We start from the raw sequence: 143,640 nt of genomic DNA, 5'->3' as shown, positions 1-143,640 counted from the left end.
GGAGGGAGGCTTCATAAACAGACATTTCTATATGGTTTTCAGAGGCACAGAGGTATTTGGAGGTTTAGAATATTAAAGCAAAAGAACAGAAGGCTGAGATGATGGAGGGTGTCTTGGGAGGGCATGCTGCCTGCCTCATTCTGACTTCTGCAGCCTCCACCATCCCTGAGCTGCCAAGGTCAAGCCCCAGGGCTGGGACACTGACCTCTGCCTGTGGCTTCCAGGCCTTAGGTTGGTGCTGTGTGCCTATGGGTGCATGGTGTGTTCTGGGACATGCAGGCTAATGAATTTCATGGGTGCTTTGGGCGACCATGAAACAGGACACAAATTACAACCATCTTCCAACAGCCACATACACATGTCCCAGGACACTCCTTGGGGCTCATTAGGATTTCCCAGTCCACATGGGTTTGCTTCCCATTGATGTATGGCATTGTCTTATAGAAATGCAAATAGAAAGGAAGCATGCAGAATAAAAATTGATGACACCAGCCTTGGCTGTGGCTCAGTGGGTTGAGCGCCAGCCTGCAAACTGAAAGGTTGCTGGTTCAATTCCCTGTCAGGGCACAGGCTGAGTTGCAGGCCAGGTCCCCAGTTGGGGGTGTGAGAGAGGCAACTGATGGATGTATCTCTCACACATGGATGTTTCTTTCCCTTTTTCTTCCTCCCTTCCCTTCCCTTTAGAAATAAATAAATAAAATCTTTAAAAAGATTGATGGCACTGATGTAAGTGACAATGACTAAGGTGCGGTTTTAGATGTTCTTTAGAGTATCCTTGGATCATCATATCCGTTGGTTACCATAGTTTAGTGGTTAAGAACTAAACAGCCGAGGTTTGAATCTTGGCACTCCACTTAACTAGCTGGGTAATCTCGGGCAAGATTTATAGCCTTTTTCGAACTCGGTTTTCTCATCTGTAAAATAGGGATAATATTTTCCTATCTTATAAGTTTACTGTGAGCATTGCTTGATTTAATACATTTAATATATTTAAACATATAAAGTACTGAGAACAGCAACTGGGGTAGAGTGGGTGGCAGGCAGGCGTCAGTTGTTTTCATGAAAAATTACCCATCTTTTTAGCCCAGAACCTTCCAAGTTTCTGGGCACCTCAGTCCCCGGGAGACTAGGAGCAGTCACGTATCCAACCGCTCAACCAGGCACGAAGACTCCAGGCAGGTACAACCTGGCTTTCTCGCGTCCCTTGCAGGGTCCCGGGGCTGCCCGCCACTTACCTTCACAGCGCCCCCTGGCGGCCGCTGTTGGCCCCAGCAGCGAGCAGTAAATCTCCTCCAGTCTCTCCAGGTGTCCCACCCGGCTCGAGCTGGGCTCGCTAGCCATCTGTTCCACGGCTGCCACCACGGCGTGGAAGTAGCGCTCCAGGGCGCGACGGGGGCTGGCCTGTCCGGGAGGGGTGTAGAGCCTGGGTCCCAGCCCAGCATCCACCTACCCCAGCTCCGACGCCAAGTCCTCAGGTGCGTGGGCAGTCCCACGTGGCACCTCCCCTCTTCCCAGGAGGCTGGACACAGCTTCCCTGCCAAGGCTTCTGCGAGCCACATCCAGGGCGCTGCTCCTGCCCCACCACAGCTGTTACCAGAAGTTGCCTGAGGCTGCGGGTCTACTCTGCCTCTCCACCCAGGTGTGGGGAGACACCTGGTGCCCGGTAATGTGGGGAACCCAGACGGGCAGGATGGCCGCCGGCGCCCACCCTGCTTGAAGCGTCACCAAGCACCTGGATCAACGTTCTCTCCCCACCAGGATGTAAAGTCCAGGAAGATAGTGGTTTTGTCTGTTTTATCTATAGCTGCATCCCCAGCACCTACAACATCTCCTTGGCACATAGTAGGTGCTCCATGAATATTTGTTGACCATTTCCTAAACTTCTGTCATTTTTATACTGCCTTGACATAACACCTGTACTATTATTTACTCATTATTTTTCTTTAAATCAGCTCATTTTTTGGTTCAAAATTTTTTCAAAAGGAAATTTCACATAGCTACTCTAAATAAAAAGGTTAGTGCCCCGTGTCACAAACAGAAAATAGCTAATGATCACAAGCACTGTTACTCAGTCCTGCCGCGGGCTATGGCCGGCCAAGGCTTTAGAGCTCAAAGCTTGCTTTCCATTTTTTTTTAAATGGAAATGGTAAGTGTTAAAGATATTGAGGTAAAGCACGAAGCTGAGCTTTTCTCCTTAGTGGAAACAGTTTCGAAAGAGTTTCCCGTGGTGCCATTCCATGCTCTTTGGCAGCATGTCCTTTTGCCCCCAGGGGTGCGGATCCGACACCCTGAGAAGAACTGCCCTCGGTCATGCTCTCTGGCTGTCTTCCCTCACCCCGCTCACCACCAACGAGTCCTCTCACAACCACAGTTGCAGGGTCCAAACAAATCACACCGGCAGGCACGACAGCACTGCCTCTTGTCTCTCTTCTGTGCGCAGGGTCTGCTGAGCTCCGTCTCAGCTTCCTGGGCTGAGGCCCAGTGTGTCGTTCAGACCAGCTAGGGCTCTGACAGATACTTACTGATCCATCAACTGGATGAACAAAAGCATTCAGAGGGATATGGAATCAGAGTTGGAAGGGGCCACGGGGACTATCGCATCTTATTTCTTCATTTTATAAATTAATTATAAATAAATGGATGAAATATTTATTGATCGAGCACCCACCGGGTGCCGGGCACTGTTCTAGGTGCTAGGGTGCAGCAGTGAACAAAACAGACAAAAAGTCCTTATGAGGCTTGTATTATAGTATCGGGGTGGGGGGGCAGTGAGGGAGATAATAAGCAAGACAAGCAAAATTTACAGTATGATAAACAACAGGGAATGCTGAAGGGAATATAAAGCAGGCAAGGAGGGAGTGAAATTTGGGGAGGGGCTGAAATTTTAGGTAGAGTGATCAAGGAAGCCTCACCAGAAGATGACCTTTGAGTAAACGGGCAAGTGAGCAGAGAGAAAGAGGGAGAGTATAGGGGATGGGTAACTGATGGAGGGGGAGGCGGGGCAGGCACGAGGGCCTCGTAGGCCACTATAACGTCTTTGGCTTTGACTCTGAGTGAGATGGTGTGATACACGGCAGGGCGGCCTCCCAGCACTGAGGCACCCGTCAGCCTGGCTGCTGGGAGCCTGACAGCGGGCAGCTCTCAGCTGAGTCTCTCCCCAAGTCGCGCTCAGCTGAAGAAAGCCACCTCTCCAAGGCCATGCCCCTTTCCTGAGGACAGTCCATGCAATTACTAGTGGGTGTGGACCTGTACGCCCCATCTCAGGACAGCGCTGAAAGGCCAGCGCAGCTCTCGAGCTCCCTTTAGAATCGGTTGGGGGCGAGCTCTTCCTGGAGCTCAGTGAATGAAGAAATGAGGAAAAGGGACAATTAGACCTTGAGCAAGTGTGGCTGATTCGCAGTCCTGCTGCAGACCCACTGCAAGCTGACTCTCAAAGCTTTGTCTTCAGACTTCCGCCCTGGCCTCTTTCCTATGCCCTTCCCGAAATCCCTGTCTTCAAGGCGTTGCAGAGAGCCCTCCCTTAGTTCTCATTCCCTGACCCCTCATGGGGCAGGCAGCCCTGGTTGAAGACACCCTTCTCTAGCACCCAGAACATATACAGAGGGTCAGAGAGACAGGTTGTCCCATGCTGACTTCCCAGTCTCCAGACCTTGTCTGCTGGTTCGCTGGACACAGGGGGAGACAAATCAATGCCACACCTGGGCCTCAGACCAGGTCCTCGGCAAACAGAACAGGAACTGGTGGTCAGATAAGGCCTACCCATCAGACTGTGACTGGCCAAACCACCTCTCCCAGGTCCCACTTGTCCTCTTGCCAGCAGGTATGACTGGGAATGGTGTCCTTTAAGAGGCAGAATTCCAGGTAAGGGGGCAGAGATATCAGGGGGCAGGGAGTGGTGGTCAACATGTGCTGGAGAGCCCCAGACCAGGCTGATGTCTGGGAGCACCAGCTCCGGTGTGGGAGGGACAATTGCCAGGGAACCATTAAGGACACCTTAACCTCTAAGCTTCTGAGGGTCTCTAGCTTGAGATCAATTATGCATTCCTCGAGTCTCTCCCTGCTCTTCTTCCTCCCCTCCCCCTCAATTCTCTATGTACAACAATGGAGGCTCAGAGCACTGGACTCTAGATAACCTACAGTTATGTAGGGGGCGAGGTGCCTAACGTTTACTGTGCCTAAAAAATTTCAGCTTTTCTACAAAGCATTGAAGGAAGAGCTAACCCCTATCCTTCACAGACTATTCGAAAAAATCCAAACTGATGGAAGACTCCCAAACTCTTTTTATGAAGCCAACATCATCCTAATCCCAAAACCAGATAAAGACACAACGAAGAAAGAAAACTTCAGGCCAATATCGCTGATGAACATAGACACTAAAACTCTCAACAAAATATTAGCAAACCGCATCCAGCAATACATTAAAAAGATCATCCACCATGACCAAGTGGGATTCATCCCAGGGATGCAAGGATGGTACAATATTCGCAAATCAATAAACATAATACATCACATCAACAACAGCAAAGACAAAAATCACATGATCATATCAATAGATGCGGAAAAAGCATTCGATAAGATACAGCACCCATTTCTGATAAAAACACTCAGCAAAGTGGGAATAAAGGGAGCATTCCTCAACATAATAAAGGCCATATATGAGAGACCTACAGCCAACATCACACTCAATGGACAAAAACTTAGAGCTTTCCCACTAAGATCATGAACAAGACAAGGATGCCCTCTCTCACCACTCCTATTCAACATAGTATTGGAAGTCCTAGCCACCGCAATCAGACAAGAAAAAGCAATAAAAGGCATCCAAATTGGAAAGGAGGAAATGAAACTGTCACTGTTTGCAGACAACATGATAGTGTACATGGAAAACCCTATAGACTCCACCAAAAAACTACTCGACCTAATAAATGAATTTGGCAAAACAGATGGATACAGAGTCAATACCCAGAAATCAAAGGCATTCCTGTACACCAGCAACGAAACTGCAGAAACAGAAATCAGGAAAAAAATCCCATTCGATATAGCAACAAGAAAAATAAAGTACCTAGGAATAAACCTAACCAAGGAGGTAAAAGACCTGTACTCAGAAAACTACACAACACTGAAGAAAGAAATTAAGGAAGACACAAACAAATGGAAGCATGTACCATGTTCATGGATTGGAAGAATTAACATCATCAAAATGGCCATACTACCCAAAGCAATTTATAGATTCAATGCAATCCCTATTAGAGTACCCATGACATATTTCACAGATATAGAACAAACATTTCAGAAATTCATATGGAACCATAAACGACCCCGAATAGCTGCAGCAATTTTGAGAAAGAAGAACAAAGCAGGAGGGATCACAATACCTGATATCAAACTGTATTACAAGGCCACGGTAATCAAAACAGCCTGGTACTGGCATAAAAACAGGCACATAGACCAATGGAACAGAACAGAGAGCCCAGAAATAAACTCAAGTCTATACGGTCAATCAATATTTGACAAAGGAGGCAGGAGCATAAAATGGAGCAAAAACAGCCTCTTCAACAGAAGGTGTTGGGAGATCTGGACAGCTACGTGCAAAAAAATTAAACTTGATCACCAACTTACGCCATACACGAAAATAAACTCAAGATGGATAAAAGACTTAAATATAAGTTGTAACACCATAAAAGTCCTTGAGGAAAACATTGGCAGGAAAATCTCAGACATTCCACGCAGCAACATCCTCACAGACACATCCCCTAAAGCAAGGGACATAAAGGAAAGAATAAACAAATGGGACCTCATCAAAATAAAAAGCTTCTGCATGGCTAAAGAAAACAGCACCAAATTACAAAGAGAACCAACAGTATGGGAAAACATATTTGCCAATGATACCTCAGACAAGGGCCTGATCTCCAAAATATATAAAGAACTCACACGACTCCACTCCAGGAAGACAAACAACCCAATTAAAAAATGGGCCAAGGACTTGAACAGACACTTCTCCAAGGAAGACATACAGAGGGCCCAGAGACATATGAAAAGATGCTCAGCCTCACTAGCCATCAGAGAGATGCAAATTAAAACCACAATGAGGTATCATCTCACACCAGTCAGAGTGGCCAACATAAATCCACAAACAAATGTTGGAGAGGATGCGGAGAAAAGGGAACCCTAGTGCACTGTTGATGGGAATGCAGACTGGTGAGGCCACTGTGGAAAACAGTATGGAATTTCCTCAGAAAACTAAAAATGGAACTGCCCTTTGACCCAGCAATTCCGCTGCTGGGATTATACCCTAAGAACACTGAAACACCAATCCAAAAGAACCTGTGCACCCCAATGTTCATAGCAGCACAATTTACAATAGTCAAGTACTGGAAGCAACCGAAGTGCCCATCAGCAAACGAGTGGATCCAAAAACTATGGTATATTTACACAATGGAATTCTACGCAGCAGAGAGAAAGAAGGAGCTTATACCCTTTGCAACAGCATGGATGAAACTGGAGAGCATTATGCTAAGTGAAATAAGCCAGGCGGTGAGGGACAAATACCATATGATCTCACCTTTAACTGGAACATAATCAATAGAAGAAAAAAGCAAACAAAATATAACCAGAGACATTGAAGTTAAGAACAATCTAACAATAGCCAGGGCGGGGGCGGGGGGGGGTGGGGACAGTGGGAAGAGGGGATTACAGGAACTACTATAAAGGACACATGGACAAAACCAAGGGGGAGGGTGGAGGTGGGGGAGGGAGGTGGGTTCACCTGGGGTGGGGTGGAGGGATGGGGAGAAAAGGCATACAACTGTAATTGAATAACAATAAAAATTAAAAAAAAATTCTAATAAATACTAATGAAAAGAAAATTTCAGCTTTTGCTTTCAGCATTTTTTCCCTTGCAAAATAGTGTATGCAACAAACCTGCTAATTCCAGCCCTGAACACCACTTCGTTCCTGACACCCTCAAACCCATCCTAGCCTCATTCCTAAGCCTACTCCTGAACCCTAGCTGCATCCAAGCCAGAGACGCAGCTAGCTTTGGCATTGTCCTTTCCCCATATCACTGAGAAACAAAAATTGATGTTCTTACATGTTTGACTTTTGTGTCAAAATGGCGCCTTCACCATGGCCGGCTTGGTGACCCAGAAATGCCACCAGGGCCACGGGAGGTGTGGGGTGTGGGGCAGCTGGGTCAGCAGACAGACTCTGGTCAGGACAGCTCCTCCCCTCCCCACCTTTCTGGGAGCCAAGGCCAGCTGCAGGAGAGGGGACCCTAGCCCACATAGGGGACCTAGATGCTTATGCTAGAACCAAGATAGGGCTTAGGTATGAGTTAGTGTGTGTGTGTGTGGGGGGGGTGATTCTTCCACAATGTGGCTGTGGGCTGTGACCTCCCTAAAGGAGGTGTCAGAGAAGGATGGATGTCAAGGTTGGTGGGGTGAGGGGGGTGAGTCAGAACCCTCAACAGGTCCAACTAGGTAGGCACCCACAAAGGAGCAGTATTCTCAAGGTGATATGGTACTTTTGAATGGTACTTTTAGAGAAAAGAAATGATATCAATGAAATCAACACAGTTTACGGAGAGACCAGAGAAGGAAGAGCAGCACATCTGATGCGTTTTGATGGGCAAAGCCGGGTCTGAGGCATGGGCTGGCCAACGGACTGGCGCCCATGTGCGGGGGCAGAACAAGCAGGAAATAGCTGACCCCTCACAACTACCCTCCCTCTGGCACCTGCCTCCTCTCACAGCGGCAGTGCCTCAGCCCTGAGTCACAGCAGCTCGGAAGCTGAGCCATTGTCCAGTCCGGCCTTCCCAAAGGACAGACACCTTTCCCCCCAAAGAGATCATCCCTGACTGTGCTGCACTCGCTGCCCCAGGCTGCATCCTCTCCCACCCGGGGAACCCAGCCCGGCACGCAAGCAACCCTTGGCCAGAGGATCTCCAGCCTCCTGGAGTCTTGGCTGTGGAGGGGGGCCCAGACTGAACCCAAGAGAAAGCCAGGAAATGAATGGGTAGGTGTTGGAAGCAAGCTAAATACCCACCGTAGGAACAGGCAACTAGCTGCCGCATAACTGCGCTTTCACAAGAGGGGGTATTGTGCGACCGTTACACGCACGTATTTTCTAAGGAAAATATTTTCTTACAGCAATTTCCATAACATGGGAAAATAAAGATTATATATGCACACACACATGAAGTATATAAAGCTGCACACAGAGTTTGATGTCTCAGTTTGTTAAAAAAAAAAAAAAAGGAGCAGTGGGAGAGTGAGGCTGGGAGGCGAGTGAACGTCAGCTTGAAGTCAGATCTGGGTTCGAATTCTGCCTCGGTCATTTTGCATGTGTGACCCGAGTAGGTTATCAACTCCTCTGTCCCTCAGCTTTGAAAATTATATCCATTTCACAACGTTGTGGTGGGAATTCTAGAAGAGGATACATGGAAAGCACCTAACACAGAGCCTGAACACAACAGGCTCTCAACAAACAGTAGCTACTATGACTACCACTGTCGTTACTGCTGAGGAAATATGCCGGAACATTAATTGCTAATATGTCTGAGCAGAGGGGTATAAGTAATTTTAACTTTCTGCAAATGATCTGCATTTTTCAGGTTTCCCTTAGTGTTGTGTATTAATTTCGGATTTATGAAAAAAGGTAATGTGGCAACAGGAGAAGAGGGAAGACGAGCAGAGCAAGCACCTGGTGTGGGCACGCAGGGCCCTGGACAGGAACCTGAGGGCTGGGGCAGGGCCATTACCTTCAGCTTCCTTTGCAGAGCTTCTGCGCGGCAGGTCTCCCCCAGGGCCGCTTGCAGCGTGTGGGAGACCACAAGGCGCATGCAGGCCTCGGGCGTCTGCTGGATCTGTGCAGCCTCGATCTCCAGCAGCAGCGCACTGCACACGGAGGGAGACACCAGCTCAGGATCCACGAAGAGGAGCACTCTGAGAACAGAGGTAGAAGGGAGGGTGCTGATGAGAATGACTACTGGGGGAAGAGCCCCTGGAGGGGTACCCCCAGAATCTTGTGTCCCCCTCAGGTTATTCAACTCCTCCAAAAACAGGAGCCTTAAATTCAAAGTCTATGGTGGAGAGACAATAAGGAGTGGTGGGGACTGTGGCAATAAGAGCATGCTTAGCCCTTCTGCCTCTCACAGAAGGTAGAAGGTCCCTCTAGCCTCTCACATCTAGGTAAGTTCCATCCTCAGTTCTGCTTCCCCCTTAGGCGTCATGGCCCATTGACTGCATCACCCTCTAGGAGGAGCCCTAAGCCCTTGCTGCTGAAACTGGAGCTCTGGACTCTGAGCAGCCCATCTTCTCTCATCGCCCCTATCACACCAGGGAAACAACTGCACCCAGCTGTGTCCTCCCAGCCTCTCCAATGCTGTTCCTGCAGATCCCTTCGCCTCCCTGCACCCTCTGTGGACACAGAGCTGCAAGCTAAACCTTTCAGCACAGGTACCTGTCAGGGAGAAAGCTATGCACCCCAATGCCATTGGTCCCACTCCCCAGCACAAACAGCGAACATTGCCTCAATCTTATCTAAAGGGCCAGGCACACACCGACGAAAGCCGATTTTGTAGTGTGGTTGTGGCCTGAACCCTCTCCACTACAGGTGCTCTGGAGCTGCCTCAGGCTGCCTGGCTAGTTGATGCTGCATCACGGCCAAGGAAGGATGGAGGTGAAACAACAGATCTCCAGGGCGGCCGGTGGTCCTGTCCACCCTCTGCATGTGAGCGGGATCGTCTGCATCCAGCCCACGAAGGAAGGCCTTCTCCTATTTTCTGCACTCTCCAGAGGACAGGCACCTTGAAAAGGCACTCCCCTGCTGGACAAATGTCATGAATGGGGAGGTCTGCAGAGGCTCCTCTCAATCCAGCCTCCTCTTTCGTCTTCCTGTCAGTGAGCAGTCCCCCAGGCCCAACATGTGGAGGGGCCACTCACCTCTCCTGGTAGGGATACAGTTCACTCCTCAAGTTCTGCTCGGCAATGACCAGTCTTTGGTACAGCGTCCCTGCAAAGCAGACTGCTTCAGCAAGGCAGCTCTGAGTCCCTGAGCCCCAGGCCCCACCTTCCCACAAAAGGTGCTGGGGTGTTTGAGCTTCCCAGAACCCTGGAGACAAATGCAAGACCTTGGGTGGGGCTGGAGTGGCAGCTCCTACCTGGAACAGCTGTCTCAGTTTTCAGCCGTATGGCGCAGTCCAGGGCAATTGTGCAGTAGGGGGAGGGCAGGGTCAGTAACTGCATGCAAAGGGTATAGGTCCTCTGGTAGAGCTCCTCTGGGATGCCTGTGGCCTGGAGGAGAGGGAGCAGTTGGGGTGCTTGGACCCCAGGGTCTCCAAGAGTCCCTGGAGGGGTGGGACAGCTGGAAGGTGGGACAGCTGGAATGTGGGGCCTGAAAGCAGGACATGGGCTCGTGACTCTCCCAAATCTACACCTTCTGCCTCTTCTCAGACATCGCAGCTTTGACACCCCACTCAAACTTCCCAGAGGGGAAATTCATCCTATTGTGTTCATCTGGCAGGTCATCTTGCTGTGTGGGGCCGGCACTCTCCCACCGCCTCCCCACCTTCATCTCCTGTCTGCTAGGGAAAGGGCACAGCTAGGGTGAAGGAGCCAGCTTGGCGCAGGCAATCCAAGAGTTCTTCTAGGCTGGTACCCGGCCAAGAGTGGGTGCTCCCTGAGGGGAGAAGACAGTGTCCAGCCCAGTCACTCGTCATAGTTGCCAGGATCTCCCACCCCTCAGCCCCAGCTCACCTTAGTGAGCACATACATTAGAGTGTGCAGCAAGGGAATGACGACTTGCCGGGCGTCCTCGCTTTCTGCCTGGAAAACATTTATTGGCCTGGGGGTTGAGATGGGCTCACTACATCCTAGCAGGAGGCAGTGTGGGGGGAGTAGGAGGATGCACTGGAGATGTGGTGGAAAAGGGCCACAGTCAGCCCTGGTCGAAAAGAGTGCTGTGGGGGAGGGGTGCAGGGAACTCCATGAGGAGGGGAGGCACTGACCGGGTCAGGAGCTGGCAGCAAAGCAGCAAGAAAGTCCCCAACTTGGAGGCTCCCTTGAGCGCAGCGTTTCCCAAGCTGCCACACACGGAGCTTTGGGTGGTGTGGAGGATAACTTCAATGGTGCAAGGAGAATTTTGAACATCTGAATAGTTATGCATTTATGTTTATAGGTGCTTTCTGCTTCTGCCAAGTGGTGTGGTTTTCCATTGATGGTCTTGTTCTGGTTTCTTTTTGAAATATGTTAACTCATGTTCAACAAGGGGAGTCAATGTAAAGAAAATATTGCTTATAGGAAAGTACAGGGGGGAGACGACAGCGTGACAGACGCCACGCTGATGAGACTGAGTCCCCAGCGGGCTGACATCTCTTCCTCTCACCCCCGTCGGCCTCCCAGGGGGTGAGAAACCCACCTTTTCCAGTTCTCTGAGCAGAATGCGGACCAGCGCGGGACTCTTCCCCGGGTCTCTGTCGACCTTCTTGTGCAGGGACCACCTCCACATGCCTGAGCCAGGAGAAAGGGGTGCCCCGCACAGCCGGGCGGGCCGGCAGCTCTTAGAAAGGAGACCCTTCTGAGCAGAACCCCGAATCCTAAACCCCAGACTGTGATTCTGACCAGCCACCAGGCTGACTCCTTAGCCAAACACTTGGCTCCAGGTGTGCAAGGGTGGGCTTCTCCCACAGAGAGGAGCTCTGATCGGCTGCCCTTGGGGGTAGGCGATTTGCGAGGCGGAAAGGAGGGCAGGAGGGACAACGGTGGGGAGGGGTGTGTGCGAGTGGCTTACGGCGCAGCAGTGTTTACAGGTCAGCGCCTGGAGCTCCGCTTCTGGAAGTCAAATGGTCCCGGAGGGCCTAGGGGAGTTTTATTTGCAAGGGGAGTTTTATTTGCAAGGAGACTTGGGGCAGGTGGGTAGGAAGGCTGCAGACCCTAAGGCGCTGTGCCACTGTCGCTGGCAGGGTGAGCAGGAGGCAGAGAAGTCTGCTGAGTTCTTCAGGTTACGGGGCTTTCCAGCAGAACGAGGGTTCCGCTGGAAGCCCCTCACTCTGTGAGCTCCGCCCAACCCTTTGTTGAGAATGTGTGGAAAGAGCAGGCTGGGGAAGGGTAGGGGAGCAGAGGGGCGATGCCCACTGGCTCTTACCTTGGTTACTCTGTAGGGCGGGGGCCTGGGCTCTCAGCTGCCGGAGCACAGCCTGCACGCTCCGCTGGAGGTCCAGCTCCGCGGCTGCGCAACAGGGCAGGGCGCGCTTTGGGTCCTGGAGCTTTGGAGCTCTGCCTCCCCGGTCTGACCCTGGCCCCACCTCCGCTCTCCCTGAAGATGTCTTTAGTCCCTCCTAAGGGCCTCAAGAGGTACCCCAAAGTAATGAACTTAGACCTGGCAGCCAGCATATGGGCCAGGGCTGGAATACAGCCTTTCGAACAGCATTTCTGTTTTTTGTAAAATCAACATTTGCCAAAGTGCGGTGTGTGTACCACCGGTGGTACATGGGACATTTAAGGCGCTACACACAGGGTCCTAATATTTGAATAATGATGCTCTCATTTTAATGTGTATTAGAATATACATGTATATTCTAATATATGTATAACTAATTAGATTATATCTAATATATATTAGATATAATATTAGATTATATCTAATGCATATATTAGATATAATCTTTTATATATATATATATATATATATATATAGTTCTTCAACATATGCATGAAGTTAAAATTAAAGTCAGTTTAAAGAAACATATCAGGTAGTACCAGAAAACGACAAAGACTCTCTCTCCCTGACCAAAGTTTACTCGGGCCCCTCAGAGCTCTCTTCTCCCCTAAGCCCTGACCTTGGCCCCTGTCCTGTCCTTGGCCTGCCTAGCACAATTTCAGCAAGAATCCTGCTGTCCGTTTGTAGAGAATCCCCCACTTGATATCTGATCAAGTTCTGCATCTTCCACCTTTGATGTCTAAGTCCTTGGCCTGCTTCTCGCGAGAATCCCGTCAGGTCAGTGTAGGAAGAATCCCCCGCCCTTGGCATTTCGTCTTAGCCCCTTCCTGTCCACAGACCCTCGCACCCTGTTCGTTGGCTGTAAATCCCAGCCATCTTTGCCTTATTCAGAGTCGAGCTGATGTTTCTCCCCTATTGCAATAGTCTTGACTAAAGTCTTCCTTAGTGTTTTATCAAGTGTCAGAATAATGTTTTTCTTTAACAGCAGTTCGTGGGCCTGGCAAACCTGGGAAGGGGGTACAAGAATCAGTCACTGGCGTTTGGAAAGCGTGCGGACGCGCTTCTCTGACCTCCTGCTGCAAGGAGTCTAACAGACCGGGGTGGCGGGGTGTGTGTGTTTGGGGCGGGGGTTGGGGGGCTCTTTGTGCGGACTCCCGCGCTTTGTGCTCAGGCCGTGTGTGCCGCCAACACCCAGAGCGGCAGGGATTCTCACGCTGGCCCCTCCTGGGAGATGCAAACCTCTCTGAGGGCTGACTGGGCCCAGCGATCCCTCGACTGCCCTGCTGAGCCTTTGCCTGTCAGTCTAAGCCGTTTCCACCCAAGCCTTCTTCCCTTTCTCCTTCTCTCACGTCAGATTTGCATCCCGGTCTGACAGCTCCCCCCCTCCCCCCCCAGCTCCCTCTCCGTCTTCTGTCTCACAGCTGTTCCCTACCTACATCCTCACGGGTCTAATCCTGGCTGGGTGTCTGCTTCTTGGAGGATCCGGCTAGCACAGGAAAGATAGGAGACACTCCCTGCCCCATAAATTCCCCTTTATCATCGATGCCAACCCAGAGTTTGTCTCTATAGGCAAGCGTGCTTTCACTGGTTGTCAGACAATAAAAACCACACACCCCAGGGGTTCCCCTTTTGCCTTAGCTGTCAGGAAACTTGCAGCCAAACTAGGTCCCAGCCTCAAAAATCAGCTCATCTCAAGTGATGGGGAACTCTCTTCTTTGTTCCTCTTTGTGTTCCTGCTTAATGTCCTAATTCACACATACATTAATTGCCTCGGACACTTGGATGCCTTGAAAGCATATAAGATAGAGATTACAAATTTAAACAATCAGCAGTTTGCCATCCAGGAATCAAAACATGTTTAGAACCAGCACCCCGTGCCCTGCGCTCACAGACAGGCTCCTCACGGCTCTGGCACTGGCTTGTGCAAAGTTTGCCAGGGCCTCCTGGCCACTCAGAAAGCCCCACTTTCTTCCTGCCTGATTGGCCCCCAGACCACGTCAAGGCCTGATCCTAAGTCTCCGTCAGGCTGAGAGCAGGCAGTGAGTGGGCAGTCTCTTACAGCCCATGTTTGCCCACCTGGCCACTTTGCTGGCAGGGTAGCATCTCCCAAACTGGCAAGGAAATCATTTAGCCTGGCGCGAGGCTGGCCGCAAGCTGTCCTTCATTTACCCTCCTCCGCCTTGCATGAAGATTCGATGCAGGGTGGGTTATTAAAAATTGGTGTTAATTCTTCCTTCTTTCCGTCCTTCTCCCCCCTCCCTCACCACTCCCTTCTCTCTCTCCTTCTCCCTGCCCCACCCCACCCCATGGACTGAGCACTGCGATAAGTGTGATTTCCTCCCTGTCCCCTCACTAGAAGGGCAGAGAAGCCTTTGTCTTTGAGCTTTAGTTTCCCCTGCTTTACAAAAGGAGTTAAGTTTTTATGTTTCGGAGAAAAATAGAGAAGTTGCCGGTAGCCCCGGGAGATAGCCCCAAATAAACTTTGTTTTCAAAAGTCTGGACAGCTGGACCAAACTCTTAGGTTTTGATCCACATCTGCCTTGCAGACGTGTTTCGTTTGGGCTTATAGAATGTAACAACAACAACAAAAGAATTAGCTGCCAACATTTAGAAATAAGGAAAGTTTACATTGAAGTTGGGGTTTTGGCATCTCTTCAAAGTCTGCTGACACTGGGCATGCACCAGTCTCACACTCGGCAATGGCAGGCTGGGGCTGCTGCCCCCTATGTGCGTGGGGCACCGGGTCTCCAGTTCTTCTGAGTTTCACTCTCCCCCTTTCACTCATTTGCATCCTCTCCCCAAGCCTCCGAGTTCCATTCCCCGGCCATGTGACTGAGAGCACCAAGCCAGATTGTCTTCGGGGAAAGGAGAGGAAGCCTGTAGCCTTCGGTTAAAGAGGAACATAGCAACCCAAGAGTGTGAGGTTGATTCCCCAAGGACTGTGGGGACCCAGCGAATGAGGAAGGCCTGGGCAAGCTGGGACCTAGCGTACTGATGGTGGCAAAGATCTCTGATGAGGGCAGCAAAGCACTAAACTCTGTACCCTTGAATGGCCCTGCTATCGTCTCCTGGGCCACCTTTGCCAGAGCACAGCGGTGTCCCCAAAGGAACCCCCTCTCTTCCTATGGACCATGCAAGCCTGTTGTGGGGCCTGCAGCCACAGTGGGATGAAGAACACAGACACTCCCCACCGTCCAGACTTCGTAAGCCCTGGTCTTTCCACAGGAGCCCAAATTTGGAGGGAGGCATCTCAAGTAAATGACGCTGGAACTCATACTCATCATGGAAAGTGAGAGCTTGAAGCTGGATTAGGTTTGATTAAGTAGAAGCTCAGTGGGACCTCCTGGACCTCCCTGCCTACCAGAGGGGAGACTGTCGGAGTCTCCCCTGGTGCGCAGACAGCTCCACCTCAGCATCCCAGATGCGCATGGGAATCGTGGGCTCAGCACCCAGACGCACCAGCAGCCAGAGTAGCGGAGCTCATGGTCCTCTTCCCTCCCATGCCTGATGCCCCCGACTGCCATGTGAAATAGAGGCTCAAATTATTCTACAAATGTTTGCAATCTTGCCTATGTTTGCAGGATGGCAAAATAACAATAGCTTTGGTGCGCTTGAAACATTGCTCTTTTGCATTCCTCAGAATAAATATCTTACTTTTCAGGGCCCCTCTTCATAACTCTATGATGAGAGAACCCCAATGGCCAAAGGAAGGTGGGAAAGTTTAAACCAATGGCAATAGGGGAAGGCAGCCCAGTTGTAATGGGAAAACTACCCTCCAGAGCTCCAGGTCAAGTATCATAATTTTGGGACATTTATTTCATTCACTGGAATGTGGGGGTCCTTTGTCATATCTTCGGGGGTAGCCATCAGCAGTATCAACTGGCCGGCAGCCTTCCCTGTACATTCTAGTCTTGGTGAGACTGTGACCCAGGTGGCTTGGCTTGTCCTGGCCTCAGAGTGGGCACGGGACCAAGGCCGCCAGCAGGCTCTCTCTCCCTGCAGGTGCACCCGATGCAGGTGCCTGGGAGGGAAGTACACCTGGAGTGCTCTCTGGGGTCACTGTCTCCCTCTCCCGGTCCTGGTGGCAAGTCTGCCCTGTTCCTTGCACTTTCTGGTACCTGTGCTTCAGCTGTTTCTTCAATGCTTGGCTGCTTTTAAAAAATTGAATTAGCCACATATGTTTCTACAGCCTGGATCTAAAGAACCTTCATTGGTACACCTCTCTTCCTAAAACACAGCACAGCATGTGTTTTTCGTTATGATTAAAGAGGGTACAAAGTTAGGTGGTTTAGATTTTCACCGGGCTGACCCCACCACTACCCTCCTGTCGCAACCCCCTTCTGGTGTAAGAGCAGCCAGAGTATTGTGACACTGGGGTTCACTGGGCTTGCCTGACGCAGCTGGGTCCTCTCCCCGGGCGCAGCTCCCTGGCTGTGAGTGGGTGTGGAGAGTGTGTTTGTCTTAGGGATGAGGACAACCTAGTAGCCGTGACTGCCGTGCGGTATCTCCTCACCTTCCCCAGGACAGGGATCTGCAAGGGCATTGGAGTCTGTGCCTGGTGGCCCGAGGGGTGCTCTCACTTGCTGGGTGACCACTGATTAGTACACACATTAGGGGGACGGTCCCCTCTCCTTGTTGTCTCAGGCTGGTATGAGGAAGAGGATCTGGGATTTGGATTCCGCCAGATCTGGGCTCCAGTCCTGCCTGTGTCAATTACTAGCTATGTGGCTTTGAGCAAGTTATTTAACCTCTCTGAGCCTCAGTTTCCCCTTCAGTAAAATAAGGAAAATCATACTGATATTCCTACCTCACAGAGTCCTTCTGTAGTTGGCAGGAGGCAACCCACAGTGAAATCACTGAGAGCAGGAGCTGCCTTGCTGGGTTCCAGTCCCGATCTAACCTAACCATGCAACACCTACGTGGCTTTGGGATCAACATCTGTCCTCTCCGAGTCTCACTTTCCCCTTCCGTAAAAGCAGTGTAGGGATAATGTCTATCTTTATAATGACTAGCTGAGTTAACATTTGTCAAGTGCTGTTATGACTACGTGATATATTATAGGCTCTGTAGAGGTTTTTGTTAAATGCAAGTCTTTGGTAATAACTCTTGGCTATTATTGGCATTATTGCCAATGTCCAGCTCAGTGACGTGCAAACAGCTGGGACTCATGCAAGTGTGTGGATGTCCGTCTCTCAAGGTGTCCTCATGAGTGGGCTGCTGAGTGGGATCTCACAGCCTGGCTGGGTGGAGGTGGTCCTGCCATCCCTGGGGGCGTTCTCAACTGCAAGAGGGTCTCTCCCGATGCAGCTGGGCACACTGACCCCCTCTCTCCCCTCCCCCGACCATACTGACCTGAGGCCTCCATGGGAGCCAGGGGGTACGTGAGGAGGATGTGGCTGTCTCCGGTGGCAGGATGGAAAGTAAAGTGGTTTGTTTGTTTTTTCTTGCACAGAGGTGGTTCTGCAAAATAAGAGGCATTTGTGTAAATGGTAGGAAGGTGCAGAAAGTATATTTGGGGAATGGAGAGGCTCTCAGGGGACCTACGCTGCTGGCCCCCTGGAGGGAAGTCTGGACTTGTTTCAGAAGCACTTCTGTGGCTCTTGCTACATTGCAGACACTCTTCTAAGCATGTAAATACTCTTAACTTTTTAATATTAATATCAACCCTATAAGATAGGTACTATTTTTTTCCCATCTACAGGTGGGGAAATTAAAGCACAGAGAGCTTAAATAACTCTCCAAAGTCAAACAGCTAGTAAGTAAAGGAAAGAGCCCTTGAACTCGGACCGTCTGGCTGTAGAGCGCATGCCCTCCATCATGACCCCAGCAGGAGGGGCTCCCCAAGTCTGCTTCCCAGAGCCACAAACTCCACAGCTGAGAAGCAGGGGGACTCTGAATGAGTTCGAGAGCTTGTTCTTGGAAGAAAAAACGTTTTTTGAATAAATAAACACATACACCTGGAAAAGCTAATTTAGAGAGAGAACAAAGAGACAGTTTTAGGAGTGACAAATACCACATCTATACCTATACCTATACTTACATCTACGGCAAAAGAGAAAATCTGAACGCTGCATATCATACAGTTTCCTAGGGAAATAAAAATAACTCAAATGTCTCTAAAAGAGTTTTAAAAAACTGCTTATTTTAGTAGCCATTGAAGAAATAGAAAAAGGCGTCAGAGAACCAGCTCTTAAAAAGTGCTCTCTGGCTCAGACAGCTCCTCTGACGAGTTTTCTCAAACCTGCAAAGGAAGAAAACTTCTGTGTTATTTAAACAGCCCCAAAGCATAGAGAAAGAATAAAGAGTCTTTGGGAAAAAAGCCAGCTTGTCCTTGACACCAAAATTTAATAAAAATAGTTTTGAAAGTAGATGAAACACTTCACACCCATTGGGATAGCTATTTTAAAAAGAAAAACAACAGAAAGTAACAAGCGTTGGCAAGAATGTGCAGAAATCGGAGCCCTGGTACATTGGTGGCGGGCTGTGAATCGGAGCCCCTGCTGCGGGAGCCAGTCTGGCAGCCCCTCAAGAAGTTACGCACAGAAGCGTGCTATGACCCAGCAACTTCACTTCCAGGTAAATGCCCCAAAGAATTGAAAATGGGGACTCCAACAGATACCTGCACACCACCTTCCATAGCAGCATTATTCAAAATAGCAGAAAGATGGAAACACTACAAATATCCATCAACAGAAGAATGAACAAAATGTGAAATATTATTCAGCCTTAAAAAGAATGAAATTTTGATAACATGCCACAATGTGAATTAACCTTGAAAACAGAAAAAAAAAATACCATTCAACACTAATCAAAAGAAAGCTGAATTGGTTACAGGTGAGTAAGAGCCAAAGTAGATTTCAGAGCCAGGACAATTACCAGAAATAAAGAGAGAAATTGCTTGATGGTGGGAGGGTCACTTAATGAAGAAGACATAACCGTTCTAAACTGGTAGGAACCTCACAACAGGGATTCAAAATACATGAAGGAAAAAACCGAATAAAACTAGAGGCTGATTTTCACAGTATTCTCTTCATAATTGATAGAATAAGCAGATGGAAAATCAGCAAGGATATAGAAAAACTGAATAATTCCATCAGCCAACTGAATTTAACTGGCCTTTATGAAACCCTACACATAATAATAGCAGAATATAAATTCTTTTTAAGTTCATCCAGATAGACCATACCCTGGGTCATAAAACAAACCTTAGCAAGTTTAAAATAATTGAAATTAAGCAAAATAGCCTTGCTGATTATAATGAAATTAAACTTGAAATCGGTACCATAAAGATAACTAGAAAATCTTCAAATACTTCGATACTGAACAAAACATTTTGAAATGACCCACGAGCCCAGAATATGAAAGAGGAGGAAACACTTCCCAACCCATTTTATGAATCCAGCATTATCCTGATACCAAAACCAGACGAAGATGGTACAAAAAAGGACCAATGAAAAAATTCTCACCAAAACATTAGCGAAACAAGCTCAAAAAACCATAAGAAGAATAACGCACGACAACCTGGTGGGGTTTTCCCAGGGATGCAGGGCTGGTTCAGTACTTGAAAGCCAACCTATGTAATCCACCGTACTGGGGGCTGAAAGAGGAAAACCATGTGACCCTATCATCGAGACAGTAAAAGCATCTGACAATTTTTAACATTCATTCAAGAGAAGAACTTACAGCAAATTAGGAATATAAGGGAACTTAATTAATCTGATAAAGGGTGTCTACTCCCCCACCTCCCCGCCCCACACAGCTAGCCTGTGCGGCAGTGAGAGGCCGAATGTTTCCCTCGAAGGTTAGGAAGAGGCCAGGCTGCCCGCCCTCACCACTCCCGTTCAATGATCCAACACAACATTGGAATAAATGTCAACATGTGTCAGTCATATTTATATATGCCGTTTACAGCAACTCCAAAAGGAAAGAAAGAAATACTCAGGGAAAAATCAAAGAATTGATATCTGCACTGTAGTGGGTCCTCCAAATCGCGGATATAGTGGGTGGCTCCATTTATTTACTTGATTCTTTCATCAGCCTTTTATGACTCAGCAACTTTATTTATAGAGTTCATGTACTTCCAGTAAAAATACCAGCAGTAATTTTTTTGTAGATACAGATAAGCAAATTACAAAAATTTTAAGGTAAACAGTTTTGAAAAACAAAACATTTGAAGATTCATCTCCCTATTTGAAGAATTACTATGAAGTTTTTAGTGAAGAACTAGAACAGACCAATGGAACAAAACAGAGTGTCCCAAAATAGACACATATAGATATGGCCAATTGATTTTTGACAAAGTTGCAAAGATAATACAATGGAGGAAGGATTGTCTTTTCAACAAGTGGTATTGGAACAACTGACGAAAGAGAGAGAGAGAGAGAGAGAGAGAGAGAGAGAGAGAGAGAATATCTTAACTTAAACCCCACACCTGAAACCAAAATGAACTTAAAATGTATCATAGATCTGAATGTAAAATGTAGAACCATAAACTTGAAGAAGAAAACAGGAAAAGTATTTGTGATGTTGGGTTAAGGAAAGAGTTCTTAGATATCATACTAAAAACATGATTTATAAAGAAAAAGTTGATAAATTGGACTTTACCAAAATTAAAAACTTTGGCTTTGGGAAAAATACCTTTAAGAAAATAAAAAGACGAAGTACAGACTTAAAAATATATATTTTCAAATCACATATCTGACAAAGAACTTGTATCCAGAATACATTTTAAAAACTCTCAAAATTCAATAGTAAGAAAACAAACAATACCCCCAAATGGAAAATTTTTTAAACAGATAGTTCATCAAAAAAGATATGTGGATGGCAAAGAGACACCAGAAAAAAACGCATGTTAATAGCCGGTACGGAAGTGCAGATTAAAACCACGAGATGCCACCATATATTTATTAGAATAACTAAAATTGAAAAGTGGCCCTGACTGGTGTGGCTCAGTGAATTGAGCACCGTCCTGAGGACCAAAATGTTGCTGGTTCAATTCCCTATGGGCTCATGACTGAGTTTGAGCCAGGTTCCCAGTGGGGGGAGTGCCAGAGGCAACTGATCGATATTTCTCTCCCTCTCTTTCTCCTTCCCTTCCAGTCTTGCTAAAAAATAAGTGGACAGAAAATACAAAGTGTTGGAGAGGATGTGGAAGAACTGGAACTCTCATGCATTACTGGTGGATATGTAAAACGACAGTCATTCTGGAAAAGTTTGGCAACTTCTCCTAAAGTTAAACATCACTTACAATCAGATCCTGCAATCCCACTCTTAACTCTTTCCTCTAGAGAAATGAAAACTCACGTTCCCACCAAGTCCTGTTCCCGGATATGTATAGCAGCTCTACTGATGGTTGTCCCACACTGGGAACAACCCAGGGTCTTCGATGGGTGAGTGGATGAGCGAACTCTGACATGTCCACACAGTGGAGTGCTTGGCCACACAGAGAGATGAACTACGGACGCACGCAATGCCGTGTGACTCTCAAAGGCATTGTGCTGAGTTAAAAAAGCCAGACTTAAAAGGTAACCCGCTGCATGCTTCCATTTATCTGGCATTCTCTAGAAAAGGAAAAATTATAGGATCAGAAAATAGATCAGTGGTTGTAAGGGGTTGGGGTTGACTACAGAGGGGCCGGAGGGAACTTTGGGAGTGATGGAACAGCTCTGTATCCTGAGTGCGGTGCAGTCTGTCTATACATGTGTTAAAACTCATAGAACTGTGTGGCAGAAATAGTCAGAGGAGCTGGGAAATGGCAACATGGTGTGGCCAGACCACCACACAGGGTGCACCGGCAGGGGCAACAGGGCACATCTGGGTCCTGATCCCAACTCCAGTGGTGGCAGGAGGCCAAGAGAACCTTCCCAAGTGTGACCCCGATGTTGGGTTCCAGGTCCCCCTCTATTAGCTGTGTGGTTGTGAAGAATGATCTTCTGCTCCAACCCCTCTGCCTCCCTGGTCCAAGCCGCCATCATCTCTTACCAGACTGTGGTAGTGTCCCCACTGCGTCTCCCAGCTTCCACTCTCCCCTCTGCATCCTGGTCCCTGACTAAAGCCCTCCAATGGCTTCTCTTGGATCCAGCAGTAAACTCCACACTCCTCAGCCCGCCTACATCTTGCCTGACTAGGCACATCTCTCTAGCCTCATCTCATCTGCCTCTCCCCCTGGCTCTCCAGGGTCTCATCTCACGGCTCTTTGTGCTGCTTCAACTTGCCAAGCTCAGTCCCACCTCAGAGACTTTGCACGCTCGGCCTGGGACCTTTCCCCCAGCCCCCCCACAGCTGGCCTCCTCTCAATAGTCAGGTCTTACTTTAAATGTCACTCTTTTAGAGAGGACTTTCCTGACTAAGCTTTCTCAAATAGCTGCCCCAGTTATGCTCTCGCACACTCTTAAAATTATTCATAGCATGTATCACATCAGAAATTTTCCTGTATAATGATTAGTGTTCTGGGTTACTCACAAACATGAGCTCCACAAACACTGGGTCCTGTTGTGTCTTATTCACTGCAGCATGTCCAGCACCTAAGGCAGTACTGGCAACCAGTAGGCAACAAACATATATTTTAGAGAAATACGAGGTCTGTCTGGGAAAAGTGCAGACATTGTTAATATAACGAGAATGGTTTGTGTGACGTTGATGTGACCTGGCAGCCAGGGAGAGTGGACTGGAATGCACATGCATGAACAATGACGACTTCACTGTACTAGTCAGTGGGGGAGGTAGACGCTGTTGAGTGAGCATGTGTACTGTGTGGCCGTTGCATTCTAAATGATTGAGCAAGTAGAGCAATGAATATGCATCAAATTTTGTCTTAAGCTTGAGCATTCCTCCATGGAAATTAGTTGGATGGTTCAGAAGGCCACAGCTGTGGGCAGCTGGTGATCAGCAGCAGCATCATGACGACGCGCCCGCTCTTACATCACGTCTTGTGCAGGGCGTTTGTGGCGAAACATCAAATCACCCAGGTGACTCAGCCCTGCTACAGCCCACATTTGGCATCCTGCATCTTCTGGCTTTTCCCAAAACTAAAATCACCTTTGAAAGGGATTTCAGACTGTCGATGATATTTAGGAAAATACGACGGGGTAGCTGATGGCAATTGGAGAACTGTGTGAGGTCCCAAGGTGCCTACTTTGAAGGGGACTGAGGAGTCACTGTCCTATGTACAATGTGTCTTGTGTCTTGCGTCTTCTTCAATAAATGTCTCTATTTTTCATATTACATGGCTGGTTACCTTCTGGACAGACCTTGTGCGTGATGAATGAATGAAGATGAAGTGTCTTGCCAAAAATCACATGGCCAATGAATGATGAAACCAGGGCTAGAGCTCAGCATGGGGTGTGCAATCGCAGCCACTTCTCTTGCCTTCTGCACCCCTTCCCCCTCTCCCCCCAAACCTTTCTGATCACCCTCTCTCCTGGTAAAATAAAATGAACACTCAGGTGAACTTCTGTCCAGATAGAATCAGCTAATAATGAATACCAAGCAGCCTTGAAGGAAAAGGAATCACAATGATATAGATTGAAAGGGGAGTGTATGTCTCAGGACTTACTGTATAAATTTGGGGGTGTCTGGGCTGATTTTCCACTGAAAGTAAAATTTTAAGAAGCTTAAACAATCACTGTCAGAAATCCTCCTTATTCATTCTTCCAGTCGTTCTGTCACTCATTCATTCATCAAACACTTATTCAGTGTTTATGTACGTGTGTGCAGCAGCATCTGGGGATGCTTCGTATAGCCCCTTTGCTCCTCTGTGGGGGCCCTCTGTCTATTTCCTGTCCTTTGGGGCTGCTGATCACACCAGTGTGGGGGAGAGCTCTCAGGGGACAAGCTTCAGAGAGTCAGGAAATGGAAAAAAGTAGAACCTAGGCTATTCTCAAAATGCATCAACATCTCACTTGTCTTTACTCCAGGATGACATGAGTTTCTTACAGACTAAAACTTGCCCATTTAAGCACCCACACTGCCTCTGTGAGTGAACCTCATTGGAGCTGATGGCATGTACTACACTGTAACACGATGAAGAACTCGGGGGCTGTGTGGCTCTGACTTTCTGACTTCTCAGGTACGATTCCTGTCTCAGCTGCACCTTGTACATCACTGTGAATGGGGGCTGCTATCCAGCCCACCATTTCCTGGCCTTTTGGTAATTTTCCCAGCCAGGAAGAATGAGGTTTAATAATTCATCTGTCCAAAGAAGCGCTTGCTGTAATTTGTCTACTCAGGGGGGATGATTCTTTCTATTTGCACACCCCCCTCTGTCTTGGCCACAGCCCCATCCGAGCTGTCTCTCTTTTTCCACCCAGCTGCTCATTTGCGGAGGGCTGGGAAGCCAGAGAAGCTCATGGGATTGTCTTGTATGAAACAAAGCCTGAGAAACTGATCTAGGCAAAGAGCATGAAACCCCCATCTGCAGACCTGGAACATTTGTTTGGGCGGCTCAGAGGCTCTCTGTTCTCTTCCTAGTTCCTGGCAGTGGTTTCAGTGACTGAGGTTGCTGAGTAAATCGAACAGCATCTATGGAGCACCGTCCACGTGGCAGAAATTGTGCGGGGCCTGAGTGAACAGATAAATAAGACACAGTCCTTGCCCTTAGGCGGTGGGGGTCTACCAGCTTGTGACTTCTTTTTTTTTAATCCTTACCCAAGCATATGTTCATTGATTTTAGAGAGAGAGGAAAGGGAGGAGAGAGAGAGAGAGAAAGAGAAAGAGAGATGTGAGAGAGAAAACATCTGTTGCCTCCTGTATGTGCCCTGAGCAGGGACGGAACCTGTAACCTAGGTGTGTACCCTGACCAGGGATTGAACCCTCAACCTTTTGGTGTATGGGACGATGCACTGGCCAGGGCAGCCTGTGACTTCTTAATGGCTGCAGTCGCACTCCCAGCCCACGACAAACACATCGACACTCTCACAGAGCAGATGTCCACAGCACGCTGATAACATACCCATTTCACGGAGATGCGCCCGCCTAGTCTAGTGTTAAAACTCACTTTCACACTGAAAGCCATGCCCACGGTAAACATCTAAAGGGATTAAGTGGCCGCACAGTGAAAAGCAAGTGTCCTTCTCCCCTGTCCTCTGGTCTGTCAGCTCCCCTCCCCAGAAGGAGCCACAGTGTTAAAAAATTTTAATCCGTAGCAAACATTTAAAAGTCATACTTCACACAATAATCAACCCTTGACAGGGTGGCTCAGTTGTTTGGAGTGTTGTCCTGTACACCGAAAGTCTGCAGGTTCAATTCCTGGTCAGGGCACATACCTAGGCTGTGGGTTTGATCCCCGGTTGGGGCGCATACAGGAGGCAGCAGATAGATGTTTCCCTCTCGCATTGATGTCTCTCCCTCTCTCTCTCCCTTCCTCTCCTTCTAAAATCAATAAATATATCTTTGGACGAGGATTTAAAAAAAATCAAGATTTCCATATTTTACTTAAAAGAGGTGGAGTTTCGGGTAACACCGGGCCCACAATTCATGTGGCAACCATCAGGGGGCGCTGAACTGCTGCTGCACCTGCAGAAGGGCCATGTGCCTGTACAAGGGCCTGTTGAAGGACTCTGTTATGTTCACTGCTGTGTCCTCATCACCTCACGTTGACACCACATAGTAGGTTCTCGATAAATAGCCTTGAATGAACAACTATCAGGCACTCACATGAAGACAAGACAGTGTCACTGTCCCCACGCTACTCTCAGGCTAGGGAGCAGAAACAAGTCTGCCGGGCATGGCTGGGAGGACAAGTGGCATAGGAAACGGAGATTATGTTGATGTTCAGAGTACTTGCAAAGAAGACACAGCGAAGGGGACACAGACATAGCAGCAAGGACAGTATGCTCGGCCACACTCACATAGCAGGCACCTCTGCCAGCTGTGTTTGGGGATCTGTCTCAGGCCCTATCTGGGACAACAGCACGTCAGGGCTCAGCTCACATGTTCCCCCAGTTGCAGCAAGAACGTGACATCGCAGGAAAGAAGTGCAGCTGCCTCTGCCTCCAGTCAGGACGACTCCAGCACCCCGCTCAGGCAGCGGGGAAAGCAGCCACGGGGTGAATCTCAACAACCTGGGAGAAGCCCCATGGTCAGTGCACTGTGGCCTCTCTCCCTACACTGCCCACAGCATTCATTCATTGTTCCATTTGTTCAACAGCTCTCAAGCCTCCCTGTGTGATGGACACTGTCCGACAGGTCTGACAGACGCAAGATAGGGAAACCTGGCTTCAGCTGAAGACCGAGTCGGTGAATGGATGGATTCATTCATTCAGTCAACGCTATTTACTGAACCCCTTCTACATGTCAGACACTGTTCTAGGTCCTGGGGATGTGGCAACACCTTAAAATAGATACCTGCTCTCACAAAGGCTGGGCCCTGGTGGGTGTGCAGAGGGGGTGGAGGGCACAGACAAACTCGATGATCAAATCGTGTAGTAGATGATGATCGGTGCTGTAAGAATAAGGAGGGGAGGAGAATGTGGGGTTCCAGATTTGGGGGTGTGGTTCTGAAAAGGACGACCAGGGAGGTCTCCCTAAAGAGGTGACATGTGAGTAGAAACGTGCAGGAGGAAGAGAGCAAGCCAGGTGACAGCTGCAGGAACCGTGTTCCATGTGAGGGGAGTGGCCAGCCAAGCAATGAGGGGCGAGGTGCCTGAGGTTTTCAAGGGACAGTGCAGCTGGGGCAATACTGAGGGGACAGTGGGAGGGCGATGGTGGACAATCTCCATGGGTTTGTGCATGCCTTAGAGCTTTTGTTCCAGATCATCTCTTCAGAAAAGTTTGTGCCGTGAACAGCTTTGGAAAAGGGAGAGAATGTCTCCCCCAGGGCAGAGGGCAGATTTACTCGCCATCCAGTAGAATAGGAGAATGCTCCTTCCAGGGCAAAGGCTGGGCCTCGCTTTGTGAAAACCCGGCTTCCTGAGCTCAGGGCTCCTCCGCTTGGCTCCGCCTTCACGCTGCCCCCTGGGACTTGGTGGGCAAGGGGAACACCACATGACACTCGTGCTTCTGGCTGTGCTGTAATAAAGTCCTTTGTCTCTGACCCTAGAGTCACTGTTTTCTGCCAATGTCTTAAAAAAAAACTTGTTGGCAAGCTAACTTGTGAGTTATGAGTAGGGTAAAATCTTAGACCCTTCATAGTTCTTGATGGAGCGTCGAGGCCAGAGACAAAGAGGATGAGTGAACAAATGAGTGAATGAATGAGCTGGGATGTAGAGGGCATAGCCCCTTAAATACACAGCATTCACCGAAGACAGTCCTCAGGGCAGGTGCAAACACACAGCTGGTCACGGCCTTAGGGTGAAGCAGGCCCCAGGGCTGTCCACAGAAAAACCAGAGAGCCGCTCTGTGGGACGCAGCAGGGAGAAGCCCACAGGAGTACCTCCACAGCTGCTGCCCTCCCTACGCTGATGGGAGATTAGGTGGGGGGGCTTCCGGCTAGAGCACGGCTGAAGGAAGCGGGATGCAGAGGAGGATGTGAAGAGGCCCGGCCCAGGCTCAGTGTTTTGCAATGAAGATCCCAGGTCCCGACCATCGCCTGCCCACCCCAGCACCCCAGCCCCTCACTGCTGACCCCTAGAGCAGGCTGTCCAGTCAGAAAAACCACCACCCAGACCTCCCAGGGGCCACCCCTTCCAGACTGAAACCTGGGAGGAAAGACACGGAGTTTCCCAGGACTGCACCTCTGCCTCCCTCCTGTCCTCAGCCCACCACCCTGGCACAGAGAGAAGGGACCTCCTGATCCTGCCACGTCCCTGCGCCCCACCTCAGTCCACTTTCTTCTCCTCCCACCACTGCTGCTTCACACCCTCCGGGTTTCAGGGGCAGAGGCTGTCTCCAGGACGCTGGCCCTTTCTCTCCACTGAGACAGTCCTATTTGCCAGACCACACACCTGGTTCTCTGGTTCAGAGCGTGTGATTAATAGACTCACAGGAGGGGGTAAGGGATTGGAAAGACAGCTCTAGGAGCTCTGAGGTTTCCGCAACCCTCGACCCTCTCCCCATGAGGCCCACTTGAGCTTTCCACATCCTGAGGCGCCAGGGAGGTGAGGGCCCGGCTCCCTTGTGGCTGTCCCCTGTGGATGGGGCTGGCCCATTTCCTCCTCGATGTCTGCCAATAGCTGGGAAGGAAACACCTGGATGTTGGGAAGCCAGTGTGGGGATGAGGGGAGAGCATTGTTCCCGGGGGCAGGGAGACAGGACGGAGACAGCATGTGGACCGGGAAGCCGCGGGGATCAGAGGGTGATGACCGCAGCCTGGCACGCACGTTCACCACGTCAGCCCAGGAGATGACGGAGGTGAGCGGCAGACCCTGGTGAGGGGCTGTGTGGCAAAGTGGCCTGATAGGTAGTGTGGGTGCTGGGCTGACTGGGTTCAACCTTATCTGTTGCTATGGCAACATAGGCTAGAGGTTTAAAACCTTTGTTCCTCAATTTTCCTAACTTTAAAGGAGACCTAATAATAACACCAATTCATAGGTTACTGCGAAGACTAAATGGGGTGATATTCAGCCCTGACCTGAGTGGCTCAGTTGGTTGAAGTGTCGCCGTGCAAAGTGAAACTCGCCGGTTGGATTCCTGATCAGGGCACATGACTGGTTGCAGGCCAGGTCCCTGGTGGGGGCACATGCAAGAGGCAACTGATCGATGTTTCTCTCCCTCTCTTTCTTTCTCCCTTCCCCTCTTTCTAAAAATAAGTAAATAAAATCTTTAAAAAAATAAATGAGGTGATATTTAAAAACCTCTTAAAGCCAAATAAAGAAATTAAACAGGCCTGTAAGTCTTCCATAAACTCTACAATTTAGTGGCCAAACAGAATCTGTTCTTTCCTTTAACACCAACTTTCACACCCGCTTCCCTCCTCCGTGAGTCTGAGCACTGCTCCCCGAACCCAGATGCCTGACACCTCATGTTTGCACACAAACCATCTGCCTCCCTCAAGGTTCAGGTGCACCTTCTGCCAAACCTTCCAGTTCCCACATCCAGAGGTCTGTCTCCACCTTCGCACACACCTCGCCCAGGGCTCTGGCGCATCTGACTCTCTCTGTCAGCTTCTCGAGGATGGAGCCCTGGCCCCGGTTGCACTCTGGCATTGGCTGTACACGGAGAAGATGCTCGACCCACGTGTGTGGGGAGGAAGGCCAGATCGGCCTCGCTGGCTCCACATTCCCCAGGAGAGGAATGGATAGATGATGTCCCACAAGGGGTACAGAGAGGGACCCAGAAGGTTCATTCTGAGTTGCTTGCCCACCCTGTAATCTTTGACAAGTTGCTTCATCTCTCTAAACCTTAGTCTCCCGACCTGTAAGATGGGCATTAAAACACCTATCCAGCCTACTTCCAATTGCTCATGAGAATCCAGTGGGATTATGAGTGTGCTCTACAGCACTGAGCATGTATAATTCCTCTTCTTATTATTGGCATTTGCAGGGTTTGGGGAAGAAAGAAGAAGTCTTCTCAGAGGCTGCTGTGTCTTCTCTTCTTGTGAATACGGGCTGAACAAACTTAATGTGGCAGAGTGGTCCTAGAAGCCACCAGATCTGAGTAACCTTCTCAGAAAGGCTGAGCCATGGGTTCCTAAGAGCCAGGGCTGTCTCGGCCCTTTACAGGACCCCTTCAGCATCTCTCCTCCAGGCAGCCCCATCTGCTCTGCTCGCATCTGTCTCTTTCACTCCCTCCTTAGGGACCCCACCCTGGCCACCACCTACCTCAGCTCAGCTGCTGCAGCTTGGCTCCCCAAGTCTTCGACCAGTTAGCACCCCACAGTCCTGCCCTGGGAGGCCGCCGGCCCCAGAGAACCTGATGTCTTAGAGGAGCCCAGACTGGTGTTGTCAGGTTCAGCTGCAGTCTCCAGGTCTGCAGAGAAAAGCCCAGTGCTGAACAGGCCCGGCTCTGTCCCCTCCTCTTCCTTCCCCTTCCCCACAGGCCTCAAAGCTCCTCCCAGAACACATCCTGCTGTGAGGTTGCTCTGTGGCCACCCATGGTCACCGGAGGTTCTTTATTCTGACTGGGTGGGAGGTAGGTACCTCGATAGGGTCCCGCTGGTGTTTGCTGGATAGTGAAGCAGGGCCCTGACCTCGGTCCCAAGCTCCAGACCACCCCTACCTCCGGACACTCAAGCCCTCAAGCACCTCCAGCTCAATGAACCCGAACCTGGCTCATCTTTTCCTCCTCTAAACCCACTTTCCTGCTCCTCACCTGAGAATCCGCAACCTGAGTGTCAACCTTAACACCCCTGGCTCCCTCCCCTCTTGCAGCTACACAGCACCAAGTCCCATCAACACCTCATGAATCGACCCATTTTGCCCCCTGCCTCCCAGTGTGACTTCCTCAGGCCATCATCATCTTCTGTCTTCTCCTAAATTACGGCAGCAACCTGATGTCCCCCTCTTATGCTGCCTCCCCCTCACAGCCAGAGGCTTCTTGCTGATGGTGAGACACAACCTGATCATATTATACCTTCAGGGGCTCCCAATTACCTTCAAGAGAGCGGCCAAACTCCTTAGCATGACTTGCACAGACCTTCTCGGTCTGGTCCAACTTTAACCCCCAACCTTGGGCTTTATCCTGTCACTCTGACCCCTCCCAGAGGTCCTGAGCGATAGCATTTCCTCAGGGACCCAGGCCTTCACCGGGGCTGTGGAGTCGCTTCTCAGCCCTCCTCCTGGCTCACTCCTAGTCATCCTTTGTTCCTCAGGAAAGAGCGAAAACAGAAGCCAGAGTGGCAGGAGGAAAAGTGGGGCACACAGACACTGAGACAGGGCGTGTCAAGGAGACAGGGTTTGCAGAGGGAACACGGATGCAGAGGATGGAAAAGCATCTGCTGGCCTTGGCGATGAGGAGAGAGCTGTGCTGGGGAGCAGCGTGCCTCCGCGGTGACGTGTCTGCTGGCTTGTCGTATTCTTTCTTTTTCACACATTTTGAAGCCAAGCAATATTTTGGGATATCTTCAACACATTTCTAGACCTTTGTAAAGCGCACAGATCTCTGTGCTCTCATCGATCTGGCCCGGAGGGTTAGACAGAGAGACAGGCTGCTGGCAGCAGTGTCTGAGTGTCTGGGTTCAGCTGTGGCTGAGGCCCTGAAGTCCAGGTCTGCCTTAGATTGTTCAACTGTGTGATCCAATACATCTCCCTCCCGCCTTTTTTTGACTAAGCTTTTTTGAGTTAGGTTTCTGTCACTTGCAACCAAAGAAGTCACTTTTTCTGCAAGTGCTCGAATGCATTTTGTTCAATCCCTCATTTCGCAGAAGAGGACATTTGAAAAAAAAATGGAGTCCAGAAATTGAAATCATGTTCTCAGTGGCTCTGCTTCCCTCCCATGTGTACTTTTTTGTCCCCCGCATGTGACAGAATCACAGTCTGTTTTGCATCTTTGTATTACAGGTCTTAGGTCACAGTAACTCCTGGGAAAGCAGAGAGTAGGTCTTACTCATTATTCTACTCGTCATAGGATAAGAGAAGGTTAAGAGAATGCTTGGCTCATAAAACAAAGTAAATGGACAAATGGGTGAATGGAGGAAGGAAGGAAAGGAAGGAGGGAGGCAGGGACGGAGGGAGGAGGGGAGGGAGGAGTGAAATGAATAAAGACCAAGGACTCGTCCCCACGTGCTGAGGACTCAGCAGTGGCCAGGCAGCACGTCCATTCTTATCAGCCTTGGCCTAACTGAATCGGAAATCACAAGCCGGTGTTGCCTCTTGCAGCTGCAGGGCTCCGCTTATCGTCAGCGGCTGTGTCTGTAACTCGCTGGGTGGGGTAGCCACAGCGGGGGCTGCTTGGTGCCTGCTGACAGCTCCGGAGCTGACCCATGCAGGGAGGAGCTGAGCCTTCCTCTCAGCTTCCTCTCTCTGCCCGCGCCTTTGGGAGTCTTCCTGTAACTTGCCCTGGGGCTGTGAAGTTACTGACCTTTTCTGCAGGTGGCTCCCGTTCCACCCTCACTCCTCTTTCCAGGACTGCCCTGCCCAGTCCCTTCTAGTCAGACAAATACATCTTGTCTCTCTCTCTCTCTCTCTATTTTTTTTTACTTTTTTCAATTACAGTTTACATTCAATATTACTCTGTATTAGTTTCGGGTGTACAGCATTGTGGTGAGGAAATCATGTACTTTACAAAGTGGTCCACCTGATGTTTCCAGTACCCACCTTGCACCATATCTAGTTATTACAATATTATTGACTCGATTCCCTATGCTGTACTTTACCAATTTTTATTCCTTAATCCCTTCAACCTTTTTCAGCCAGTCCCCAACCCCATCCCCTCTGGCGACCATCTGTGTCTGTTCTCTGTGTCTATGAGTCTGTTTCTGTTTGGTTTGTTCATTTGTTCTTTAGATTACATATGTGAGTGAAATCATGTGATGACTGTTATTCTCTGATTGACTTATTTCACTTAGCATAGCACCGTCTAGGTCCATGCATGCTGTCACAAATGGTAAGATTTCATTCCCTTTTATGGCTAAGGAATATTATATGGTACATACATACCACTACTTTAAAAAAATATATTTTCCTTATTTATTTTTAGAGGGGAAGGGAGAGAGGAAGAGAAACATCAATGTGTGGTTGCCTCTCATGCGCCCCCTACTGGGAACCTGGACTGCAACCCGTGCATGTGCCCTGACTGGGAACGAGGGACACTTTGGTTCACAGGCCTGCACTCAATCCACTGAACCACACCAGCCAGGGGTATACCACTGCTTTTTTATCCACTTGTCCATTGGTGGGTACCTGGGTTACTTCCATATCTTGGCTATTGTAAATAGCACTGCAATGAACATAGGGGTACATGTATTCTTGTGAATTAATGTTTTGGGTTTCTTTGGATATATACCCAGAAGTGCAGTCACTGGGTCATAAGGCAGTTCCATTTTTAAATTTTTGAGAGTCCTCCATACTGTTTTCCACAGTGTCTGCACCAATCTCGCCAACAGTTGCACGAAGTTTCCCTCTTCTCCACATCCTTGCCAGCACTTGTTCTTTGTTGATTTAGTGATAATAGCCATTCTGACAGCTGTGAAGTGATATCTCATTGTGGTTTTAATTTGCATTTCTCCGATGACCCAGTGTCAGATTTCAATTTGGATTCATTTAATTTCAGGTCTTGAGAACTGAAAAGGATCTAGTACTTTGTCTACTTAATTTTTTTTTTAATTGAATCTTCACCTCAGGACATTTTTTTCTTGTTTTTAGTGAGAAAGGAAGGGAGGGAGAGAAACATTGTTGTGAGAGAGAAACACCGACTGGTTGCCTCCAGTATATACCCTGACCAGGGAGGTCAGGGTATATACTGGAGGCAACCAATCAGGGCACATGCCTACCACAACCTAGGCATGTGCCCTGAGCAGGAATCAAACTCACAACCTTTTTGGTATGGGTTAAATACTTTCTCTAGAGAGAAGGACTCCTTTTGGTTTTTTATGTGGAAAAATATATATATAACATAAAATTTATTATCTTAACCATTTTAAGTATGCAGTGCAGCGGTTTAACGTCCATTCACATCGTTGTGCAGCGGTTAGCGCCGTTTATCTCCAGCGCTCTCCATCTCGGACAGCGGAGACTCGTGCGCCAGTGAACGCCCCTCCCCCAGCCCCTGGCACCCGCCACTCCCCTCTCTGTCTCCGTGAGTGTGACTACTCTAAGGACGACTCATGTAAGTGGAATTGTACAGTGTTTGTCTTTTTTTTGTGATTGGCTTGTTTCACTTAGCAAAACATCCTCAAGGTTGATCCAAGGTGCACCATCTTTCAGAATGTCTTTCCTTTTCAAGGCTGAATATTATTTTACACGTATGCCACATTCTGCTTATCCATCCATCTGTCGATAGACGCTGAGAACTCTTTATTCTTAAAACATACGCTAGTGACTTCACACCTAAAAAAATCGGTAATTTCTCAATATCACATACCTTGTCAGTGATACATTTCTCTGTATTATTTTAAAGATTTGGTTTCTTCGAATCAGCATCCAAAAAAGGCCCACACATTGCATTAGGTCAATATTTTACATCTTGGAGTTTTTTGAGCAAATATATTTTTTAAAGATTTTATTTACTTATTTTAGACAGAAGGGAAGGGAGGGAGAGAGGGAAACATCAATGTGTGGTTGCCTCTTGCACGCCCCCTACTGGAGACCTGACCTGGCCTGCAACCCAGGCATGTGCCCTGACTGGGAATTGAACCAGTGACCCTTTGGTTTGCATGCTGGCACTCAATCCACTGAGCCACACCAGCTAGGGCTGAGCAAATCTTTGATCTTACTTTTTGATACTTAACACAAATGTATTATTTTATTTGTTTTTGTATACATCTATCTTTTTTTAATTTTATAGTCCTTTCAAATCTATTAAGATTCTATTCTGATTGTTATCCTAGTATATAGACAGTCTCGAAGAAAACCCTTAGCAAATAATAAAAACATCCCATCTGTGGCTTCAATTTGAGTAAATTTTCCAACATATTGACGAGCAGGTGCGGGGGGTCAGAGCCCTGGGCCTAGCACTAGGGGACAGTGGTCCACTCAGCCAGCACCCTCGAGGTGTGGCTCAGCTGCACACCTGCATGTGTACAATGTCACTTCATGTTTCTCCAGCTCCTTCCAATCTCTCGTGTTTTGTAGGTTGCTGGAGCTTTTTTTGTGCTGGATGTTTTTATGGATTCAAAATGAGGAGACCCCAAATCCGACTTTAAGAATAAATGAGCGGTAAGGTGTATGTGAATAATGAATACACAGAAGAGTTCTGCGTGCCACAAAAGTGCCATAGAGAAAAGGCTCAGTGTCTGGTGGGGGAGGGGTACTGGCTGTGGGAGTGACTTCCTGCTACTTTATCGGAGCTAAGCCAAATGCTTTGCTGAGCTGATTTATTTTACCACATTTGTTTGGCTTCAACAAAATGAGGTTGGTTGGTCATTAGATCTTAGCGATCCCAAATTGATTCCGGTACTCATGATTTTCTGTTCAAAGGGCTTCCCATGTAGTCTAAATCCGGAACACACATATGATTGGCAAGACTGATGAATTAGACCGCATAAAAATATTTGCATAAACAGACTCAAAAGGTTTTCAGCTCAATTCAGGGAGCTAACTTTATTAATATCAATACATAAAAAGTTTCTTCCAAGCAATAAGAGACTTCAATAGTGAAGCAGAAAAACTGGCGAGGATATTTAGAGGCAGTTTATAGGAGAAGATGTATGGATGGCTCTTGAACATGAAAGGATGTAGAAGCTGTGCATGTGAGAAGTATAAATTAAAAATTTTCATCTACTGAAGCATGAAACATCAAGCCATTTGATCACGTGGCTGGCAAGGAGGTAGAAAATAGGTACATCCACCTGGTGCTGGTTTTGAAATGTATGCCTTGTCCCATTCAATTCTACTTCTAGAAATTTATTCTATGGATATTCTAGTATATGTGCCAATTTCAGCATATATGAGCAAGGTGATTTATTGCAGTGTTCAGAGATAATAGCAAAACATTGGAATAAGTCAACTACCACTAGTAAGCCGATTAAATTGTTGCATAAATACAATGAAATATTGAGTGAAAAAAGCCAGGTGCAAAACAGCATGTATAGTAAGTAGGCCATCAACTAGAGGAGACTATTTAATACTAGAGAAATCAAAATACACTCAGATAAAAATATTTTAGATTTTGTGGGCCACAGAGATCTTGCCCACTCTGGAATCTTATTTTTTTAATTCACCACACAGCAGACATCTTTCCAAGTCCCTTTGTATACAGCAGACTCACTGTATTTATTAGTTGCAAAGTACTCCAATTATTGGTTAAGCTACAGAGAGGGTCTTTGTCATAATCCATTTGCTGCCAGAGCATGTGGTGCCTTTATGCATCATGCTAGTGGGTAATTTTGTCCGCTATATTCTGTAAGTTCAGTTGCTGGGTCACACGTATTGTATTTCTTTAAAGCTGATGCTGCTGTCTGATTTGGGAAATACTCTCTCTACTGTATGAATTCCCATTCTCCCACACTCTTGCCAACATTTCATATTAATCAATTTTTAAACTGTTTCCCAAGTTGATGAGAGAAAAATGGAATCACATTTTAATGGACATTTCTTTATTGGTGAGAATGAATACCCTATGCTGTCTTTTTATAGTGTAATGTCTTATTTGTAACAAAGCTGGGGAAAGGGGGGGTAATGCAAACATTTGACAAAGCTGGGTGTTGGATGCTCAAGTGTTAGGATGCTCTCTAAATTTTACTATATGCTTATAATATTTCATAATAAAAAAGGACAACTGTTTAGCTCTCCTGAAAACTTCCTTTTACCTCCTCTCCCCGCCCTCTCAGTGTGACTTGTCATTGTCCCCTAGTCACTGGTCTCATCTGTCAGCAACTTTCTACAGCCTGTGAGCTCTGGGAGGTGTGACTATATCTGATACATCTTACCATTTAGACAGTCTGGCACAGTGGGTAGTGGGTAGTATGTGTTCAATACTTATTTAAGGAATGAATGTATGGAAATTACTTGCTTTGAGAAAAATCTTGACTTTCTGCATTACTCTGTTTATACATTAACCTGTTGCTTCTGATGGCTTTGTGAGAATTCTGAGATTCTGGCATAAATATGAGCAAACTTTGTGGGGAGAAAAAGTATTGGAAAGAGAAGGGTAATACCAGGGAAGTTACACAGTTGCTAGGTGAACCATACTCTAAATTACGAGCCCGAATCTGCAAAATGTCTTAGACTCTGTCACACCCTCTTGTCATGTGTAAAAGTCCACGGCTCCCCTGGAAGTCCTGTGCTTTACTGGCTTTGCTTTGTCGATACAGTCATCTCAGCTCATAATAAGCCTGTAGGTTTCCTGCCGAGAAAGTGAGCTGGGGCGGAATCTGGTCTGCCTTACCGTCATGGTCCCTAAAGCCTGGCACAGAGTGGGTACTTGATACTTACTTGTTGAAAAAAAATCAGTTTGTGCTTTTCTAGCTAAATTCTTGACTTAATTTGTTATTTTAATTTTAGAAATCCATTTGGAGTCATTTCTGCCAAATCACAGTAATGTCATGTACCCGTGTGCGGGTGCTCTTCGTGGTGGGGCAAGGGGTGCGGGGTGACCGACAGGCAGCTGTGTACGGCTAGTGAAGACTTGGTATATACAGCTCGTATGTTTAAACCGCCTCCTGGCCTAGCGTGTTTTCCTGGTTGCGTGTGCTTGATTTGGGTCTCGAGCCCCACCTCATAGCAGCCAGTGTACAATTCACGTTTTGAATCCTCCCTTAATTTTTTTTTCCTGTGTTAAAATATACAAACATGAAGTTTACCATCTTAGCCATTTTTAAGCGTGCAGTTCAAGGGTCTTAAGTGTGAGCGAGCTGCTGCGCAACCATCACCACCATCCCGCTCCACGTCTGTCACCGCCCCAGACGGAGCCCTGTGCCCACTAAACACTAGCTCCTCAGTCCCCCCTTAGTCTTGACCGGAAGGTCCATCTTTGCCATTGATAAATACCCCAATCCATTAGAAAGAATATTGTTTTTGTGTGTCTTCTTCCACATTATAATTACAAGAGTAACGTGTATGTACTCAAAAAACTGATGTGCGAGCAGCGAAAAGCGAGTGTTCTCATCCCCTCTAGTCTTCCAAACATGGAAAATATAAAAATGATAACATTTTGTTGTTCAGAAGCCGGGAGCAGATTTGCTCATCTCCGTCTCTCTTCAAACCACCTCTGCTGGTGGGTTTGTGGTGACTATTTTAAAACCAGAGATACACTTTTTACCTTTGACCAGAAGAGTGTGAAGTAGGGGTAGAATTCCTCATCCATTGCTTATCATTGTAATGGAACATTAATACTCTACCCGAGGCACCAGACACCTGCTTGGTTTTTGTACAGCCCCAAGCTGAGAATGGTTTTTTATATTTTTAAAGAGTTGTAAGAACAAAAACAAAGCAGGCAAATACATGACAGAGATCTTAAATGCCCCTTTATAGAAAAGGTTTGCTGATTTATTTGCATTATTGGCCCGACTATGATATTCCTACTTCGATTGCAAAATACTGCCTTTCAAGTATTCATGTGTGGTGTCTGTCTTTCTTTCTTTCTCTCTCTCTCTTCTCTTCTTTTCTTTTCTTTTACAAACTTTACCTTTTCACCTTTGTTCTTAGAGGTAGGTTGAGTGGAGGCTAAGGCAGTACCAACCTAGCAGTTCTTGGCACAGGTGGGGAGGGAGAGTTGGAGGGATGCTGCCCCCTTGTGGCGACTTAAATCCGACCTGAGGTTGCGGCCGTCAGGAGGTTGGTCCCTTTTTTTAGTTTTTTCTTTTTGGGACGCTAAATATTTTGTCTCTTATGTTAAACAACTTATTTTTAAGCAGTCTATGGTTTACTTGACAAGTTTTCACGTTAGAGGAAGTTTCCTCTGTGATCCCAGGCTATTCGAAACTAAAAGCTACCCCCGTCATCGAGTTTAACTTTTAGTCCAGCCTTTTTTTTCTTTTTTAAACATTTTACTCTTTCTTTAGCTACATTATTCAGGTATAATTTACATGCCATAAAATCCATACTTTCTAAGCGTGCAGCTTAATGAATTTTGGTAAATTTATCAAGTTGTGAAACTATCACCCTGCTCTGGCTTTAGAACATTTCTACTACTTCACGAAGTTCCTTTATTCCTGTTGGTGGTCACACCTGTTTTTTACTGCAGTATTTGTTCTCCCCCAGTTCACATGACCATCACCTACCACAATACACTCCCTTTAGCCAGCTGCTCACCAGGCCATGGTGGCAAGGGCCAACGCCACCCAATCCTGGCCACTTCGCTAGGCAATGTGTCCAGGCTGGGGCACTAGGGTGAAGGGTCATGGACTGAAACCTGGATGTCTGAGTAGTGTGTACCTCTGAGTCTCATTTAAACCATCTGCTTTAGCTGTGTTTTCTGAGTCTGCTTAAGGGGTGGGGTCCTGCCTCATATTGCGAGGTAAGTGTGGACACCAGGTTCCCTGCTTAGCCTCCATTAAGGTCTGAGCAGTGAGGCTCTCCCTACTGCTGGTGGGTGGGAAGGCGCAGATCTGCTCCCCACCGGGCTCTAGTGATGCCTTCGCCGTAGGGACCAGTGTGAGTAGCTCATTATTGCTTGCACATGGCCTCATTGTCATTGGGTGGTAGTAGAAGCCTTCTCTGATATCATCCCAGTGGGGAGAGGGGCACCTCTCTTTACTGCTGGGTTGGGGGGTAGAAGTCTAGGCTCTCTCCTTACTTGCCTGACACCAGGGAGTGGAGGACTGACTTTCTTACAGTCCGGTGGGGTTGAAAGTCTTAGCTCCCTGCTGAGCCTTCGCTGACACCACCACCAGCCACAGCCCCTGGTCCCAAGGGGGCTGGGAGACCTCATGACAACCTGGCGAGGATGAAAGTTGAGACTCTCCATTAGGTCTCTGTGGGTTTCGGTGGGTGATTTATTTAAACAAATGATCTCTGGTTTCTACTTTGCGCCTGGCTTGACTGCCCTGACCCTGTGGTACAGATGAGGAGAACAGTCATCTGGCTTCTCAAAACGAGGCCAGGTAGTCTTGGTGTCTGAGAACAATGAGGGGGGGGGTCAGAGGGAGAAACAGGGCTTGCAACCCAGATTAAGGCTCCTTTTAGTCCCGGTTAATAATGGAACAGAATACATGTGCTGGCAAGCGGGCAGAGGACAGCAGCTGGGGACATGAGCTTTGGAAGCAGACTGCCCTGGGTGCAAATTCTACTTTTCCACAAATTGGCTGTGCTACCCTGGAGGTTATTTAACTTCTCTGAATGTCATCTATAAAAATGAGAATTGTTTAATGTGTTTTGATCTCCTACTATGGGCAGGTATTTGTTTGCCATTATTTTTATGATTATTACTCTGAATCTACTTAGTCACTTCTTATTTGCCCTTCCCAATATCTCTGCCAGGGACCTTGTGGCCAGTTGCAAAAATGGCCACAAGTTACTCCCATTCATCTAGGCATGTCCTGTGGTGTTCCTTCACACACAGACTCTAACCTTGATCGCGTGACTTGCTCTGGCCACGGGGAGGCCAGGCAACATGAAGCATACAGAAGAGCAGACTTATGAGTGTGACAGATGCTGCTGCGTGGAGCTTGCTCTGTCTTGCTGCACTCTGACCCCCGCTGCCATGTGGACAAGGCCAGGGTGGCCTGCTGGAGGACGAAAACCCCGTGACCCAGTCACACCCCATCACCCAGCCAACAGCTGCCAAACCCTGGACATGTGAGGGAGGCCATCCAAACCCAGGAGCTGACCTTCCAGCTGACCACAGATACAGAAGGAAACCCACAGCCAAGCCCTGCACCCAGAAGGGTGGACTGAATAAATGTTAGTATTCTAACCCACTACACTTTGGGATGGTTTTTTACAAGCAAGGGATAACAGATGCAAAGACCTCACCTTCCCATTTTATAGATTAGAAATGTGAGGCCTGCTTGAGGCCACAGGGCCAACACTTATTTTCTTTCCACCATGCAGTGCGGCCCCTTCTGATGTGCCCAGGCCTCTGAAGCAAGGCCAGTTACCAGTAAGACAGGGGCGGGGGAGTCCAAGTTCCATTTCTGCAACTCTCACCCACTCACTTGCGACTCTGTTTTCCCATCAATAAAATGGGGCCACAGCATCTCCCAGGTAGGGTTACTGTGAAAATTAAATATTGTAATACAGGAGCACACCGTAGGAACCCTGTACCCCCTACTCTCCTGGGTACTTGGAAGAGGTGTATGGGCCAGGTGCTATAATTATAACCCCACACAGGTGGAGCCCTTCTCCAACAGAAATGAAGGACGTCTTGTCTGCGTTTCAGAGGTGGAAGATCAAAGGCTCATTGCTCACCACAAGGTTAAGGAAATGCAGGGTGTCAGGGGGCCATGAGAGCACCAGAATTCGGAGGGCAAGTGGGCGGCAGCACTCAAAACGCTGGTGCCTGGGAAAGAACTGTACCCGGGATCTGTGGACAGTCCTCACTGGGGAAAAGGGAGGCTGGGATGCCCGCGCGAGTCCTCTGGGGGGCGCCCTGGAGACGGCGCCCCCGGAGGAGGGCAGGCAGGCACGAGATCCTCAGGATCCTGGAACCGGAAGCGGGGTAGGGGGAGAGGATGCTTCAGGTGGTGCAGGGAGATGAAAGGAGAGGACAGACACGACCAACCGGACTGGCCGCCAAGGCTCGAGGTCCCTGGCTGGCCGGCTGGAGCAGTCCTGGAGTGTTCCAGGGAGAAAGGTGAGCCTCTGCGTGCTGCCTAGTTCCACAAACCAGCGGAAGGGATGGGCCCAGGGGACCAGGACGGATGAGAGCGGGGCGGGAGTGGGGGGGGTCCGCCTTGTTCCGAGCTGCCGAGTCTGGGCCGGGCCTGGCCCTGCCGCTCCCGGGACTCCCGCCCCACCTCCCGCTCCCCAGGCTAGGCACTCAGGAGCTCTTGTGGGCGGAACTCCACCCCCACCCCCACTGGGGCCCGAACAGCGCTCCGCGGGTCTGTACCCAGTCGATCTGCACCGTGCTCCAGTGCATCCGGCTGTGGCGCTACCACAGCAACGTGGAGTCGGTGGACAAGAGGCACTCCCTCTGCAGGCTGCGCCCCAGGAGATTACAGCTATAGCCGCAGCCTGGAGGAGCTGCTCCCAGACACCAACCAGCTGAGTCTGCTGCCCAATCCCTTCTTTAGGCTGCTGAACCTATGCAAGCTGGGCCTGAGTGACAATGAGATCCCGCAGGTGCCCCCAGAGGTGACCAACTTCATGCAACTGCGGAGCTGGACATGTCCCGGAACACAGCCCGGAGATGCCCTAGAGCATCTAGTTCTGCAGGCCGTGAGACTGTGGACCACAGGGGGAATCCCTCGGCTAGGCTCCCCAAGGGGACTACTTAGCCACACAGCCTTGCTCACCTGGCCCTGAATGAAAACACATAGTTGCAGGCTCTGCGGGGGAATCTGGGCAACCGCACCAACCTGGTGACCCTGCAGCTCCAGTAGAGCGTGCTCAAGTCCCTGCCTGTGTCCCCCGTGTTTTGGATCTGGGAGGCAATGATGAGGAAGTGCTGCCTGACACCCTGGGGGCTCTGCCCAACTTGGTGAGCTGTGGCTGGACTGGACCCGGCTATTAACACTGCCTCTGGAGCTTGGAACCTGCACGCTGCCTGGTGTACCTGGGTGTGTCGGAGAACCGACTGGAGGCTGCTGGGGAGCTGGGGTGAGGGGGTGCTGTTCACTCACCAGCCGCTCTCCCAGATCATACTGCAGTGGCTTCCTCACAGCCTAGGTCAACTGAAGCAGTTGTCCACCCTAAGGGTGGACCAGAACCACCTGTGCAAGGTGACTGAGGCTATTGAGTCCTGCGAGAACTTGTCTGAGCCAGTCCTCACAGAGAACATGCTGATGGCACTGCCCCGCTCCCTGGGGAAGCTGACCAAGCTGACCAACATCGACACGCACTGGAACCGCCTGGAGGTGCTGCAGCCCAAGGTCGGGGTCAGTGTCCTCTCCTTGAGGGACAACTACCTAGTCATCCTGTGTGGGAACTTGCCCACACAGCTGAGCTGCCGGTGCTGGGTGTGCCTGGGAACCGGCTGCAGAGACTGCTGTTGCGGCTCACCAACCTCAACCTCAAGGCTCATGGCTGGCTGAGACCTAGGATGATGCCCAGACCTGTGAGAAGGTGTTCGCCAGCTACCTGCGGTCCCAGCAGCCCCCGCCTAGCCTTGATGACCTGGGGCAGCAGAGTAGCCCTTCTGAGAGCTGAAGTGACACCCTGAGTCAGTGTCATCAAGTTCCTGGGGGCCCCTAAGGTGACAAGAATACCCAGGAGGCAGCTGCTGAGAAGCAGGGCTGGCAGCATTGGGGCCACGCCTCACTCCAGCAAGCTCCAGGTGATGAAGATGGGTGTGAAAGAGCCTCAAAGCAGCCCTGGCAGCTGTGGCTCTCAGCTGGTTGGAGTGTCGTCCTGTAACCAAAGGGTTGTGGGCTCAATGCCAGGTGTTCTCTCGAACACTGATGTGTCTCTCCCATCGATGTTCCTCTCTCTCCCTCTCTGTCTCTCTAAAAGCAATGAAAAAATGGCCTCAGGTGAGGATAAAAAATAAAGCATTGAAGCCGTGCTGGGCTCGGCAGAGAAGCATGTGCTGTGGAGGGCAACACAGGATAATGCAGAGCAAGTCCCAGGAGGGACAGAGCAAGCCATGGGCCCCTGAAGAGGCTGCCCGAGCACCCCGCCAACTCCCTCCCCTGACCCACCCCCAACACCTCCCTGAAACAACTGTCCCAGATTTTGCGGAGGAGCTACTGGCCCCAAGGAGGTGCACTAATGTACTTTGGCTGGGCCCAGTGTCCTAGAGCAGGGGTGTCGAACTCATTTTCACTGGGGGCCATATCAGCCTCACAGTTGCCTTCAAAGGGTCGAATGTAATTTCACCTCCTTAACAGTTAAGGAGTTACATTTATACAGTCCTAAAATTATTTCAGCCCTTTGAAGGCAACCACAAGGCCGATGTGCCCCCCCCCCCGTGAAAATAAGTTTGACACCCCCGTCCTAGAGGGTCATGGTATTGACACTTACCCTAGACTTGGGATGGCTCTACCAGCCCCAACACCACCCTTACCTGAATGTTTTAACCTGGGTGTTAGCATTTTAAAGCGATCCCTCAGGAGTTCTGGCCATTGACCAACTGCACCCTCTCTAACCTCTTGGCAACACTATAACTAGTGATGTTTGTACAATCAAAGACTGTTTTGTGGTTTAAGAAGAATAAAATTGACTATGCTTTACCCTTCAAGACAAAAGAAATGTTGCTTCCTTGATTTATTTTTCTAACTCAGTGTCCATCTATGAAAACCTGGGCGTGTGCATTACAGGTTAGTTACCGTTTCCTTGGAGAGGCTGGAAGGAGTCTCTGGCAGACTGACGCCCAGTTCCGCAGGCTCTCAGATAGGGGAGCGTCAGGTATACACTGTTGGGGGGGGGCTTTCTTCAGCAGCAGTTTGCTCTCTTTCATTAGGAATATTTTAGTTGCCATTCAAGAAAGACTCAAGGGACCCATCCCCCTGGTGTGAGTAAGTGTCCTCTGCTCTTGCTTATAGTTTCCCTCATCCTGACCACTGCTTCCCATCTGATTTGCTAAGTCAGCAGAACGAGTGACCTGTGCAAACAGGACACTGCATGACCTGATACTCCCAGAGCTTTCTTCTCTGTAAATGCTGGTGGCCTCAAGAGAAACAAACAACAAAAAACCTGCATTTTCTGGGTCAGTCACTTCCTGAGGAAGAAAACCCGATGCTGAGCAAAGTGAGCCCTCCTTGCCAGCTTTCCTCTAGAGAACCAGCCCAATTCCAGCTTTCTGACGGGAGTCAGGATTACCAGTGCAGTGCAAGAAAATGACTTTCTCGGTAAAGACCTGTGGCCGTGTTTCTATAGGCAGCTGTATTCCCTTTAGATGGTATGTGCCGGTATCATGGGGTATGGGGTACGCCTGTGTGTGAGTTGCTGTGGTGTGATTGTATGCATCTGTGTGGGTCTTTCCCTTGGAGTGACACCCCCCTTACAGAGCAAAATGGCATACAAAGTCCCATCACTGTTGCTGTATGGGCAACTTTCCCCCCAAACTGGGTACACTGCAAAGCCACTCCGACGCTAACCACCCAGAGTTACTATTAGAGCCCACAAGGTAGGGACGAAGTCCTCTACAAGGCTGCCCTTTCTTCAGACACCAGCCACACGTTGGGGATCCCCAGGCCACCCATGTTTCCAAGAGATTGGCTATAAATTCAGGGGTTCCCATAACACCTTAAATTGGATAGTTCACTCATTATAAATGACTCAGAACTCAGGAAAGCTCTGTACGTGTCATTATCGTTTTATTACGAAGGGCACACACAGGGCGAGGTCTGGGAGGACCATGGCCCCTCCGGGCCATCAGTGTGCTCACCAAACAAACAACAAGAACCCACTTGGTTCAGCATCTGCGATGTTTACAGGGCTTTCATTCTGTGGGCAGAATGGATGAAAGCATTGACCGCACGATGGACATAAATCTCTCTCTGCCCTCCCCTCTCCTGGTCTTTGACCTTGGTTACCTTATGGCAACATGATCCTACCTGTCTGCGCAGCTACATTGGATGTAGTGTTTGTATTACAGATGTAGCAATAGTGCCATTGTGAATGTACCCAGTATTTGGACGAGAGTGTGGGGGTACATATAGTAGGTTTTTAGTTTAAATGCATTTCCCAGCACATTTGACTATATTGGTGTTATAATCTTACCAACAAGGCCAGTGTTAGACCACATTGCAGTGGTGGTTGCTATAACCTGAAAAATACAGGTCAAAAGTATTGGCACATTCCTGGAGTTCCTTTTAGTCATCGCTGATTAGTCCAGTCCATCATCGTATTGTGTGATGAAAATGTCCCCTGGGGCAAGGCCACACAGGTGTGCAGGCTTCCCGTGAGGTTCAGGTTCCAAAACAAGGAATGGTCTCAGCTATAGAGGGCTGTGTCCTCTCAGGCATCTGGCGTAAGAGAACTCAGAGCCCTTTTCTGAAAAACACTGGATTTCTCTCATTGCAGAACCCATGGCTTCATTCCTTTACCCTCAGCTATTATTTCCCCTTCTCCCCACTGGCACAGGACTAACTGCCGATTTCTACCATTAGGCCGCATAGGTACGTTAGTCTTAACCCTGTTTGTGCCGGATGGAGTGAAAGCACAACCCACTCAATCAGGGCCTTAGGGATTCTGACATAAAAGTGTAACAGCAGGTTTACAATTTCTTGCCTAGGAAGCACGCCTGCTTCTGAGCACTGTAGTCGCCTCCCAGACCTGGAATTCCTGCCTCAGGCAGGAGAAAGCTGTGATGTGTGGAAGAAAGACCAATATGTTGTCATTCCATTACACTCCCGTGATGGGAGGAACGGCATAGTCATACCAGCCTCCTCTCGCACCCCCTCACCCCAGACCCACCAGAAAAGTGGAGGGATCTGTCTAAGGGGGAGGTGCCCTCAGCACCCCCATGGTGAGTGTGAGCACACACTTCTGAAGGCATGTGAACAAGCCCACATATGTGTATCTCCAGCTGTTTTAGACACCAGCGCTCATTGCCGCTGCAGTTACCTATCCCACCATTCCACACGGGAGAGAGATGATACGGCACTTGTCCTTCTCTGGCGGGCTAATTTCCCTTAGCATAATACCCTCTCGGTCCATCCATGCTGTGGCAATTGGCAAGATTTCATTCTTTTTGTGGCTGAGGAATATTCCATTGTATATATGTACCACTACTTTTTTATCCACTTGTCCATTGGTGGGCACCTGCGATGCTTCTGTATCTTGACTATCGTAACTACTGCTTCAGTGAACATAGGGGTGCATATATTCTTTTGAATTAGCGTTTTGGGTTTTTTCCCCCAATATATACCCAGAAGTGGAATCACTGGGTCATAAGGCAGTTCAAGTTTTAATTTTTCAAGGAAACTTCATACTGTTTTCCACAGTGGCTGCACAAATTTGCCCTCTTACCAACAGTGCACAATGGTTTCCTTTTCTCCCCATCCTCACCACCACTTGTTTTCTGTTGATTTATTGATAATGGCCATTCTGACAGGTGTGAGGTGGTATCAGATTGTGGTTTTGAGTTGCATTTCTCTGATGATTAGTGATGTTGAGCAACTTTTGTACATCTATTGGCCATCTGTATGTCTTCTTTGGGGAAGTGTCTACTTAGATGTTCTGCCCACTTTTTAATTGGGTTGTTTGTTTTTCTGGTGTTGAATTGTCTGAGTTCTTTATAAATTTAGGATATTAACCCCTTATTTGATTTATTATTGGTAAATAGGTGGTCAGAGAAATGTTATTGCTAAGAGAAATGTTCAAGATTTTACTGTCTATGTTTTCTTTTAGGAGTTTTATGGTTTCAGGTTTACATTTAAGTCTTTAATCCATTTTGACTTTATTCTTGTACATGTGTAAGAAGGTGGTCTAGTTTTTTTTTTTTTTTTTTGCATGTATCTGTCCAATTTTCCCACCACCATTTATGCAATGGGCCTTCTTTGCCCTGTTGTAGGTTCTTGCTTCTTTATCAGAGGTTCATTGACCTCTGTCAATCAACCTCTGTGTATAAACCTCTGTGTAGGTTTATTTCTTGGCTCTCTATTTGGTTCCATTGATCTATGTGTCTGTTTTTGTTTTTGTTCATCTTTATTTATTTATTTTTAAAAATATATTTATTGACTATGGTATTACAGTTGTCCCATTTCTCTCCTTTACTACCCCCCCCTCTGCACACCCCCTCCCACCCACATTCCCCCCTATAGTTCATGTCCATGGGTCATACATATAAGTTCTTTGGCTACTCCATTTCCTATCTATTCTTACCCTCCCCCTGTCTATTTTCTATCTGCCATTTATGCTACTTATTCTCTGTACCTTTCCCCCCCTCTCCCCGTCCTGCTCCCCTGTTGATAAACCTCCATGTGATCTCCATTTCTGTGGTTCTGTTCCTATTCCAGTTGTTTGCTTAGTTTGCTTTTGTTTTTGTTTTAGGTGTGGTTGTTAATAACTGTGAGTTTGCTGTAATTTTACTGTTCATATTTTTTATCTTCTTTTTCTTAGATAAATCCCTTTAACATTTCATATAATAAGGGCTTGGTGATGATGAACTCCTTTAGCTTTACTTTATCTGAGAAGCACTTTATTTGCCCTTCCATTCTAAATGAGAGCTTTGCTGGATACAGTAATCTTGGATGCAGGTCCTTGCCTTTCATGACTTGGAATACTTCTTTCCAGCCCCTTCTTTCCTGTAAGGTCTCTTTTGAGAAATCAGCTGACAGTCTTATGGGAACCCCTTTGTAGGTAACTATGTCCTTTTCTCTTGCTGTTTCTAAGATTCTCTCCTTATTTTTAATCTTGGGTAGTGTAATTATGATGTGCCTTGGTGTGTTCCTCCTTGGGCCCAACTTCTTTGGGACTCTCTGGGCTTCCTGGACTTTCTGGAAGTCTGTTTCCTTTGCCAGACTGGGGAAGTTCTCCTTCATTTTTTGTTCAAATAAGTTTTCAACTTCTTGCTCTTCCTCTTCTCCTTCTGGCACCCCTATGATTCAGATGTTGGAATGTTTCAAGATGTCCTGGAGGTTCCTAAGCCTCTCCTCATTTTTCCGAATTCTTGTTTCTTCATTCTTTTCTGGTTGGATGTTTCTTTCTTCCTTCTGGTCCATACCATTGATTTGATTCCCAGTTTCCTTCCCATCACTATTGGTTCCCTATACATTTTCCTTTGTTTCTCTTAGCATAGCCTTCATTTTTTCATCTAATTTGCAACCAAATTCAACCAATTCTGTGAGCATCCTGATTACCAGTGTTTTTAACTGTGTATCTGATAGGTTGGCTATCTCTTTTTCGCTTAGTTGTATTTTTTTCTGGAGCTTTGATGTGTTCTGTCATTTGGGCCATTTTTTTTCCCTTGGGTGCCTCTTATGTAGTAAGGGGCGGAGCCTTAGGTGTTCACCAGGGCGGGGTAACCCACATCGCTGCACTGGGACACTGTATGTGTGGGAGGAGTTGGAGAGGGAACAATGGCAATTGCTCTGCTCTCTGCTGGATTTCAGTCACTTCCCCCACTACCACAGGCAAATTGGGCCCTTCTGGTGCTGATTCCCAGGTGGGAGGGTTTGTGTATGTTCTAGCCCCCTGTGAGTCTCCAACGAACTCTCCTGTGAGGCTGGGAGTTTCTCCTGCTGCTGCCTCAACCCCTACAGATATTTTCAGTCAGAGGTTTGAGGCTTTATTTCCCCGCGTTGGAGCCCTGGGTTGCGTGATCTGTCTCGCTCCCCAGTTTCCTCCCAGTTTATTCACACACGATTGAGGGACCACCCACTCCACCAGCCACCACCTCACTGGGTCCGCCAACCAACGCCTTGCCACCAGTCCTCTCTGCCCAGCTGCCCATCTCCACCCCTCCTACCAGTCTGGATGAATGTTTCTTCTTTAACTCCTTGGTTGTCGGACTTCCATACAGTTCGATTTTCTGTCAGTTCTGGCTGTTTTTTGTTTTTAAATTGTTGTTCTTTTGGTTGTGCGAGGAGGCACAGTGTGTCTACCTATGGCTCCATCTTCGCTGGAAGTCCTATGTGTCTGTTTTTTATGCCGTTTTGATTACTGTAGCCTTCTAGGATAATTAGGTAACAAGTAGTGTGATACTGCCCACTTCGTTCTTCTTTTTCAAGATTGCTGTCACTATTAGGGTCTTTTATGTTTCCATACCAATTTTTGGGTTGTTTGTTCTTCTTCTGTTAAAAAATGCCTTTGGCATTTTGATAGGAATTGCTTTGGGTAGTACGAACATTTTAATGCTTTTAATTCTTCCTACCCATGAGCATGGTATATGTTTCCATTTATTAGTATTTTCTGAATTTTCTTTCTTCAATGTCATAATTTTCTGAGTGCAGGCCTTTTACCTCCTTGGTTAAATTTATATGTAGATATTTATTTTTGGTGCAATTGTTTTATTAGTTTCACTTTTGGTGGGATTGTCTTCTTAGTTTCACTTTTTGATAGTTTATTATTGGTGTATAAAAGTGCAACCAATTTCTGGATATTTATTTTGTATCTTGCTACTTTACTGAATTCATTTATCAGTTCTAGCAGTTTTTTTATGGAATTGTTAGGGTTCTCTATATATACTGTCATGCCATTTACAAATAATGACCATATGACAGTTTCACCTCTTCCTTCCCAATTTGGATGCCTTTTATTTCTTTTTCTTGTCTGATTGCTGTGGCTATGACTTCCAGTACTATGTTGAATAACAGCAGTGAAAGTGGACATCCTTGTCTTGTTCCTGATCTTAGAGAAAATGCTTTTAGTTTTTCCTCTTTGAGTATGATGTTGGGTGTCGATTGGTCATCTATGGCTTTTATTAATAGAGGTATGTTCCCTCTATCCCCACTTTGCTGAGAGTTTTTATCATAAATTGGTACTGGATTTTATTAAATGTTTTTTTCTGCATCTATTGATATTATCATGTGGTTTTTATCCTTCATTTTATTTGTGGTGTATCATGTTAATTGATTTGTGAATGTTGAACCATTCTGGTATCCTATGAATAAATCCCACTTGATTATGGTGAATGATCTTATTATTTTATTATATTTTTATTTTATTTATTTTTAGAGAGGAGGGAAGGAGAAAGAGAGGAAGAGAAACATCGACTGGCTGCCTCTCGCACACCCCTACTGGGGACCAGGCCTGTAACCCAGGCATGTGCCCTGACTGGGAACTGAACCAGCAACCTTTCAGTTGGTAGGCTGACACTCAATCCACTGAGTCACCACACAGCCAGGGCATGATCTTTTAAATATATTGCTGAATTTGATTTGCTGATATTTTATAGACAATTTTAGCATCTATTTTCATCAGGCTTATAATTTTCTTTGTAATGTCTTTATCTGGTTTTGGAATTAGAATAATGATGGCCTTATAAAATGAGCTTTGGAGTCTTCCCCCCTTTTGAATTTTTTGGAATAGTTTGAGAAGGATAGGTGTTAGTTCTTCTTTGAGTGCTTGCTAAAATTCACCTGTGAAGCCATTTGGTCCCAAACCTTTGTTTGTTGGGAGCTTTTTAAAATGACTGCTTCAATTTCATTGGATATAATCAATCTATCTGTTCAGATATCCTGATTCCACTTGATTCAGTTTTAGGGGCTTGTCTGTTTATAGAAACTTATTTTTTTCAGATTGTCCAATTTGTTGGCATATAATTATTTCTAGTATTTCCTTGTGATATGTTGTATTTCTGTGGTGTCAGTTGTTAAGTTTCCTCTTTCCTTTCTGATTTTATTCATTTGGATCCTCTCTCTTTTTCTTGGTGAGTCTGGTTAAAGGCTTACCAATCTTGCTTATCTTTTCAGGTAAACAGCTTTGGGTTTTGTTGATCTTTTGTAATTGTTTTATTTTTAGATTCCATTTTATTTATTTCTGCTGATATTATTTTTTTCCTTCTACTCACTTTGGACTTGGTTTGTTGTTCTTTTTCTAGTTCCTTTAAGTGAAGCTTAAATTCTTAATTTGAGATTTTTCTTGCTTCTTGAGGTAGTCCTGAATTGCTATGAATTTCCCTTAGAATTGCCTTTAATATGTTCCATAGATCTTGGGTTATTGTGTTCTCATTTTCCTTTGTCTCAAGGTATCTTTTGATTTCTTTCTCGATCTCATTGTTAACCCACTTGTTGCTTAGTTATCATGTTATTTACCCTCCATGCGTTTGTGTGGTTTTCAGTTTTTTATAATTGACTTCTAGTTTCATACATTGTGGTCAGAGAAGATGCTTGAAATGATTTCAATCTTCTTACATTTACTGAGGCTTGTTTTATGGACTAACATGTGGCCTATCCTAGGAAATGTTTTATGTACACTTTAAAAAAGTATATATCCTGCAGTTTTAGGGTGTAATGCTCTGAAAACATCAATTAAATCCATCTGGTCTAATGTGTCACATAAGACTGCTGTTTTCTTGTTGACTTTTTGTCTGGAAGATCTATCCATTGATGTCAGTGGGGTATCAAAATCTCCTACTATAATTGTGTTACTGTTGACCTCTCCCTTTATATCCATCAATATTTGCTTTGTATATTTAGGTGCTCCTATGTTGGGTGCATAAATGTTTACAAGGGTTATTTTGTTTGCCTGACTATGCATGAAGTTTTCTATTTCATATCCTCTGGTTCCATTTTGATTGAAATCCCATCACACTGCCTTTGCCCCCAGAGAGGTGGGGACAGTACCTCTTCCCCAAGAGAACCTGATTTTATGGGTAGGGTTGGGGGGCAAAATAGGGTTCAGAAAAGGGAAAGGATGGAGCAGGTTCCTCCCCAAGAAAATCAAGAAGCCCTCTTCTGAGGCAGGGGCTCCCACCCCAGTGCCAAGGGTGAGGTGGGTGTGGTGGGTGCGGTGGTTGTGGCAGTGGGGGATGGGAAGGCTGAAGCTCTGGGGGAGGCACCAAGCAGACTGCTTCTCTGGAGGACACTTGAATTGCATGTCAGGGACCTTAGGGAGGGGCCTGAGAATGGTGACAGACACTACATTCTGGGCCCCAGAGGAAGCGCCAAGCTGCCAGAAGAGAACAAATTGCTAAATTGAACTTCATTAAAATTAAGACCATCTGCTCTGTAAAAGGCACTGTTAGGAGAATGAAAAGACAAGTCACAGACTGGGAGAAATATTTGCAAAAACAGTTATCTGATGAAGGACTGGTAACCAAAATATACAAAGTAAACTTAAAGTTTAACATTAAGAAAACAAACAACCCAACTTAAAAATGGGCAAAAGATTTGAACAGACACCTCACCAAAGAAAATATACACTTGGGAAATCAACACATGAAAAGATGGTCAACATCACAGTCATTGGCAAATTGAAATTAAAACAACAATGAGATATCACTACACACCCATTAGAATGGATAAAACCCAAAACACTGGCAACACAGCTCCAAATGCCGATGAAGGTGTGAGGCCACAGGAACTCTCATCCATTTGGTGAGAACGAGAAAGAGCACGGCCACTTTAAAAGGCAGTCTGGCATTTAGAAAAACACTTATGTAATACAATCGAATAATTGTGCTTTTTGGTATTTACCAAAATGTGTTGGAAATACATGTCCATGTAAAAAATAGCACGTGAATGCTTATCGCAATTTTATTCGTAATTGCTAAAAACTGACATTCACCAGGATGCCCTTCAGCAGGTGAGGAAATAAACAAACCGAGCTGCATCAGGGCAATGATTATTATTCAGCAACAGAAAGAAAGAAGCTATGAAACCATGGAAAGACACGGACGAGCCCTGGATGCATATTGCCATGGGGAAGAAGTTAATCGGAAAAGGCTCCAGACTGGATGGTTCCAACTGTATTTCTGGAAAACGTATAACAATGGAGGCAGTAAAAAGATTAGTTTCCAGTCTAATTAAGAAAATACTGGTTTCCCCCCAGGAGTTTGACAATGAGGTGGGCATGTGTGTGTGTTTTAAAAAGTAAACTCTAGACTTTATTGGAACTTCACCAGTCTCCCCATTGATATTCTCTTTCTGTTTGAGAGCCAGTCCTGGGTACCTCACTGCATTCAGCTTTCAGGTTCCCTCCCTCGCCTTCGGTCGTTCCTTGTTTTTCACAAGGCTGTCTAGTGGACGACAGGTTGGCTTATCCTGTAGAATGTCCCAGAGTCTGGGTTACCTGATATTTTCTTCATGATTAGACTAGGGTTATGGGATTTTAGAAAAACATCAGAGGTGAAGTGCTCTTCTCATGTAATTTTGCTTTCATCCAGTGTGACATTTGCTGAGTTTATTGAACATATGAGTTGACAGGCTTCTTCAATTTTGGCCAGTTGAATGTTGAGAGTAAATACTGTGCCCAGGCCCAGGCCCTAGGAGGCGCCACATGCCTCTGCTTACCTGCCTTGTACTAACGTGTGTGCTGGCCCTCCACCCTATCGCCCCAGCCCATCTTCACTGTGGACTCCTCAAACCCCTCCCACCTGGCAGGTTTCCATTGTTGCTCTCATGTTCTAGCCCCCATCCCCCTCAGTCAGGCCAAAGCTCTGCGATGCCAGCCATGCCGCCCTCTGCTCCCCTGGGATCTTGCCCACGCACCAGAAAGGTGCCAGTGAACTCGGGGCTGCAAGATTCTGCACACCATGTGCACCAGCCCCAGGAGGGAGATGGAAGTGGAGGCAAGGGGGACAACCTGGGAGAAAAGGAGGTAAAGGCTAGGGCGCCTGAGCAACCCTCCCATCACCCTGACACAGGCATTCCTCCTGCAGAGGGAAAAGCTAATTGCTCCTCAGCGCTCAGTCTTGGTGACTGGAAAAGAGCGCATGGAGAGCCTCCCAGAGGCCATGAGAGCCCCAGGATCAGAAGGACAGCCAGCGTTTCAAAAGCAAGGCCGCCGACCTTTCCTGAGCGCCAGCTCTGCGCTAGCTGTGAGGCCAGGCACATTGCCATTCCTTTGTGGCCCTTTGAAGAGGCCTGAGTTCCCCTCATCTCAGTGCTGAGGAAAGGGAGGCTCGAACAAGCTAATTAACTTCCTTCTGGTCATTTAGCTAGAAGGTAACTGAGCTGCAACTGAATCTAACCTGTCTTGTCTCCCCAGGACCTCGGATCCAGAAAGGGACTCCAGAGAGAACCTGACCAGGTCCTGACAATGGACAAGTAAAGTGTTAGTGCTGTTTTTCAGAACCCAGGGGCCCAGAGAGAGAGGTGGGAGGTACAGAAGGTCAGGAATGAAAAGTCACATCCATGTGTCCAGAGCAGAGACTGAATTCCAGACACAAAGGGCTTCCCAAGTCTTTGACAAAAGGAGTGGGCCCAGCCACAGGTTAGGAGGAGAGGCCTACACCACACCCCAGAGCACCGGAGCCTCTGATCTTCCTTCCTGAAAGGACACTTGACCATGTCAGTGGCTGGGGCCTTCGGAGGTCGGCTCTCCTTTCTACCTCTAGGAAACCGAGGGACAGTGTGGCCAAACTCCTCTCTCCCCAAAGCCTGTTTCCGTCCCAAAGAGAGGCCCGAGGCTCCAGAAACTGCTAAGGTCCCACCCCCCGCCCAGTGCAGGACTTGGCAGGACTCTGGCCCCCACGGGGCCATTCGGTTCTCCATAAGGAGCGAGACCCTCACAGCCCACCATCTGGGAGAGGCTCAGAAGAGGCTGCTTCCGGACTTTTCATCCAGGCCGGCGCAGGGTCTTGCTAGGGCAGAGCTCCGCTGAAAGTCATGATGGGCAGGCAGAGGAGGGAGCAGAGGTCCGACGTGGCCTGGGCTGGGGGGTGGGGGGACCTCTGGGGTTTTGGGCAGAGGCCACTCTTCTCTGGCTTGTAGCACGGTGACACCTCACACCTGGGGGGCAGGGCAGGAGTGAGGACAGGCCTCCCATCCCTCCAGCAACTTCCAGGTCTCTAGGCGGGAATATACGAAAACTGACCCCTGCCCAACCCCACTTAGCTGAAGCAGATCGAGGGCCCCCTTTCCTACCTGACCACACTCTGCAGGATCTTCCTCTCATCCTGGTCCAGACACACTGCAAAGGGGCAGCTGCTGGAGCCGATAATCTGCACCTTGTCCACTTTGACCTGTGACGTGCTAATCTGGAAGGAAGGCCCAGGTCAGTCCCCAGGGCCCCAGCCCCAGAGATCCCAGCCCCTGGCAGTTGCTTCCCCTGGAACTGCCCAAGCAGCTGTGGGGGAGGGATGGGGGTTTGTCAGACAGCTCTCCACAGCTAAGGGCCAGCTCAGGGGAGGGCTTCTGATGACACCATCAGGCCCTGGCTCCTCTCCATCCTCTGCTTTTCCCTGAGTCTGGAAGAAGCAAGTGCCTCTGAGGAGAAACCACACTGCTCTCTGCCCTCCCTGTGGCAGCCCTAGGGCCCCTGTCTCTGCCCGCTCTGCCTCGGACTCAGGGCAGAACCTTTCCACACACAGGCACCCCTTCCTCCTAACACCCCACAGCACTCCGTATGTGTGCACAGACCTAAATCACACCCCTCTCCCTGCTTCTCACCCCCCCACTCCCCAACACCTTGCAGACACCCCTCCTCTCTCTCTCTCTCTCTCTCTCTCTCTCTCTCTCTCTCTCTCACACACACACACACACACACACACACACACACCCAGTAAGTCTCCCGAGGGTGTGGCTTCATGGAGATGGAAGCCCTTACCTGGTTGAAGCCCTTCTTGGATTTGGGATTTTGCCTTTTCACCACTTCTGTCAGGTTTAGTGTCAGAGCCTCCATGCCGGCATCTGAGGGGCAGGGGCGGCTCAGGCCAGGCTTGGACACCCTCCCTGCCACCACCCCTGCGCCCTCCCTGCCCACCCAACTCACCCAGCTCCTCCAGCTTCCGGCAGGCCTTGTTGAGGTTGATGGAGGTGCAGACCTTCTCCATGTTATTCCAGCGACTTCGTCCACTGACGGCCCCCTGGAAAGGCAGCAAAGCCAGATCCTCTCTGTTTGGAGGTCCTGCTGCTTGCTACCTTCCCTCCAAAGAAGGGGCCCCAGATCACCAGGGACAGGGAGCTGCCTGCTGTCAGCACACCCAGCAAGCTCTCTCTCATTCACCCAGGTCTGCCGGCTTCTTCACGAAGAGCCCCTGACCCCTGTACAGACGTCAATGACTCTGAGGTCATAGGACACAAGAGCTGGGGCACCTCAAGGGGATCTTGACAATCTGCCAAGCCCAGAGCAAGGAAGAGAGGGCCCCACAGTCCTGGAGTCCCTGGCAGAGCCAGCCTGGGGGCCCTCTTTCATTGGGGACCCCCGTGTCGCCAAACCTAAGAGCATTTCTCAGTCCTTGGTCAGTGTCAAGTTGAGCATACTTGACCTTACAGTGTAATTTGTTTCTGTTCCCCCCTCTCCTCTCCTGGGCTTTTGTGGGGGCACACTCCTGGTTCTCCACCACATTTCTGGCCGGGACTCTGCTCAGCGTGACTCCCTCCTCAGCCTGGGTCACATGACACAGGTCTCAGGACCCTCTCCTGGGTCCTCTGCTCTTGCACTCCTACTTCTCCAGTAGCGAACTTCGGCCACCAACACACCCATCTCCATGTTCCAGGTCTGAGTTCAGGCCCATCTGTCCAACTGCCTGTGCTGACTTCTTCCTTCTACCTCCCCAGGGCACTTCAAACTCAGCACGGCCCACCTGTCTGATCTGCCCCTGCTGGATGCTGGCCGCTTCTGAGAAAATGGGGCGGTTAGTCACAGAAGGCTGAAATCCAGCCCATCCTCAAGCCCTGCTGCTCCCACAGTCCACATACAGCTCCCATTTCCTCCATTGCTGCCGCCACCGGCCCTGTGCTGGCTGCCTGCCTTTGTCTACCGGAAAACGCCAAAGCCTCCTATTGGCCTTGCCAGGGCCCCTGGGCCCCTCCAGTCTGTTCTCCACAGAGCTGCCGGAGGGAGCGTCCAAACCTCACATCTGGTCCTGTCACACACATCCCAGCACTGCCCCGAACTGGAGCCCCTCGAAGGATGCCCGCTGCTCTTAGGATAGGACAAAACTCTCATTAGAATCAAGGCCCTTGGCATTCTCGCCCTGCCTATCTCTTTGGCCTCACCTTATTTTTTTTTTTTTTAAGCATTGTATTTATTTATTTTTGGAGGGAGGGAAGGGGGGAAAGGAGGGAGAAAGAGAGGGAGAGAAACATCAGTGCGAGAGACAAACATCGATCCGTTGCATCTAACGTGTCCACAGCAGGGACCGAACCCACAACCCAGGCATCTGCCCTGACCCAGAATCGAACCAGCGACCTTTCGCTTTGTGGGATGACACTCAACCAACCGAGTCACACCAGTCAGGGCTCACTTCATCACCTTTAGTGTTCATATTCTCTTCCACTTGGGGCCTTTTGTTCACCCTTAAGAATATACCTGTGCCTAGAACAATGTGTGGGACACAGTAGGCATTTAACAAACACCCGGGACATAGCTCTCAGGGCGCGTCCCTCCTGCCCATGCCCATGGCCGCCAAATCGAAAGCACCTCCATCATCACTACCCCATCAGCCCTTCTATGGCCTTGTCATCACTCACCACTCTGACAGTATCGTGGCCAGGTACCTGTATCCTTGTTTCTGGTCTGCCTCTCTCGTCTAAAAAGCTCAAGGGAGGGCCCAGCCCTCCCTGCTTACTATGTTTCCCCAGCCCAGCACAGAGCCTGGCAGGAGGAGATGCTAAATGAATATCTTTTGAATGATTGAAGGGGGGTAGAAACAAAGAAGGCAGGACCCACTGGTGAGTCCAGCCGCTCGTGGCCTGTACCGCATGGTGTGACGTGCTCAGAGACACATGTTCTCTGGTGAGCTCATGGGCACCCCCTTCTCCAAAATTGCTTCACTCCCTTCACACTGGTCCCACCTCCCAGGCCTGCAGCCAGGCCCCCTGCCCCAGCCCAGGCCTGTGCCTCGTTGTGCCTCGCTGTGCCTTGGAGGCCCCACCTGCCCTGCTCTTATCCTGAGCCCTGCAGCCAGGCCCTGGTTGCCAAGCCTGGTTGCCTGGTTCTGCGCCCTCAAGCAGCTTAAACATTGGGGCCCAGGGACCTCAGAGTCTGGCTCTGGATGAGGAGGGTCAGGGGTCCCAGGGGACAGGGTCAGCCTGGAGGGGCTGGGAGGGTCCCAGAGGGGTATGGGGCCCAGCATTGGCCTTACCTTGCTGTAAATAATCTGTAGTGTTAAAGGGACGGCCTCCCGGTCCCCATCAATGCCCAGCCTCTTGCTGCCAGGACCTGTGCCACGTAGACAAGCCCTTTACTGGGTGCCACTTACAGACTCGGGGCTCCGCCCCCCCTCCCCCACCCCCACTCCTACCTCTGGCCCTGCTTTCCATGACCCTGCCTCTCCAGGGTCACACTTCCCCAGGACTCCAGCCCTCTATGAAGCTGCCCTTCTCTCCTGGGCTCCACCACTGGGGGCCCCACCTTCCCAGCCCCCACCTGTCTCCACCGGGACTTGGGCAGCACTCACCCGAAGCCTTGATGGCTCGTGTGGCAGCGGAGTGACCCAGCTCCAGGGAATGAATGAAGATCTCTGTTGTCTTCTCCCCAGTGATGAAGGTCAGCTGGAGAGGGCAAGACCAGAGCATCAGTGCAGACCTCCGGTGGGGACCCCACACCCAGCTCCTCCAGCACAGGGCTGGGGCTGCCACGGGGTGGGGACAGGACCTGTAGGCCCACAGGCACAGGCAGGGCCAGGAGGCCTGCCAGGAAGCCTGAGGGAAAAGGAGGCCTGGGGCGGCCAGGCAACTTACCTCCGTCTGGTAGACCTGCAACAGCACCGGCCGTGCGGCAAAGCGGCAATAATACAGCAGCATGTCGGCCAGGATGGGCAGCTGGGTGGCGGAGCCCTCCAGGGGCCGGGAGTCGGCTTTCAGGGACTGCTGGGTGCGGGGAGCCCGAGTCAGGGGGACAGGGGATGGGGAGGGAGAGAGAACAGGAACATGAGAGGGAGAGACACAGAGGAGCACATACACACACGCAGAGAAGAGAGACACAGAGGCAGTGAGCCAGGGTGGGGGACAGGGAGAGGAAAGCGGGGGACAAAAAAGTCAGGAGAGGACCCACAGCCCAGTCTCCATCCCTCCCCCTAACCCGGCACGTGGGCCTCTAGGAAGGCCCCGGGTAGAGCTGGACAAAGCTGACTTGAGGAGGGGGGCTAAGGCCCAAGGTCCCCTGGATCCTTCTGAGGACCCTCCCTGTCACGGTGGTGACTCCAGCCCGTGGCCCCCTCACCAGCCCCATGCCTTGCATTCTGGTTCAGTCCTGCTTCTCTCCTATTCTCTCTGCTCATCTCCAAGTGTGCCCTGGCCCTCCATGGAGCCCTCAAGGCTGAGTGACTACAGCCAGTGGGCCACTCCAGGGCCACTTACCTGGCACAGGACTTCAGGGGGCAGATGCATGAGGCCCAGCACGTTGCGCTCATACCAGGGGTCGAGCATGCCGAGGTAGTGAGAGATATCATTGGTGCTCTCCTCCCACTGGGCCACACCCAGCTCCTGAGACAGGGGACAAGAGTCATCCTCAGCTTCCCAGGTAGCCAGGAGGCCTACCATTGTGGCCCCAGGGCCCCAGGCAGCCCTGCAACCCCAATCTGAGCTTCTCCCTGCCCTTGGACCCCTCTGACACCTTTCAGTCTGTGTCATACAGCCAAATGCCACACCCCAGTGCAGGGTAGGGACCACTCCTGGAAGCCAGGGCCAGGCAGGAGGAGGTACCCCACAAATTCAAGTGATTGCTGTTGGTGACTTGCAACCAGCCCTTTCAGGTCACTGGAACCTGCTCATGTCTACTCTACTTTCCCACCCCATTGGTCTTGGGCTGGGGACATACTGTTGAGATGGGGTGCCTTGGGGAGTCTGGGGGGAGTGGGGGTGTCTGGCTCAGAGGGGCTGGGCAGGCGCTGGAGCTGGCCCCCTGGCTTCGCTTCACAGGCACATAGAAGAACTGAAGCTTGAAGAACCGTGTGAGGAGTGGGCGATTGTTCTCCAGCCGCCTGGAAACAAGAAGATGGTGAGAAGGAGCTCCTTGGTCTCTGTCGGCTAAGCCTCAAGCCTCCAACACCACCGCCACCGCCGCCACCACCCTGTCCCAGGGCAGAGTGATGCACCCCAATTCCAACTCTTACCTCAGGTTGCTATATGCCCGAGCTACCTTCCCTGAAATCCGATCAGAGCCGAAGACCACAACGCGTAGTGTGGAAGCCTTGGGATCCTCGTCCCCACTCAGGAAGGGGCGTCGGCGCTGATGCCTTGAGGCGGGGGCCAGGAGCCAGCTGGGCAGCTGGGTGCTGAGCTTGGGTTGGGGCAGGGAGCGGGAACGCTGAGCCCGGGTCGGGGGAGGCCCTAGGCTGCCCAGGGGGCTGCAGAGGCTCCCAGCCCGCCGCAGGGGCAGCGCCGAGTCTGAGCTGCCCTCCATGCCCCGAGAGTCCCTTCGTAGCACCAGCTGGCTGGTGCTCTTGAAGAGTTTGTAGATCCTGTTGAACTTCTGCCCGGGCCTGCGGTAGCCCCGGCGTTCCCGACTGCCAGGCCTCTTGTACCACTCAGGGGAGCTCTCTTCGCTGTCCTCCACGTAGCCACTGTCCATGCCATCCGAGAGGCCCGAGACAAAGGAGGTCAGCAGCTGGCGGGGCAGGGTGGCCCCCGAGGCCTGGTATGAGGCAAGGGACAGGGTGGAGTCACGGGAGGTCTCTGAGCTGGTGGAAAGCAGTGAGTCCCTCTTGGCACACTGCCCATCCGTTTCCAAGTCCTCTTCCTCCTCTTCCTCCTCCTCCTCCTCCTCGTCGTCCCCCAGGATCCCTGGCTGGAGCAGCTCCTGCTCCTTGAGTAGGATTTCCTGCAGGATATCTGCACGGAAGCAAGAGGAGGCACTATCTGGGCGTCTGGACCCTCAAAATCTCTCTTGCTCACCTTTGGGAGGGGTGACAAGTTCAGACAGGTGGACCTGGGGATAAGATGGTGGGACCCGGGGCGCTCCCTCTGCTCCGCTGAGTGCCGGCTCAGGCGGGAGGGCGGTGGGGTGCAGGGCTGGGATAGGGACTGGGACCAGGAAGAGGGCCCCAGTAGTTTGGGGGCGGGCATCTCAGGGGCCCCAGCCGGCTGCTCACCAAAGCTGTCCTGGTTCCAGTTGTAGGTGTAGCACCTGGCGACAGGGATGGGAATGGTGCGAAGCTTGCCAGGTTTTGCAGTGTCTGTAAGAATGGGGCGGGCAGAGGGTGGGGCCCGGGAAGGGGCCTTGAGATTGGCCAGCCCAGTCCCCTCATATGAAGAGACCAGGGTTGGGAGAGGACCAGCCTAGACCACCAGGCTGGGTGGGCTGCGGCTGAGCGGGAAGCTGGGGTGCCTGGCTCACAGCCAGAGGGCCCCGTGTGGATGCCGTGCCCTTTTATAAGCTGTGTAAGTATGTGAAGTCACAAACTGTGAGCCTCCTTTTACAGGGGTCAAACAGGACAACAATGGCATTATCTCTTCGGGTGTTGTGAGGAATATTGTGCCTTCTCTTCCCTGGTGGCAGAGTTGCAGAGAGGAAGTTTCCCAAGCTCCTTGGGGTGAGAGGTGTGGCCACATGAGTGAAGTGGGCTAAGGGGATACCTGTAGCCCTGATGCGTGCAACTTGCCTATTATCTTCAATGTAAAAAGAAAGCCCCTTGCCCTGGATCAGCACATCCCTTTTCTCTTCCCACAAGCCGCCACGTGATGGCAACCCAACCCTGACGCTGCAGGCAGGAACAATGCACCAGGGGGGGCGGAGCAACGTGGGTCCCTGAGTGACTGTGGAGCAGAGCAGCAGGCTGACCTGGCCTGCCCACTGTGGGAGCCAGAGTAGATGACGGGAAAGTGGGCCCCCCTATTCTAAGAGCCTCACCTAAGACATCAGGGAAGCCGGCTTTCTCTGCCACCGCCCGCAACTTGGTCCCGAGCCACTGCCGGGCCTCAGCTGCGTCCCCAACGCCAGATGCCAGCTCCTGTGTCTCTGCAGTCTCTGTGAAGATGTCCTCAAGCTCGGCCAAGGTCTTGGACTGAAATCCCAGGAGGAGAAAGGCTTGCTCCTATACCACGGCCTGGCTGCCTGACTTCTCCACTGCCCAGGGTCCCAGCGAGGGCAACAGTGACCAGTCCCCTCTCCAGCCTCGTCACCCATCTGCACCCAGAGACGGGGAGCCAGGCCTGCCTCCAACCCCTATCTCAAGAAGTGGTCATGAGAGACAGCCCAGAGCCAGAGCACCACAGACTTGGGAGTCACTTCAGAGCTCACCCCTGCAGCCCAGAGAGGGGAAGGGGCTGTCCAGGGCCACACGACTGACCCATCACGGCACTAGGACTAGAATCCAGGTCTTCTAGCTGTCATCTAAACCTTGCTCCTCTGAAACTCTGTGCCCACCCGCCCCGGTCGGGACCCAGCACAACGCAAACCCTGTCCACAAAGCCAGCTCTCCGGCCCCTGCCTTCCCTGCCCCTGGGAGCAAGGGAGGCCAGTACCCTGGAGACCGCAGTGCTGAGATGGAGCAGAGAAGGGACTCTGCCTCTTGGGAGACGTGTTCTGCTACAAGGGGGCCGTGCTCAGCCCCAGGCCCCAGACACATACCTGAAGCCTGCAGTGCAGACTGGGGAGGTCACAGTGGGCCCCAAAGGCAGCCTGGAAGGCATGCAGGAGCAAGGTGATGTAGGCGCTGTGGGGCGAATGGCTGGGCGTGCTCAGCTTGTTGGCCACGGTGAGGAACTCTGCCTGCACCTCCACGGGGTTCAGCAACAGCACGGTGCTAGGGGCGCAGAGGAGAGGCTGTGGGCACAGGAGGCGCAGCCATCCACCTCACCGGGCTGTGCCGCCCTGAGGCCAGGCCTCCTGCAGCCCAGGCAGGGCCTGAGGCCAGGAGAGGGAGTTGGGGCTCCAGGGGCCCAGATCCCAAAGTTTAGGGTCCACTTGAGCATTTTTCACCCAGTGTTTTCAAAGGCCTTTTAAAAACTGAACTTAATTAAAAAAATAAATTTACCTTCATTTTTATATAAACATATTTTTCTATAGGATATCTGAATGGATGCAAGATTACTCAAGAGAGGACTGTCTTTTTGGTGAGGTGACTTGAAGCCAGGTGATCACTTTGGGGCAGGGGACAGACACGTGCCGTGGCACAGTGCGGCCTGAAATTTCAGGCCACGCCCTGCTCCTCTGGCCAAGGGGTGTGATGAGGGGTGGTCTCTGCCAGGCGGAAGGGGAGCTACATTGGGGTTGCATCTGAGTCCTCCACTCCCAGGGCACCCTTTTCTGACTTGTCCAAGCCTTCACACAGGCTAGCGTGGGGCTGGGGTGTGTGCAGCCAACGCTGCCTCTCCGCCCGCTACACCCGGGCTCCTTCCTGGTGCAGGTGGGAAACTGTGTTCATTATGAAAATCTCAAACATACACAATGGTTAAGAGAATCGTGAACCCTGAGGGTGCTGATCACTCGGTTAACGGTTAACAACACAGGACTGTTCTCACTTCGCCCACACCAACCCTCATCACTGTTTTCTCGAAGTGTATTTGAGTCTTCATGGTGTTATGCCTGCAAAAGCTTTAGTGTGAAGCGCTCACATTCGCTATTGCTCTCTCTCAAACCTGCACTGTGTGTAAACCCAGCACAAAGAGGTACCAGGCGAGTGGCATGACCTCCAGTCTCTGTGGGCATCTGTCCCCTGGGCATCGGGCCCTGGGCTCAGGACCAGACCCTGTCAGTCATCACCATTTGGGGAGACGCTAATTTTCATTTCTCTATCTGTAAGAAAAAATGGGCAGGCTCACGTAAGCTGCTCCTAACTGAGCGCCCCCTTCCCTGAGGGCATGGTGGCTCCCTGCACAGACACGGCTGGGCCCCGCTGTGCACAGGAGCAGAGCAGCCAGGCCTGTGCCCGCGCCGCCTGCACGCTGTCTCTGCCAGATAAGTTACTGTCATCCCCAACTTACAGGAAACAGAAGGGAGACCATCTCTCAGTACTAAGACCTTCCACTAACCCCTCTGCACCTCAGCTTCCTGACCTTAAAAATACCTTTTCCATAAGGTTCACAGGAGGACGGGATGAGGCAGTGACGCCAACAGCAGTGCCCGCAGCTCTGCATGTCCGCCAAGATGTGGTGCACATTCGCCAGCCACCTGCCTCCGCCCCCCGCCCCAGTATCTCATGTACTTATTGAACTAACTTTCACCAAACAGTTTTATGCCCTTCTGCCTCTCTCAAAACCTAACGCTGGCTTTTTCTGGTTTGGTTTTACCTAGAAGGGACGCAACACATGTTTGCTCAGCAGTGTGAATGCACAGTGGCCCCCTGGGGCTGAGGACGGGGAGGGACTAGGGTGACTTTAATTTCTGCTGGTGGAGGCTGGAGTCTCTGGGCTCCCAGGCATCTAGGTGAGACACCAGAGGCCTGCTGGAGGGTCCTCAGAACGGAGGCTTTTTCTAGTGTTTGTCAAACTGCAGGCCAGGACCCATGAGTGGGTAACGGAATCAACGTGGGGAGTCACAACCAGAACTGACTTTTAAATAAAATGGAACAGAACGGAACAGTGCCTGTCCTCTGAGGTCAGGGGAAGCTTCACTTCATGAAGCCTATTCCAGCTGGTGTGTGTGTGTATGCATGCCAACCTGTCACAGATCATGAAATTTTTACTGTAGATTCTGATCAAAAAAATCTGGGAAATGCTGTTTTAATAACATGCAGAAAGACACTGTGCAAAGAGTATGGAATTTTGAGTAAGACTGAGGTTCAAATCCTGGCTCAGACACTTACTAGCTGTGTGACCTTGGGGAGGTTACTTGGCCTCTCTGACCTTCAGTTTCCTCATCTGAAAAGTGGGGTAAAGTGAGGTAATGTGTGCCCAGCACCTGCCACAATCAATTCATGTAGTTCTTAACCTTTTTTTTTTTTGTCTCAGACTTGTTTAGGAATCTGATGAAAGACCCTCAGCCCAGAAAAGTGACTCTGCACTAAACATCACCAGCAATCGCAGGGGGTTCTGGGTCTAAGCCAGTGTGTTGGTGGCTTGGGTGGGAGGGGGTGCAGTGATGGAGGGCATGCCAGAAGCACAGGCTGGGTGGTGTAGGAATGGTGAAACCATGGGGGTGGGTCCCATCCCTGCGCCCACCCCCCACGCTGTGGCTCCCTCCCCAAGGGCACTCACACAGTGGAGCTGCGCTGACTCCGAGTGGGCAGACCCTGCTCAGCCCTCACCAGTCGCTGGTAGGAGATTCCTGTAGCCAGATAGAAAAGAGCAGAGTTCACAGGCTTGCCTGTTCCTTCAGCTATCACGGCGCTCCACCTCACAGAGAGCCTGGCGCTGGGCAGTTAGGCTGCGGGTTCCTGGTGAGGTTCAGGACAAGGGGCAGATTAGGCCTGAGGCCCACAAGCCTGGGGTCCACGATAGGAGTCCAGGCCCCACCATGGTTGAAGCCATTGAAAAAGCTTTGCCCTGCGGGGACGGTGGGCAGAGCACCCTGAGGGGGACTGAGGCCAGGTCTCTGCCGTCCGGCTGCTCCTGTCACCGCCCCCCTCCTCAGTGCTGGTGTCCTGCAGGGGTGTCCAGGCACCCCTTGGACTAGTCAGTCAGTCTCAGCACCTTCCATGGCTCTCACCTTCCTCTCAGCATCCCAGCCTGGCTTCTACGACTTTTCAGGGGACCATGGTCCTGCCTGGTGTTGTCCCTTGAAGGATGAGCCTCTGCACCTGCGTGCCCCCCAGCCTTCCTCTCCACCCTCAGCCACCTTTCCATCCCCTCTGACTTCAAATGTGCAGAGAGGAAATGATCTCAAGGTTTTCCATGTGTTCCTGCAACTTGACTCAGCTCTGTAGCTGGAAAACAGACCCTTCACAGTGTGTATTCAGTTCTGCGTCAGCCTTGGTGAGGAGATGGAACGTTTCACCCTCCTCACTGACACGGCTAACAGAAGCAGGCAGCCTCCCTGTCAGAGCTCAGAAATCCTTATGGGGTCCGTCTCCCTGTCGGGGCAGCGCCACCCCAGATGGGGTGTGAGCTGGGCGCAGGAAGGCAATCCCTGCGGAAAGCGCAAGGCCAAGCCCGGGGTTTCAGACAGGTGGAAACATCCATGTGAGCTTGACTTTCCTTTAAGGGGTTTAAACCTTTCATTCCCTAATCAGAGACAAAAAGTAGAAGATGCAAATGTTTATGATCAGTAATGTCCCAAGAGAAACTTACTGCCATGAAGACTATTCACAATTCACCTGCTACCGGCTGACAGGCAAAACTGACCCCATCCAGGTTTGCTCCTGATTGACAGGAGGCCAAGGCGGGGAGGCACTGAGTGAAAGGAACAGGGGCAGGGGAGATGGCCCAATGGCAGGAAGTGCCTGGGAGCCAGGATGGCCCCTGTCAAGCACAGTCACCTGCCTGGGTCTTTTGGTAGACACAGCTTTATGCAATGTGAGAATATGGTTTTTTGAGTCAAAGAATATGGTTTTTAGACTTGAGCAGACAGGTTCAAGACAGGTTCAGGCGGTAGAGCTCGTTAGCTACGTGACCCTGGGCAAGCTACCTAGTTGTCCAGGCTTCAAATGCATCACCTGAAAGGTGGAAATACTAGAGCTATCCAGGGGGGTGTTCTGAGGGTGGATGGGACCATCTCTTAGCAGTGTTGGATGTGCTGTAAGCACGCAGGTAACGCAGCTATTGCCATCACTGCCACCATCATCATCAAGTATAGTCCTACTTTTGATGAGAACTTATGTAACCTGTCCCAGGTCATCAACTAATAAGTGACGTAGGCCTTTGTCACACCAAGACCCATGTTTCTTCTCTCACACTTGACGTTATAGGTTGGGCAGGAAACATTCAACTTCTCTGAGTCTTGGTTGTCTCCTGTACAAAGTGGGAATAACCTTGCTTTTCCTTCTCACTTCGCAGGGCCGTGGTCTGGGTGAGATGCAGTCGTGGAGGCTGGTGTACTGAGTGACTCACACATGTGAGGCCCGCCGTCACCCTCAGGCTTGCAGATAAATTCTTTGCAGGCAAGTATTGTGGTCTGCACAGCTATGCAGGCATGCAGTAAATAATCAACAAGCATGTGGGCCTCACCCAAGGGGGCTGTGGTGGGCAGGACCTGGCGGCACTGGCATGAGGTTTCCTACCACCCCCACAGTGGGGGCAGTAGGCACCCTATTGGGGGTGGAGTCAGGAAGAAGGGGGAGGCCCGAGGCTTCATACCTGCCCACTTCCTCTGCTACCCAACCACATCAAAGTGGAGTAAACTGTTTAATTCATCTCCATGGCAACCGGCTCTCTAGGGCTCCCTAGGGCTCCCTGGGTGGAGGGGCCAGCTCTTCAGGTCTTTTGTCATCTCCCTGTGACCTTGCCAGGACTTCTCTCATAAGCTAAAATCACCCCAAACCCTACTGGCCAAGCAATGTGAAATCAATGTAGGTCTGCCTTTGTCCTCACAAACTGCTCTGAGAGGGAGATACTATTATCCTCCCATTTTATAGATGAGGAAACTGAGGCTCCCGTAAGTAAAACATCTTGCCAACAGCCCCAGAGCTCCAGGGTTTGAAACCACAATGGTCTAACACCTAGTGCAGGTACCCACTGAGGGATGCAGCCTCAGCCTCTCCTCCGAGAGCTCCCTCCCAGCCTGCACTCCAGCCTCCCACCCCGGTTCCCTCAGCGCCCCACTCAGCTGGGCTCAGCTGGGGGCACTCAGCAATAAGGCAAAACTATAACCACATGCCTCTACAAAATCACACTCCAGCACTTTCTAACAAGCCCAGTTAAGGCTCATGTAGGTGAGGGTAATTTTGTTTAACTCACTATTTGCTGTGGATGAGGGCTCAGGTTCTGTGAAATTAGAGGTTAATTTGTGGGTGTGGGATGAGTGATTTTTATTCCCCACAAAAGATAACCTCAAAGGTTCAGTTTTATTCCCCTATATGATATCAACCAACTTGCATCTAATTTTGCAATCTTATTCTAGCTTCTATGAGAAACTGGTTTTAGTTTCTCAGACCCTCCCCTACGCCAGTTCTCCCACCTTGCTGGTTCCCTCGGGAGTGAGCTGCACACACCTGCGACACGGGCTCTCTGTGCATTTGGATGAGAGTTAGACTTGTTCATTGTTTGAAAACGACTCTCTGACGTGAGGGAGAGTTAATGGTTTCTTGTTTCAGTTCTGCTTTCCCGGGAAGGGGAGAATTTCATGGTGCAGTCAGCCTGGCCTGAGTGTCCCTCTCCAGGCAGTTAAAGAGGAGACCCCAAACCCGGAATTTATGTATAAAAAAATTGTGTACTTATTCTTACATGTTTAAACTTCAGTCACCTTCAAAGTACTCTCCATTTGATGCAATACACCCATCAAGATGTTTTTTCCACCGTTCAAAAGTTTTCGACCTCCTTGAATTTGATGCCTTTTAGTGCTTCTGCCATTTTTTTGTTTCACCTCTTCCACATCATCAAAACATTGTCTTTGAGGACTTTATTCATCCAGGAAACAAAAAACGTCACTCAGGCCAAGATCGGGTGAATGGGGGTGGGGCCTGGGGATCATGCAATTTTGGTCAAAAACTCCTGAACACTCAGTGCTGTGTGGGCAGGTGCACTTGTAAATTACCCGTCATGAAATGGAAAAACACATTGAAAGAGTCTTAAAAAAAAATTCACTGAAGCCAAACGCAGCCTCTCACAACAATGCCAGCTAGTGCACTGATCCAGATGAGTTCCTAGAACACTCACCTAGCCAGGGAAGACTACCGCAAGGCGTCCGCCCTCCAGAAGATAACTCCAGGTTTTTTTGGGGTCCCCCCTCGTATTTGCCTTCTTCTACATCCCCAGCATATCTGAGGCCTCACATGGTCCCTGGGGCCATGTCCGGGGGAAGGCCCTCTGCAGTGAGGGACAAGAGTTCCAAGCACCTTCTCCGCTCTGAGTCCAACTCCAGTTGCTGCTCTCCCTGGCTCCTGTCCCCCAGGCTTAGAACCCCATGTCCCCAAGTCTGGGCCTCACCACAGGCCACCCCTCCCCTCCACACCTGTTCACAGGGCTTCCCAGAACAGAGTTCTTGCTCAGCTGCCACAGAAACATCTCCAGGCAGAGCATGCATGCAGCAGAGGAGAGCCAGCTGGTTCCACTTGAAACTGGGAAGCGGTCTCCCCACATGCAGGTGACAGCCCTCCCCCAGCCCAGCATCTCCCTTATCCATTTCAAAGTAAGGAAGAGTAATTTAAATGTCTGGTATACACTGAAGGCCCTGCCCGGCATTTGCATTTAAATCTCTTCTGTCTAAATTATACACAGGAAGAAATTCTGGTCAACCCAGAAGTGATCTAGATCCACTTTTTTGAGGGCGGCAGTGGGGAGGACAGGAATGAAAGAGATTAACCTTAAACTCATTTCCTCACTTAGGGTGCCTTGAAAAGTTAGGCTGGCAGTTTCTCGATTCATCATGTGCTCAAGCACCTTTCCTAGTTTGACACCTTCTCCTCAGGGGCTTCCTGATTTCTTCATTCTTCCACCCAAATCTCTCCCATGAGGTGAGGCCCATGTAATCGGTAGGCGTGGGTCTGCTCTGCTCCGCTGTAACGCACACAGCGGACTGGCTGGGGGCAGCTGGATCAGACGGTTGGTTGGGGAAGGAAGGCATGAACCCTCAAAGGCATTTACAGAGCTTCAGCCCTGAGCTTTCTAGGGTTCATGAATTGTTGGGGAGTAAGACTTGCTACTTCTGTTCTGTGTGTGCTCAATGTGTACAAGGATTAAACACTGTCAGTACTAAATAGGGCCTGGTGTGCATATGGATTTAAAAGGAAAAAAATGGGATTACAACATGCATAGTATTTTGGGGCCTGCTTTTTTAAAAACTCAAGTTACTCAACATTTTTTGATCTCAGTAATTATATTTCTATGTCATTTTTAATAATAGACTAGCATTCGACCAAACAATTTGCTACAATATACTCAACCTAATTCAATACTTCGGTTTTTTGAAATTGGTTGATTATTAGAAAGAACGCATGGATGAACATCCTTGTAGGAAAATCTTTGCACATCCATAATCGCTCAAATTTCTAAGAATGGAATTGCTGGGTGAAAGGATATTCCTTTTAATGTTTTAGAAAACATAGCCCCTTTTTCCTGACCAATACTGGTACTTGTTTTTTTGTCTTTGCCATTTTGATGGGGCAATGATGTCTCACTCTTAAGTTTTGCGTTTTCTGTATTACTAGTGAGGGCGAATGTTTTGGGGGTGTTCCTCAGCTGTTCATGATTCTTTTTTGATGTACTTAGATCATGTTCCTTATTCATATTTTCATTGGTGTATTTGCCTATTTTATTTTTTATCCTCACCAGAAGACATTTTTTTCATTGCTTTTCTTAGAGAGGGAGGAAGGAGGGAAGAGAGAGAAACATCAACTGGTTGCCTTCTCATACGTGCCCTGACCGGGATCAAACCTGCAGCTTGGGTATGTGCCCTGACTGGGAATTGAACCCTCAATCTTTTGGTCCATGGGATGACCTCCAACCAACGGAGCCACACTGCACAGGGCTGTTTGCTTATTTTTAATCAACTCAAAAGAACTCTTCATGGGTTTGAATACTATTAATTTTTATTGAAAATATTTTTCTTAATCACTTATGGTTCACTTAGAGTAGGATTTGCCATATAAAAAGCTTTACATTTTATGCTCTCTTATCTGTTGGCTTTTTCTTTTATAATTTTTGCCTTGCAGGGATAATCTGTCTCCATTCTAGGCTCATGTAACCTATTTTTCTTCCATTACTTTTATGGTCTTGTTTTCTACACTTACACCTTTAATCCTACTGTAAGTTATGTTTATAAAACTCAATTTTGTTTTTTGGAGGTAAAATTCTAACTCATTTTTATGGCCTCTCAATTATCCTGATACCACTTGCTAAGTGATAATTTTTTTCATGACTCATTTGAGGATGCCACTTTGTTATATAATACTTTTTAAAATATTTGATTTATTTCTAGCTATTATATTTTATTCCATTAATTTATATATTCTTTTACCAATAGTGGATAATTTTAATAATTATATGTAGCCTTAGAATACCTTCAAAGACCTAGTAAGGAAACATCCATACATATTCTTCTTTAAGAATGCATAAATCTATAATAAATGCATAGATAATACTATCATAGAGTGCTTCTTTCAGATAGACTTTATCTATTTTGTTAAATTTTAAAAGATGTTGCTATTTTGATCATGGTAACATTTATTTCCATAACACCTGATATTATAACATTGATTCAATCTAGTAACATGTCTTAAATTATTTATCCTTCAGCTAAATTTGTTTGCTCTACATAGGTTAGTCACATTTATCTTATTCATTTTGTATTTTTATTTGCTACTGTAAATTGTTTTTTCATAGTCTTACTGGTTAAGGCCCTTATTTGGCAAAGGTCTTAGCTACTTATTCATGAGTCTGACGGTTCTTTGTGTGATGCTCTTAGTCTTGATAAACAAGCAATGGTTTGATTTCTACATATTAAAATTTTATTTTCTCTGGAAGAGGAAATACTCTTTTTTTTTGCATAGGGAAAATACTTATAAGCATGAAGAGGAAGTTATTGACTTAAATGGAAATGCCTCTAGTATTTCACTGTGGGCTGTTACCTTATTAAGAACACTTCCATATATTAATAGTTTCCACATATCAGAGGGGTTTTAAATATCAGGAATGGATGTGGAATTTTATCGAGTGTTTTAGAGGCACCTATTTAGTTATTTGTTGACTTTAGGCTGCTGAGGTGATGAATTACTCTCATATCAGGGTGCCTCTCAATGAAGCGTACTTGACTGTGTTTTCTCTTGCTCTACAATAGTTTCCTTCGACCTCTTTTTCATATGTATTATAGCACCTGCAATTTCTCAAGAATTCTTACTTGGCAAACCCCACACATGAAAATGAGTGCCAGGCCTTTGTCCACACTTGTCAGGGTGCCCATCAACCATCAACCTGTCCACTTCTAATGGCAGCCACCCTCCATGGCCAGAACTGAATCTACCCACACATACATTTCCCTGTTTGCTCCTGAGGCAAAGAGAACAAACGAGGGCAGCCTCAGGGACCACTTGGATAACCAGAGCAGAGGCTCCGGCCACATGGTGGGGTCTCCGTGCCCTGAACCCCTGCTCAGCTTCCCCTAACAATTCCTCCTTCACTGACTGCCTGTGTCCCCTGCGTCCAGCCGTATGTGACGCTGGTGCACATACGGTACGCACAGCACTGTGAAGAGGAGGCGCCAGCGTTTTGAAACATGGGCAGAGATAAGCTGAAGGATGACAGGTGAGGAGGCTCACAGCCGAAGAACGGTTCCAGAAGACCTTCTGACTACACGATCCCTGCTCCACCGCAACTGACTCAGCACCTACCTGGGGCCTTGAGTTCAGCATCGATGAAGGTGAGCAGCTCCTGGCTGATGCTGCAGTAAGGAACAGGCCAGGCTAGGAATCGGTGGTAGGTTTCGGCTGCTTTCAGAAGGAGTTCTGAGTCTGGTGGGAAGTGTGGGGTCTGGAGTGGAGAGGGAGTGGCAAGCAGAGAAGTCTGGGTGAGAGAAAGTTCACTGATATTCCACAATAGAACCTGCCACTTTTCTGGAATGTTCCACAAAGGGCACACATTTCCTGGCAGCAGTATGTCCAAGGACAAGGTTGGGAAGAACGGGAAGTAACCCATGGGGAATGCGTGACACACTGGCGAGATGACGCCAAGGGACGTCTCTACTGGAAGGGCCTTGTGCTCACTAAGCGTAACCTGGTCCATAAGGGCAGCTCTCTGAAGAGCTGGAGGTCTGTCTCTTGTTTTGGGGAGTGGTCTTCGATGCCTAAACCACATTTACCCTTACTAGAGGGAAATGTTTGTTCTTGGAAGTGAACTGACTCAATGTGTGTGGGCTCACTTGATGCCACCCGTCTGGAGAGCACGCGGTCCTGACATCGGGTAAAACTGACCATTGGGGTACAAAATGAGGTGGACATAGAGCTCCTTAACGGGACCTCTCTCACGGCTTGTGAATGGGCTGTGGCAGCAGCTCCTCTGTGGGTGCCCAGGCATGCCAGGCACAATGGCCTCCACGTGGAGTTACCGGGACCTCTCAAGATGGCCAATCTGAAGCCATCAGAAGGTTGACGGGCATCTCAAGTGTCACTGCTAGAAAGTTTCCTTCTCAGTGTTTATCCTCAGAGTCGGGAGGGCTGTGCCTGCTCTAGGTAAGTTGTTCTTCTGTCTCCTCCCCCGACTGGCCCAGCTGTCCCAGCCTGGAACTTACACAGAGGACAGTGGAATAGAAGAGCAGGGCCAGCGGGGGAAGCAGGTCATAGGTCCCCTTCTCTTGGACCTGCGGAGAGGACAGGAGAGGAGGGTGAGGCTCCTTCACAGGGTGCAGAACAGAACAGCACTTTCTTGTTCTATTCTTTTCTAAGCGAAAAGCAATGTAACCACAAGACAAAAATCTGGAAAATAGAAGTTAGAAAAAACCCCACTTACAATGCCCCACTTCCAAACTCACCCACAGCTAATGTTTCAACACACTTCTCCTTACACCATTTCTCTTGGTGTTTTTTCCTCTGAGCAGCTGTAATCATGGTGCGTATATTTGTATTCTTAATGTCTTTTACGTATAATATTATAAAAGAATTTCTATTGTGTTATTGGTCTCTAAGACCTTTTGTTCCCCTCCATGTTGTACATTTACCCATTATCTATATTATAAATACGTTTTCCGTTTCTTTGTTTGTCTTTTACAGTTATGGACTTGTTTGATGTGTATAAATTATAGGTGCTACTTTTTTCCTTCACGGGTTTTTGCTTTGTTGTGCAAGGATCATGTGAATGCTCTTACATATTTTCTTCTTTTCTTTGAAGCTTTATTTTCTTAAATTTAAGTCTTTAAGACACCTGAAGTCCATCTGTTATATAGTATGAATTAGGATTCTCACTCTGTATTTTTCCAAATGTTTAATCAATTTCCCCTAAACCATCTAATAAATATTACTGATTTAATTTTATTACACACTAAATTGTGTTAATACCCTTGGATAATATCTATTGTTTTTATTAGCTGCATAATATTCCTTCTGGTAGACTTCCATAATTTATTAGTTTCATTTTAGATATTTGATATTATTTCTTGCTATTTACTGTAATTACTTTTGCAATGAAAACCTTTGAGAAAATTTCTTTTTCTATGTTTGTATGATTTACCTAGGATAGACCTCAAGAAGTGGAATCAATGAATCAAGATTATAAACATATTTATGATCTTTGAAACATATTGCCCAGGTGCCTTCTGTAGGATTTCACCATTTATAGTATCTTCCATATAGGAAAGTACCAGTTTCACTACACTCTTCTCTGCATGGCTCATAAGTTTTTGCTAATTTCCTAGGCAAAGTCTGTCTCAATATGGTTTTAATTTGCATTTATTTTATTACCACTGGGGCAACATTTTTCCATATATGTTTACAAGCTCTAGTTATTCTTTTGTGCATTGTCTCCTTGGTGGAGCTCACCCACCACCCCACGTCCGCACACGTACACACGCGATTAGAATTCTTGGGTCTCCCAGCCCATCCCAGAACTCATGGGGCTGGAGACACAGGGAAAGCCCTCCATCTCTGCTGTGCCTGCTGGCCTCGGCGGGCTCATATTTAAAGTTCTCCTTTTCATTATCCCGAGTAGACCACGCATCTGCTCCGCTCTCTCTCCAGTGGTTCAGCTCTCCTAAAGGCACCGGGTCAAGGCTGGCTCTAGAACTGGGATCTTGGGTGTCTTGATAAACCAACGCTTTCTTCTTAGAGGTAAAGGGTCAAATATTTTCCAACTCAGTTATGAGGCCAGAATCCTCCTCGGGGACTCACAGCTGTTCTGGAAGCCCAGGCCCACTCAGCATTAAGTGCACTCTTCCTCTAGGACATACAAGCCAATTTACTAAACTGTTAGAGGAGGTCTCAGTTTACCTCTCCAATCAGTTTTATGGATCTTTTTGAGGAAAGAAATTCAGTAAGTCTTCCTCCATCATTTCTGGTCAATAACTTGACTTACACGCAATGTCTCTCTTAAGAAGTAGCTTCTAGGACCCTGGCTGACATACCTTGTGTTCTCAATGACAGAGCCATATCCCCTCCCAGAAACCTGAAATCCAGAAGCACAGCTGAAATGGAGAGCTTGCAGGGCCCCAGCGCCTGTGCCCAGCCCCTTGGGGGGCCCAGGTGCCCCAGAACTGACACCCTGTGAGGACCTCTCTCTTGACTCCGCAAAGCCAGTCCCAGCTCTGCCCTCACCTCTTGGGTTTTCTGCAGGATTTGTTCCAGGAGGATGAGGAAGTGACCTGGGTCCCTGCTGACCAGCTCCTGTAGACTCCAGCAGTTCAGACACAGCCCGGCTGGAAAGGGAGAGGCCAGTGGTCAGTCTGGGGATGGGGAGCAGTGGGGGCCTCTGGGGCTGCACTGGAGCATTCCTTTGTGAAGGAAGAGTCTCAGAAAATTCTGGATCAACCCTCAACCCTATCATGCCCCATTAAGTCATAATGACAAGTTTCTTATTCCTGGAAGCTCAAGAGACACCGAGAGGGGCTGGGATCCCCTTCAAAGGCCAATCAACTGCCATGATTCTGGTCCCCATGTCTCTGGAGGGCACCCTGCCCTGGGTTCCTACAGTAGGTGCCGGAACCTCTGAGATGCAGGCAAGGAGGGCAGAGGCAGAGATTGCTGGGAGACCAAGGAGAGGAGCTAGGGTGACCTCACCCCCAGCCAACACAAAGCTGAGGCTGTGACTGCTGCGGGACTTCCCAGGCCTGCCCGGGATGGAGCCCAGGAAGGGGAAGCTACGTGCACTCACATTTTGAAAGCTACAATGAACATTTTGTCACTCTGACTTCCCCTGACTTTCTTATTTTGCCAGTGTCTTTTTCTCTAAAGTCAGCAAGGGCAAACCCCTAACATTAAGGGGGTGGTCATGGAGACCTCTGAGTGTGTGTGAGTATGAGTGTGCCTGTGTGCAGTGGGGAGTGACAGCAGTAGGGGCAGAAGTGGCCCAATCATGAGTTTTGTGGAGCCCCAGGGCCCCTCCTGTGCACCGACGCCTCCCAACGTTTAGGAGGCTCCTCCCCACGTGTTTCATGTGGTTACAGGTTTTTGCAAAAAAGTCAGATACTTTGCATCAGTTTACCTAATGATGGCCCTCTGAATTCCATAAGCTTAAGCTCCATCGAAATCTGAGTAGAAGGCAAGAAGAGAAATGCTACCACTTACTGACTGCCTACAATGTGCTAGGCCTTCACATACACCACCTCCATTGAGTCTCCCATCCTCCCTTCAGAAAGCTGGCTCCTGTTGTTATTATTCTCTTTCTACAGACAAGGCAGGTGGGGTCCTGAGGGGTTCAGTGATTCACACAAGTTTACTCAGCCAGTGAGACAGACTTTTAGTCTAGAGCTGTTTAATGCCAAAGGCCAAGGAAAGCCTCTCAGAGGAGGTGACTTTTGAGCTGAGGCCTGGATGAGAAAGAGCCAGCTATGCACAGTTCCAGGGGAAGAATTCCAGGCAGCAAGTGCAAAGGTCCTGAGGTAGGAAGGAACCAGGTATGTTCAAGGAGCAGTAGGTATCTCTCTCATGAGGTGGTTAGGGAGGCTAGTGAGATATGGGGTAGGAAAAATCTTTACAAGCATAAGGAATTACTGCAACTAGTCACCAGGGTTCGGAGGCAGAGCCGCCCCAGCCTTCTGTCACCCCACTTCCTCAGACCTGGGGAAGCAGGGGGACCATGGAGGCCCCCTGCTGCCCAAAGCTCTGCTGAGACTGTCCCTTGCTCTGTGGGAAACAAGACGAGAGGGCTGCGAAAGGAACTAGAAGCCAAGTAAACAGAATTCTAGGGGGAGCTGTGAATTCACAGCTGCTCTTTCAGAATCAGCCGTTGTGGTATTTCTAAGCAGATTCAATAACTACTATGCTTCTAGCATATTCTAAGGAAGCATGATACAGCCCTGAGAAGGACGAGGAAGACAGCACAGGAGAAAGGAGAAGCTGCTGCCTACCGAGGCCCTGCTCTCCACCAGCTGCTGAGCCAGGCACCTGCCCAGGTGAGGTCCAGGGGTTTGCTCAAGTCACACAGAGTTGGAACCAGAATCTGCCAGCTTCCAAGGCTTGTCCAGTGCTCCTTGTGGCCCTTGAGGCTTCCTTGGGCTTTAAGAGCACTGCGCCATTCTCTCAGACCTACCTGACCAAGAGGTGGAGCTGCGGTTGAGGCTGAGTCCGTGCAAGCAGCGCTCCAGGGCATGCTGGATGCGGTCCTCTGTGCACGTCGTAGCCCCTGGCTGCATCCTGAGTCATCGCCTGCATGGGAGACAGACTTCGGTCAGCCAGGAGGCCCCCAGGTGTGAAGAGCACATGGCCCAGAGGGCAGATGGCACAGACAGTGGGTACTCACAGCCCAGTGCTCTCAGCTTTGCTATCACTTGGGTGCTGTGGGCACACCATGAGGGGGCTTACTGCTGCCTCCAACGCTAGAATGGCTCCTGGAGGTGCTGCTCTGGGTGGCAGGAGGGGTGCTCCTGTAGCCCAACAGCATGATGCTACAGGAAGCAAGGGGTCAGGGACAGGAGTGGAGGGGGTCTGCCCCCCCAGCAGTGGTGTCTCTAAGAGCCTGGGGAATGCCCAGGGTGTGGCCAGACCCCCTAGTAGGCCAGGCGGGAGGACCTTAAGGGAAAACTCAGAATCACTCCATGGTTTTTTCCTGAATTTCCAGGCCTGCACCCCCCAGCCCCCAAGGATGGGCAGGAAGCCCATTCTGCAGAGAGGAGCGCAGAGACCCCTCCCTCAGTACAGGGTGCTCCAATGCCAAGGCCTGGTGGGGGCTGCCCCACATGCCTCACCCCCACTCCCACCCTGCCACACCCTCTGCTTGGGTGCCTGGGCCACAGGCCCCTGTCCCTTTTCTGCCCTCCCCTCCACTCTGGCCATTTTCTTTGCTTTCTCTGAAGCTTGGCAGTGTTACCAGTTATCCCTTGTGGCCCCCCTTCCTTGATCTACTTTGGACAGACCAGGGGTGCCTAGCTCAGGCTGAAGGGCCACTGAGGAGGGGACTTAAGAAGAGGTTTTAGCACCAGATGGGCAACTGGGGGAAATGCCAAATTCTGAGAGCTTCTAGAAGGGCCAGCCCAGCTTTCGGTTATGCCCATCAGGAAGCACGGCAGGTGGCTCAGACAGTGAACGATCTGGTCTCTGGGCCAACAGACTAGGACTCACATCTTGACCCTGATATTTTCTAGCCATGTGACTTGCGACAATTTTTTTTAACTTTTCCGAACCTCCAGTTTACCTCTCTGTAAAATGGGAGAACGAGGGTATTGTCATAGGGGTGGGTGTGCTGGGCAAGCTTCCGAGACATGGAAGCTATCATGGCACAGTCTTGGCCACAGCCACTCTTTCCCTTGGGAATTTTGCCACATTCACCCTTCCAGGCAGACGCCATGGAGAGCCAATCAGGCTGGGTCAGAGAGGGAAGCTCTGTGGCACTGAGGACAGACCAGGAAACCACAAGCAGAAACACCAAGCTCAGAGCCGAGCCACGCAAACAACATGCAAAGAGCAATGGAATCCGAGCCTGGACGCAGCGGCTGGCCAGGCGTCCAGCTCATGGAGGCCCCAGGAGGCAAGTCCTCCTGCTCCCCCAGCCTGGGAGGAGCCACACGTCCAGGGAAATGGCCCTTTGTGAACTTCCCAGCATCACGTCACTTCAGTGACGTTCCTGGGCAGGTGCAAGTCTGCATGAATGTATTCTTTCATATATTTAGTGACCACCTACTATGTGTCAGGCAGTAGAGACACAGCACCAAATGAAGCAGGCCAGCTCCTGTACAGGAGACAGAGACACTGAAAAACGATGTAACAGACCAGAAAGGAGGTCATTGCAGGCGATCGTGCGGTGAAGACCGGCCGGCGCTAGGAGAGGCCGAATGGGGAGCCCGCTCTAGGTTGTTGGAGGTCAGCAAAGCCTCTCAGAAGAGACATTGAAGATGAATGAGGCAGTTGGGAGAAAAGGTGGGGGGAGTGGGGAGGAAGAGAATGTTCCAGAAAAAGAAGACAGCATGTGCAAAGGTCTGGGTGCAGGAATGAGTCTGCCAAGGACTGAGACCCTGGAGCACAGGCCAGCCCTCCCGGCCCCACACCTTCCAGCTACTCAGGTGGCAGACCAGGTTAAAAAAAAAATCTCTCACTGGTTATTCAGGACCATGCACCTTGGGTGTTTCCATCAGTGGCACCTCAATGTCTGGAGATGTCCTGGGGCCCTTCCAGGGCACCTTTCATGGCTGCCTTTGGCCCTTGTGTCTGCTGGATCCTCCCAAGGAGTCCAGGCAGTGAGTCCACACACCTGGGCCAGGTGGGCAGGTTTCCCGATTTCGGGCCCCTCCTACCCCCAGACTGTGCTGGTGCGGGCATGGAGGTGTGTCCCTGGAAATGGCCGCTCCTGATGGGGCTCACCTTCTGCCCCCCTGCAGTGGCAACCCAAATACAAGAAGACCCTCTCAAGCCTGGTCCTACCCAGGCTGAGGACTAACGGAGCTGCTGGAAGAGCTGGGACACCAGGCACCTCAGAAGGGTGAGTGAGGGACATAAAGGGCTAGCGGGCCCAGCTGGCCTCCACAGGTCTTTATCTCCACAGGCCTTTTTCCCTTCAGCCTCAGGGCAGGTTTTTGGAGGGAGTTCAGAGGTCAGCCCCTACAAGTCCCTCATTTTACAGATGGGACAGCAGAGACCCAGAGAGGAAGAGGGGCTGCCTGGGGGTGGGGCCAATCTGGGGGGATCAACACAGGTATCTCTAGACAAGGGTATCGAGTAGGACTTCTGTATTCCCAAACCATGGTCAAGGCCCAACTCTGAGGACAAACAGTGCCTGATGACCTGTATGCTGAAGCTCTAGAGTCACAGTGAGTGTCAGGGACGGGGGCCAGCAACCACATTGTGGGGCTGGCCAGACGGCATTGGTCCAGAGCCAGCATGGCTGCCCTCCCACTCACACCTCATCAGTACAAGAACACTGGGGAGAGAGGAAGGTTGTCAGCCAAGGGCAGAGGGGCCTTAAGAGAATCCGGTATTCCGGCTCCCAGGTAACGGTGCTGCCATTCCGCTCTCAGTTCACTCTCCCTGTGGCCAGCATGCCTCCTCCTGTGCTCCTGCGAGAGGAGGGGCAGAGGGGCAGCTAGTAAGCCCATTGTAGGCCAAGGCAAAGATGTGAGCTCCATGTGCATATGTGGAGGTGGGGTGGGGGGCGGGATACCAGGAACAAAAGCTAGACTTGATACTTCACCCTGGGGGGCCCCCAGCAAGGTAAGGGGAGCTTAGCAGTAGAGGCCTGAAGGCTGGACCACCTTTGGAGGTAGGGACAGGATGAAGAGCTGGAAAATCTGTGGCACAGAGACATCAAACCACGGGCCTGAGGCCACACAGCTACGATGTGGCAAAGCCAGGAGAGGAACCCAGGAGGTCTGGCTCTTGACCACTCCCACTCCATCAAATGCAGTTACCAGAAGTAAAATAAAACCGATCCATGCTTCTACCTCACAAGTGAAGACTCAGTTAACTATGACATGATCTTGCTTTAAGTGACCAGGACTCCCAGTGGCTGGGAGTCCTCAGCCACCATGTCTGTCTACACCGCTGTCACCCTCCAAACAGAGGACCAGGGCTCATAGCAGCAGCATTCTTGGCTGGCCTGGGCGACGATCACAGTGGCCCACAGGGTCTCAGGCTAGAGACACTGCAGACCTCTGGGCCTTTCCAGGGGAACTGGGTTTAAGGGCGCCCTCTGCCCAGCCCTGCTGCAGTGGCTAAGTACATTGTGTCATGAGGTAGAAATGAGTCACCCTGCTCTGCTGTGTCACTGTAACTGATACCAACACAAGATGCAAATGAACAGTCTCAGCCAACGCCCCTTCTGCCTCACTGCCATCTTCAGGGGCCGGCACACAGTGTTTTGCAAGAGGTGAAAGGCTGCTCCCGCGACCCTGCAATGCCTGCTGGTCCACGTTTCTCTCCTTCTCCGGGTGCCTGGGACCTTCCCATCTCCCGGCCTCAGTGTCCCCAGCTGTTCACGGGAGGGCACCAAGGCCGTCTCCATGGATGGGCACGGGCAGAGCTCCCGGCATGCCAGCCTCCTGGCGTTGGAGGCCAGCTAGAGCTTGCCCCCAGCTCCTCTCAGAGGCAGGACCTGCCCAAGGCACAGGGGGCCCAGCCAGGATGCCCGGTAGAGCTGCCCTGGGGGTTAACCCAGCTCACTGCCTGGTCCTCTGGCACTCTCATTTCTGTCTGATGAGTCAGTCATCAGCCATCTTTTGTGACTTGTCAGCAGAACCCCAATGGCTTTGGGGAGGAGATGAAGCGGGAAGAAGGTGGCATCACTCTCTCCCGAGGGATGATGCCGTTTTTCAAAGGATTGGCAAGCAAGGCCTGGCTTCCCCTGGCACCTCACTCCTGTTCCCCCTCTCCACCCTGCTAAAAGGAGCTCCTGTTGTGAAATTCCAGCGGCTGCCGGAATGGGAATGCCCCCACATCCGCGGTGGGGTAGTGTTGAAACATCCTTCAACGGCGCTGGCCCCCACCTCCAAGTTCCTCTTCTGAGCCAGTAAGGATGAGTCTTTACTGGGGACCCTGAGCGGGACAGGGCCATGCTGACGCAACCAGGGGTCGTCTTCCCTGAAGTGCAGGACTTGTCAAAGGGCCTCTTTCCTTGGGGAACATCTCAAACAGTGGAGGGCCCCCAACTCTTAGCTAGGGAAGCATGGTCCTCCGGGCTCTGGTGGGCACCCCGTTCTGCTCCCCTGTAGTTCTGAAATACTTCAGGCCCATGCTCTGAAGCTGTCGTCCCACAGGTGGGAACAGGACAGAGACACCAAGGCCTGCCTGACCCCACCTGCTTCAGTCTTGGAAAGCTCCTCCCTCTCCCCCTTCCTAATGTCCCCTGGGGCATGGCCTCCCTTCCTGCCCTGACTCCTGCCCTCGTAACTGGTGAAGACAGAATCTCTTGTGAGACCTAATTTAAAAAATTCTCAATTCCAACACCAGAAGTATATACCAGAAGCTAAAGAGACCGGGGTGAGAAAGGGTGGAAAGGCGAGGGCAGAGGGCTGGGAATGGGTGAGGAGGAGAGATACCTCCCTGGGGAGACCCTTATGTGCTGTTTGGACTCTCAGGACCACAGCAGTATTCTACACACCCCAAATTACATAAGTAATGCAAATGAAACAGGATGTGGGGGAGGGCAAAAAAGGGAATACAACAATAACAAATTCACCCACCTGTCTTATAAATGAGTAACATAACCACACCGAAAGGGATGGGGAGGGAAAGAACTAATCTGAGTAACTTTGGAAAACAGCATTTTGACTGGATACTATGAGGCTAAAGAAAATAAAACTATACACAAATATTGTTTCTCGTAGGGATGTGGGCTACATAAAAATCCCGAAACTTCTTTATGTGTGTGCTAGGATGAAATGAAGAAGTAAATCTAGCATAGATGATAAGAGCCAGTTTCTCACTCTCAGAGAAAGAAGTCACAAATAAGGAAAAAGGGGAAGTCTAGAATGAACCAACCATGTGGTACTAGACTGGAACTGGAGAAATCAGTATGAACTCATGGTTTTAAGTGTATATACAGATAGATATATATGGAAGTAAAAAATGTGTGCATCTATTTTCTAGATCTGTCTGCTGAGAGAGCCTAGAAGCAACAACGCCCCAGTACTAATGAGCACACCTAATGTCCAGACCTTGGTTTCTAAATACCACTCTCTAATCAAAGGAACCAGGGCTCCTTAGAGAAATGGCTGATTCTAGTGCTGGGGCAGGAGCTGTACAAGACAAACCTGGAGCACCCTGTTGTGCCAGAAAATAAGCCAATACTTGCAAAAGGATAAGGAGTGTCAAACAAAATAAATAACGAAAGTCTACATTATTGTTATAAATAATAAAACAAAATAAAATAAACAGAGGAGAGGAACAGGCCTCCTTTACAAAGGAATTGCAATTAACAAATATGGGAGGAATGAGAGAAATACAAAATCACTATTAGGTAAACACTACGGTAATAGTTGTGCAGGCAAGAGCCACCAATGAATGCTAAAATCTATGGGTGAAAATCTGAGCGGAAACAGGATATTTGCATAATCTCAGAGTATTTCCCCCCAAGCAATGGATCAATTACAAAGGGAAAGTAATGATTTCAGAATGGAGAAACCGACCACCACCTAAACCTCATGGTCAAAGTTAGTATCACCACTAAGAAGACATGTCAACATCATGATACCCTGATGCGATGCTCTGAGAGGGACATGACATCACTTCTGTGGGATGCTCCCAAACACACAGAACCACAATCTAAACACGAGAAAAGATCATTCAAAACCCAATTGAAAGAAATTCTATAAAATGACTGACCGGTACTCATCACAGTGTCAAGGCCATAAAAGATAAGGGAAGACTGAGCAACTGTCACAGATTGGAGGAGATTGAGGAGACATAAAAAGCTAAATGCAGCCCTGGCTCGTGTGGCCAGGTGGATTGAGTTCTGGCCTGTGAACCAAAAGGTGGCCAGTTTGATTCCCGGTCAGGGCACATGCCTGGGTTGCAGGCTAGGTCCCTAGTTTAGGTACCTAGGGGCGTGAGAGAGACAACGAACTGATGTATCTCTTGCACATCGATGTTAATCAAAAAATAAAAATAAGGCTACATGCAATGTGGGGTCCTGGGCTGGATTCTGGAACTAAAAGGGCACATTTGCAGGAAAGTGGCTAAAATCCAAATGAAGTCTAGAGTATTGTGTAGTATGGTACCAGCTGTTCCTTGTTTTGATGACTTCACCATGGCATGTGCGTTGTAAGCATCAGGAAGCTGAGTGGAGGGCATACATGGCTCTAAGACCCGTTTTATAGTTACAAACCTTACATATCCTTTATATATCTTTCTGGGGGGTTATCCAATGCCTTGCTGCCCTTCATACACTTGTTTAAAGTTGCTATTTCCTGTATACTCATACCTAGTTACTGGTCGGCAGACTGGTGCAGGGCTGCCTGCCTTAAAACCCCCTAACTTAATATCCCTAAACTGGGGTTGAGGTTCCTGGGGTTCTTGAAGGGTATCCAAGGGCTCTCTGTGAGAACAGCTAAGTCGTGTTTTCACTTGGATGGCGATCTCTGCAAAGTTAGCAGTTAATCTATTCTGGAACATTTCAATGGCACCTTTGATTAAATGTTACCATGAGGTGTTGGTGCCCAGTTTGTGTTTGTGTCTATCCCTGCTTTGGTGTCACCTAAGAGGACAAAACATGCCAGCTGTGTTCTTGGGGTCTGCGAGAGCTCCAGGTTGATCAGAATGAGTTCATATATGGAACATGGCTAGTCCCTGGCACACTGCAAACATTTCAATAAACGCCATCTGTATACTATCAGGGTACTTCCCTAACATACACCAGTCTGCTGCCCAACTCCAGATGCTGTCGAGATGGGGCCAAAATATCAAGCCCTCCCCGGGTGGTTCTGATGCCTAGTCAGGCTCAGGAAGTACTGTTTTCTATTTTACAAATACACATATACACACACCAGCCTGTAAGACTAGGAGGGCATCTTAGAGATGGGCTAGCACAGCTCTCCTATGCTGCAGAGAAAAAACGAAGACTCTGAGTAGTGCAGCGACCTGCTTAGGTGGGAAAGTGGCAAATCTCCACAGAGAAACTGAGCCTTGAGCCCGGGAGAGTCATGGCACCCCTGGCTCAGATGGGAGCTGGCCTCGGCCACCCCACAGTGAGCGGCCTCTGCTTCTCTCCTCGAGGTTAGTTTTAGGATCCTTTTGCAAATTTCTTCTGGAGTTTTGGGGCTGTTTAGGTATTTGACTTCCTCACGTGTCCATTTTGTGAATATGTGGTTTCAACAATATCATTCATTTTAATTGAGATTTAAAATTTTATTAGCAAAGATCTGAATCTAGAATTCCTATATATCTTTTAAAAATTATATCTGAATCAGTGATTTTAGCCCCTCTTTTAATCTTGATGTTGTATATTATGTTTTCTTTTTTTAAAATCTTTATTGTTATTCTAGTTGTATGCCTTTTCTCCCCATCCCTCCACCCCACCCCAGCCGAACCCCCCTCCCTCCCCCATCTCCACCCTCCCCCTTGATTTTGTCCATGTGTCCTTTATAGTAGTTCCTGTAATCCCCTTTCCCCACTGTCCCCTCCCCACTCCCCCCTGGCTATTGTTAGATTGTTCTTAACTTCAATGTCTCTGGTTATATTTTGTTTGCTTTTTTCTTCTGTTGATTATGTTCCAGTTAAAGGTGAGATCATATGGTATTTGTCCCTCACCATCTGGCTTATTTCACTTAGCATAATGCTTTCCAGTTCCATCCATGCTGTTGCAAAGGGTATAAGCTCCTTCTTTCTCTCTGCTGCATAGAATTCCATTATGTAAGTATACCATAGTTTTTGGATCCACTCATTTGCTGATGGGCACTTAGATTGCTTCCAGTACTTGGCTATTGTAAATTGTGCTGCTATGAACATTGGGGTGCATAGGTTCTTTTGGATTGGTGTTTCAGGGTTCTTAGGGTATAATCCCAGCAGCGGAATTGCTGGGTCAAAGGGCAGTTCCATTTTTAGTTTTCTGAGGAAATTCCATACTGTTTTCCACAGTGGCCTCACCAGTCTGCATTCCCATCAACAGTGTACTAGGGTTCCCTTTTCTCCACATCCTCTCCAACATTTGTTTGTGGATTTGTTTATGTTGGCCACTCTGACTGGTGTGAGATGGTACCTCATTGTGGTTTTAATTTGCATCTCTCTGATGGCTAGTGATGCTGAGCATCTTTTCATTTGTCTCTGGGCCCTCTGTATGTCTTCCTTGGAGAAGTGTCTGTTCAAGTCCTTTGCCCAATATTATGTTTTCTTTAATAAAGGTCTGATTTGAAGTAATATTTTTTACACTACATCACAACTCCTTAAATAATTATTTTTGACATTTATAGAAAATGTAATAACTATGGTAACAGCAATTATTTGCTTTGGACAGTGGCTCTACCTTTGATTTTATTTTATTGCTTGCAGTTTTTTTGTTTTGTGCCATTATGCCCCTGTTTACTAGTTGTTTATAGTGATTCATTTCTTGCTCAGCTGGGATATTTCGAGTAACAGGATGAGCATGTGGCTTAGGTGCTTTCTGAGACCACACGTCATATGTCATGCACTGAGGCTCACTATAAATTATAGCTTTGCCAAATATCATATTGGTGTAATTAGCTTTTTTCACCCTGAAAATGTTCATGGAAACTCAAAATAATCAACTGAAAAAATGGCTAGTACAAAAAATAGAATTATGTAAAGTGGTTGGGTACAAATTAAAATAGAAATTGATATTGTTCAACTATACAAATAAAAACCCCCAGAAACTGTGTTAGAAGAAGACCCTGTATATAATAGCAACAAAAAGAACAAAAGAAGAGAAAATAAACTTACAAGTGTGCAAAATTTGAATGAAATAAAATTGTTGAGGGACATAAAAGCAGGCAAGTAAATGGAAATACGTACCCTGTTGTTAGAGAGGAAGATTCAACATCATAAATAATTAAATTCAAAATGGATCACAGACAAAGTATAAAGAGCTTAACTATAAAACTCTTAAAAATAGGTGAAAAGCTTCATCACATTAGATTTGTCAATGGCACTAAAAGCACAGGAAACAAAAGAAAAACATAAACCGGACTACATCAAAATTTAAAGCTGTGTAGCAAAAAGAAACAACAGAGTGAAAAGGAAACCTACAGAGCAGGAGAAATATTTGCAAATCATATATCTGATAAGAAGTTAATAACCAGGATATATAAAGAACGCCTGGAGAACCAAGATGGCGGCATAGGTAGACACACTGCGCCTCCTCCCACAACCAGAACTGACAGAAAATCGAAAGGCAAGGAAGTCCGACACCAAGTAGATAAAAAAAGAAACATACATCCAGACTGGTAGGAGGGGTGGAGACGGGCACCAGGGTGGAGAGGACTCGCGTGGCCGTGGCAGGACCGAGACTGGCGGAGTGTGGGACGAACAGGGTAGGCAGTCTGACCACTAGCAGACCCTGTGGCCCCACATTCGCGCACAGATAAACTGAGAGGGCCGGACTCAGAGTGGCGGAGAACGGGGCAGGCAGAGCAGTGGGTAGTACCCCCGCAACCCCACACTCACGCACAGATAAACCAGGATGAACGGCGGGGAGCGAAGCAGACCGCGCAACCCAGGGCTCCAGCGTGGGGGGGCGGGAATAAAGCCTCAAACCTCTGACTGAAAGCGCCCGTGGGGGTTGGGGCGGCAGCAGGAGAGGAGAGACTCCCAGCCTCACAGGAGAGGTCGTTGGAGAGACCCACAGGGGCCTACAGTGTGTACAAGCCCACCCACTCGGGAACCAGCACCAGAGGGGCCCAATTTGATTGTGGGCAGTGGAGGGAGTGACTGAAATCCGGTGGAGAGTGGGGCAAGTGCCATTGCTCCCTCTCGGCCCCTCCCCCACATACAGCGTCACAGCGCAGCAACCAGCGTTACCCCGCCCAGGGGAACACCTAAGGCTCCGTCCCTTTAAGTAACAGAAGCACCAAGACCAAAAAAAAAAATGGCCCAAATGATAGAACACTTCAAAGCTCCAGAAATAATTCAACTAAGCAGCGAACAGATAGCCAACCTATCAGATGCACAGTTCAAAACACTGGTAATTAGGATGCTCACAGAATTGGTTGAATTTGTTTGAAAACTAGATGAAAAAATGAAGCCTATGCTAAGAGAAACAAAGGAAAATGTACAGGGAACCAATAGTGATGCGAAGGAAACTGGGACTCAAATCAATGGTGTGGACCAGAAGGAAGAAAGAAACATCCAACCAGAAAAGAATGAAGAAACAAGAATTCGGAAAAATGAGGAGAGGCTTAGGAACCTCCAGGACATCTTGAAACGTTCCGACATCCGAATTATAGGGGTGCCAGAAGGAGAAGAGGAAGAACAAAAAATTGAAAACTTATTTGAACAAAAAATGAAGGAGAACTTCCCCAGTCTGGCAAAGGAAATAGGCTTCCAGGAAGTCCAGGAAGCTCAGAGAGTCCCAAAGAAGCTGGACCCAAGGAGGAACACACCAAGGCACATCATAATTACATTACCCAAGATTAGACAGAAGGAGAGAATCTTAGAAGCAGCAAGAGAAAAGGACACAGTTACCCACAAAGGGGTTCCCATAAGACTGTCAGCTGATTTCTCAAAAGAGGCCTTACAGGCAAGAAGGGACTGGCAGGAAGTATTCCAAGTCATGAAAGGCAAGGGCCTACATCCAAGATTACTGTATCCAGCAAAGCTATCATTTAGAATGAAAGGGCAGATAAAGTGCTTCTCAGATAAGGTCAAGTTAAAGGAGTTCATCATCACCAAGCCATTATTCTATGAAATGTTAAAGGGACTTACCTAAGAAAAAGAAGATAAAAAAATATGAACAGTAAAAATGACAGCAAACTCACAGTTATTAACAACCACACCTAAAACCAAAACAAAAGAAAACTAAGCAAACAACTAGAACAGAAACAGAACCACAGAAATGGAGATCACATGGAGGGTTATCAATAGGGGATTGGGAGGGGGAGAGAGGGGGGAAAGGTACAGAGAATAAATAGCATAAATGATAGGTGGAAAATAGACAGGGGGAGGGTAATAGTGTAGGAAATGTAGAAGCCAAAGAACTTATAAGTATGACCCATGGACATGAATTAAGGGGGGGAATGTGGGAGGGAGGGAGTGGGCAGGATGGAGTTGAGTGAAGGGGCGGAAATGGGACAACTGTAATAGCATAATCAATAAAAAAAAAAAAAGAACTCCTATAAACTCAGCAACAACAAAGCAACCCAATTTAAAAATGGACAAAGATCCTGGCTGGTGTGGCTCAGTGGATTGAGTGCCGGCCTGAGAACCAAAGGGTTGCCGGTTCTATTCCCAGTCAGGGCACATGACTGGGTTGTGGGCCAGGTCCTGGTAGGATGTGTGTGAGAGGAAATCACACATTGATGTTTCTCTCCCTCTCTTTCTCCCTCCCTTCCCCTTTCTAAAAATAAATAAATAAAAAATTTAAAAAAATGGACAAAGGACTTGAATAAACATTCCTGCAAAGAAGATATATGGATGTGGCCAAAAGTAGGTTTACAGTTGTTCATATGGAAAAAGACATGCAGGTCATGACTGTTATAATAGCTTTATTAACTCAAAAGAATGTCACACTGTAATTGTTTACTGATCATAGTCACTCCATGACATAATCACCATTTTCACAATCCCTGCAGCCCAGGGAGAGCCCAGCACTTATTTGCCCATGTTTCTGGGGTAATAGCTCCTACAGCCTGAGCTGGAAACATATCCAAGGTTGGCCTGACTCCCAAGGCCCACGTTTTTTCCTATGCCATGTTCACAGGAAATCATTTCTGATGTTTTCTAGACAAAGGACTGAGGATGCGGTTTCGCCTCTGCATTTTAATTTCCAGGGAAGATGTCTTCGCACCAAAAGTGCCTGGAATCACTGTCAGTGATTCATTCCCCATGGGTTAAGGTTACTCACTTCCTCTGTCCTAGCTTCTTTTTCAAGATGTAAGATTCCTGGGCAGACATTTACCTAACAGATGAGTCTATTACGGCAGCGACAGTGGACAGTGGGCAGTGGGCAGTGTGCAGAGGAAGGAATCCGGGGCCAGGGGAGGGAGGAAATATGAAAAGGTAGGTGGAAACGGCATGGGGTGGGGACAGGTGGAACAGGATGAAGTAGAAATGTGCAAAATGGGGGGAACCACTAAGGGAGCACAGATAAGCCTTTACCTACTTCCCAACTTTGCCCACGCTCTTCTTTACCAAGGAAGGGGCCCGGGAATGCTCAGGAAGACAAGGTTGTGGTTAAGACTACGAAGAAACGAGATGAGGAACAGAAGAGGGAAGAAGAAAGATGCTGATGAATACGCAGTGCTGGCTCTATGCCAGACACTGTGCTCAGGGCTTGAAACACATGATCTCATTGATTCTGAAGATCCCCATAAAACTCTGAACACACAAGGATGAGGCAAGCACAGCTCTTTGTGGCTAAATGACTTTCCGAAGGTTGCACAACGTGCAAGTGGCCTGGGCAGAATTTGAACCTAGGACTATCTGACTCCCTTCCACCCAGGTAACCATCTGGAAGAGGACTGCAAAGAGAGCAGGATGTATGAACTTGCCTTCACATACCCTAACTATAATAATTGCAGCTAATGCTAATTGAGGGCTTGCTATGTGCCAGGCACTGTTCTAGGTGTTTCCTGTGGAACTAACTCGTTGAATTTATATGAAGCAGAGAGTCTCTTATTTCCATCTTAAAGATGAGGACACTGAGGCAGTGTTCTCTTAGCTGGCACATGATGTATGTCCTTTCTTGGCCTGTCCTAGGCAACTTAGCTTCTCTATGAACATTAAAGGAATCCATATTTGGCACACTGAAGTTACTGCTAAAGTGGGGAACCAGGGAAAGACTAAGAATTTACTTAGGTATAAACTCCAGGCAGCTACCAAACTCTATGAGCCCCTAGGCTATACCAGGGGCACCTGGCTCTGAAGACTGTTGAATCTGCCTCCTTTCAAATGCAGAGCCTGTCTTGTTTGCCAGCAAATGCTCTCAGAATAACAGGCCGAGGGGTAAGAATGTAGATGTAGAAACTCAAGAAAGGCCAATTATACATATTGGGTTGGCCAAAAAGTTCATGTAGTTTTATCTGTAAAATAAAAGACATACTTTTCATTTTCACCAATAACTTTATTGATTTGAATATTTTGAGTATACCGGCTAACTCCTCTGTAGTAGAATGTTGATGGTCCTCAATTCATGTCTCAGTTTGATCACTATCAATTTCAATTGGTCTACTCGACCGGCATCATCCAGTGAGAAATCTCCAGCACGAAATTGTGCAAACCACTTTTAACACGTTCGATCAGTCACAGCACCTTCTCCATATACTACACAATTTTTTTTTTTTGCATTTCAGTTGTGTTTTTACCTTTCTTGAAACAATGAAGCATAATATGCTGAAAATGTTGCTCATTTTCTTCTATCTGCAATATTAATGTGGCTACACAAAAATTCACCGATTTTGATTTTTTTTTTAATGCACAGTCACAGTACAATCTAACAAAATTGTTTCACAGGAAGTTAAAGACAACTAAGAATGACTAGAGCCATCTTATGGAAAAAAACAAATGAACTTTTTGGCCAGCTCAATGTATTGGCAGCTTTCTGTTTTTTCTGGATGTGGAAAAAAGACTATGGTTGTTGCAAATTGCATTCATTACAGGCTGCACACTTTCTGCAGAACCATTTTCAGTTTGCAAGACAGGCATGACTATTTCCTAGTTTGTGGCAAAGAAGATTTTATGCAGCACTGTGATTTCCAGATGCTTTACCAGTGGAAAAACTTGGGCACAGACTGGCCTAATCCATCACCTCTTCCGTCCGCCATCTTTTCTTCCCTCCCAGAGTGAAAACCATTTAGCGCTGTACTGCCTCTGCCAAGCCAGCAACAGGTAACTGCTCTCAGACATGGGCATATCCATCTTCTTTAGTCTCCTTTTCTCTTTAAACTCCTGCCCAAATAAATAAGAGAAATCTCTCTCTTCTATATCCCATTCATGAATATGGTTTATTAGTGCAAGAAACTTCTCTAACAAGAGAAGAAACCATCAGTGTTTGTGGACAAGAACCGAAATCAGATGCTCCTCCTGATACTTGGCCAGGTGTGATTTTTTACAACTTTTTATAAAACAGACACTGATTTCAAGAGCTCCATTTAGCCCAGCCTAGAACTCTCTAGGGGCTATTTGCTGTGGTACTAGAACAGCAGGCATTGATGCAGTGCCTCCAACTTCTTACCAAATACACCCATGACGACTAGAACAAAGGAAGACATGCACACAATCCAAACCAAAAACCAGTACTGATGGGCCAGAGTCAAGGACTGACATTATGTCCAAATCAGAGGGAAACAGATTAAGAAAATCTAGACTTCAGTTCTGGGCAAAATCTCTGTAGGAGGTGGGCAGCTGGCTTTGCATCGTGGCCAATTAAAGTTGGCACTCAAGTGGGTGGGTAGCCTTTTTAGATATTTGATCTTCTGTCTTTTCCTTCCATGAAGATTGGTGGGTCGCACCCGCTGAGATGGGGACATTTGGGACGAGGACGATATGAGAGAGAACAGAAGTCCTGCTTTGTTGGAATTATATCCCATTTTGACTCCAATGGAGAGGTCTGGACAGCAGCTCTAAATCTGGGAGTTCAGTCTAGGGGACACTGAGACTACGAACTCTGTGAAGAGAGAGTGAGGTGCCCAGGGCTCAGCTCTGGGGCATCCAGTGTGAAGAGGTGGCACATGAAGAATCAGCAAAAGGACACTGAGAAGCTACAACTCATGAAGGAAGAGGGGAACACTATGTCACAGAAACTCAAGGCAAGAGTGCTTCAAGGAGGGAGTGTAGAACACAGCTGCAAGATCCATAAAATGAGGGCAGAGAGTGGCCACTGGACTTGGTGATGTGGAGGTTTTGGTGACTTGGGAAGAATAAGTGGACGGCGACTGACCCAGTGGAAGAGGCAGAGGAGACAAAGGCAGGTGGGAGAGAGGCAACTCCTTTGAGTTTTGCTGAGAAGTGGGTTTTATGAGATGCTCCAGTATCCCTTTGCTAAATTCCTTTTTTTCTTTACATAACACAAGTTCATTTCTCATAATTGTGACCAGAAGGACCCTAAGATGCTTCCAATTGTTTTTTAAAGAGCTGTATTTACATGTAAAAACACGACTCTCTATGACCACCTGCCATGTTAACACTGGTCATCTCTGAGAGGCAAGATTAGATATAATTTTTATTTTTCTACGAACATTTCAATAATGCATTTTATGCGTTGTTTTCATCACACAAATTATAGGTGTTAAGTATATAAAAAATGGACAACAGTTCTGGGAAAGTGGAGTATATGTACTTTTCCCTATTCCTCCTGCTAAGTACAAAACCTGGACATAGTATTTAAAAAAACAACAACAACAACTAGCATAAAAGACTCTAAAAGGTGGGAAAAGGTAGACCAGGTAGGAACCTTGGGAACAGGAAGTGACATGGTGGCGAAGTCCCTGGGTTGTGTTTTGTTTTTGCCTTGTATATCCTAGACTTGGAGCTAAAGAGACAGCAAGCTAGAAACACCAGTGGATGCAGTCAAAAATAAACAAAAAACAAAACAACAACAAAAAAACCCCAAATAAACAAAAAGAAAAACCTGCTCTCTCTAGCTAAAGGACCAGGAAAGGGGTAGCTTAGCAAGACAGAAAACTTTAAGACAGTAGTCTCTCTACTCCAGCCAAACACTGCAGAAGGAACTGTGGTACCATTTTTACTAGCAGAGGCCGAGGCGGGGAGCCTAGACTTCGCTCTGGCCAGGCTGTGCATAGTGAGGTTAGAGAGCCCTCGCCATGGGTGGTATCTGAGAAAGCCAAGTAGGGGGCCAAGCTTTTCACACCCACTGGCAGCAAGGAGCCCCCTTCACCCCTCCGTTATCAGTGGAGACCGCTGGGGAGCCTGGACTTTCAGCCCCACTGGACAGTCAAGAGCCGTGCCCCAACTCCGGGTGGTATCAGAGGAAGCATAGCCAGGGAGTCGGGGCTTTCACCACTGCCCAGGGGTAATGAGATCATTCCCTCTACCCCATGGAGTCAACAGACAGTAATGAGGCCCCTCTGTTCCTCCCTGCCAGGCATGTACCAGTGGAGGCCTGATGGGAAGCCAGAATTCCCAGAGCACCGCCCAGATTTCAGCAGAAGCCGAGAATGGGACGGGGGTTCCCACCCTAACCTGACAGTGATGAGGTGGAGTCCCTGCCCCCACTCCCCCTTTCAGGGGCATGTTAGAGAAAGCCAGCGAAAATAAAAGGTCTAAGTAGACCCAGAGCCTCATAGCTCTCATACCACCCAAAATATCTAGGTTTCAATAGAAGATAATTCATCATACCAAGACCAAGGGAGATCGCAAACTGAGTAAAAAATGCAAGCAGTAGATGCCAACACCAACAGATGTTAGTAGATGTTAAAATTATCTGACAAAGATTTTAAAGCAGCCATCTTTAAAAATGCTCCAATGAACAGTTATAAACAAATGAAAATTAGAAGGGTCTCAGCAAAGAACTCAAATAGATAAATAAGTACCAAATGGGAATTTTAGAACGGAAAACTACAATAAATGAAATAAAAAACTCAGTGGATGGGATCAACAGCAGAGCGGAGGGGACAGAGGGAATAACCAATGAACTTGAGTATCAAATAATAACTTTATCCAGGCTGAACAGAGAGAAAGTAAACTGAAGAACAATGAACAGAGCTCAGGGATCTGTGTGACCACAGCAAAAGGTCTAACGTTCATGTCATCCCAGGACCCATGGGAGAGGGCAGAGCTGAGAAAGAAGTCAAAGAAATAATGGCCAAAAACTTGGCAAATCTGGCAAAATATATGAAACTATGGACTCAAGAAGCTGTGTGAACCCTAAACAGGCTAAAGCCAAGAAATACACACAAAGACACATCATTAGTCAAACTTCTGAAAACTAGAGACAAAGAAAAAAATCTTGAAAGCAGCAAGAAAGGAACAATACCTTCCCTCAGAGGAAAAACAATTCAAATGATAGTGGATTTCTCATCAGAAGCCACAAAGCCCAAAGGAATAGAGCAACACATCGCAGGAGCTGAAAGAAAAGAACTGTCAAGCCCAGAGTCCTATAACCAAGGGGAATCAAGACATTCTCAGATGAAGGAAAACTAAGAGAATTTGTCATCAGCATACTTACCCTAAAAGAATGGCTAAAGGAAATTAAAAATAAGATTATAAAAGAAAAAGATCTTGGAACATCAGGAAAGAAGAAAGAACATGGCAAGTAAAAATCTGAGTAAATACAATAGATTTTCCTTTTCTTGAGTTTTCTAAGTCATGTTTGATGGTTGAATCAAAAATTATAACATTGTCTGACATAGTTCTAAATGTATGCAGAGTAAATATTTAAGACAGTTATATATGGAAGAGGTGATGGGGTCTAGAGAGAGGTAAGGCTTCCACACTTCATTAGAACTGGTAAAATTATGACATCATTAGACTGATAAGTTATGTATATATAATCTAATACCTAGAGCAACCACTAAAAACTCTATACAAAGAGATACAGGCAAAAACATTATCAATAAATCAAAATTAATTCTAAAAAACATTCAAGTAATCCATAGGAAGGCAGAAAACCCAGGAACAACAACAGAAGCAGAAGAAAAAAAAAACCTCAGAAAACAAATAATAAAACAGCAGACTAACGCTCCAAGTTATCAATAATTACTTTAAACTTATTGGGCTGAGTATACCAATTGAATGACAGAGATTGGTAGCAGATTACAAAGCATGACCCAACTATTTGCTGTCTACAGTAGATTTGCTTCCATGTATAGTGATACAGGCAAGTTGAAAGTAATAAAGGTACAAGGCTATATCATGTTAATGTTAATCAAAAGAAAGTGTAAGTGGCTATATTACATCAGAGCCAACTTCAAAGCAAAGAAAATTACCAGAGACTGACAGGGACATTATATAATGACAAAAAGATCCATCCACCAAGAAGAAACAGTAATCCTAAATGTGATTTCACCAAACAACAGAGCTGCAAAATACATGAAGAAAAGTTGATAAAACAAAACAGAGAAATAGACAAATCCATAATTAGAGTTGAAGACTTCAACATCCCTCTCTCAACAATTGGTAGAAAATGAGCAAGGATACAAAAGAACTCTAATACTATCAGCCAACAGGACCTAATCAGTATTTCTAGAACACTTTGCCCAGTGACAGCAGAATACACATTCTTTTCAAGTACCCATGGAACATATACCAGGATAGATCATATCCTGGGCCATAAAATCAATCTCAACACGTTTAAAAGAATTAAAATCAGCCCTGGCTGGTGTGGCTGAGTGGATTGAGTGCCAGCCTGTGAACCAAAGGGTCGCTTGTTTGATTCCCACCCATAGCACATGGCTGGGTCATAGGCCTGGTCCCCAGTAGGGGGGGTGCAAGAGGCAACCATACATTGATGTTTCTCTCCCTCTCTTTCTCCTTTTCTTCCTCTCTCTCTAAAAATAAATAAATAAAAACTTAAAAAAAAATCTCAGTAAAAGAATTAAAATCAGCCCTAGCCAGGCGGCTCAATTGACTGGAGCATCGCCCTGTACACCAAAAGGTCAGGGGTTTGACTTCAGGTCAGGGTCCATCCAATCGAAGTTTCTCTCTCACATTGATGTTTCTTTCTCTCTCTCCCTTCACCCTCTCTAAAACATGAGCGTATTTAAAAATTGTTTAAATAAATAAAATAAAAGAGTTGAAATCATAGAGTGTGTTCTACAACCGCTATGGAATCAACCTAGAAAGCGATAACAGACAAATAACTGGGAGATCTCCAAACACTTAGAAACTAAGCACACGGCTAACTAATGGGTCAGAGAAGAAGTCGCAAGGGCAATCCAAAAATACAATGAATAGAATGAAAATAAATATACAATGTATCAAGCTTTGTGGGACACAGCTAAAGCCTGTGAGGGGAATTTACAGGATAAATACATGCACTAGAAATGCCAGATGGCCCAGCAATTTCAGTCCTGGGCACTGATCTCAGAGAAACGAAAACCTATGTTCCCACAACCACCGGTGTCTGGATGTTTATAGTGAGTGGCTTCATTCAGAATGGCCCCAAACTGGCAATAACCCCGATGTCCTTTAGTGGGTGAGCACATCTCTGCGCCATTGAATACTAATCAGCAATAACAAGGAAACAATTATTAAAACATACAACCTCCAGAAAATTATGCTGAACTTTTAAAAAGCCAACCCCAAAAGATTACCTACTATATGATTCCACTTACAAAAGACTTTTGAAATGACAAAATTATAGAATGGCCACAGACTGGGAGAAAATATTTGCTGTGTGCATGTATGCGTGTATCTGACAAACGACTTGTATCCCAGAAATGGACAAATAAGAGCAGCCACTTCACAAAAAATATCCAATGTCAATAAACACATAAAAATACGCTCATCGTTACCAGTGATCAGGAAAATGCAGGAGTAAAGCTACAATTCTACACTAGAATTGCTAACATTAACCCACGGAGCAATACCAAGCTGGTGAGGATGTGGAACAACCATACATCATTGGTAGAAGCATAAAATGCTGCAACCACTTTGAAAACCAGCTTGACGTTGTCATAAAGTTAGCAAATATCTACCACTTGGACCCAACAATTCCACTTCTTTACCCAAAATAGAAGAAAACACATGTGAACAAAAAGGCTTGTGCAAAAGTGTTCAGAGCAGCTTTATTCGTCATGGCCTCAGTCTGGAAGCAACCCGACCCCTTGGCAGCAGAATGGATAAACATACCTGGTATATTCATATAATACACTGCTACTTAGCGATCAAAGAATAAAAAAAGGACAAACCACCGATGTGTATACTAACAAGTATGACTATCAGAAACGTATTGTGCGAATAAAGCTGGACACAGGAAGGCAGATATTCTGTGTTTCCATTTGCAGGACATTCCAGAACAGGCCGAGCTGATCCATGATGAAATAAAGCAAACGGCAGTAGTCTCTGGAGGGTACAGCGAGCGCTGGCCAGGCATGGGTACGAGGGAACTTTCTGGGATGGTGGAAATATTCTACGTCTTGATGGGAGTACAGGACACGGGGTGTACATATTTTCCATAACTCATCAAACTGCACAACAAAACCTGTGCCTTTCCCTGTATGTAAACCATACCTCAGCGAAAAATTTTTAAAGAGTATAAATCTTTAAAGTTTTCTCCTCCTTGGTTTGGCCTCTTACCCTTCCAGTCCTTTTTAATGCATTTATACGCCCACATACATACCCGACACATGCATTTTCTTCTTACATACGTGGGATCACAGCACAGACATGGTTATGGGCAGAGTTGTCTCCCAAAAAGCGCATCTGATCGTCATTCCCTCCCTGCCCCTTAAAGCTTCCGGTTTCCCAATGCCTTAGGACAAAGTTGGACCCCCTAACCCGGCCTACTTGGCCCTGAGATGAGAGGTCTGGACCCTCCTTCCCTGACCAGCGCCACCCTCGCTTTACCTCTTTCATGAACCGCATCCAGGCTCCCTCTGCCTGGAACGTCTCCACTGTCTGCCCCCGCTTTTGATATGGCTCCTGAGATGCATTTTCCCATCTTCCATTACAAGGTCACGTTTTCAGGGAAGGCCTCCTGACCGAGCTCCCCCACCCCGCCCTCCCTGCTTCCCCTGTGCCTGTGTGGTAACTGGCTTCTCTACAGGACTGTCGGCTTTGCTGACAGTGGCTCCTCGGCCATGCAAACAGCTCCTCCGACAGCTGCGCCTGGCCTGGGGCCTTGCCAGGTCCCCCGGGGCAGTTACATAAATGTGTGAACGTCCTCTGCAAACCAAAAGCCCCACCCAAATATGTGGCCGTGATGTTATGACCACGCCAGCAATAGGGGAGATTCCTCAGGCCTCGAGGGGAAATCACGTCTATTGTAACTTCCCAGTGAGTCAGTCCTCGGAGGTGTCGACCAGACCGAGTCATGAGCACCCCCACGGTGGAGGCAGAGGTGGGGGCAGGTTGGCTCTGCCAGAGGCCAAAGGACGGATCCTGGCCAGAACCCAGGCTTTCTAGGAGCTGTTGCTTGGGCCACAGAGTACAAGCACAGGGCAATGTATGGTGCTATTCATTAATTTCTTCCTGTCCATTGTTCCCTCCCCTCACTCTGTCCCCATGCTAATAAGGCAACCGCCTTAGGGAAGGTGTGTGGCAGGAAAGTAAAAATCTCTGAGCCCCTGGACAGCTCCGGGCAGGAGGGATGGGACTCAGAGCAGGCTTCAGTTGATGCAAGGAGATAATTAAATAGTTATTTCTTTTCTTTTCTTTTTATTAGCTTTAATTCTTAGAGCAGTTTCAGGTTTTACACCCTCCCACTCCCCTCCCACCCACAGTTTCCGCTCTTATTAATATCGTCCATTAGTGAGGTATATTTGTTACAACTGATGAGCCAATGTTGATATAACGGTATCCATTAAAAGCCCACAGTTTACTTTGTTGTACAGTTTGACGGGTCTTGCCAAACACAAAATGTCACGTCCCACCAGGACCATATCACACAGAACAGTTTCATTGCCCGAGAAATCCCCTGTGCTATTCACCGCTTCCCCTCTCTCCCACTGCTGGCAACCACTGCTCGTTTTCCGCCTCTACGGTTTTGCCTTTTCCAGGGTGTCACACGATTGGCATTACACGTTATGTAGACTTTTCAGACTGGCTTTTTTTTTTCACTTAGTAATATACATTTGAGGCTCTTCCACATGTTTTCATGGCTTCATAGCTAATTTTTTTCTACCAGTAAATAATATTCTAATCTACGGATGTTCCATGTTTTGTTATCCATTCACTTACTGAAGGACGCCTTGGTTGCTTCCCATTTTTGGCAATTAAACAGTCATGTGCAGGTTTTTGTGAGGAAATAAGTTTTCAATTCCTTTGGGTAAATGCCTAGAAGCATGATTGCCGGACCATTTGGCAAGACTTCTGGGCTTTCTAAGAAACTGTTAAACTGCCTTCTGAAGGGGCTGCGCCATGTGCGTGCCTGCTGGCACCGCCCCACTTACTCGGCAGCAGTTGGCGCTGTCGGTGGTTCGGATTATTGCCATTCTAATAGATATTTAGAGGTATCTCATTTTTTTAACTTCCAATTTCCTAATGACATATGATGTTGAGCATCTTTTTATACGCTTATTTGTCATCTGTGTATCTTCTTTGGTGAGTGATTCAGATCTTACCGTTCAGTTTACAAGCGCACATTTCTGTGGTTTTCAGCACACTCACTGTGTTGTGCAGCCATAACCAAGATCTGTCTGAATCTGGAATATTTCTATCGACACAGGAAGAAACCTCATGCCTATTAGCAGTCACTCCCCATGCCTCTTCCCCCATCGTCTGGTAACCACTAATCCACTCTATCTATGAATTTCCTTTTTTGGTACCTTTCATATAAATGGAGTCATACAAAATGTGGTCTTTGGCTTTCTTTTACTTAGCATGTTTTCTAGGTTCATCCATGTTGTAGCATGTAACAGGTACTTTTTATGACTGAATAATACTCTATCATATGGGCATACCATGGCTATTTTCTTAAATACTTCAATTTATGGACCAAGATTCATATTGGATACCTGGGGGCTACTTGCTCCCAGCCCAAAGCCACAGGCAAGGACAAGAGGCATTACCCCAGTAGGCAGTTTTTCCTTCTGCAGGAGGGACAGTAAGTAATGAGCCTAGGCTGGAGTTTCTTCCGTAATAAAAAGGAATTCTGCTTGAGTCTCGTGGACTTAAATAAACCACTGCCACCGCCACCAGCTAATAGCCACGAAGTTCCCACTTCCTGCCGGGCACCAGAGCAGTTAGGCAGGCACACGCGCATGGAATGATCCCCACTCGCACGAAAGGATGCTTGGCTCTGAGGGATAAAGCCGCGACCTCAGGGTCTGCCGCAGCAACGCTAACTCAGGCCGGCTGAATAGTGAAGCCCTCCTTAATTGTCCCAGGAGCCAAAGTTCCTCACCTTTTTATGTCCTAGACCCATTTGGCAACCTGGAGAAATTTACAACCCCCCCTTTAGAATAACGTTTCAAATGTATGAAATAAAATACACTGGACCGGAGAAAAGGCATACAACTGTAATTGAATAACAATAAAAATAAAAAAAAAATACAAATATTTGAAAAATCTAAGAAAAAACCCCCCAAAAACAACAACAAAAAAAACACTGGACCGTAAAGGAAATGAATTACACTGAATCACAATGATAAATATTTTAAATAATCAGATTTGTGAAATGGTAATATATGTTCTTCTCATCAACACACTAAATAACAAAATCCGGCAGTGGGGCTAATCACTACTATCACTTTGAACTAGTAGAAAGCATAAATGACATTTGAGGTACCTGCCCAACTGCAAAGTAATATGAAAAGATCTGCGTGAGAAAACACCTGGACTAAGGCACACGTCTTGGTAATGTGATGGAGTTTGTTGCTACGTTCATAATGGAAAGAAACACTAAAGTTCAGTTAGAGGTGAGTGCAAATGAGACGTCACACGTCGCCCATCCAGCCCACAGGCCCTCGGGTTAGAGTCTCTGCTCCCCGGAGGAGTGGGAACGTGGGCCGGGGGGAGGGGAGACCCTGCCGCTCCCAGGGCCTGTCGGTGTCTCTGGATGTCCACCGCCTTTAGCAGGCCTGGCGTGAGGAGGGGTCACCTTCCTGTCCACTAGCTCTGCCTAGCCCGGAATTCCTCAATCTGGGGGCTTTTCTGGGAAGCTCCCTAAACAGTGTTTCAGTTTCTCGGGCTGGTCTCCATCTGTCTGTCTTATATATCCTATCTCTCTCTGGACAGTTTAATGCCTTTTTAAACAACCCCTTGTGAGGCTTGGGGAGTTTCTCATCTCTCATATCAAACTTCTTATATGACTTCAGAAGGGCAGCCCCTAAGGTGGTTCCCCTGTAAGAGGGGGAGGCCCCAGCTGAAGGCGTGGTACAGAGGCACTGAGTGAAGACCCAGGGCACAGCCCAGCGAGGGGTCCCTGGGGACGCAGCAGCTGCCTGTGCAGAGAGCCGTCGGCCTTCTCACCTCACGAGGACTGGCCTGGGGCTCGGAGAACCGCAGGTTAGGCCATGCAACCTCTGTGGACCTCAGTATCTTCACGCATAAATTGGGAAGGGGGCCTCTCCATGGTGGCATGATGGGGTGGGGAGAAAACAGCAAGTAGGCTTGACTGCATCCCCAAACCTGCTCAGAGTTCACCCCGGATGAGAGCCAGGAAAAGCTTGCCAAGTGGCACCAGGAAGCAGCAGCGCTTTCTGTCCCTTCACTAAAGCCCCAATGGACAACATGACCACAGTTCCCCCGTGAGCCTCCTTCACCCCAGCTGCCTGCACTTCGGAGTCCCAGCCGGGGAGGGGCGGCTGGGGGCAGAGGCAGCTCTTGGACCCAGACCTCCGCACCCCCTTCTCATTCCTCCTTTTTAATCAAGGCATCTATCTGATCTGGGGCCCTTGGGAAGTCCCTAGCCTCTCAGTCTCAGTGTCTCCATAGAGAAAGGGATTTCTGAGGGTCCCTCCCGTTCCAATCAGACCCAGGAGGGATGAGGGGAGGAAGGATTCCCCTTCCAGCCACATCATCCCCGTTTGCCAGCCCCAGGGCAGCTGCCCCAGCTGCAGCAGGTCCTGGTGTGCAGAGACCACTCTGCTTCCGGTCTACCCCTGGTGATTAGACAGGTGGGAGGGGCACTGGGGTGGGGGAGAGAAGGGCAGGTGCAGAGGAGCCCGGCTCCACAGAAGCACCTGCTCCAAGTTACACAGGTCACCAAGACGTGGCACCTGTTTCCATGGTTCTCTAGACCTGCCCTATCCCCACAGCAATGACTGGGGTGGGGTAGAAGGTGGCCGAGGGCAGAGGGACAGAGAACAGAGGATGTGCAGGAGGGCGCAGAACAGTAAGGAGGAGGCTTGAAAAGCAGGGCTGGGCAGAAACACCCTTGTAACAACCTGAGGCTGAGATAGATGAAAGGGGCTGAAAAACAAAAACAAAAAAGTCAAAATGTACAACGGCAGCCCCAATGTTTCCTGTTTTTCTAACAAATCACCAATGATTTCCAAGAAAAGCAAGCCGTGCTGTGCTCGGTCCTGGGCACAGCCGCAGAATTTGCACATCTGGCCTGTGCTTCGAGAGGGCGGCAGGACCGGGCACAGGATGTGGCAGGGCCACCGAAAGGTCTGCAGCCCGAGGAGGCGCGGGGGCACGGGCCAGGAGCTCCTCGGGGATCCAGCCGCCTGCCCGCACCTGTTCCTCAGGTGCCTGGAAGAGCAGGAGGTCCTCCCGCCAAGCTTAGGGGACACTTTTAGAGGATTCCCTCGGACAGGTTTCCCCATGCCTGTCTGAATCCTCTGAGAATTTCCAGTCAGCAGGCTGGGGGCCAGGGGTGGGGTGCTCCAGGGAGGCCAGACTGAGCCAGGTGTCCTGAGAGACTGGGAGCAGACCACCCAAGGAGGAAAGGCACCCTCAGAAGTGGGCGCCCAGCCACCATCCCTCCCCTCCTGCCTCAGCTTCTCTCCTTGCTGCGGAGGGTCTCACAGGGTCCTGGGCTTTTTCAAAAACCCCTGGAGTGACAGGCAGACCCTAGAATTGGGGCTAAAGATTAGCGTTCTCAGCCCAGGACCCCCAACCTTCCCACCAGGCCACCTGCTCCTCCCTTAGCCTCCCCAGGACCCCCCTCCAGGAATACACAGCTGCCCTCTGGAGAGCCCCTCCCAGCTGTCCCAGGCCTTCTTCTCTCCTCTGTGACCAGAGTCTTCTCTGTAACGCCTCTCCCCTCTTCTGCTGCCTTACCACCACCTTACCTGACAGTTCTTCCAGAAACCTAAGCGTATTGCCTCACCCATGCAGGCTGGGGGCAACTCAGCTCTATATACAAACCCGCAAGCCGGCATGCCCAGACCTCGCTGAGCCCCACCAGTACCAGCCTTGTCCCCGGGCCAGGGCCCATAGGCAGGCTGTGGGTGGGAGTCGTGGATGGAAGGAAGGGAGACAGACAGCCCAGCCTCACCTGCCTGCAGCCTCATTCCTGGTCTACCCTAGTGGGCAGACGAGACCCTCAGGCCAATACCACACACATGTATTTTGCTGAACCATCTGAAAGTAAGTTGCAGGTTGCAGACATCTTGACAAGTCACTCCTGAATATTATATTTAACCATATGAAACACAAGCAAATACCAGCAAGTTCATGCGGTTCAACCTGACACTTGAGCGTGCCTCCCTTGAGAACAAGGACAGTCTCCACTCTGAGGATACCGCTATCACACGGAGCAAAAGAATGACAATTACACATCACCTGCTGTGCCCCGAGGCACACACAGTCTTGCAGGCCACCTGCTCTGTGCCTGCGTACCCGCTTCCCTACGCCACCTCGGGACCTGGGCCATACAGGGGACAAGCAGTGGGAGGAGGGAGGCTGCTGGTCCCAGCAACTACCTTACACTGGGAGTTCACTCTGGACAGGGCGCAAGGCAGACACCTGAAAACCCATGACAACCCATGACAACACACAGTGAGAATCTCTCCCCAGGAAAATAGGAGGTATATTATGGGACCGGATTTTCCAAAGGTGGGTCACAGCATCGCCCATTCCATAGTCTCTTTGATAACACAGCCCTGCCACTTCCCCATCAAGAGTAGAATCTAATTCCCCTGCCCATAAATCTGGGTGGGCTTGTAACTGCTTCAGCCAGAGATGACAGTGGAGGTGACACAGTGTGGCTTTCCAAGCTAGGTCATTAAGACGATGCAGCTCTTGCCTCATTTGCTAGAACACTTGTACTTGGAGCTCTGAGCTGTCCTGTAAGTAAACTGACTGTCCATCTAGAGGCTGCCAGCAGGTGCGGAAGCCCAAGTCACATGGAGAGGCCATTGTAAGCATTCTGGCTGCAGTTCCAGTCCCCAGCTGTTCAAGTTTTCCCAGCTGAGGCCCCGACATTGCTGAGCACAGCCAAGCCATCCCCACTGTGCTCTCCCCAAATTCCTGGCTCACACAACCCACGAGCATACGAAAGTAATTACAGTCTTCTACCCTGTGCTTTGGGTAGTTGGTTGTGCAGCAATAGTATCTGGAACATACATATCTGGCGGAGGGCCCACACCTTGACAGAGACCAGGCCACATGGCCAGAAGCCACATGTTCAGAAGAGCTTAGATGGAACAGCCAGAGAGAAAGCTACACAGAGATGGGTGCCATCTGCCAGGCAGCTAAGATAATCACGACACTTCAGAGGTGCAAGGGCCCTTAGAGGTTGTCCAACTTAAATTCACTTAAATTCATTGATTCAAATAAAAAGTTATCTTATGCCCTGGCTGGTGTGGCTCAGTGGATTGAGTGTTGGCCTGCGAACCGAAGGGTTGCTGGTTCGATTCTCAGTCAGGGCGCATGCCTGGGTTGTGGGCCAGGTCCCCAGCTGGGGGCACAGAGGCAACCAATGGATGTTTCTCTCACACATCAATGTTTTTCTCTCTTTCTTTCTTTCTCCTTCCCTTCCCCTTTCTCTAAAAATAAATAAATAAATTCTATAAACAAACAAAAAGTTGTCTTACTAAGTGAATATGACCACAAGATAGTTTGCTGGATGGTGTGGTAGATCTCAAGATGACTAATGCACTGCCCTTCGTTTCAGATATTAAGCTTTGCTGATGCCAGCATGGAAAGTGTCACATTCAAAGGACTAGAGTGACCACAGCAACACACCAGGCACACTCCCGCCTTGGGACCTTTGCACCTGCTGTTCCCTCTGCCTGGAGTGCTCTTCTCCCAGATGCCACTCGGCTCAGTCCCTCACCTCTGCCCAGTTTTTACATTATATTCTGAACAAGGACTTCTGGCAAACCCCACCACTGGCACACCCTGCTTTCTTTTTCCACCCCTCTCATCACCAACTGACACACAAAACATGCTACTTATTATTTATTGTGCCTATTGTCTGTCTCTCTCCTCCAGGCCCATTAGATTGTAAACTCTGCGAGGGCTTCAAAGAGTGCCTGGCACATATTTGCTGGATGAACAAATGAATGTTGAATGAATAAGTAAACGAAACAGAGGTCTGAACAAAGGTAAAAGAAGAGAGAAGCACATGGGATCACACGCACATAGCTTAACTGAGATCTAAATGCTGTTGTCTCATATGAATCACAAAACTAGCCCATAGCAAGGCCTCGGGATGCAGCAATTCACCTTGACAGTACCTGGACGTCTCACTAGGTTAAAACCAGGTTGTCTGACAAACCCTTGCTCCTCTGATCATCTCATCTCTTGGAAGGCTGAGGAAGAACAGAAAAACTATCCCATCTTGTATCTTTGATTCTGACCAACAATAAGGAAGGTTTGTAAAATAGGAGTGAGAGAAAGACAGGGTGAAAATGACCACATCACCTCAAAGTTTGGACTAATCATGGAAAAAAATGCTGATCAGACATACATCTTAAACTTTAAGAACACAGAATCAGACAGGATGGCTTAAAAGGAAAAGAAAACTCTGAAAATTAAACTCTGAAGGCCCAGTCACAGAGTCCATGAGAATGCAGAGGGGCCGGCGTGACTTTCAGGGGCATATGCAAAAGACGGGCATGAGGTTTCCCAAATAAGAATGGACACAAAAGAGCAAGAGTGAGCAGGCGTGAAAGGAAGCCTTGAGAAAAACACTGAAGACATGAGTAAGTGCCCACAGAGTTATTTTCCGAGTTGAACCTTGGGATTAGGCTAACCACTCAGGACAGGACAGGTGGGGCAGTGGTCCCCTGAGAGAAGGCAGAACTGCTCCGCTGCCATCTGTCCATCTTCCTCCTCAAGGAGGATGACTGTCTTTCTGGAAAGCATGGATCAAAGATGGTTTGTTTAGCCAACAGCAGATAGATATGCAGGGTCGTTATTGGAGGGCCTTTACTGGTGGGGGGTGGAGACAGAAATCTCAAGGAGCTCACAGCCAGAGATCTCCATACCAAGTGTTAGGAGCTGCAAGAAATACAAAAAAGACAGACAACCTGATTGAAAAATGGGCAAAAGACGTGAATATCCTTTACAAAAGAGGATATCAAAATGGCCAATAAACACGAAATGGTGCCCAATTTCATTAGTTGTAAGAGAAATGCAAGTTCAAATCATGACGCAATACCACAAGACACCCACCAGGACGGCACAAATGAAAAAGATGGAAAACCCTGTGATCATGTGAAGCCTCAGGGTGGCAGGTGAGAGTGTAAACTGGTACAGCCACTTCCCAAACGGAAAACTGTGTAGCAGCAGCCACTAAAGCACAGGCCACTGTGACACAGCAATTCCTCTCCTAGGAATGTACTCAAAGGACATGAGCCAGAACGTTCACAGCAGCACTATTCAAAGTAACCTTCACACTAGACGCTACCCAATGGCTGAGCTGTCCCAGTGGAGCAATAGGGACGGGTGCAATAGGAACTTGGAGGTGGGAGGAGGTCAAAGAGCAAAGCTCCTCCAAGAAAGTTGCTCCCAAGATAATTCTTCAGGAAGAAGAAACTGCCCTGGGATTCGGGCATGATGGTGGGAAAAGAGACAGAGGGGAGAGGTGTGAGCCAGCGTGGTTCCTTTAGAGAACGGCCAGGCGATCAGCCCCACTGCAGAATGAAGCAGGACACGGGCTCGCTGGGAGATGAAGCCGCATGAGCTGAGGTGGCAGATTGCACATGGTTTTATGTGCCAAGCTAAGTGCTTAAGGGTTTGCTCACAGGCCATGTGGAGCCATTGCCAAATTTCCAACTGGTACATCCACTTTCTAAGTGGAAATGACACAGCCTTGGATGTAGAAGCTATAGCCTCAGGGGTGAGGGGAGACTGGGGGAGGAGGGCCCAACATGGAGAGCTCTGAAGTCAAATAGGGGGGTGGCTGACAATGAATTGAGGATTGTAGATGAGGAGAAATGCATCTCAGAGTCATAAAGAAACCTGAAGTTTGTGGAGGGGAACTGCCACTAATAAGTTTTGAAACACCAGAGAAAATGAAAGATGTACGAGAGAGACAGAGTGAGACAGAGAAAAGAGAAAGACAGGCAGACACTAGAAAAGGCTGGCCCAATTTTGAAGAACATAAAAAAGGTAGAATCTTGGAAACTACAGTCTCTGAGCCCACCCACCCCCAGCGGTGTTCTCTGCACGTAATTAAGTGGCAGTTCATGAGCTCTCAGCCAAGGATGTAGAGACCACCGGGCACTACAACAGATCCACTAATAAAACAGGTAAAACAAAAAAAAGTGGCACAAAAAAAGCACATCTGGAATTTGGCATGTCCTGCTCTAGTCTCCTGACCATGTAGAAAAATGTGAGCCAAAAGGGCAACAGACAGATGGACTCCCCACTGCCTTAATAACCTCACCCAAAGGGTGTTGAGAATCTTTATCTACAGGGACCACTTTCCCAAAATGTCAGAGAACTCTGCTTTTGGATCATTAGAATATGCCATTTAAAAAACTGTGGCAAAATATAAGTAACATAGGATTTATCACTTTAACCATTTCTATGTGCAGTTCTGTGGCACTTAGCACCTTCGCACTGGTGTGCCACCATCACCACTGGCGTCTTCCCGAACGGAAACTCCGTGCCCATTAAACACTGGCTCCCCTTCCCGCCCCCTCCCAGCCCTTGTAACCATCACTCCACTTTCTGTCTCTATGAGTCTGCCTCATAGATACCTAACATAAGTGGAATCACACAGTATTTGTCTTTTTGCGTCTGGCTTATTTCACTTAGTATAATGTCTTCAAGTTTCTTCCATGTTGTAGCATGTGTCAGAATTTCCTTCCTTTTTAAGGCTAAATAATATTATTCCATTGTATGTATATGCCACATTTTGTTTACCCATTCATCCACAGATGGACATGTGGGTTGACTGCATCTTTTGGCATAGCATGGCATTTTTTTAATGAACGGTGTTCAATAGGACTTAGAACACATGTCTATTGTACAACAACAGGGATGAAGAACATTTATATGACAGTGAATATTCACAAAGATCTCAAACTAGTAGAGTTCAGATATGGATGAGACTCATAACTGCCCTTCCATTCTCTCTTCTTCTATAGTACTACAATCTGGGGGAATTTTAGATTACATCTCCCAGATTCTCTTGTAACTAAATGTGGTCATATGACTACATTCTGGCCAACAGAATATGAGTAAACATTGACAACTGCAAGTTCCAAATGCTTTTAAATGGAAGAGGTATGCCTTCTTCTTCCTTTCTCCTCCTCCTGCCAGCTGGGAGGCAGATGGGATGCAACTGCCAGAGCAACCATCCTGGGCCATGAGATGAAAGCCACATGCTGAGGCAGGAGGAGCAACAAGACAAAAGGAGTGTAGGTTCCCAGCCTATGAAGATGGCATGTAAAGTCTGGGTCACTTATTCTCAGACGATTAAGTCACTACTATTTTGTGTCGCTCCACTATAACATCAAACCAATATACAAATTAGTATTTCAGTCAACATTGAATTAATCTAAGAAGCAAAATAATGTTTTAGTTTGTCTGTTACTGTCATCTAGATACAGCTAGGGGGATTTTCCCCAAATTTGTGGAGTACATTTTATAACCTGACCTTAATAGAGACCACACGGCATACCCAAAATTCCCTTGTAAGGGGACAGCTCATAAAAGCTGAAGTCATCCTCCAGAGAAACAGCAGGTAGTTTCTACATGATGTGCCTACCTCTGTGTATCCAACTCTGGGCAGCGACAGCAGAGGCTAAATTATTTAATGGTCAGCCATTCTTTGGAACACACTGGGTTGGCCAGCTAGTGTTGAAGGCATTCAAGTTGAGAGAGTACTGTTTTGGTAAATGAATTACAGATAATTTCCTATTGGGCAATAAAAAGGTACCACGAAAATAAAGTATGGGCATTACAAAATTTTCCCTCCTTAAATAAGATAAAATAGTTCAGTGAAAAATAACATTCCTGGAACCAAGATGGCGGCGTAGGTAGACACACTGCGCCTCCTCGCACAACCAGAACTGACAGAGAATTGAACAGCAAGGGGGACCAACACCAAGGAACTAGAAAATAAACATTCATCCAGACTGGTAGGAGGGGCGGAGACAGGCACCGGGGTGGAGAGGACTCGCGTGGCTGTGGCGGGACTGAGACTGGCGGAGTGTGGGACAAATGGCGCAGGCAGTCCGAGCACTAGCAGACCCTGCGGCCCCACATTTGCACAGATAAACCCAGAGGGCCGGACTCAGAGTGGCGGAGAACGGGGCAGGCAGAGCAGCGAGTAGCACCCCGCGGCACCACATTTGCCCACAGATAAACCGGACGAAGGGCGGGGAGTGAAGCAGACCGCGTAACCCAGGGCTCCAGCTCAGGGAAATAAAGCCTCAAACCTCTGATTGAAAACTCTCGTGGGGGTTGGGGCGGCAGCAGGAGAGACTCCCAGCCTCACAGGAGAGGTTGTTGGAGAGACCCACAGGGGCCTAGAGTGTGCACAGGCCCACTTACTCGGGAACCAGCACCAGAGTGGCCCAGTTTGATTGTGGGTAGCGGAGTGAAAGATTGAAAGCCGGAGGACAGTGAGGCCAGCGCCATTGCTCCCGCTCGGCCCCTCCCCCACGTACAGCGCTCGGCCCCTCCCCCACGTACAGCGTCACAGCGCTGCGACCAGCATTACCCCGCCCTGGTGAACACCTAAGGCTCCGCCCCTTAAAGTAACAGACGCACCAAGACAAAAAAAAAAAATGGCCCAAATGACAGAACACTTCAAAGCTCCAGAAAAAATACAACTAAGCGACGAAGAGATAGCCAACCTATCGGATGCACAGTTCAAAGCACTGGTTATCAATATGCTCACAGACTTAGTTGAATCTATTCGAAAAACAGATGAAAAAATGAAGCCTATGCTAAGAGAAACAAAGGAAAATGTACAGGGAACCAATAGTGATGAGAAGGAAACTGGGACTCAAATCAATGGTGTGGACCAGAAGGAAGAAACAAACATCCAACCAGAAAAGAATGAAGAAACAAGAACTTGGAAAAATGAGGAGAGGCTTAGGAACCTCCCGGACGCCTTGAAACGTTCCAACATCCGAATTACAGGGGTGCCAGAAGGAGAAGAGGAAGAACAAAAAATTGAAAACTTATTTGAACAAATAATGAAGGAGAACTTCCCTAATCTGGCAAAGGAAATAGACTTCCGGGAAGTCCAGGAAGCTCAGAGAGTCCCAAAGAAGCTGGACCCAAGGAGGAACACGCCAAGGCACATCATAATTACATTACCCAAGATTAAACGCAAGGACCTACATCCAAGATTACTGTATCCAGCAAGGCTATCACTTGGAATGGAAGGGAAGATAAAGTGCTTCTCAGATAAGGTCAAGTTAAAGAAGCTCATCATCACCAAGCCCTTATTATATGAAATGTTAAAGGGAGTTACCTAAGAAAAAGAAGATCAAAAATAGGAACAGTAAAAATGACAGCAAACTCACAGTTATTAATGGCCACACATAAAACAAAAACGAGAGCAAACTAGGCAAACAACTAGAACATGAGGGTTGTCATTAAGGGAGTGGGAGGGAGAGAGGGGGGGAAAGGTACAGAGAATAAGTAGCATAGATGATAGGTGGAAAATAGACAGGGGGAGGGTAAAAATAGTGTAGGAAATGTAGAAGCCAAAGAACTTATAAGTATGACCTATGGACATGAACTATAGGGGGGGAATGTGGGAGGGAGGGGGGTGGGCAGGATGGAGTGGAGTGGGGGGGGAAATGGGACAACTGTAATAGCATAATCAATAAATATATTTAAAAAAAAAAAAAAAAAAAAATAACATTCCTAAGGCAAAACTGTAGAGACAATAAAAAGATCAATGGCTGTCAGGTAGAGGGACAGGGAGAGATGAAGAGGCAAAGCACAGAGGAATTTCAGGGCAGTGAGTACACTCTATACTATTATAATGATGGATATACACCATGACCCACTTGTAGAATATACGACACCAAGAGTGAACCCTAAGGTAAACTGTGGACTTTGGGTGATTATGATGTGTCAGTGTAGGTTCATCCTTGGTAAAAAATGTTCCATCCTGGTGAGTGATGTTGATTATGGGGGAGGCTATGCATGAATAGGGGCAGGGGATCTATGGGAAATCTCTGTACTTTCCTCTCAATTTTGTTGTAAACCTAAATTTCCTCTAAAGAAATTTAAAAAAAATTTTAAATAACAATGATATCTCCACCTCTATCTACTGAGCAGGTCTTAGAAGCAATGCAACCAGTGAGAAGTAATCTTTCACCTTTGAAAACAGGACTCTCTGAGAGGACTGAGTTCTGGACCCAAGGTGGAGTTGAACTGCAGCCCCAACCCAATCAATCCCTTTGGAATTCCCTCTACAGGAGCGTGATGGAAACCCAGTAGAGTTTGGAAGGGGCACTCTTAGCCACGTCCATCTCAGGAGAATGTTGGACCATAATGTTGGACCATAAGAGTGCCTTACCTTGGGTGGCCAGGGGTGGGAGAACAAGAGGAATGGTACCTCTTTCTTTACCCATTGCATCCAATATGGCCCTGTACTGAGGGCTTACTTCTATCAACTCCCACAAGTCCCCATCATCTTGTTTTCCTAGCTAACTCAGGTATCTTCTAGAACAACCTCCTCTCCAGGCCCCTGAACAGCTCATATGCCTTGGACCTAAGCTCCTTAGCCTCACTAGTTCAGAAATGCATTTTCTCAATGCTACATGAGGCTAGTTCCTGCTCAAACTCACTTCTCATCAACCTTCTCAACCCTACCTCTCAGGCTAACCTTTATCTCTTTCAAGTAGATTTTTATGATCAGTTTCTTTAAAGGGCCCTGTCCTTATTTTATTTACAGCAAACCTCCCTGCACAAACCAATATTACTGTGCCGTGACCCACAGGCTAATGTGCAGATGTCACAGGAGGCCTTTGCACCTCTGCCCTGCAGCTGGGCAGCTCTTGTCACACATCCTTTCTCTAATGACTTCGGAAAACAACCTCAGGTCATTAGAAGTCAAGTGGGGAGGGTGAGCCACATCATTGGGTCACCCACTCTTGGATCACACTCACCAGAAAGCGAATATGGAGTATTCCTGTCTCCAGGGCCAAGAGAGCCTGAGGCACTTTTCCAGGCCTTTCTACCGACTTGCATTGAGGCCAGAAATGGCAAGGGACCCTGGACACGAGCCTGTGGTGGTGCCATAGCAGTGGTTCCAGGCCAGTGGGTGGGCATCCCAGGGCCTCCATGGCCCTCTGAGGAAGCGGGAGGCCAGCATCAGGCGGGCAAGGGAAGGGGCATTGCTCTGTGTTGGTTGAACTCTTCCTCAGAATGGGGGGGTTCTCTCTCCTGGGGAGCCCTTTCTACTGCTCTCTCCCTCCCTCTCTCCGAAAGCCCTCTTCCCTTTCCAGAGCAGAATTCCTCCTAAAAAAAAAAAAAAAAAAAAGAGCACTATGCACCCTGCTGGGGAGGAATGGAAGAGAGCGGCTTTCCACTCTAAATGGTTCCACCTTAGGGCCACATCGGCGAACAAGTTTGCAAGCTGCAAAGGGCAATATGCAAATTAATAATAATTTTTAGTAATACTTTATTTTCTCCCAATTTAAATAAGCCTGAGTTCTACATCTTTCTTGACTTCCTCCAGGGTCCACTTGGCCAGGCACCCCCCGGGGACGTTTGGAGACTCCCCAAGAAGTCCTCCGAGACTTTCTGTCCCCTGCTCCCCCTGAAAACACAGCTCCTGATTGCCCCACAGCCTGCTGGGCAGGCAGGACAGGAAGCCCCTCTGCCTTGTAAACATGGTGTTGCAAACAGTCACTTCCCCAGGCTCCCGTAAAGCAGAGGTCACAGCCTGGGAGTGGCTTGCCTGGGGACAGTTCCCCAGGTCTCCCACAGGTCATACTTAGAGAACAGCTCATCTTAAATCTAACTGACCTGCAGGGGTGGGAAGAAGAGTCCCAAGGAGTAGAGGCTCAGGCTCTGCAGAATGCCAGGGACTCACGGGGACTGAGGCAGCTCGGAGGAAGACACCTGCTTCGCCCATACTGGAGGGCAAAGACACATGGTTTTGCCCCTTCAGATGCCCATAGGAGGCCAGGGAGGTGCCTGAAGAGTGCAGTCCTTGAGGGGGAGGATGACTGAACTCCACAGTGATCACAGATGGGGGACAGCCCAGCCGCCAGATCAGCAGCTATCCTAGGTGGAGGCACAGGTCTCCTAGGTGCGGGCTACCCAACCAGGCAGTCTTTCACGCAGCAAACGCTGGCTGACCCACACCCAATACTGGCACTTCCAGGCATCAGGAGGTTGGTGCTGAACAAGATGGTAGGGAAGTTTTCCTCATCAGGAGAAGGATGGGAGAGGCCAGAACACACATTAGGTCCTAGGGGAAGGAGTCAGGCAGTCTGGCTGGAGGACAGGGAGAGAATTCATGGAGAAGACTCAACAAGCAGCACTCACCTTTGCAACTTGAATAGAAGACGAAGGCCTTTGGACTTTCCCTGTGAAGTGGGATGGCATCGAAGGTTTCCAAACATGACAAAGGAGTTTTCATAAGAAAAATCTCCTGGTGAAGCAAGGGAAAGACTGTGGCTCGGAAGGCACCACGAGAGGCATACAGTGATGAAAGCTGCATTAGATGGCAGAGAGAACGATGGGGAAGTGAGAGAAGCAAGAGCCCCAGGGAAAGGAAGCGCCATCGAAACTGAGGGAAGGAGACTTGACCTGGGGTGGTGAGCACACAATACACAGATGACGTATTATAGAATTGTACCCCTAAAACCTGTATAATATTATTGATTGGTGTTACTGCAATAAATTTAATCTTTTAAAAAACTGGCTGGATAGTGGTGATAGTGGAGAACAGGAAGATGGAGGGAAGACTCAGAGAAGACTCTAAGCTTTCAAGACTGGGAGTCTGATTTCACTAGAGAAAAAACAGGGAAGTCTGCAGAGGAAGCCTGCTTTGTGGATGAAGAGCTGGGCTCTGGACATGTGTGGAAGATGATCTGGACTGGGAGGAAAGGGTTTGGGTGAGGGACACAAGCTCACTGGAGATGGCAAGAACAGGGGTCTGCAGGGCAACAGTGGGAGCAGGAAGTGGAAAGAGAAAAGGCTCTAGGTGAACGTGTTGGGCATCAAATGCTACAGAAACTTCAGAGATGCAGGTTGGGAGGAGGCTGTTAGACTTCGCCATTACAAAGCCACCAGGGACCTTAGAAGCAGCCACCCGATAGAGAAGCATTGGAAGCATAGGGCAGGAGAAGGCATGGCACCACTCAGGTCAGAGGAAGGGTTTGTTGTCTGGGAGTCCTGCCATGAGGTGGGCCCCAAGAGAGGAGCAGGTCCCCTTTCTGCTCAGCTCCTCAGAGCAGCTCCCATTCTTGAAGAGTAGACTTTGAAAACTGAGCAGTGGATGTCAGAGCAGTAGAGTCCATTAGATCCAGGAGGGAACAGGCTCAGGAGGACGAGGAGGTAAGCAGGGGCAACTCAGACTAGAGGCCACATCTCCTACTCCCATCCTGTAGCCTGGACATCCTACCACAGCCCTTTGTTTTCTCTTAAGCACAACAGCAGGCTAAGGAAAGCTCTCTGAGCTTTTAGCTTTCTCTAGATGTCACTGTAAAAGTGAATGCAAAATGCAAAGGCCTATGAAACATTGGCTCGAAAACCCCACGAACGAGAGGCCATTAATTCCCAACTCAACCTACAGGTTGGGTAGGTTGGCCTTGAGAAGCTATCTTGGTCAGCCACAGAGGAAGGTGATTCTGAAGTGGAGCTCAATTAGTTTATTTCACCAGGTGTCAGAAGGAGCCAGAGACCCCAAGAGACCCCAAGAATGGCCCACGCTCCAGCATCAGATGTGGGCGAGGGTCCCCATGTTCAGTGATAGCGCCAGGGTCTTTCTCCATGGGTAGGTACAATTTTCCTAACCACCAAAGTACCCCTGCTCTGGGGGAGCGGGCTGTGAAGCAAGGCTATGGGATTTGTGAGGGAACTTCCCAGCTTTGGGATTTGTTTATTCAAGGTCAGTGAACTTAAATTCAAATTTTGTTCTCAGAACAACCAATTTTTATACAACCAGTCAGGCACTGCCGGAATGATTTGGAGAACTAGAGACTTAGAAATGGAGCAATCTTGGTCTTCATTCTCACAGCTACCATTTCTACATGTGACATGTGTTTTCCCTGAACACTTCCCCCCACAGGGAACTCACGACCACAAGGCCACCTAGCCCACTGTTGCTTTGCTCTGGATTTCTCCAAGACCTTCTTTGTAGCCAGCTGACATCTATTTCTTTGCAATTTCTCTTCCTTAGTCCCCTTCCTTCTGAAGAGAGACCTGCACAGAGCAGCTCTTCCCCTTTTCCAAAGGATGTTGCCCTTCAGACATCTGAAAAGAGAGAGAGTACTTCTCCTCGTGTCCTCTTCTTGGAGGAAAACACCTGTACTTCTTTAATCATTTGGTGCTATGGCACCAGCGTCTTGGTTGCCTTTCTCTGGGTGTGAAGTGGTTTATCAGCATCCCCGCCAAGTGCAGCACCTGCAGCTGACCTGCACTCCGCATGGCTCTAAGCAGCTCAGTGTGGAAACGGACCACGAGTTGAAGACGGCTCTCAGGTGCCAGTTCCAGAGCTGAGGTGATGGGGGTGTGCCTGGGAGAACTGAGGAAGCCAGGAGAGGAGAGGGAGGCTGTGGGAGTAGGAAACCAAGAATCTGGCAGTAAAGGAACTAAAGACCAGAGCCATTCTCCCAACTTTCAAGGGACGGATCATTCCCCAGCACTATAACCTGGCCCAGGGTGCAGGAGGCAAAAAAACATCTCCAAACCACTTTGCAAAGCCGGCACATGGAAACCTGGTAACAGCAGGACAGGAGAGGAAAATGGAGGCTGGCTTTACTTGTGAGTCTTGAGGTAAAAATCCTACAAAGAATCACAGCAAATCAAATCCAACTGTATTAAACGAATAAAACACCATGATTGAATGGAGTTTGTTCCAGAAGTGCAAGGAGGGTTCAATAGAAGGAAGTTGAAATAATGTGTCACATAAATCTAATCTCAAGGTGAATACAAAAATTTCCTAGTAGATGCCTAGAGAAGTATTTGACAAACTTAACTTCTATTCTTGCTTTTTAAAATCCTTAGAAATGAAGACTCAAAATGAACATGTTTCACACATGGCACCTGACTTCAAGGCACCGGCTCTAAAGAGCTGTGACCACATCAGAGAAACAAAGCTCCAGGCCAATGCCAGACCCTGGAAACCTGGGGGTGGAGTGGGGGAGGGGCCTTGAATAACTCTGGCAAAGGAACAGCAGTGGCTGCCTCTCACAGTCTCTATTGATGTGAATAGCCACAAACACACATTTTCTCTGACCCTCTTTCCTAGCCTTAAGTCTAGTTCTCTGGTTAGGGGGTTGGGGGGTGAGGAGGTAGGGCTTCTTGTAAATACACCAGCAGCAAAAGTAATGCTCTTTAATCAACTTGGAAATGGGCTGAATTCAAGACTTGATGAGAAATTCAGAAAGTGTCCATGCGCCGTGGTGGCTCAGTGAATGGTCAGGGAGCTCAGCACCCTGCAGCTGCCTGAAGATCTCACCAGTGAGTCACCAGGGGCCGCCTCTGCAGGCTGCAGCTTCGCATTACCCACCATCACTCCCCCCCTGCCTCGGACTCAACAGCTGGGGCTTATTCAAAGAAATCCGTGTAGAGAGAGTCCTGTTTTCTAGGGGTTATTAAACTGGGTTACTGGGTGGACTGCAAGGTCTCAGAAGACCTGAAGTTTTATCCAAAACTTGGACACACTCTCGCACACATGCACTTTTTGGGGACAGGGGAAGAAGATAATCTGGCACTTTTATCAGTTTTTCAAAAGGGTCTGTTATCTAGAGAGTTTGAAACTCACCCTTAGGAGCTGTAAGTGTAGATGTGATCTAACAAACCCAGAAAATGCAAAGAGGAGGCAGGTCGCCTCAGCCAGGCTGAGTGGAAGCAGCTGTGTGATTTGCCTGACAAGAGTCAAAACCACCAAGCCATTCAGGAACAAATGATCAGACCCCAAACCCAGAGATATGTCTTCAGAGACTTCGTGGTTCTGGGGCAACAACTTTGGACTAAGAAGAAGGGGGACTGAACAGGTGACTTCATTGATGGTACAGAAAATCAGGGTTTCTCAACCCTGGGAGAAGAGCAGCTCCAGGGATGGACATAAGGAAGGCCCAGCAAAGAACGCAATGGTTTTCTGAACATGGATGGGGTGCCCTTGGCTGTTGACGGCCAGCATGGGCTCATGTCCAGGGCGACTCGGAGCTGCTGGTGACAGCACTGGTGATGAGCCATGAAAGAAAAAGGGAGACACCCTGTAATACTGTTACAGGGCTAAGCTGGACCTTGGGATTTGAGGGAGGCAGGGAGGGAGGGAGGGGTGGCAGGGGATGCGCCCCCCGGTCCATGCCAGACACTGGGTGAGGTATTGTGCTTGCCAGCTCATCTCCCCTGATTCTCACAGGACAGGAAGTCTACATAAACCCAGAGATGTTGAAAGGAGTAACTCAGATGATGCACCCAAAGAACACTTAGCACATGTCTGCTCAATGTTAGGTTTTACTATTATTAGCGTTACTATTCTCTTTATTTCATACCTCAAATATGACTTCTTTAGGGAAGACTTTATTTAACACCCAAACTATATTGATCTCCCTTTACATATCCTCACAGGAGCCCATAATTCTCAGGATTGTAATTAGATGATATATGTGTCTAGTGTCTTGTCTGCTGGACAGTAATTTCCATGAGGGCAGGAGCGTTTTGTGTCTTGCTCGGGATCTGAGTCCGGCACAGGCCTGGCACACAGAAAGGGCTCCGTGTCGAAGTGCTGAACCAGTGTGTGAGATGCTGGAGGTTAGGAATGGGTCACAGAAAGCAACTGGTGCCTTGCTGCCATACAGATGGGGAAACTGACATCCAGAGGGACACACGGACTTACTTACCTAAGGTCACATAGCTAGGAGAGAAGGACTCAGGCAGAAATGAAAATCCCTAACTCCATGGGAGGCAGAGGCCTGGGAGCCACCCTCAGCCCTCAGACCCAAGACCTGCCCCCCACAAGGAAACCACATGGGCTTATTTGCCTAGATCAACAACAGCAGCAAGAAGACTCTAGAGGACACGAAAATGAAAAGCACACCACTCCCTCCTGACCCCACCCTTCTGCCCCCCACACCGTCCTGTGTTCAGGCAGCTTCCACTGTTAATGTGCATGGACTTCTGGCCTATGAGACTGTAGAGAGTTTCACGGTGACAGCTTAACAGCCACACTGAACATCAGGTGGCTCTGGTGAGCAAGCCACCAAGTCACTGACCAGACCCTATAGACCAGGGCGGTCAGTGCTCTGGAAGGAGGCCACAGTAGGCATGGCAAGGATGGAAGGAGGGGGTGTTCGGTGCTGTGGAGTGAGGAAGGGGTCGGGGAGGACTCCAAAGATGAGGATGTTTGAGCTGGACGTCCAAGGATGAATTCATGGTCTACCAGGCAGGTAGAGGAAGGGAAGGGCAATGGAGGGAGAAGGAATAGCACGAGCAAAGGCACAGAGGTTTGCCTGAGCTTCAGAGGACAAAGCAGGTGGGTGGCAGAAGGCCTTGCTAGTCATGATGGGGGTATCGGCCTTCTCCAGAGGGCAGTGCCAACTGCAGGGTTCACAGTTGAAAAGTGACTTGCTCCAGTTTGTTGTCTTACATCACTACAGCGGCAGGAGAGGGGCTGGACTGGGAGTGGGGGGAGGCTGGAGGCAGGAGTCTCCCACTGAAGCCAGACTCTAAAGCCCAAAGCCTAGTACCTAATTGGTAACTCAGTAGGCTCAAGAAGGACCCAGTTTCTGCTTCGTGCCACCGAAGTCACCCACTTCTTCCAATTCATTGCCCTCACCCTTCTATTGGGTGCACCTTGCTGCAGCAGTATCTCACTTATCCAGAAGTCCTGAACGGACAACCCCAACGACCCAGAACCTAGCTGCTAGCCTAGAAGGAGATGGAAAAGACCTATGGACAGCCACATTTATGCCCCGAAAGTCATGCCCTACAGGGCATGCACGTCACACCAAGGGCACATGCAGGCTGCCACTCAAGCTTAATCATCTCTGGTCAAGAGTAGACACCAACCAGAGTTGGCCCAGCTGCACTACTTTCTAGCCATGTGGACTCAGCCCTCAGTTTCCTCATGCATAAAATGGGGGCAACAGTTGTGGCTTCTTCGGAGTGTGGCTGTGAAGAGTAGAGAATATAAAATACTGGGGGAAAGGCAGAAATTGTGTCCTGAGCAGACCAAAGGTACAAAAGAGAATGGCAGGTAGAACCGTGTGATATTTTCAAGAACTTATTGATCCAGGCACAATGTGCTACATTTATAAATGCAAGCAATACATTTTACAAAGATTACCTTTAAAACTAGACATATTGAAAACTTTTGGTGTTTAGAAGGTAGAGCTACTGGAAAAATTAATGTATGCAGATTTACCTATGGAAGTGACAATTCTTTGTGTACCTGTGTACGTTCGAAGTGTCCCTCAAAATCTGTAAAACATCATCTTTAACAGAATCTAAGATGCATCATTATTTTGTGTGCCGCTAAGAGGGAAACACTGCTATCTATTACGATGGTAAGATGCCATAGGTGATAAGATGCATCTTGATTTCAGAGTTGTTAAAATGTGAAAGTACGTATACCTTCCAGTCAATGGAAATCCGAATATGCAGTATGTTTGCTGTGAGAGTGTCTCTTCTTCCTCTTGGGCAGAATTAAGATATAGTCTTTCCTTCACCCAGTGCCCTACCTTCATCTATGCCAGACACTCAAAAATTGAACATAAAACCTCTCCTCGGGTCTCCTGCTGATCAGTCTATCTTGCCCCTCCAGAAGCTTCCTCTCTCAAGAAGCTGAGAGGCTTTCATCCAAACACCCTCAGATTCACAGGAGTGCCACAGAGCCGCCAGCTCAGCCCCTTGGGTGAGCCACCTTGAACCAAGGCCAAGTTTGCACAGCTTGAGCACAACTGAACTCAAGCCGGGGCCTCCAGCTCTAGGCTGCCCAGGCAAAAAATATCTACTGGCTGTCCTCTCCTCCCACCTCTCAGCTACAGGTCAACGATTAAGCTGGGAATGTGGGGCAGCCTGTGACAGACGGCCACGGCAGCCTTCACTGTGGAGCCTCCTCATCATTACCACTCCAGTAACCCAAACACACTTGTGCCCAGTACCACCTGGTATTTTTGGAAGAAACAAAAGGAGGGAGGGAGAGGGAGTAGGCAGGGAAGGCAGGGGTGGCCGCTTCCACTGCAGCTTGGTGAGAGAAGATATTAATCACAACCCCCCAAACTAGAGATAAGGGGGAAGGATTTCTTAAAACCCCAATGAGGCCCAGCACACAAAGGCCCCAAGCCTTCCTCCCCCCACTATCCTGTGAAGTTGCTGAAGTTACAGCCCATTTTACAGACAGGAAAACAGACTTGGAGAGGGGGCAGCAAGATGCTCAAGGCTGCACAGCTGCGCCTGGCTGGAACTCAGGTGTCCTTTCCGGATCAGGGGGAGTCCCCAAGCAATGGTTCCAGCATCATCACTTAAGGAGCATATTCCAATTTTAGAATACTACGGACTCCAGGCCCTTCCCCTGGAGCGCTGCGCTGTAGGGCTGGGACCTGGAGAATGTGTGTTTTAACAAGCTCTGGAAACTTGTTCCTTTCCAGGTGGTCCAAGACCAGGAGGAAGGAAAATGTGGATGGAAAGAATCAGCGCCCATGGGGGGACGGAAGAGAAGAGCAATCCAGAAGGCCCCTTGGAGGCAGACCTGCCCTACTTTTAGTCCTCATGTGCCTAAACCCACCCCTCCTCTCCGCACAGGGGCTTGTTAACTCACTAGATACCACATCCTGCTGCTTTCATCTCGCCTTCCTTTTCCCTCTGAATAATCTCCTTCCTCCTACTGACCTGAACTTCTTGCTTATTTACCCCAGGACTGGGATGGGCCACCCCGCACGCGCAGGCGCAAACTTGCACACACAGTCACGCAAAGTACAGCCAGGTTGTAAACACAAATCCACTCTCTGACAGTGCCAAGCGTGCACTTGTCTAGAAAAGCAGCCACTGTCTGGGGGCTCATGCTCGCGAGCAGGGGCGGGCTGCGACACTTCCACGACTCCCATGGGGGCCCTGATGGCAAAGGACCCCTGAGGCCAGGGCTCCGCGAGAGAGTTCCCAGGCGGAGAGGTGAGACCCCTGGACTCCACTACACACAGTGGCCTGGGTAGACGGCAGGAAGCCTCGGCCACACTTGGGCCGCACAAAGGCAGGCGATTCAGCAGTGGCCACCTAGACAACGATAGACGGTCCCCGGAACGCCCCTTCTCTCTCCGAGATTATTGGAAACGCGCGTGTGCGGACCCCCTGTCCCGGCAGCGGCTCCTGTCCACGGAGCCGTAGGACAGCAGGACCTCTCCAGCCTTCCCACTGCAGCCACTGCTCTCAGAGCCCACTGCTCCCCGACCGTCCCCCGCCCGCTCCGGCTCTGCTTTGAGTCCCACCAGTGCCCTCGGAGCCCCCATGCCTCGGCCGCTCGGCTACATACCTGCAGTCCCCGCCGGGCTCCAAGCCCCTCTCTTGTGATGACTCCCTGCGATTCGGAGTACGGTCTGGACCACCGCACCCGGGCTGGAATCGCGCGGCAGGTCCCGGCATCTGCCAGGATTCGCTCCGACGAAGGGCTGGGGGCGGGGCCACGCCGTGGGGGCGGGGCTTGCTCTGGGGCGGGGTCCGGGCGGGGCTGGCCGTCCAGCGGGCCTCTCACGCCACCTGGTGGTAGGGCAATGTGTACTAGGTACTGTTCTAGTCCTTGTATCCTCGGAGTACCGCCGCAGCCCGCACAGTTTCAGAGAAGTAGCCCTGAGCTCTGAGCCCGGCTGCCCTCGGAAGGGACCGGCCCTGATGGGGTGGGCGGCCACTGCCGGAAAGATGCCAGCACCAACTACTAGCGACCCCCCGGGAGTAAGGTGCGGTTCCGCCAGGGGAGCGGAAGCGCGGTTTTGGCCCCCCGCAGGAGAGGTGGGCGGAGCAGGAGAGAGGCCTGGGGTGGGGGCTTCGGGGAAGGAGGAGAAAGAGGAAGCTCCGAAGAGCTGCTTCCGTCTCTCACTGCGACTCAGCGCCCCACTTCCTTTTACTACTTCTATTTTCTTTCGGGCCTCTTAACATTTAAAATGCATGACTTCTGTGCAGACAGGCGCCTTCACCCTCACCAGTCTGCAGAAACCTTCCTGGAAGGACCAGCCAGTCCAGACTTTCAGCACTGCTGCCCCAGCCTCTGGCCTCACTTTCCCACCTTCCCTCTCCAGTGGCTGTCACTTCATCCATTTCTCAGCCCCTGGTCGGGGAGAGGGGTCTTCTCCAGAGTCAAGGCCCTCTTTTTGCCTCTCCTCTCCCCACAGACGACGCAGCAGATGTTGTTATGCCAAGAGCTGGGTCACAGAATCCTGGAATCAAAGCACATCCCATGTCTCAGTTTCCTCATTTACAAAATGGGGATAAAGAAAGTTGGCTGACGTGCAAGCAGCTCTCGCAATGAAGGAATAGCACTGCATTTCAGAGTCAACAAAGGGCAAGGCTGAAAATTTCACTTCCACTATTGAATGAGACTCTGTGTCACAGTATCTGTTAGAGGCGTTCAGAATCCCCCACAAGGTTGTACGTTATTGTTGGTCAAAAGCCACAGCCCTACCTGAGGCTTTGAGAGATGTGAGCACCAATGACTTTTTCTTTTTCCTGGCTCCCTAAATACCAAGAAAAAGCAACTTCCTCAAAGGCACAAAAACAGAAAGTACCCTTGGGTGAACACAGAGGACTGATTCCAGCCTGTTTGGTAAGAGGTGGTAAGGGGCTCAGAATCACCTAGTACTTCTCATTCACCACTGAGCCCCCACACACCACCATTTTACAAATAAGGAACCAGAGCCACGAAAGACCATGAGAGGACACGCCTAAGGTCATATGATTCCATGAGGGTGGGTGAGGACTCTCGTCTCCCCAACCCCTACCTTTTCACCACAAAAAGGAGAAGAGGGGCAGAAGGAGGTAGCCCAGAGGTGTCCAGAGTAGGGAGAAGGGGGAGAATTGCTCTGGAATGAGAATAGAGCAGCGAGAGTGACACAGCTGTACTGGACTGACATATTGGATGATGAGATCACTTTGAAAGCTAAAGAAAATGCTAGGAAGGTTATGACATCTGTGACTTCCTCCATGTCCTTGGTATTCCTAAAACTGAAGATGGAGGAAAGCTGAAGCAGAGTTGCCCCTTAGAGGTCACTACCAGGGAGCTGAATATCCCATGAAGCCCACTTAGGCCCATCCTGCATCCCCTGAGAGGTGGGCATTCTCTTCTCCACTAGCAGGTGTGACCCACATGTTGAACTTTCATGTTATCCCTCCCTCCACTACCCATCCCCTACTCCCACTTAGATCCACCTGTGCCTCCACTCCTACAAGGCAGACCACCAACCAGGAGATTGATCAACACCTGACACCTATTGGCCAGAACTTAGAACTACAGCCACTGGGGCACCTTCGACTCCCACTTCCCCAAAGAAGCGGCTGGTAAGACTCAATGTGCCTGTCACTCCTGTGGCACCTGATTTTGTATCACTTTGTACAGCTCTGTTGTTGCTTCGTTTAAAAATATGTCTATTTGTTATCTCTCTCCTGCCTTTCACTGCCTTATGTTTTCAAACACAAGTGTACCCGTCTCTACTTCCTCATCTTACATTTATTTTTCAATGCTTTGAAAATATGACGAAGGAAATCCCAAATGCCAAATCCAATGGCCTCATTTCCTTACCTCACTGTAGTATTTGATACTCCCTCTCCTTGAGAATTACCCCCCTTGACTTCTCCTCCTCTGGCTAATATTTCTGTTTTCTTTCTCTGGCTTCATTTTCTTCACCATTTCTTAAACATCAGAATGCATGGGGTTTTACTGGAGGCTGCTTCTCTTCTACCTGGACACCCTGGTCCATTCCCATCACACTGATCCCTTCCAAATCTATAGCCCAGGCTTCTTTCTTGAGCTCCAGATCTAGAATTCCAAATCCTGACTGCACATCTGTATCGGGATAGCCCAAAGGCAACTTAACCACTCCACGTCCTGAAGTGAGCTTCTCATGTTTCCCTAAACTTCTTCTCTTGCCTTCCCTATCTCAGTTAACATCTTTACTATCTGCCAGCTTCAAAACTAGAAACCTCACTATACAAGTAACATATCCAAAGTATGTAAAGAACCCCTACAACTCAAACATAAAAAGACACTCTAATTTTAAAATGGGCAAAAGTCTTGAACAGATACTTTATAAAAGAAGACTTACAAAGAGCTGATAAGTGCATGAAAAGGTGTTCAACATCATTAGTCATTGGGGAAATTCAAATTAAAACCACAAAGTATCACTTGACAGCCATTAGAATAGCTAATATCAAAACCGACAACACCAGACATTGGTAAGAATGTGGAGCTCCTGGAACTCACACACATTGCTTATAGCAGGATGAAATGGCATAACTACTTTGGAAAACTGATTGGCAGCACCTAATAAAATTGAATATACATTTCCTCTGGCCCAGTGATTCTACTCTTAGAAATATATCCATGATAAATGAATTATATGTCCATGCAGAAACATATATGAATGATTATACCAGCTTTATTTATAATATCCCAACACCAGAAACAACCCAAATATTTGTTAGTAGCATAACAGATAAAAACAATTGTGGTACACAGGATGGGGCAAAAATTGGTTTGCACTTGTGGGTACACAAAACAGAGTTTATTGTTGTATTATTATGAATTAGTATTATTTTCCATATGAATAACTGTAAACTTACTTTAAAATTTTATTTATTGATTTGAGAGAGAAAGAGAAACATCAATTTGTTGTTTTACTTATTTATGCATTCATTGGTTGATTCTTGTATGTGCCCTGACCAGGATTGAACCCGCAATCTTGGTGTATTAGGACAACACTCTGACCAACTGAGCTACCTGGTCAAGGCTGTAAACCTTCGTTTGCCGCACTCTGCATTTATATAATAGAACGCTATTCAGCAATAAAAAGGAATACGTTGCTGATATATGTATCAATGTGGGTGAATTTCACAAATATTATGTTGAGAAAAAGAAGCAGGACACAAAAGAAAGTATACTGCATGGTTTCATTTATATGAAGTTCCAGAGCAATCTATAGTGACAGTGTCAGAATGGTGGTTATCTTGTGGCAGGGAGCAGTTTCTCTGGAAAGGGGACACGAGCGAACTTTCTGGGGAGATAGGTATGTTTTTTATCTTGATCTGGGCAGTGGTTACACGCAGTGTGTACATATGAAAAAGTTACTGAGACGTTCACTTAAGAGTTGCATTTTCCACTCTTTGTGAATATCATCTCAGTGCATAAAACATGGGAAAGAAAGTTTGTGTTACACTTGCAGACCTTATGCCCTCCCTCACTCTGACCCCTCTACTTAGAATGCCTTTCTCCACATATTTCCAGGACTAATTACTGTGCATCCATGATGACCAGAAGAACCCTCTCAACTGCTATTACTGGATAAACATAGACTCTCTCTGGAAAGATGAACAAACACAGAAAAAAAAGGGAAAACACAAGAAGATTCAGAATTTCAAAAACAGGCATATGATCAGAGAAAATTAGTATTCTTTAAAACTAGATTTTCATAAATGGAGAATTTTTAAAGGAAATATGTCTCCTATGTGTTTTCAATGATGCTTGGGAAGATACTACATTTATAAATGTAGTGGACTGAATTATTATTTTTTTAATTTTATATTTTTATTTTTCTCCATAATCATTTATCCCACCATACCCTCTTCCACCTCCATCCACCCAACTGAATTGTTTTTTTAAAATACAAGCTAAGATTAGGAAACATTTTTGGATTGCTGAATTTTAAGATCAGTAGAGAGAGTAAACAGCACATTGGGAATTGAAGAAAGCTAAATATGTGGATTAAAAGCTTGAAAATTCAGCTCTAATTTAGAGGAGAAAAGATAAAGGATTAAAACTGCAAGAGAAAAGATGAACTGTGGCTTTAGAGTACAGAGATGTAAGACATGTATAATAGTAAGTCCATAGGGAGAGAGGGAAAAACTAAAATATGTGTCAGAAGAAATTTTCTCTGAACTGAAGAGAGATTTGCATCCTTTACTCAAAATCATAACTTTTCCAATAAAATATAAATTACCAAAAACAACTTTAAAAAGGACACAGTGTCTGAAATTATAAATTAGCAAAGAAATTCTCTCTTGAGAGGCTCCAGGCCTTGACAGGTACATGGGTGATGGCTATCCAACTTTAAAGGACAGAACTGTGCTATGCTTTTAAAATCAATACTGCAGTATGCCCTGGCTGGTGTGGCTCAGTGGATTGAGCACCGGCCTGCATACAAAAGGGTCCCCGGTTCAATTCCAGGTCACAGCGCATACTTGGATTACAGGCCAGGTCCCTTGTTGAGGCACAAGAGGCAACTGATCAATGTTTCTCTCTCACGTATTGATGTTTCTCTCCCTCCCTTCCTCTCTCTCTAAAAATAAATAAATAAATAAAATCTTTTAAAAAATTATCAAGTTTGCTTACCACAGGGGTGGGTGGGAATGGTGTGGGAAGAATGGGGGAGCAGGGACGGGGTAGAAGGGGTGGGACAAATGGCAGTTCTCTGAATACGGTTTCTCGTGTGGTTCTGACTTCCAGGACTATGATCGTGTTTCACATATCCCTGTCCCCGAGAAATGAGTTATCAAAGTCAGTCAGGATGCGATGGAAACACAAAATGGAAAGCAAACAGTAGTAAATGAACTTAACCCCTTTACAAATGAATGGCATTACTATACTGAGGAGGGTGGAGACAAAAGTACTAAACTAAATTAGGAAAACTATTCTGACTACATACTGTAAGGCTAAAGACAAAAAGAGCTATACGCACACATGGCACTCTAGTTAGTAAATCTTTCTCACGGGGCTGGGAATGAGCAGTTCTTAAACCCTTTTGTGTGTATACCCAGACTGAACATATAAGTAAACATATTGTAAATAATGAGAGCCAGGTTTCTCACTGTTGGTGAAAGAAATTGCAAATAAGAAAAAGTAAAAGCTAGAATGAATCTTGTGGTGTTAGACTGGAATTGGAGGTATGAGTGTGTACTCATGGTTCTACATACACACACACACAGATAGTGATGTATATGTATTTCTTAGCTCTATCTTCTGAGGGGTCTTGGAAGTAATGTCATCGAGTAGCAATGAGGGCAGCTAGCTTCCAGATCTTGGTAAAAAGAAAAAAACAACAACCAGGAAATCAAAAGGAACAAGGACTCCTTGGAAAATGGCTGATTGAACAGAACTGATTGAAATGTATGATTGAAAGAACAACATGAGCCCTGGCCAGGTAGCTCAGTTGGTTAGAGCGTCATCCCAATACACCAAGGTTGTTAGTTCTATCTCTAGTCAGGGCCCGTACAAGAAGCAACTGATGAATTTATAAATAAGTAGAACAACAAATTGATCTCTCTCTTTCTTTTTCTCTCTCCCTCTCCCTCCCTCCCTCCTTCTCTTTCTCTCTCAAATAATTAAAATTTTGTTTTTAAAAAGAACAAGATGAATCTAGAACATCTTGTGGTACTAGAAAGTAATTAAGCACTCCAAAAGTGATTGAGGCTTGTCAAAAATCACAGGAACCAATCTGAAGGAACTCCCAATGGCCACATCCAGAAAAATTTGGGTGATGCAATAAATAACAACAGTTATGAATTACAGCCTGTAGAGTAAAATAAATATCTATGAGTCCACACTGATATAAAAATTGAATAAATAAGTGGAAGAGAAGAGGCAACTCTTAATGATAGAATTCTAATAAGTAAATGTAGAAGGAATGATGGAATTAGAAAATCACTTGGTAAACATCATAGTAATTATTTTTTATTTTTTAACATATTTTATTGATTATGTTATTACAGTTGTCCCATTTCCCCCCCTTTATTCCCCTCCACCCTGTACACCCCTTCCCACCTGCAGCATTACGCACCTCCTTTGGTTCATATCCATGGGTCATACATATAGGTTCTTTGGCTTCTACATTTCCTATACTATTCCAACCTCCCCCTGTCTATCTTCTACCTACCATTTATGCTACTTATTCCCTGTACCTTTTCCCCCTTTCTCTCCCCCATTCCCCTTGGTAACCTTCTATGTGATCTCTATTTCTGTGATTCTGTTCCTGTTCTAGTTGTTTGCTTAGTTTGTTTTTGTTTTTGTTGTATTTTAGGTTTGTTTGTTGATAGGTGTGACTTTGGTGTCATTTTACTGTTCATATTTTTGATCTTCTTTTTCTTAGATAAGTCCCTTTAACATTTCATATAATAAGAGCTTGGTGATGATGAACTCCTTTAACTTGACCTTATCTGGGAAGCACTTTATCTGCCCTCCCATTCTAAATGATAGCTTTGCTGGATAGAGTAATCTTGAATGTAGGTCCTTGCTTTTCATGACTTCAGATACTTCTTTCCAGCCCCTTCCTGCCTGTAAGGTTTCTTTTGAGAAATCAGCTGATAATCTTATGGGAACTCCTTTGTAGGTAACTCTCTCCTTTCCTCTTTCTGTTTTTAAGATTCTCTCCATATCTTTAATCTTGGGTAATGTAATTATTATATGCCTTGGTGTGTTCCTCTTTGAGTACAACTTCTTTGGGACTCTCTGGGCTTCCTGGACTTCCTGGAAGTCTGTTTTCTTCTCCAGATTGGGGAAGTTTTCATTTATTATGTGTTCAAATAAGTTTTCAACTTCTTGCTCTTCCTCTTCTTCTTGCACCCCTATGATTCAGATGTTGGAACACTTAAAATTGTCCTGGAGGTTCCTAAGCTTCTCTTAATTTTTTTGAATTCTTGTTTCTTCATTCTGTTCTGGTTGAATATTTATTTCTTCATTATGTTCCAAATCGTTGATTTGAGTCCCAGTTTCCTTTCTGTCTCTGTTGGTTCCCTGTACATTTTCCTTTATTTCACTTTGCATAGCCTTCATTTTATCCTTTAATTTGCAACCATACTCAACCATTTCTGTAAGCATCCTGATTACCAGTGTTTTGAACTGTGCATCTGATAGGTTGGCTATCTCTTTGTTGCTTAGTTGTATTTTATCTGGAGCTTTGGTCTGTTCTTTCATTTGGGACTTTTTTTTTTGTCTTGGTGAACCTGTTTCGTAGTAAAGGGTGGACCCTTAGGTATTTACCAGGGCAGGGCTACCCACTTCATTGCATTGTGGTGGTGTATGTGGGAGAGGGGTCCGAGAGGGAACAATGCTGCTTGCTCAGCTCTCTGCCAGCTTTCAGTCATTTCTGCCACTACCCACAAGCAAATTGGGCCTTTCTGTTGCTCATTCCCAGGTGGGTGGATTTGTGTACATTCTAGGACCCTGTAGGTCTCTCCAACAAACTCTCCTGTGAGACTGGGAGTTTCTCCTGCCACCTCAACCCCCACAGATTTTTTCAGTCAGAGGTTTTGAGGCTTTATTTCTCCTGCACTGGAACCCTTGGTTGCACAGTCTGTCTGCCTCCCCAGTTGTTTGTCTCAGTTTATCTACATGCAAATGTGGGACTGCTTGCTTTGCCAGCTGCTGCCTCACCTGGTGCACCAGCTGCAGCCTCTCAGGGTCTACCAGCTACTGCCTTGCCGTGAGTCCTCTCCACCTGGCTGCCTGTCTCCACCCCTCCTACCAGTCTGGATGAATGTTTCTTCTTTAACTCCTTGGTTGTTGGACTTCCAAACAGTTCGATTTTCGGTCAGTTCTGGTTGTTTTTTGTTTTTAAATTTGTTGTTGTCCTTCTTTTGGTTGTGTGAGGAGTCATAGTGTGTTTACCTACACCTCCATCTTGGCCAGAAGTCCATAGTAATTATTTTTGCAGGCAAGAATCATCAATGGATGCTAGATATTGTGGGCAAAGGTATAATGATGAGTGGGATATTTGCTTAGTCTTAAAGTAGCTCCCCCAAGATACTTACTAGTTACAAAGGAAAAAGTAATAAATTCACAGTGGAGAAACCAGGCTAACTCTACCTTAACCAAGTGAAAAGTTTAACAGTATCATGATGAGAGATAGCAATATTATCTATCTCTTGATTTGTTGCACCAGGAACAGTACATCATATTTGTGGTATTTTTGTCAAAAATGTCGTACTTCAATCTAATCAGGAGAAAACATCAGACTAACCCAAACTGAGAGGCAGTGTGTAAAACCCTGAACAGTGTGAGTGTTGGGAAACACAAGGAAAGCCTGCAGGGCTGTCAGGTTGTCACACAACAATTCCGGATTGGATCCTGGGCCAGAAAAAGGACACCAGTGGGACAATTGACCAAACTGAAATAAATTCTGTAGATTCATTAGTAGTATTGTATCATTATTTCCCAATTTCAGTAATCATACTATGTTTAATGTACATTGCTAACATTGTGGAAGTCTGGGTTAAACTTTTATGGGAATCCTATGCAACTTTTTTTATAACTCCAACATTATTTCAAAATATAAACTCGAAAAAAACAAAAAATAAACATTGTAAATCTTACAAACTTTTGAAAAACTTCTGATTTCATTTTTTCTTTTACTAAAACCTAAAAAGAAAGCTACAGACCACTCTTTTCTATGATGCAATTATAAAAGCCTGAATTAAAATAAGCACAAATTGTATCCAGCCTTTAATTAAAATAATAATGCTGTGACAAAGTTGAGTTTGTTCAAGGAATGCCAACATCTGGATGAGCCCAGAGGGGTTTAGGCATACTCCATGGCTCAGCTGGCCTGGTTGCCTGCTGGCAAGGGTGGTTAAAAGTGGGGGGCCTGCAATGAGGGCTATATGAGTGGGTCCTGGGTTGCAAGATGAGGTGTAGTCTCCAGTGGAAGCTCCAGAAGATCAACATAGGAGACTTAGGGTGTGACTGATCAGTCACAATTTTAAAATGTAGATTGGACATTTTGGAAGGAGCTGATGAAGGTGAGGGTCAACCTTAACTGCCACCCACCCCTTCCAAGCCAGTCCATTGATGTTTCTACTGGTAGGGGCGCAGCCGCTGTCCCAGGTCAGCCTCACAAGTTGGCATCTGAACCTTGCGGAGGAAAGAGCTTCAAGGAGCTGCAAAAGAAGTGGTTGCCATTAGGGTCTTGGAGACCTTGGGTACAGTGGCAGAACAATGGGGATTCCTTTAGTGGGGAGCACACAATGAAGGAAGCTGGAGGACTGGAGCAGGAGTTAGAAACTCAAATGTCTCCCAGAACCAAACAGGTCAAAGTCCTGGACAGAACTGGTGAGATGGTATTGTATTCACTTAACTATATCATGACATTTCATGACAGCATTGTTTATACTCTGTGCCTCCCGAAACAAACCCTGTTGAAATTTCAGTTACTTTTTTCCCCAGTTCAATAAGGTTTTCTTTCCCCACACAGCTTTCCCATATTCTTCTTATGATTTCTTCTCTGGAGGCATTTTACACTGTACTCTGTCAATAGACACAGTTTGTATATTAAACGTAAAGGAATAGTCTTCACTTCCACCAAGAAATGTGCCTCTTCTCCTTTCTCTTGAAGCATCTACCCCTCTCAGCCTCTTTTATTTTCTCATGTTTGCTACAAACATGATTACAAAAAATATCTCGCTTTTACCTAATTTCAATATAGGAAAAACAATTGCACAAATACAAAAACCAGCAACTGACCTCTGACCTTGATGTCTAGGAACAATAAGGTATGGAGACAATAAGGTTTGGAAAGGATGCAAATGAGGGGATCTCTAAAGGAGGGCCCCCTGGGGCCCATCTTCAGCCCACTGTAGCCATGTGGGAGTGCAGAAGTGGTGTGGTCAGATTTTACAATTTTTAAAGAGAACCAAACATTGTTTTTAAATGTGAGAAACAATGGTTTTTAAATGTTCGAAATTCAAAACAGTATTTGAAAACTCCTTGCAGTCCAAACTAGACATGACCTACAGACTTCCCGTTTGTGGCATCTGTTCTATATTGTTCAGGTGGGAGCTACAGCAGTAGGATCTGAGTCATTTCTGTTAACGTGAGCTAATTTGTTCCCATTGGCTTGGGAGACAGTTTATGCAAGGAGGGTCAATGTTAAAAGTTTATTAATGTTGTTCATCATATAAATAGGACACAGGGGAAAAACTGCATAATTATCCTAATAGGATACACCCTGATTGAGACACTTAGGGACTAAGATGTCAAGATGATAAATGTATAATCTCAAGCCAATAGACAATACGATATGATACTCAGTGATGACCTGGAATGAAGAGCAAATATAGCCCTTCATAACAAAGACATTGCTACAAAAACAAGGAGCAAAACAAGGATGTCATACTGTGAATAATGTCAACAGTATTCTGAAATTTAAGGAAAAACAATAAGAAAAATAAATGAGACGTAAATTTGGGAAGGAAGAGTCAAGCTTATGATTCTTTGCAAAAGATGTGATTGTCTACCTGAGAAACACTAGCTAATGGACTGAGGAATGTTTAGAACTTATAAGAGAATTTGTTAAAGTAGCTGGATGCAAAAGTATGTGTAATTCAATAGTTTTCTATATACCAGCAGTGACCAAACAGAAAATACAGCTCACTCACCCCAGCAACAAAATGCGAAGGAATAGGAAATTCAAGGGACCCAGAATAGCCAAAACATCTTGAAAAAGAAGAACAAAATTGGAGAACTTAAACTCCCTGATGTTAAAACTTACCACAGAGCCACAGATAGACGTATAATCAGTGGAGTAAAATTAAGAGTCCAGAAATAAACCCTCAAATTTATAATCAAATTATTTTTTTAAACAAGGGTGAATTGTTTAGCAAAATAATTCAAATGGGGAAAGAACTGTTGCTGAGATAATTGGATACCCATATGAAAAAGAATGAAGTTGCATTCCTAACTCACACCACACACAGAAATTAATTCAAACTTGATCAAGACCTAAATGTAAGAGTTAAAACTATAAAACTCTTAGAAGAAAACATAGGTGTAAATCTCTGTGACCTTGAATTAGGCAATGGGTTTTTTGATATAACATCAAAATCACAAACAACAAAAGAAAAAATAAATAAGATATGCATTATCAAAATTGAAAATTTCATGCTTCAAGGACACCGTCAAGAAACAAAAGACAACCTGCAAAATGGGATAAAATTTTTGCAAATCATACATATGATAGACGATTTGAATCTAGACTATATAAAGAACTTCTTTAACTCAATAATAAAAAGACAAATAAATTGAAAAATGGACAAAAACACAAATAGATATTTCTCCAAAGAGGATATACAAATGGTCAACAAGCATTTGAAAAAATGCTCAATGTCTTTAGTCATCAGAGAGATGCAAATCAAAACCACAATGAAATACAACTTCACATCCACTATAATCAAAGAGACAGGTGATAACAAGTGTTGACAGAAATGTAAAGAATGTAGAACCTTCATACATACACTGCTGGTGGGAATGTAAATGGAGCTGCTGCTTTGGAAAACAATCTGGCAGTTCCTCAAAAGGCTAAACATAGAGTAACCATATGACCCAGCAATTCCACTCCTGGGTATATACCCAGGAGAAGTGAAAACATATTGTGCACACAAAAACTTACACACAGATATCCATAGCAGCATTATTCATAATAGCCAAAAGGTGGAAACAACACAAATGCCCATCAACTAATAAATGGACAAATAAAATGTGTTATATTCATACAGTGGAATATTATTTGGCCACAAGGAGAAATGAGTTAGTGATACATGCTACAACTTGGATGAACCATGAAGACATGGTAAGTGAAAGAAGCCAGTTACTAAGGACCACAAACTCTATGATTCCATTTACACAAAATGTCAGAATAGGCAAATACATAGAAGCAAAAAGTAGATTGGTGGTTGCCTAGGGCTGGGATGGTTGGAAGAAATTTGGGAATGAATGCTAATGGATGTGGGATTTTTGTGGGGGATGATGTAATGTTAAAAAATTGACTGTGAGGGTGATTGCACAACTCTGAACATACTAAAAACTATTTAATTATATACTTTATTTTTTGAGTTTAATATATGTTGTTGATTATGCTATTACAGTTGTCCCAATTTTTCCCCCTTTACCCCCCTCCACCTGGTACCCCCTTCCTTCCAGCAATCATCCCCCTGCCTTAGTTCATGTCCATAGGTCATACATATATGTTCTTTGGCTACTCCAATTCTTATACTGTTCTTAACATCCCCTTGTTTATTTTGTACTTACCAATTTTTGCTTCTTAATCCCTGTACCTTTTCCTCCATTCTCCCCCTTGTCCATCCCAAAGGATCAAGATAACCCTTCATGATCTCCATATCTATAATTCTGTTTCTGTTCTAGTTGTTTACTTAGTTTGTTTTTTAGATTCAGTTGTTGGTTTATTGCCATTTTAATGTTCATAGTTTTGATCTTCTTTTTCTTAAATATGTTCCTTTAACATTGCATATAATAATAGCTTAGTGATGATGAACTCCTTTAGCTTTACTTTATCTGAGAAGCACTTTGTCTGTCCTTCAATTCTAAATTATAGCTTTGCTGGATAGAGTAATCTTGGTTGTAGGTCCTTGCTTTTCATCACTTTAAATACTTCTTGCCAGTGCCTTCTAGCCTGCAAAGTTTCTTTTGAGAAATAAGCTGACAGTCTTATGGGAACTCCTTTGTAGGCAACTATCTGCTTTTCTCTTGCTGCTTTTAAGATTCTCTCCTTATCTTTAACCTTTGGCATTTTAATTATGATGTGTCTTAGTGTGGTCCTGTTTTGGGGTCCATCTTGTTTGGGACTCTCTGTACTCCTGGACTTGTATGTCTAGTTCCTTCATCAAATTAGGGAAGTTTTCTTTCATTATTTTTTCAAATAAAATTTCAATTTCTTGCTCTTCCTCTTCTCCTTCTGGCACCCCTGTGATTCAGATTCTGGTATGTTTGAAGATGTCCCAGAGGCTCCTTAGCCTATTCGCATTTTAGGGGGGATTCTTTTTTTTTCTTGCTGTTCTGATTGAATGTTTTTTTTTCTTCCTTATGTTCCAAATTGTTGATTTGATTCTCAGCTTCATCACTTCCACTGTTGTTTCCCTGTAGATTTTTCTTTATTTCACTTAGTGTAACCTTCATTTCTGCCTGACTCTTTTTTATGCTGTTGAACAAACTCAAGGAGTTCCTTGAGTATCCTGATAACCAGTGTTTTGAACTCTGCATGTGAGAGATTGCTTATCTCCATTTCATTTAGTTCTTTTTCTGGAGTTTTGTTCTGTTCTTTCATTTGGGCCACATTTTTTTGTCTCCTCATTTTGGCAGTCTTCCTGTGTTTGTTTCTGTGTATTAGGTAGAGCTGCTTTTATTCCCTGTCTTAGTAGCTGTTGCCACTCTGTGGCTCTGTGTCGGGGAGAGCTCAGTGAGGGGACAATGCTATTGCCTGGCCTCTGGTGTTTTATCTGGGAGGAAACTGTCTCTCGGCACTTGCCCAGATACTAGTCACTTCGCTTTCTCCCCATATGCCACTGGTGCCCTTTCAGCTGTTGCCCTGGTGCTGAATCCCAGAGGGAGTGAGTCTCCATAAGTCCTAAGTCCATTGCGGGCCCTTTAAGAGCAGACTCCTGAGAATCCCACAGTTTTTTCTGCTACCCCAACCCCCACTGGTTTTTATACCTGGACATTATGGGGACTTACCTTCCTGGTGCTGAAACCCTGGGCTATGTGGTCTGGTGTGGAGCTGGGATCCCTCACTCCTGAGGTATCCATCCTGATTTTTATCCACCACACATGGATGTGGGACTGCCCATTCTGCGTCTCCATGCCTCTCCATGCCTCTCTACATCTCCGCGCCTCTCTGCCCTCTTTGCTTCTCCACCCTTCATACCCATCTGGATGAATGTGGCTTCTTTAATTTCTTGGTTGATGAACTTCCACAGCTAGATTTTCTGATAATTCTGGGTTGTATTTGTTTTGTAGTCTAGTTGTAATTTTTGCTGTAGATGTGCAAGGAGGTTACCTGTGTTTATCTATGCATCCATCTTGACCAGAAGTTCTCCTAATTATATACTTTAAATGGGTGAATCATATGGCATGTGATTTACAACTCAATAAAGCTGTTATTAAAAAACTATAGGCTTTAGTTTTGGGGTTTTTGTTTGTTTGTTTGTTTTGGGGTTTTTTTTGAGTTCTGGCCAAGATGGAGGCATAGGTAGAAACTCTCTGCTTCCACACACAACCAAAAGGAGGATAACAACCAATCTAAAGTCAATAAACAACCAGAAGTGCCAGAAAATCAAACTGCACAGAACTCCAATAACCAAGGAATTAAAGAAATGGTCAACCAGAGCAACCAGGACAGTAAGACAGGCCTACGGAGAGAACTGGAGGCAAGGCAGTGGACCACATGGGCAAGGGGGGCTGAACAGGAAACTGAGACTTAGAGCTGACTGTGGACTAAGGCTGGGGTTGCCACAGTGGGAGAAACTCCCGGTCTCACATGAGGGTTCATTGGAAAGTGGGGCTAGAGCCAAGCAGGCCAGGTGCATTGTTTCCTCTCTGACCCCTCCCCCCAAAACAGCACCATAGTGCAGCAAGGAGGGTTGCCCTGCCCTGGCGAATACCTAAGGCCCCATCCCCTTACAACTTAACAGGTGCGCCAAGACAAAGAAAAAGGACCCAAATGATAGAACAGAGCAAAACTCCAGAAAGAGAGCTAAGCGATGAGGAGATAACCAACCTATCTGATGGAGAGTTCAAAGCCCTGGTAATCAAAATGCTCACAGAACTTATTGAGCTTGGTTGCAAAATGAAAGAAGAAATGAAAGATACCCAAAGTGAAACAAAGCAAAATATTCAGGCAACCAACAGTGACAGGAAGGAAAACAGGACTCAAAGCAATGATTTGGAACAAAAGGAAGAAATAAACATCCAACCAGATCAGAATGAAGAAAGAAGAATTCAAAAAAGTGAAGAGAGACTTACGAACCTCTGGGACAACCAGAAACGTTCCAATATCCGAATTACAGGGGTGCCAGAAGGAGAACAACAACAGCAAGAAATTGAAAACTTATTTGAACATAAGAAAGGAAAATTTCCCCAATCTGGAGAAGAAAATAGACTTCTAGGAAGCCCAGGAAGCTCAGAGAGTCCCAAAGAAGTTGGACCCAAAGAGGAACACACCAAGGCACATCATTAAGTTACCCAAGATTAAAGATAAGGAGAGAATCTTAAAAGCACCAAGAGGAAAGGAGAAAGTTACCTACAAAGGAGTTCCCATAAGATTATCAGCTGATTTCCCAAAAGAAACCTTACAGGAAGGAAGGGGCTGGAAAGAAGTATCTGAAGTCATGAAAGGCAAGGACCTACATGTAAGATTTTCTATCCAGCAAAGCTATCATTTAAAATGGAAGGGAAGATAAAGTGCTTCCCAGATAAGGTCAAGTTAAAGGAGTTCATCATCACCAAGCGCTTATTATATGAAATGTTAAAGGGACTTATCTAAGAAATTGAAGAAAATCAAAAATTATGAACAGTAAAATGACAACAAACTCACAACTATCAACAAATGAACCTAAAGAAAAGAAAAACAATTCAAACAAAAACTAAGCAAACAACTAGAACAGGAACAGAATCAGAGAAATGGACATCACATGGAGGGTTTTCAGTGGGGAGAGAGAGGGAATGAATGGGGGGGAAAGGTACAGGGAATAAGAAGCATAATTGGTAGGCATAAAATAGACAGGGAGAGGCCAAAAATGGTATAGGAAACAGAGAATTCAAAGAACTTATATGTACAACCCATGGACATGAACTAAGGTGGGGGGGAGTGGAATGCTGAGGGTTGGGTGGTATGGGGCAGAGGAGGAATAAAGGAGGAAAAATTGGGACAACTGTAATAGTATAATCAATAAAATACACTTAAAAAATTATAAGCTTTATTATGGGATACAAAAGAAGTCTTGCATAAATGGAAAACATTTAATGTTCTTGGATTGGAAAATGGTATTATAAAAGATATCCATTATTCTCAAGCTGAGTATATAAATGTAATATAGTTTCAATAAATAGCCAGATAGGGCTTGTTTGGAAGGAAGAAAATTGACAAAATGATTTTACATTTCATCATGAAAAATAATTGTGTGAGAATAATCAAAGCCACAGTTAAAACACTACGGTACTGAGGTAGAAAGTGTAACAGATCAATGGAGCCCAACTGATCTATCAGAAAGAAACACAAGTACCTGCATGAATTTAAAATATGATAAAAAAGATTGGATTGACTATCCAATAAATGGACTAGGACAATTAAATAACCATGAGGAGAAAAATACAATTGTGGTTTCTACTTCAAATCTCATACCACAAAGAATTCCTGACTAATTAAAGGTATATATGTAAAAATTCAAATAAAACAAGAAAACTTTAGAAGAAAAAAGGAAATGTGCATATAATGTTGGAATTGTAGAGGACCATTTAAAACACAACACCAAAATAAGAAATTATGAAGAAATAGGTTAATTTGAATAAGAAAAAGTAAAATAATTTCTACATGAAAAGTTATCATAAACGTTAAGTAAGAGGCAGCTGTCATACTAGGACAACATGTTTGCAACAAATAACGAATATGCCATCCTTAATATAAAGTGCATTGTACATTAAAAAATTACATACCAAAAAGAAAAGTGGTCTGAGCAGATACACAACAATCCACCGAAGACATACAAGTTGTAATAAATATATAAAAAATTCAACTGTGTAAGAAAAAATGTAAATCAAAACCATGAGATATAAACTTACATCTGACAACTAGGCAAAAATAACATAAATTATGTTACCTAGAGTTTTCAAATATTTGGAGACTCAACATCAATGAAAAACAAATATTCATAAAAGAAAACCAAATAAAGCTGGTTCTTTTAAGAGATAAACACAAATCTGGCAAGATAGATAAGAAATAGAAAACACAAGTAAATAATATTAGGGATGAAAGAAGAGATAATTAGAGATACAGTGAAGATTATGAAAATAATATAATACAATGAACACCTTTATGCTAGTGAATTTCAAAAATTTGATGAAATGGGGATTTTGCGCTATAAAAAATAATAGTAGAACCAACTCAAGAAGAAATAGAATGCCTACAATTTCATAACTACAACACTGGAGCAGTAATGAAAGCCTTTTCACAAAGACTATACCAGGATGAGGCCATTTTACAGGTGAGTTCCAGAAGACTTCCGAGGAACAAATCATTCTAATCACGTACTAAACCCTTTCAGACAATTGAAGAAGAAAGAGTCCCCAACTCATGTTATGAAGTTACAATAGCCTTAGTATCCAAACTCAAGAAAAACAGTGTAAGAATGTAGAGGCCAATCTTATTTCTGAATCTAGATGCAGAGATGTTAGGAGGCTAAAACTGATTATACACTTGGATTTATCCCAGGAATACAAGAGGGTAATTTGGCACTAGAAAATTCTGTGTCATTCATCATATTAACAGTGTAAAAGGAGAAACATCATGTAATTATTTGATTGGATGCCAAGAAGGCATTTGGTAAAATTCTCGATCTAGAAAAGTAGAAATAGAATTTCCTTGTCCTGAAATAGGGCATCTACCAAATACCTATGATGAACAACCAGTTTTAGTGAGGAAGCATTCTCTTTAAAATCAGACACAAGCCACAACATAGATTAACCTTGAAGACTTCATCCTAAGTGAAAACCAGCCAGTGACAAAGGACCACATGTTGTATTGTCCCATTTTTATTATGGAATGTTCAGGATAGGCAAGTCCGTGCAGGCAGAAAGTAAATTGGTGGTTGATTACGGGTGCAGTGGTTGGGGGGAATGGGGGTGACTGCTGATGGGGATGGGCTTTCTTTGGGAGCTATTAAAAATATTGACGGAAGTGATGGTTGCCCCACTCTGAATAGACTAGGAACCATTTTAACTGTATACTTTAAATGGCTGAGTTGTCTGGTATGTGAATTTTATCTCAATAAAAGTGTGTTTAAAGAGCAGTTAATGGGCTGTGGGATATTGCCAAGAGCAGTAGATGTGGAATAAAAACAACTGGATTCAAAAAAAAAAAAAGAATCAGGTACATTGTATTAGAGATTCTAGCCAGAACATTAAGGTAATAGAATAACAATTAAAAATGATTTAAAAAAGTTAATACAATGGGAAGGCACGGTAAAGGAAGGGAAAAATGGTCATTACTTACAGATTATATTATTATTGCCATAGAAAACTAGGAAGACGCAGAGAAACTAATAGAAGGCAGAACAGATGCTCACAAGGTGCCTGGCTGTAGGGTCACTGTACAAAAATGAATTCTGCTGCTGTATACCGGCAACTAACAGAACACGTATCTTTTTAAAATTTTTACAACAGCAACATAAGCAATAAGAATAAGTAAGAATGAAACCATGTGTAAGGCAGTATGAAAGATACTGTAAAACTGCAGTGAAAGACACTTGAGAAGACCAAAGTATTTGGCAAGGTATCCCACTTTCGGGAATAAAAAGGATCATAAAGGCAAGAGTTCTCTCCAAACTAGTCTATAATACGTAATGCCATCCTGAAGGAGCACTTCCAAAACAGCGGAGTAAAGACTCCTCCTTTCTTATTAAATTGTTGACACTATTACAGTTGTCTCCCATTTCCCCCCATTTGCCACCCCTCCCCTGGCCTTCACCTCACTATTGTCTGTGTCCGTGGCCTGCATATATGTTGTTTAGCTAATCTCTTCACCTTCTTTCACCCAGTCTCCCCCCACTCCCTCCCTTCTGAGATCTGTCCATCCGTTCCATGTGTCCATGCCTCTGGTTCTATTTTGTTCGTCCGTTTATTTTGTTTGTTAGATTCCACATATAAGTGAGATCATATAGTATTTTTCTTTCTCTGACTGGCTGACAGGTTTGTTTGAGGGTTGGTTTTGGGTTTTGGGTTTTTTTTTCTTCCTGCCAGTGTTCTTGTGTTTTTATGAATCACTGGCAGCGGCAAAACTAAAAACCTGCCAAAATCAACTTTTTCAGAACTCTAGAAATTAACTAAAGGTTAATTCTCAGATTTTGACAATATGAGGAGCATTTTTATTCAAGAAAATTGTCCAACCCTCAATAACAACAACAAGCTTTGTGGCATTTTTAACTTGCCCTGTTTCCATCCCCTTATCCTAAGCTCTGGGGTGGACTTGAAAATCAGCAGCCTTAAAATTATGGTAGCTGTGAAAACCATCAATCTTGCAGCCAGTGAAGGGGGCAGAATGGGTTTGGGGCATCCAACACCTCACCAACAGAGTTGTCACTATTTGATCTGTTCAACAGCCCCTTAGAAAAGCCCCTATCACAAGGATTGTTTTTATTTTACCTGCCTCAGAGCTTGCTCTACTTCCAGGCGTTTGTTCAAAGAAATCATCAGCGACCATTTAACAGTACAGCTGCCTGAGGCAGTAATACCAGTTGTGGCAGACAAAAGGCTGCCCAAAAAACCTAAAAGGAAACTCTGAGGAACGAGCTGTCTAATGGGGGCTTTGTAAAGCTCTAACCTATTCCTAGCAATTTAGAAGGCCATGCACATGTGCAGAGCTATGTGCATGCCCACAAAAGACCTGAGAAGGTCCTAATCTCTTACCTCTGCCTGACCTTGAGGATCTGCTCAAACAGGAAGTAAAAGCTAAGGCAGAGTTGTAGATTTTCAGTGCACTGAGGGTGTTACCCAACACACACAGTCCCTGGCAAAGGGTGGGATACTTACTGGTTGAAGGCATTTAAGGAAAGCTCTATCTAATCATTAGATGAGTTCCATAGCCATACACAACAAATAATACAGACTTTACAAGATTAGTGCAGGAAGGGTGCTAAACACACAGCCGCAGCAACAACAATAACCAGAAACAGCAATAAATTCTGGGATATGAATTTGATTTCCAGATTTAAAATGTCCTGTTTTTTGCCCTGGTTCATGTGACTCAGTGGATTAGGCATTATCCCACAAAGCGTTTGGTTCCCAGTCAGGGCACATGCCTGGGTTGCAGGCCAGGTCCCCAGTAGAGGGTGCATGAGAGGCAACCACACACTGATGTTTCTCTCCCTCTCTTTCTCGCTCCCTTCCCCTCTGACTAAAAATAAATAAATAAAATCTTTTAAGAAAATGTCCTGTTTTCAATGGAAAATGATGACACTCAAACAGGAAAGAATGGGTCACTCACAGGAAATAAAATAGTCGATAAAAACTGTCCCTGAGGAAGTCTAGGTGTTGTACTTACTAGACAAAGACTTATACTTAAATCAGCCATTATACATATATACAATGAACTGAAGAAAACCATGTCTAAATGTTTAAAAGAAAGTATGAGAATGTCTCACCAAAACTTTTAAAAGAGTTTATTTATTTATTTTTAGAGAGAGTAGAAGGGAGAGAGAAATAGAGGGAGAAAAACATCGATGTGAGAAACATTGCTTGGTTGCCTCTCGTGTGCACCCCGACCGGCACTGAACCCACAACCCAGGCATGTGCCCCGACCAGGAATCAAACCAGTGGCCTTTGCTTTGTGGAATAATGCCCAACCCACT

At 47.3% G+C, this 143,640-nt stretch overlaps 2 protein-coding genes and 1 pseudogene across 12 annotated transcripts in view; 1 reads left to right on the top strand and 2 right to left on the bottom strand.

Annotated features, from left to right (window-relative positions):
* Positions 1 to 30,086, bottom strand: part of PIK3R6 (phosphoinositide-3-kinase regulatory subunit 6) — a 53,280-nt gene extending 23,194 nt beyond the window's left edge. For 3 of the 9 annotated variants that reach the window (XM_045199309.3, XM_045199308.2, XM_045199312.3), the window contains exons 1-9: positions 21,517 to 21,636; positions 17,566 to 17,673; positions 12,139 to 12,222; positions 11,413 to 11,504; positions 10,752 to 10,820; positions 10,157 to 10,289; positions 9,939 to 10,008; positions 8,756 to 8,939; positions 1,236 to 1,401 (exon numbers count right to left, since the gene is read on the bottom strand). In XM_045199309.3, the coding sequence (XP_045055244.2) occupies positions 1,236 to 1,401; positions 8,756 to 8,939; positions 9,939 to 10,008; positions 10,157 to 10,289; positions 10,752 to 10,820; positions 11,413 to 11,504; positions 12,139 to 12,222; positions 17,566 to 17,673; positions 21,517 to 21,628 (1,018 nt within the window). In that variant the 5' untranslated portion in view covers positions 21,629 to 21,636. Of the gene's footprint in view, positions 1 to 1,235; positions 1,402 to 8,755; positions 8,940 to 9,938; positions 10,009 to 10,156; positions 10,290 to 10,751; positions 10,821 to 11,412; positions 11,505 to 12,138; positions 12,223 to 17,565; positions 17,674 to 21,516; positions 21,637 to 29,909 lie in introns of those variants that run through there. The other 6 variants (XM_045199311.2, XM_045199310.2, XM_045199313.3 and 3 more) reach the window with 6 other exon arrangements.
* Positions 30,087 to 41,283: 11,197 nt separating this feature from the next.
* Positions 41,284 to 43,960, top strand: LOC112308760 (protein scribble homolog; annotated as a pseudogene).
* An 8,892-nt stretch (positions 43,961 to 52,852) lies between these two features.
* PIK3R5 (phosphoinositide-3-kinase regulatory subunit 5) lies at positions 52,853 to 122,702 on the bottom strand. 3 transcript variants are annotated; one of them, XM_024564956.4, is made up of 19 exons: positions 122,573 to 122,702; positions 77,426 to 77,541; positions 75,493 to 75,593; positions 73,479 to 73,547; positions 72,583 to 72,721; positions 65,360 to 65,429; positions 62,793 to 62,967; positions 62,073 to 62,226; positions 61,315 to 61,398; positions 60,337 to 61,054; positions 60,042 to 60,204; positions 59,582 to 59,707; positions 58,964 to 59,092; positions 58,681 to 58,774; positions 58,366 to 58,442; positions 56,049 to 56,142; positions 55,884 to 55,966; positions 55,202 to 55,314; positions 52,853 to 55,066 (listed from the first exon to the last, which is right to left on the bottom strand). In XM_024564956.4, exons 2-19 carry the CDS (start codon positions 77,526 to 77,528, stop codon positions 54,919 to 54,921), a joined length of 2,640 nt encoding a protein of 879 aa, XP_024420724.1. In that variant the 5' UTR covers positions 77,529 to 77,541; positions 122,573 to 122,702; the 3' UTR covers positions 52,853 to 54,918. The 3 variants fall into 3 exon arrangements, with proteins under 3 accessions (XP_024420724.1, XP_045055005.1, XP_071075399.1); XM_045199070.3 differs by having other exon boundaries at positions 58,964 to 59,089; XM_071219298.1 differs by lacking the exons at positions 52,853 to 55,066; positions 55,202 to 55,314; positions 55,884 to 55,966; positions 56,049 to 56,142 and adding an exon at positions 56,161 to 57,875.
* Between the last annotated feature and the right edge of the window lie 20,938 nt (positions 122,703 to 143,640).

Source organism: Desmodus rotundus, chromosome 9, assembly GCF_022682495.2.
Source record: "Desmodus rotundus isolate HL8 chromosome 9, HLdesRot8A.1, whole genome shotgun sequence".
Classification (NCBI taxonomy): Eukaryota; Metazoa; Chordata; class Mammalia; order Chiroptera; family Phyllostomidae; genus Desmodus; species Desmodus rotundus.
This window is presented reverse-complemented; position numbering and strand designations above follow the sequence as displayed.

Coding starts and splice junctions, on each gene's coding strand:
- PIK3R5 (XM_024564956.4), bottom strand. CDS start 77,528: ATGCAGCCAGGGGCTACGACGTGCACAGAGGACCGCATCCAGCATGCC. Junction 65,430..72,582: donor TGCTGAACTCAAGGCCCCAG/GTAGGTGCTGAG, acceptor ATCTGGCTACAG/GAATCTCCTACCAGCGACTG. Junction 61,055..61,314: donor CTGGAACCAGGACAGCTTTG/GTGAGCAGCCGG, acceptor GCTTCCGTGCAG/ATATCCTGCAGGAAATCCTA.